The sequence below is a fragment of the Anolis sagrei genome, chromosome 6 (genome assembly GCF_037176765.1).
Source record: "Anolis sagrei isolate rAnoSag1 chromosome 6, rAnoSag1.mat, whole genome shotgun sequence".
Classification (NCBI taxonomy): Eukaryota; Metazoa; Chordata; class Lepidosauria; order Squamata; family Dactyloidae; genus Anolis; species Anolis sagrei.
The window spans coordinates 22848156-22990513 of record NC_090026.1 but is presented as its reverse complement, the minus strand read 5'-3'; the positions used below and the strand labels follow the sequence as shown (position 1 = coordinate 22990513).

The 142358-nt window shown below is 41.9% G+C and overlaps 7 protein-coding genes and 1 long non-coding RNA gene across 14 annotated transcripts; 1 reads left to right on the top strand and 7 right to left on the bottom strand.

The window, feature by feature from the left end:
- Positions 1-1777: 1777 nt before the first annotated feature.
- Positions 1778-5962, bottom strand: LOC137097247 (programmed cell death 1 ligand 1-like). Its single transcript, XM_067469484.1, has 3 exons — positions 5839-5962; positions 4076-4408; positions 1778-2445 (listed from the first exon to the last, which is right to left on the bottom strand). Exons 1-3 carry the CDS (start codon positions 5891-5893, stop codon positions 2243-2245), a joined length of 591 nt encoding a protein of 196 aa, XP_067325585.1. The 5' UTR covers positions 5894-5962; the 3' UTR covers positions 1778-2242.
- Positions 5963-15466: 9504 nt separating this feature from the next.
- Positions 15467-19070, bottom strand: LOC137097246 (programmed cell death 1 ligand 1-like). The gene is made up of 3 exons (XM_067469483.1): positions 18938-19070; positions 17845-18177; positions 15467-16127 (listed from the first exon to the last, which is right to left on the bottom strand). The coding sequence occupies exons 1-3, from the start codon at positions 18990-18992 to the stop codon at positions 15925-15927; spliced, it is 591 nt and encodes a 196-aa protein (XP_067325584.1). The 5' UTR covers positions 18993-19070; the 3' UTR covers positions 15467-15924.
- A 4084-nt stretch (positions 19071-23154) lies between these two features.
- Positions 23155-43518, bottom strand: LAT (linker for activation of T cells). 4 transcript variants are annotated; one of them, XM_067469909.1, is made up of 13 exons: positions 43372-43518; positions 35767-35981; positions 35563-35590; positions 34128-34180; positions 29927-29969; positions 28371-28432; positions 27951-27977; positions 27713-27752; positions 26469-26527; positions 26174-26227; positions 24292-24345; positions 23609-23692; positions 23155-23434 (listed from the first exon to the last, which is right to left on the bottom strand). In XM_067469909.1, exons 2-12 carry the CDS (start codon positions 35873-35875, stop codon positions 23610-23612), a joined length of 612 nt encoding a protein of 203 aa, XP_067326010.1. In that variant the 5' UTR covers positions 35876-35981; positions 43372-43518; the 3' UTR covers positions 23155-23434; position 23609. The 4 variants fall into 4 exon arrangements, with proteins under 4 accessions (XP_067326010.1, XP_067326011.1, XP_067326012.1 ...); XM_067469910.1 differs by having other exon boundaries at positions 28371-28429; XM_067469911.1 differs by lacking the exon at positions 23155-23434 and having other exon boundaries at positions 27951-28009.
- A 6462-nt stretch (positions 43519-49980) lies between these two features.
- On the bottom strand, positions 49981-64426 carry SPNS1 (SPNS lysolipid transporter 1, lysophospholipid). Its single transcript, XM_060780544.2, has 13 exons — positions 64324-64426; positions 61896-62133; positions 61667-61732; positions 61388-61524; positions 60542-60693; positions 59121-59187; positions 58815-58957; positions 56430-56570; positions 55277-55466; positions 54868-54933; positions 53465-53563; positions 52616-52787; positions 49981-50259 (listed from the first exon to the last, which is right to left on the bottom strand). Exons 2-13 carry the CDS (start codon positions 62110-62112, stop codon positions 50165-50167), a joined length of 1545 nt encoding a protein of 514 aa, XP_060636527.1. The 5' UTR covers positions 62113-62133; positions 64324-64426; the 3' UTR covers positions 49981-50164.
- A 7704-nt stretch (positions 64427-72130) lies between these two features.
- Positions 72131-86729, bottom strand: NFATC2IP (nuclear factor of activated T cells 2 interacting protein). Of its 2 annotated transcripts, XM_060780543.2 has the most exons (8): positions 86648-86729; positions 86396-86515; positions 77462-77589; positions 77310-77375; positions 76077-76257; positions 75362-75506; positions 74042-74148; positions 72131-73962 (listed from the first exon to the last, which is right to left on the bottom strand). In XM_060780543.2, the coding sequence occupies exons 1-8, from the start codon at positions 86657-86659 to the stop codon at positions 73804-73806; spliced, it is 918 nt and encodes a 305-aa protein (XP_060636526.2). In that variant the 5' UTR covers positions 86660-86729; the 3' UTR covers positions 72131-73803. The 2 variants fall into 2 exon arrangements, with proteins under 2 accessions (XP_060636526.2, XP_067326009.1); XM_067469908.1 differs by lacking the exon at positions 86648-86729 and having other exon boundaries at positions 86396-86641.
- A 1527-nt stretch (positions 86730-88256) lies between these two features.
- LOC132777965 (tyrosine-protein phosphatase non-receptor type substrate 1-like) lies at positions 88257-108575 on the bottom strand. Of its 2 annotated transcripts, XM_060780541.2 has the most exons (6): positions 108417-108574; positions 99149-99481; positions 97965-98264; positions 95162-95449; positions 94940-95056; positions 88257-92652 (listed from the first exon to the last, which is right to left on the bottom strand). In XM_060780541.2, the coding sequence occupies exons 1-6, from the start codon at positions 108475-108477 to the stop codon at positions 92447-92449; spliced, it is 1305 nt and encodes a 434-aa protein (XP_060636524.2). In that variant the 5' UTR covers positions 108478-108574; the 3' UTR covers positions 88257-92446. The 2 variants fall into 2 exon arrangements, with proteins under 2 accessions (XP_060636524.2, XP_060636523.2); XM_060780540.2 differs by having other exon boundaries at positions 94940-95449; positions 108417-108575.
- Positions 108291-110389, top strand: LOC137097353 (uncharacterized). The gene is made up of 2 exons (XR_010910143.1): positions 108291-108514; positions 109937-110389. It is a non-coding gene; the product is annotated as an uncharacterized lncRNA (long non-coding RNA).
- An 11021-nt stretch (positions 110390-121410) lies between these two features.
- CD19 (CD19 molecule) lies at positions 121411-137782 on the bottom strand. 2 transcript variants are annotated; one of them, XM_060780539.2, is made up of 16 exons: positions 137540-137782; positions 134722-134970; positions 132957-133226; positions 131861-131980; positions 131452-131500; positions 130176-130249; positions 128684-128803; positions 127280-127330; positions 125719-125778; positions 125559-125621; positions 125382-125450; positions 124889-124960; positions 124284-124352; positions 123751-123840; positions 122412-122492; positions 121411-122165 (listed from the first exon to the last, which is right to left on the bottom strand). In XM_060780539.2, the coding sequence occupies exons 1-16, from the start codon at positions 137637-137639 to the stop codon at positions 122083-122085; spliced, it is 1620 nt and encodes a 539-aa protein (XP_060636522.2). In that variant the 5' UTR covers positions 137640-137782; the 3' UTR covers positions 121411-122082. The 2 variants fall into 2 exon arrangements, with proteins under 2 accessions (XP_060636522.2, XP_067326007.1); XM_067469906.1 differs by having other exon boundaries at positions 121413-122165; positions 128684-128800.
- Positions 137783-142358: the final 4576 nt, after the last annotated feature.

Sequence of the window (142358 nt, the reverse complement as noted above, 5' to 3'; positions counted from 1 at the left end):
AGAGCTTTGTAGACTTCCAGGGAAAAAGGAGTTCAGGTTTCAGTGATGGCTAACTGAAGTCCCTCAGCAAAGGAGCTGTGAGGCTGTACGACCCTCGGCCAAGCTGTGGGCTGTATAACCCCAGCCAAGCTGTAGACTGTAATCTCCCCGGCCAAGCCGTAGAAGACGAAGCTTTCTACAGGAGCTCTTGGTATTATGTCCTGCATGAAAAGCTTCTCTGTGTGGACTGAACTGGCTCCTATTCCCTCCAAAACCCAAAAAGGAGGCGGGACCAGGGAACCTAACTATAATTGACAGGTGGCTTGCCCTATGATTGCAGCCAAAAGAAGCCACCTGTCTGCAGAGTCCCTGAAACTTAGGACTACAACAAACATTCAATGCAAAGCAAACAAAATTGGAGCTCCTGGTATAGCTGTACCTGCAGAAAGGCCATCCAGTCCAACTCCCTTCACCAGGGCAAGAAAACGTAATCAAAGCCCTCCTGACAAAGAGCCATCCAGCCATAGATATAGATAGATATATATGATTCCACATAACACCAATCTTACTACAGCTGCATTGGTTACCAATTGAGCACCGGATCACTTTCAAAGTGATGGTGCTCACCTTTAAGGCCTTGCAAGGTCTGGGGCCGATGTATCTGAGGGACCGCCTCACTGCCACTTCATACATGAGGCCCTACCAACCCCAGAGATCCCTCCGTTCTGAGGACCAAGATCTATTGGAAGTCCCCAGTGTCAAGATCTTGCGTCTAACAGCAACCAGACACAGAGCCTTCACAGCAGTGGCACCATCACTCTGGAATACTCTGCCACCTGAAGTCCGTGCCTTGCGGGACTTACCAGCTTTCCGCAGGGCATGTAAGACATACATGTTTCGACAGGCTTTTAATGTTTGATAGTGTTGTTTTTAAATCGTTTTAAATTGCTTTTAAATTGTGTTAGATTTTAGCCTGTTCTTGTAAGCTGCTCCGAGCCCCAGGGGAGTGGCGGCATATAAGTTTAAATAATAAATAAATAAATAAATTCACACAGAGAGATATAGTATCATACATTTAAAAGGGACCCCTAAAGAAGGACAATTATATGTTGCATGTTCCAGAGTAGGCAAATCAGACAAAGAAGCAGCAAGAAATACCATTTACCCACAAGCATAAAGAAATTACATATATTAGAAACCAACACTTTGTCGTTACTTTATTTTCCAGATCACCAGACTGGGCCACAGCAACGTGTGGCAGGGGACGGCTAGTAAGTCATAAGACTTATACATACAATGTCCACAGTGTAGAATTGGTACAGTTTGACACCACTTTAATGATCATGGCTCCATGCTATGGAATCCTGAGAGTTGTAGTTTAGTCAGGCACCAACACTCTGGCATTTATTGTGACATTTATTAAGAAGTTAAATACTTGGCATTACAGTGTTCCCTCACTTCCAGTACCACCCGCGATAAGTGAAAATCCGTGAAGTAGAGACGCTATATATATATATATATACACACACACACACACACACACACACACACGCACACACTAGCTGTCCCCTGCCACGCATTGATGTGGCCCACTCTGTGTATATGTATTTTGTATGTGTGTGTGTATGCATATGTGTGTGTATATATTTGTGTATATGATATCGAGCTAGAATTTAGAGGCTCCTGCCCGGGAGAGAGGAGCCCTTAGATCCACCAAGAAGGATCCGGTACTCTGGCGAGCAAAGAGGAAAAGAGCCAAGAATTTTCCCTGAATTTTCCCAAATAAATCTCACTAAAGTTGAAGAAAAGTCACCGAGTTGTATTTATTTTGTCCAGCTGGAACAGATGTCAAACCGCGATAGTTCGTCAGGAGAGACATGCAAGCAGTACAATTTGGTACATTTTTATAGCAAAACAGAGCTGTCAAAGTTCAAATTTCCCGCCCCCCGCCCCTCAGCTCGCTTCTTTCTGATTGGTCAGTGTCATCAGCTGGAGAGGAGGCGCGGCCAGCCTGGCTGCGCCTCCGCCAATCAGAAAGCCAGCGCCGCTTCCAGCCTGCAGCCAATGAGAGTGGAGGAGGCGGTCAACAAAGGGGCCTGAGGCTGTTAGGAATTGTGGGAGTTGGAGTCTAAAACACCTGGAGAGTCCAAGTTTGCCCATGCCTGCTATATATGTAATGTAATAGTTTGTACTATGGTCCCAGGGAGATTTAAACTAAATGGGACTGAAATTTATTTTAATGCACGGGAGGGCAGAAACAGAATTAGTCCAGCGGCTCCTGGGAGGCAACATCAGAACGGCATCCGGAGACCACCTTGCTGTTCACAAACTCCTGGAGAATTGGCATGAGTTGCTCCAAACCTTTGGTGATCTGATCCAGCTTGCTCAGGATATCCGAACGGACAAAACACAGTCTGGAGAGAAAGGAATCCTCTTCCAGATCATCCTCCTGTTTCTGCAAGGGGTCTGAAGAAAATGGGAAAAAAGATAATGACAAATAAACACAGAGAGAGAGAGGCTGGAATGGGATTGACCAAAAGCACTAGATCCTGTCTGATCTTGAAAGCTAAGCAGGGTGAGTCCTGGTCAGTCCTTGGATGGGGTATCAACAAGGAACAACTGTTGCAGTAGGCTGCATTTCAAAGGAAAGAACTGGCTGAGGCAACTGTTGTCATAAGTCAACAGGCACCTGAAGTCACATGAAGGCACATATGCACCAAGAGATAAGTGTTATTTCCTTTCTTGATATTCCACTGCTGTGTGTTATTGAGGGACACTAAGGTCCCTTCTACACTGCCATATAAAATCCAGATTATCTGATTTGAATTGGATTATATGGAAGTGTAGACTGATGTAATCCAGTTCAAAGCAGATAATGTGGATTATCTGCTTTGGTAATCTGGATTATATAGCAGTGTAAAAGGAGCCTAAGGGGACATCTACACTGTAGAATTAATGCAGTTTGATACTACTGTTGGACGAGTGGTCTTATTAACAAAAGACCCTCTTCATAAATGCACAGCAGAGGAGCATATCAGCAGCAACGTGACCCAGCACCAGTAGCCAAAAGTGATAAAAAGGACAAAAATACAAAGACCAATGTTATCTCGTCCATAAGAGGCTATATTGTTGTTGTTGTTGTTGTTGTTGTTGTTGTTGTTGTTGTTGTTATTGGAGACTATATTATTATTATTATTATTATTATTATTGTCCAACTATATTATTATAGCAAAATAATATAGTTACACTATTTACAAGAAAAAAGGATTCCATGACACAAATAAAGTTCAACTTTCACACTGCCACTTCATACATGAGACCTTCTCATACCAAGGTTTACCTCACACTGTAAGGCCTTCCCACAGACTAAGGCTTTCTCTCACAGACTTTCTCCCACTGAGGCTGTTCTCTCACACAGGCTTCTCTCAGACTGAGGCGTTACTAAGCAACAGGCACACCTGTTTATATAGAACTGCAGCTTTTGCAGAGTCATTGCAGCCATTTAACCCTTTCAGGGTTTTTTGTGTGTGTCAGGAGCGCCTTGAGAAACTTCAAGTTGCTTCCAGTGTGAGAAAATTGGCTGTCTGCAAGGACGTTGCCCAGGCGATGCTCAGATGTTTTTATCTTTTACAATCCTTGTGGGAGGCTGCTCTCATGTCCCTGCATGGGGAGCTGGAGCTGACAGAGGGAGCTCATCCGCGCCCTCCTGGATTCGAACCTCTGACCTGTCGGTCTTCAGTCCTGCCAGCAGAAGGGTTTTAATCCATTGCACCATCGGGGGATCCTTACTTTAAAATGTGCTTTACTCACATTTTTGTAATTAAAAATACCTAGTTTATTTTTAATATTTCTGAGAACTACCATGGCTTAATGCTATACAATCATGTGAGTTGTAGATTTATAAGGTCTGCCAAAAAGCACGGGTTCCTCACCAATGCTATGCAATCCTGGGATTCCATTGCATTGAGCCATGGCAGTTAAAGTGGTGCCAAACTACATTAATTCTTCCGTTCAGATGCATCCTTACTGTGTAAGGGCTTCCTGTCCTAATTGGTTAAATGTACCCTCGCACTCAACCCACTATTGGATCTCTTACCATCAACTTGCAAAGTCACTTCCCAGATGACAACCTCTGGCAAATATGTGACATAACATCTGTATTTGCCAGAGTTTTCTGCCGAAACCTGGGAGATGGCCAGGGAAGCATTGCCTTTCATCAGCTCATCCTCGTTCAGGCTGCTTGCTTGCTTGAACATGGTCACCATGTCATCAAACTCTGCCAGCTGTTTGCCCCGGTGAAACCACAAGATTGAGAAAAGGCTGAGGTCTGGAGTCGTGTCATTGATGGTAAACATGCAATCCAGCAAAACATCATCCCCCACAGCAGCTTTCACCAGCGAAGGGCCTGTCTGAACATGGAGCTTCTTGGCTGGTCAGGGCACATGAAAAAGTAGAAAAGAAAAAGGCATGAGAACCAGCATTGTCCCTTTTTCATCGTAGCTTTGGAATTAAAAGAAACCCAAGGGATAAAATGGTACAACTGGTTCAACTGGTTGGAGCAGCCATGAACTTTCTACCCTGGAGGATTCCTTGGAATAATTTTCAGCTGCGTAAACTTTATTATAGTCAGCCCTCCACATTTCTGGGTTTGACTTTTGCTGATTTTAGTAAAATGTTCTTTCTGGGAATCTCTACACCCTATTATGTAACATTATGGTCAATTTCTGCAAGCAGTGTTGTGTAGTAGTTTGGGTGCTGGACTATGATTCTGGAGACCAGGTTTCGAATCTCTGCTCAGCCCTGGACAGGTCACACACTCTCAGCCTCAGTGGGAAACAATGACAGTGGGACAATAAATACATCTTGCCAATTTATTTTTCATGTTGGGAGCAACTTGAGAAACTGCAAGTCGCTTCTGGTGTGAGAGAATTGACCATCTGCAAGGACGTTGCCCAGGGGATGCCCAGATGTTTTACCATCCTGTGGAAGGCTTCTCTCATGTCCCTACATGAGAAGCTGGAGCTAACAGACGGGAGCTCACCCTGATTACAAACCGGATTACAAACCGCCGGTACAAGAGTTTAACTTGTACCGGCGGTTTAATTGGTTCCATCTTGCCAATTAAAACCCAGTGATAGTCACCTTAGGTTCCCCATAAGTCGGAAAATACTCTAATGCGCACAACAGTAAAGGTCTCTGTAGTAGCAAGTCACAAACAATGGTGTTACTTGTATATGACATTGATGGGAAATGTCATATTACAAGTAACACCATTGTTGTTGTAATATGACCAATGATGGGAAATGTAGTACAATACATCCAAAACATGCCAGCTTGAAAGCGGACAATTTAATATATTTTGTGAGTACCTTTCTTTGTTTCTTTGGGATTTTTTGTTTGTTTGTTTGTTTTGTGTCAGGAGCAATTTAAGAAACTGCAAGTTGCTTCTGGTGTGAGAGAATTGGCTGTCTGCAAGGACATTGCCCAGGTTACACCCGGATGTTTGATGTTTTACCATCCTTGGGGGAGGCTTCTCTTATGTCCCTGCATGGGGAGCTGGAGCTGACAGAGAGAGCTCTCCCTACACTCAAACTGCTGACCTGTCAATCAGCAGTCCTGCCGGCACAAGAGTTTAATCCATTGCACCACCTGGGGCTGGGTGGCTATTAAAGCTGTAAAAGGCTAATAGTTCTCAAATATAATATGAATAGGAAGAAAGTTGGTATAATAAATATGTTACAACTACTTTTTAGAGGTTTACCAAAAAGCAATCAGCAGCAACCCAAGTAAACACAGTGCACAGCTTGTTTAACACAGACATGAATACAAGCAGGAATTATTTTTTAAACAAGAACTCACTGGCATTTCCAAGGCCGCAAAAGACAGCAAGAAGGATCAATGACAAGATGTCCATTTTTTGCAAGTGGCTTCAGCTCTCCTCTAGAACTAGTAGATGCGCCTTATATCAGAGTCAACAAGTCAAGTGGGAATGGTGTTGGGTGTTGATCTGTATTATCAACATGCACGGCAAATACCCACTGGCATCCCACGATAACGGGGGTGTCGGTGTCTGCCTGGCACTGTGCCTATCGTGGTTTAAATTCTGGCATGCCCACTTATCATTTTCCTCAGTGCTGAGCAAGAAATTAACAGTTTTCTCATGCATATTCCATATTGAATAAAATTCATAATAAAGTCATCCCTCCACATTCTCTGTTTTGGCTTTTGTGGATTTTATTATTCAATGAATGGTTTTTTCACATTGATTAAAATGTTCTCCATAGAAATTAACAGGTCTTCCAGTGTGGCTCTATAGTCAACTTCCTTCAGTCATGCTGGATTTCTAGACAGATTCTCCAGTGAAATATTTTGGTCAGCTTCTAGGAAGAATACTCCTCCAAGGATGAAAATATAAATGAACCAAGATGGTAGCAATTTTACTTAGGCAATCCCTGTCCAAGTATGATGGCCTTCCAAGCGCAATGTCTTGGTGTTGGATACGTAGGTGGCTGTGGAGCCCTATTCTTGACCCGCATGTTTTCCTGCAATGAGAATATTGGTTTCCAGGTGGAAAGTGGTCCTGGTCAGGGTTGGCTTGACGTGCCTGCCTCTTGGCATGTTTCTCCCTTTAGTTCCTCTTCGAGTTCCACAGCACTGCTGGTCACAGCTGACTTCCAGTTAGAGTGCTCAAGGGCCAGGGCTTCCGAGTTCTTAGTATCTATGGCATAATTATTAAGGTCTCTTTTCCTGTACACATTCTGTTTTCTGTTCTTGAGGTGGTAGTAACTGCTTTAGGAAACAGTGATCGGGCATGATGGTAGCAATATGGCATCAAACTCTAGACAAAAGACTTGGCCTATACAATACACGTTGGCTTCCTTATCCAAAATACTTGGGACTGGACCTGATTTGGATACGGGACTTTTTTTTCAGATGTTCTGATATCTGTATGTGTATATATGTCCATAAATCTTGGAGAAAGGACAAAAGTCTGAGCATACTTTCCTCTTTTTGTCATTTGTTATTTCAGTGCTCCGTGACAAAAGGGAAGGTTTTGAGAACTGAAAAACAGCATATACATGACATCTCTCAACATCGTGTGCTCACCGTGAAATTAAAGTCTTTACCTTTGCCTGTGTATTTGGGTCTCATTGCATGTCATATGTAACAAGACATTCGATGTTTGCCTGTGTCTGTTTATATACTGTAATCCGCTCTGAGTCCCCTTGGACAGAAGGGCGGAATATAAATAAAGTGTTCTTGTTATTATTATTAAATAGTATTTTTAGAATCTTAAATAGTATATTTAAATAGTATATTTAGAATCTCCCTCTATGAACCATCCGGAGGTTAAGATCTTCTGGGGAGGCCCTACTTTCAGTCCCACTGCCTATGCCGGCGCGACTGGTGGGGATGAGAGACAGAGCCTTCTCAGTGGTGGCCCCTGGGCTGTGGAACTCCCTCCCTAGTGGAATTAGATCGGGCCTTTCCCTCCTGTCATTTTGCAATCAAGTGAAAACTTGGCTTTGGGAGCAAGTTTTTGGCCCAGCCTAATTATCCTTGCAATACAATTGGAATTGGGGCCCCGGTGGTGCAGTGGGTTAAAGCACTGAGCTGCTGAGCTTGTTGATCGAAAGGTCGCAGGTTGATTCCGGGGAGCGGCGTGAGCTTCCGCTGTCAGCCCTAGCTTCTGCCAACCTAGCAGTTCAAAAACATGCAAATGTGAGTAGATCAATAGGTACCGCTCCGGCAGGAAGGTAACGGCGCTCCATGCAGTCATGCCAGCCACATGACCTTGGAGATGTCTACGGACAATGCTGGCTCTTCAGCTTAGAAATGGAGATGAGCACCACACCCCAGAGTCAGACATGACTGGACTTAATGTCAGGGGGCTACCTTTACCTACCTACAATTGGAATTGGCATTAGACTGATGAATATGATTATCTGGCTTTGGATATATGCACAATAGTTGTCTAACATTTACATATATTGCTTTAATGTTGTTTCAAACTGTTGTTTAATTGGCTTTTAATTGTTGTTGTTTGGGTATGAAATAATGGCACTCATGTAAGCCGTCCCGAGTCTCCTTCAGGGTGAGAATGGTGGGATATAAATGTCATAAATAAATAAATCTTAATTAGTCCTCCTCCTCCTCCCCACTTCATGTGGCCTCTGTGGGGTTTTATTATTATTATTCCTGTGCATTTCTATCGAGCATCTGCTAGGAAACTCTATAATTTGAATGAAGAATTAAGAAAATAGGAGCACATTCTGCAACCAAGATAAATAACAAGATGTCATCCCCCTCCCCAGTCCATGTCTCCAGGGGCATTGACTGGTTGTGGGATATACTAGTTTTGTAGACAAGGAGTACTGTAAAGTGTGTAAAGGAAAGTGTGCAAAGAAGGATGTGCTTCACTACAACAAATGTGCCTATCTTCAGCTACATCAAACAGGCAGAAGAGGGAGCATGTGTTAGTAGAGAACACAGTTATTCAGACCCCAGTATGAACTAATTTGCTTGTAGGCATATTTCAATTAGAAGTGTTTGTTTAAAAAGATATAAATGTCCTCTTTATGGTAGATTGCTAGTTCCTCTATGGACAGGTTGGATCTTACCCAGATCTATCTAACCCATCACTCCTTCCTACAACATCCCACCATCTCTTCCTACAACCAGATGCCTGTGAGAACCCGCAAACATAATGTAAAAGCAGTAGCATGCCCCACAATGCTTAGTATTCAAGAGTATGCTGCCTCCGGTACTAAAGATCATATACAGCAGCTTTTCCCTATTTGTCACTTTCCAGAATCCGGGGAGAGCACGGATGAGCTCCCTCTGTCAGCTCCAACTCTCCATTGCAGGGACATGAGAGAAGCCTCCCACAAGGATGACAACACATCAAATGTCCTGGGCAACATCCTTGAAGATGGCCAATTCTCTGACACCAGAAGCAACTTGCAGTTTCTCAAGTCACTCCTGACACACACAAAAAACAGCTTTCCAGATGTGTTGAGCTACATATTGCAACACACTTCATTATGCTGCAATTATTCATTTCAGCAGATCTTGTGGACTCTTCCTATATCAACCCAAGTCTCCCATCTTCTCCATAATTGTATATTGGTTTTGCATCAAGTGAAAAGATAAAGGGATTCTTGGTTTGTTGTTGTTGTTTATTTCACTAAGAATATAAAACAACTCCAGATTGTTTGGGGGGAATTAAAAGGGAGAAGGAGGAGATGACTGTCGAGCTCTTCATCTTGCCAACAAGGATCATAGAAAATTCTCAGGATGTGTCCAGACAAAGTGCAAAGGAGAGCAATAAGTTATGATCACATTTGGGGAAATGGGGAGAAGGTGTCTTCAGGCCAACAGGGTCATTGGAGATCCATGCTTCACACAGATGATCGGAGCCATTGAAGAAAACTGTCTCAATTGGTAACCAATGCAGCTGTAGTAAGATTGGTGTTATGTGGAATTGAGCACCGGATCACTTTCAAAGTGATGGTGCTCACCTTTAAGGCCTTGCATGGTCTGGGGCCGATGTATCTGAGGGACCGGCTCACTGCCACTTCATACATGAGGCCCTACCAACCCCAGAGATCCCTCCGTTCTGAGGACCAAGATCTATTGGAAGTCCCCAGTGTCAAGACCTTGCGTCTAACAGCAACCAGACACAGAGCCTTCACAGCAGTGGCACTATCACTCTGGAATACTCTGCCACCTGAAGTCCGTGCCTTGCGGGACTTACCAGCTTTCCGCAGGGCATGTAAGACATACATGTTTCGACAGGCTTTTAATGTTTGATAGTGTTGTTTTTAAATCGTTTTAAATTTTGTTTCCTTCTGCTTCAGGGTAAGCTTTGTTTAAATTTAGCTGCTTTCAGCACAGCTTTGTTTGAGAGGAGGGGCTTCCTGAGTTTAAAAATTAACTGCCTTGTTTGAGGAGGCGGGGCTTCCTGGTTATCCTATATAAACCAGTGTCTGAACCCAAGGGGCAGCTGGGCTTTCCACAGAAGTTGAGGAAGCAGGAACCCATTTTAAACGGCGCGCGCGAACTCATACACTCAGTAACCTATACTTTCACCCCTGCATACAGACAACATCAAACACACACCAAGAGGAGGTCATTAGCAACCTCCAGATGGAACAAACACGAAAACTTCCCGTCTCATGCACAAGCTGTGGCATGTTCAGCTTTTTCACACTACAATTACGCAATTACATCTGCCCCAAGTGTACACAGATCACGCGCATGGAACACAGGATACGACAACTCGAGGACCGTATTAAGACCCTTAAGGACATTCAGGAACTTGAGCTGTTCTTAGACACCACACACCACACTGGCCTAGACACGCAGCCCATATCACACCAACATTACGGGGAGGCTCAACAGAACAGCACCTCAGATGTCGACAACCCTCAGGCTTGGAGAAATGTCACCCTTAGAAGGACACATAGGACCCGGAAGCCTCCTCAGAATACTTCCGCTCAGCTGCAGTTACACAATAGATTCCAAATTCTCACACAACTACCACCTGACCAAGAAACACAACATATTGGGGAAGACCAGAATGGCTTAGATACTGATCAGTGGCTCATCCTTGATCAGTGTGCAGGGGATAGCCCTGACTGGGACAGCACTTCACAACATTCACACTTGCACAATCCTGCAGGTGTACCATCCCCAACCATAGACCAGAAGCAACAGGAACACATACAGGAGAACCATAGGCTCTTGGACGAATCTCAATGGATTGTCCTTGACGAATGCACCGGGGATGTCGAGGAGGAGGACAACACTTTTCACCTACACAATTCACACCAACAGGATCACTTTTCTGGAGACCTACACACTACATTGCACAAAAGGGGCCCTGTCATTCCTGAAAGTAAACAGGTCTTGGTAGTAGGCGACTCCCTCCTTAGAGGAACGGAAGCTGTCATTTCCAGACCGGATGGGATGGCTCGAGAAATATGCTGCCTACCGGGGGCAAAAATGCACCATATCACTCAGAGGCTCACCAGGCTCCTCAAGCCCTATCACCGTCCTCCCCTCATGTTCATTCATGTAGGAACCAATGATACTGCAAAGCATACGTTTCAAAAGATCACAAATGATTTTCGAGCTCTAGGAGCAAAGCTAAAAGAATGTAATGTACAGGTGGTCTTTTCATCCCTCCTCCCTGTTGTAAGACACGGACCCACAAGAGCCAGAAAAATAGTACAGGTCAATGACTGGCTTAGAAAATGGTGTCAGGAGGAACGCTTTGGCTTCCTCGACCATGGCCTGCTTTTCCAGGAGGATGGCCTACTGGCAAGGGATGGGGTGCATCTCACACAAGTAGGAAAACACCTTTTTGCTCACAGACTTGCAAACCTCATTAGACGCACTTTAAACTAGGTCCACCGGGGGAGGGGGACAACAGCCTTGCGAACACTACTTTACCCATAATGTCTGGGAATCGCCAGAAGGCTAAACGGAGGGCTGCACAAACACAACAAGGACCAAGTACCAAAAGCACAATAATCCCAATTAAACAGCTCAAGGGAAGATCCCAGGGGCTCACATGTCTTTACACTAATACACAGAGCATGGGAAATAAACAAGACGAACTCCAACTTTTAGCACAACACCACAAATATGATATCATAGGGATCACTGAAACCTGGTGGGATGACTCCTATCGTTGGAATGTAGATATCGAGGGGTATAACCTCTTTCACAGAAACCGAACAAAGGGGAGAGGAGGCGGAGTAGCCTTATACGTCAAAAACTCTTATGCTGCAGAAGAGATTCAAGACAGCAATCTGGGAAACCAGCTTGAAATCATCTGGATAAGAATCAAGGGAACTGGGACTCAAAAAGATGTCGTTGTAGGCGTCTACTACAGACCCCCAAGCCAGGAGGAAGAACTTGATGAAGTCTTCTGCCAACAGTTGACCAAACAGGCACAGAGAAGAGATGTAGTAGTCATGGGCGATTTCAACTATCCCGATATTTGCTGGAAAACAAACTCGGCCAAGAGTACAAGGTCCAACAAATTCCTCGCTTGCCTTGCAGACAATTTCATGGTCCAGAAGGTAGAAGAGGCAACAAGGGGATTGGCTACTCTTGATCTCATCCTAACAAATGCGGAGGACCTGATCGATGCGGTCGAAGTGGTAGGATCCTTAGGGGCAAGTGACCATGTGCTCCTGCAATTTGAGGTACAAAGGAAGGCTGAAACTAAGACAAGTCAAACCCGCATTTTGGACTTTAGGAGAGCTGATTTCCAAAAAATGAAGGAAACGCTGAGCAGCATTCCGTGGACACAGATACTAAAAGACAAGGGAGTTACGGATGGATGGAAATTTCTCAAGAGTGAAATACTCAAGGCGCAATTGCATACCGTGCCAACAAAGAGAAAAAATAGGACAAGTGCAAAGAAGCCAGAATGGATGTCCAAAGAACTTCTAACTGTGCTAAGACACAAAAGAGACATGCACAAGAAGTGGAAAAAGGGAGAAATCACCAAAGAAGAATTCAAACAAATAGCCAACACCTGTAGGGAAAAGGTCCGCAAGGCTAAAGCACAAAACGAGCTCAGGCTTGCCAGGGACATTAAAAACAATAAAAAGGGCTTCTATTCTTATGTCAGTAGAAAAAGGAAAAACAAGGAGGCGATAGGACCTCTTCGCGGAGAAGATGGGGCAATGCTGACAGGGGATAGGGAAAAGGCAGAACTACTTAATGCCTTCTTTGCCTCGGTCTTCTCACAAAAAGAGAGTCTTCAACCTCAGCAAGATGGAGTGGATGAGGGATTGGAGGACATCCAACCCCAAATTGGGAAAGAAGTCGTCCAGGAATACCTGGCCGCTCTTAATGAGTTCAAGTCCCCAGGGCCAGATCAACTACACCCCAGAGTATTGAAGGAACTAGCGGAAGTCATTTCGGAACCATTGGCAACCATCTTTGAGAGTTCTTGGAGAACGGGAGAAGTTCCAGCAGATTGGAGGAGGGCCAATGTGGTCCCAATCTTCAAGAAGGGAAAAAAGGACGACCCAAACAACTACCGTCCGGTCAGCCTCACGTCGATACCGGGCAAGATTCTGGAAAAGATTGTTAAGGAAGCGGTCTGCAAACACTTAGAAACAAATGCAGTCATCGCTAATAGTCAACATGGATTTATCAAAAACAAGTCATGCCAGACTAATCTGATCTCTTTCTTCGATAGAGCTACAAGCTGGGTAGATGCGGGGAATGCCGTGGATGTAGCGTACCTGGATTTCAGTAAGGCCTTCGACAAGGTCCCCCATGACCTTCTGGCAAGGAAACTAGTCCAATGTGGGCTAGGCAAAACTACGGTGAGATGGATCTGTAATTGGTTAAGTGGACGAACACAGAGAGTGCTCACTAATGCTTCCTCCTCATCTTGGAAAGAAGTGACAAGTGGAGTGCCGCAGGGTTCCGTCCTGGGCCCGGTCCTGTTCAACATCTTTATTAATGACTTAGATGAAGGGCTAGAAGGCATGATCATCAAGTTTGCAGACGACACCAAATTGGGAGGGATAGCCAATAGTCCAGAGGACAGGAGCAGAATTCAAAACGATCTTGACAGATTAGAGAGATGGGCCAAAACTAACAAAATGAAGTTCAACAGTGACAAATGCAAGATACTCCACTTTGGCAGAAAAAATGAAATGCAAAGATACAGAATGGGGGACGCCTGGCTCGAGAGCAGTACGTGTGAAAAAGATCTTGGAGTCCTCGTGGACAACAAGTTAAACATGAGCCAACAATGTGATGTGGCGGCAAAAAAAGCCAATGGGATTTTGGCCTGCATCAATAGGAGCATAGTGTCTAGATCTAAGGAAGTAATGCTACCCCTCTATTCTGCTTTGGTTAGACCACATCTGGAATATTGTGTCCAATTCTGGGCACCACAATTCAAGAGAGATATTGACAAGCTGGAATGTGTCCAGAGGAGGGCGACTAAAATGATCAAGGGTCTGGAGAACAAGCCCTATGAGGAACGGCTTAGGGAACTGGGCATGTTTAGCCTGAAGAAGAGAAGGCTGAGAGGAGACATGATAGCCATGTATAAATATGTGAGAGGAAGCCACAGGGAGGAGGGAGCAAGCTTGTTTTCTGCTTCCTTGGAGACTAGGACGCGGAACAATGGCTTCAAACTACAAGAGAGGAGATTCCATCTGAACATTAGGAAGAACTTCCTGACTGTGAGAGCCGTTCAGCAGTGGAACTCTCTGCCCCGGAGTGTGGTGGAGGCTCCTTCTTTGGAAGCTTTTAAGCAGAGGCTGGATGTCCATCTGTCAGGGGTGATTTGAATGCAATATTCCTGCTTCTTGGCAGGGGGTTGGACTGGATGGCCCATGAGGTCTCTTCCAACTCTTTGATTCTATGATTCTATGATTCTATGATTCTATGCTTTTAAATTGTGTTAGATTTTAGCCTGTTCTTGTAAGCCGCTCCGAGCCCCAGGGGAGTGGCGGCATATAAGTTTAAATAATAAATAAATAAATAAATAAATTCACACAGAGAGATATAGTATCATACATTTAAAAGGGACCCCTAAAGAAGGACAATTATATGTTGCATGTTCCAGAGTAGGCAAACCAGACAAAGAAGCAGCAAGAAATACCATTTACCCACAAGCATAAAGAAATTACATATATTAGAAACCAACACTTTGTCGTTACTTTATTTTCCAGATCACCAGACTGGGCCACAGCAACGTGTGGCAGGGGACGGCTAGTAAGTCATAAGACTTATACATACAATGTCCACAGTGTAGAATTGGTACAGTTTGACACCACTTTAATGATCATGGCTCCATGCTATGGAATCCTGAGAGTTGTAGTTTAGTCAGGCACCAACACTCTGGCATTTATTGTGACATTTATTAAGAAGTTAAATACTTGGCATTACAGTGTTCCCTCACTTCCAGTACCACCCGCGATAAGTGAAAATCCGCAAAGTAGAGACGCTCTCTCTCTCTATATATATATATATACACACACACACACACACACACACACACACTAGCTGTCCCCTGCCATGCATTGCTGTGGCCCAGTCTGTGTATATGTGTTTTGTATGTGTATGTATATGCATGTATGTGTGTTTATATATTTGTGTATATGATATCGAGCTAGAATTTATTGGTGTTATTGTTCTAATGTTTATTGTTATTGCTTAATGTTTATTGTTTTGCTTTATGAGCTTTATTGTTGTATTTGTTATGCTGTTGTTTTATTGAGGGCCTTGGCCTTTCGTAAGCCGCACCGAGTCCTTCGGGAGATGTTAGCGGGGTATAAATAAAGTTAATAATAATAATAAATAATAATAATAATTTAGAGGCTCCTGCCCGGGAGAGAGGAGCCCTTAGATCCACCAAAAAGGATACGGTACTCTGGCGAGCAAAGAGGAAAAGAGCCAAGAATTTTCCCAGAATTTTCCCAAATAAATCTCATCAAAGTTGAAGAAAAGACACCGAGTTGTATTTATTTTGTCCAGCTGGAACGAATGTCAAACCGCGATAGTTCGTCAGGAGAGACATGCAAGCAGTACAATTTGGTACATTTTTATAGCAAAACAGAGCTGTCAAAGTTCAAATTTCCCACCCCTCAGCTGGCTTCTTTCTGATTGGTCAGTGTCATCAGCTGGAGAGGAGGTGCGGCCAGCCTGTCTGCGCCTCCGCCAATCAGAAAGCCAGCGCGACTTCCAGCCTGCAGCCAATGAGAGTGGAGGAGGCGGTCAACAAACAGGCCTGAGTCTGTTAGGAATGGTGGGAGTTGGAGTCCAAAACACCTGGAGAGCCCAAGTTTGCCCATGCCTGCTATATATGTAATGTAATAGTTTGTACTATGGTCCCAGGGAGATTTAAACTAAATGAGACTGAAATTTATTTTAATGCACGGGAGGGCAGAAACAGAATTAGTCCAGCGGCTCCTGGGAGGCAACATCAGAACGGCATCCGGAGACCAGCTTGCTGCTCACAAACTCCTGGAGAATTGGCATGAGTTGCTCCAAACCTTTGGTGATCTGATCCAGCTTGCTCAGGATATCCGAACGTCCAAAACACAGTCTAAAGAGAAAGGAATCCTCTTCCAGATCATCCTCCTGTTTCTGCAAGGGGTCTGAAGAAAATGGGGAAAAAAGATAATGACAAATAAACACAGAGAGAGAGGCTGGAAAGGGATTGACTTAAAGCACTAGATCCTGTCTGATCTTGAAAGCTAAGTAGGGTGAGCCCTGGTCAGTCCTTGGATGGGGTATCAACAAGGAACAACTGGTGCAGTAGGTTGCATTTCAGAAGAAAGACTTGGCTAAGACAACTCTAATGTATTCATTGCTTTAAAAACCCTATGAAATTCATTGGATATTCATAAATCAACAAGCACTCGCAGGCACATGTGCGCTGAGAGATAAGATAATTTTATTTCTCAATATTCCACTGCAGTGTGATATTGAGGGACACTAAGGTCCCTTCTGCACTGCCATATAAAATCCAGATTATCTGCTTTGAACTGGCTTATATGGAAGAGTAGACTTATAGGAATGGCCGCTCTGAGTCCCCTTGTGGGGAGAAGGGTGGGATAGAAATGTATGAAATAAATAAAATTATATAATCCTGTTCAAAGCAGATCATGTGGATTATCTGCTTTGATAATCTGGATTATATAGCAGTGTAAAGGGGGCCTAAGGGGACATCTACACTGTAGAATTAATGCAGTTTGATGCTACTGTTGGACGAGTGGTCTTAGTAACAAGAGACCCTCCTCATAAATTCACAGCAGAGTAACTTATTAGCAGCAGCGTGACCCAGCACCAGTAGCCAAAAGTGATAAAAAGAACAAAAACACAGAGACCAATGTTATCTCTTCCATAGGAGGCTATATTATTGTTGTTGTTGTTGTTGTTATTGTTATTGGAGGCTATATTATTATTATCCAACTATATTATTATAGCAAAATAATATAGTTACACTATTTACAAGAAAAAAGGATTCCATGACACAAATAAAGTTCAACTTTCACACTGCCACTTCATACATGAGACCTTCTCATACCAAGGTTTACCTCACACTGTAAGGCCTTCCCACAGACTAAGGTCTACCTCACACTGTGAGGCTTTCTCTCACAGACTTTCTCCCACTGAGGCTGTTCTCTCACACAGGCTTCTCTCAGACTGAGGCGTTACTAAGCAACAGGCACACCTGTTTATATAGAACTGCAGCTTTTGCAGAGTCATTGCAGCCATTTAACCCTTTCAGGGGTTTTTTTGTGTGTCAGGAGCGCCTTGAGAAACTTCAAGTTGCTTCCAGTGTGAGAAAATTGGCTGTCTGCAAGGACGTTGCCCAGGGGATGCTCAGATGTTTTGATCTTTTACAATCCTTGTGGGAGGCTGCTCTCATGTCCCTGCATGGGGAGCTGGAGCTGACAGAGGGAGCTCATCCGCGCCCTCCTGGATTCGAACCTCTGACCTGCCGGTCTTCAGTCCTGCCAGCAGAAGGGTTTCAATCCATTGCACCATCGGGGGATCCTTACTTTAAAATGTGCTTTACTCACATTTTTGTAATTAAAAATACCTAGTTTATTTTTAATATTTCTGAGAACTACCATGGCTTAATGCTATACAATCATGTGAGTTGTAGATTTATAAGGTCTGCCAAAAAGCACGGGTTCCTCACCAATGCTATGCAATCCTGGGATTCCATTGCATTGAGCCATGGCAGTTAAAGTGGTGCCAAACTACATTAATTCTTCCGTTCAGATGCATCCTTACTGTGTAAGGGCTTCCTGTCCTAATTGGTTAAATGTACCCTCGCACTCAACCCACTATTGGATCTCTTACCATCAACTTGCAAAGTCACTTCCCTGATGACAACCTCTGGCAAATATGTGACATAACATCTGTATTTGCCAGAGTTTTCTGCCGAAACCTGGAAGATGGCCAGGGAAGCATTGCCTTTCATCAACTCATCCTCATTCAGGCTGATGCCTTCCTTGAACACAGTCACCATGTCATCAAACTCTGCCAGCTGTTTGCCCCGGTGAAACCACAAGATTGAGAAAAGGCTGCGGTCCAGAGTTGTGTCATTGATGGTAAACATGCAATCCAGCAAAACATCATCCCCCACTGCAGCTTTCACCAGCAAAGGGCCTGTCTGAACATGGAGCTTCTTGGCTAATCAGGGCACATGAAAAAGTAGAAAAGAAAAAGGCATGAGAGCCAGCATTGTCCCTTTTTCAACGTAGCTTTGGAATTAAAAGAGACCCAAGGGATAAAATGCTACAAGTCACAAACAATGGTGTTACTTGTATATGACATTGATGGGAAATGTCATATTACAAGTAACGCCATTGTTGTTGTAATATGACCAATGATGGGAAATGTAGTACAATACATCCAAAACATGCCAGCTTGAAAGCGGACAATTTAATATATTTTGTGAGTACCTTTCTTTGTTTCTTTGGGGTTTTTTTGTTTGTTTGTTTTTGTGTCAGGAGCAATTTAAGACACTGCAAGTTGCTTCTAGTGTGAGAGAATTGGCCATCTGCAAAGACGTTGCCCAGGTTAGACCCGGATGTTTGATGTTTTACCATCCTTGGGGGAGGCTTCTCTTATGTCCCTGCATGGGTAGCTGGAGTTGACAGAGGGAGCTCTCCCTGGACTCAAACTGCTGACCTGTCAATCAGCAGTCCTGCCGGCACAAGAGTTTAATCCATTGCACCACCTGGGGCTGGGTGGCTAATAAAGCTGTAAAAGGCTAATAGTTCTCAAATATAATATCATGAATAGGAAGAAAGTTGGTATAATAAATATGTTACAACTACTTTTTAGAGGTTTACCAAAAAGCAATCAGCAACCCAAGTAAACACAGTGCACAGCTTGTTTAACACAAACATGAATACAAGCAGGAATTATTTTTTAAACAAGAACTCACTGGCATTTCCAAGGCAGCAGAAGACAGCAAGAAGGCTCAATGACAAGATGTCCATTTTTTGCAAGTGGCTTCAGCTCTCCTCTAGAACTGGTAGATGCGCCTTATATCAGAGTCAACAAGTCAAGTGGGAATGGTGTTGGCTGTTGATCTGAATTATCAACATGCACGGCAAATACCCACTGGCATCCCACGATAACGGGGGTGTCGGTGTCTGCCTGGCACTGTGCCTATCGTGGTTTAAATTCTGGCATGCCCACTTATCATTTTCCTCAGTGCTGAGCAAGAAATTAACAGTTTTCTCATGCATATTCCATATTGAATAAAATACATAATAAAGTCATCCCTCCACATTCACTGTTTTGGCTTTTGTGGATATGATTATTCATGGAATTGCTTTTTCACATTGATTAAAATGTTCTCTTTAGAAATTGCCAGGTCAGCCTGCATGAGTCTATAGTCAACTTCCTTCAGTCATGCTGGATTTCTAGACAGAACGCCTCTCTAGATTCTCTGGTGAAATTTTTGGTCAGCTTCTAGGAAGACTTTAAAAGATCCCAGAGAGGTAATCTCTCAAGTAAACATACCCAGCAATTTCTAATAATATGCTTTTTCATTTTCACAGGGGTCTTCTCTCCCTAACCCCAGTGAATGTTTGGGACTAATGATGTTCCTGAGGATTCCATGAGGAATTCTCCACCAAGGATGGAGGCATAATTGAACCAAGGCAGTAGCAATATAGCATCAACCTCTACACAAAAGACTTGACCTATACAGTACATATTGTCATCCTTATCTAAAATACTTGGGGCTGGACCTGGATTTTTTTTCCTCAGATTTCCTGATACCTGTATTTGTATGTATGTCCATAAATCTTGGAGATGGGACAGAAGTCTAAGCATGCTTTCCTCTTTTTATCCTCTTTATTATTGCAGTGATCCATGACAGAAGAGAAGGTTTTAAAGTCTGAACAGTTGCATATCTTACAAGGGTTATCCGGAAAGTAAGGTTACAAGGCATGTAGCTTTCATGGGGAATTTTCTCAGGGGAAGTTGGTATCACTGCCATGTAGCAGGAAGCCAGCTGAAGTGAACAAGCAGTGCCAGTCGTCAGTAGCTCACCAACTGGCATTGTGGTGAAGGTTAGAGATATGCATCCTCGTTCCATTCCCCTCCAAGTATGAAGTTTGCGGTGTAATATGCTACCTAAATGCTAAAGGCATGAATGCATGCTAAGGGCATGAATGCAAAATCGTTTCAGCTTATGAAGAGGACTTAATGTGAAGACAGTATGTGACAAAATGGATATGAAATATATTTTGAGACCATGAAGAAACTTTGCAGAGCCAAATGTCGTGAGATACTGATAGCGGAAGTCTGTCTCTTTCATGACAATGTGCTTCTGCACACCGCAAGAATTGCTGACTTCATTTGGTTGGGATGTTTTAAGCCATCCCTCTTACAGCCTTGATCTTGCACCCAGTGATTATCATCTGTTCACTAAATTGAAGGAACACCTTGTGGATAACACTTTTCCGATGACGACAAGGAGAAAATTGAAGTGACTAACTGGTTGAAAAATGCGGAAGGAAACTTCTATGACACAGGCATCAAAAACTTGTCCCACGGGTCACAAAATGTATTGAACTAAATGATGATTATGTGGAAAAATAATGTTATACCTATGGTACAACCTATATAAGTTATATTAAAATACATTTATTATTTGTATTTTTTAAAAAACAATCTTGTAATCTTTATTTCCGGATAACTCTCATACATGACATCTCTCAACGTAGTGTCCCTTCTTGCCCACCTTGAAATTAAAGCTCCTTCCTTAAATAGTATTTTTTTCAGAATCTTAATTTATCCATCTCCCACACTCCATGTGGCCTGTTTGGGTTTTTTATTATTATTATTATTATTCCTGTGCATTTCTACAATGGCATCTGCTATGAAACCCTAGAATTTAAGTGGAAAAGTAAGAAAGTAGGAGCTCATTCTGCAACCAAGATAAATAACAAGATGGTATCCCTCTCCCCAGTCCATGTCTCCAGGGGCAGACATGGACTGGGGACATACTGGTTTTGTAGACAAGGAGTACTCAGAGGTGGAAGACAGAAAGTGTGTAAAGAAGGATGTGCTTCACTACCACAAACGTGCCTATCTTCAGCTACATCAAACAAGCAGAAGAGGGAGCATATGATAGTAGGGAACAGCTTATTCAGACCCCAGTATAAACTCATTGGCTTGTAGGCATATTTCAATTAGAAGTGTATGTTTAAAAAGGTATAAATTTACCTTTTTATGGTATGGTAAATTTACCTCTTTATGGTAGATTGCTAGTTCCTCTATGGATAGGTTGGATCTTACCCAGGTCTATCTAACCCAGTGTTTCTCAACCTGGGGGTCGGGACCCCTGAGGGGGTCGCGAGGGGGTGTCAGAGGGGTTGCCAAAGACCATAAGAAAACACTGTATTTTCTGATGGTCATGGGGATTCCATGTCGGAAGTCTGAGCCAATTCTATCGTTGGTCGAGTTCAGAATGTTCTTTGATTGCAATGAACTATAAATCCCAGCAATTACAACTCCCAAATGTCAAGATCTATTTTCCCCAGACTCTACCAGTGTTCACATTTGGGCATATTGAGTATTTGTGCCAAGTTTGGTCCAGATCCATCATTGTCTGAGTCCACAGTACTCTCTGGATGTAGGTGAACTAGAACTCCCAAACTCAAGGTCAATGCCCACCAAACCCTTCCAGTATTTTCTGTTGGTCATGGGAGTAGAGCGTGCCAAGTTTGGTTCAATTCCATCGTTAGTGGAGGTCACAATGCTCTTTGTAGGTGAACGATAAATCCCAGCAACTACAACTCCCAAATGTCAAGGTCTATTTTCCCCAAACTCCACCAGGGTCCACATATGGGCATATTGAGTATTCGTGCCAGGTTAGGTCAAGATCCATCATTGTTTGAGTCTGCAGTGCTCTCTTGATGTAGGTGAACTACAACTGCAAAAATCAAGGTCAAACCTTTCCAGTATTTTCTATTGGTCACGGGATTTCTGAGTGCCGAGTTTAGTTCAATTCCATCGTTGGTGGTGTTCAGAATGCTCTTTAATTGTAAGTGAACTATAAATCCCAGCAACTACAACTCCCAAATGTCAAGGTCAATTTCCACGCAAACTCCACCAGTGTTCACATTTGGGCACATTGAGTATTCATGCCAAGTTTGGTCCAGATCCATCATTGAGTCCACTGTGCTCTCTGGATGTAGGTGAACTACAATTCCCAAACTCAAGGTCAAAGCCCACCAAACCCTTCCAGTATTTTCTGTTGGCCATGGGAGTTCTGTGCGCCAAGTTTGGTTCGACCCCATTAATGGTGGAGGTTAGAATGCTCTTTGATCATAGGTGAACTATAAATCCCAGCAGCTACAACTCCCAAATGACAAAATTAACCCCTTCCCCAACCACACCAGTGTTCAAATTTGGGCGTATCAGGTATTTGTGCCAAATTTGGTCCAGTGAATGAAAATGCATCCTGCATATCAGTTATTTACATTATGATTTATACCAGTAGTAAAATGACTGTTATGAAGTAGCAAAGAAAACAATGTGATGGTTGGGGGTCACCACAACATGAGGGACTGTATTAAGGGGTCACGGCATTAGGAAGGTTGAGAACCACTGATCTAACCCATCACTCCTTCCTACAACATCCCACCATCTCTTCCTACAACCAGATGCCTGTGAGAACCCACAAACATAATGTCCCACAATGCTTAGTATTCAAGAGAATGCTGCCTTCGGTACTAAAGATCATATACAGCAGCTTTTCCCTGTTTGTCACTTTCCAGAATCCGGGGAGAGCACGGATGAGCTCCCTCTGTCAGCTCCAACTCTCCATTGCGGGGACATGAGAGAAGCCTCCCACAAGGATGACAAAACATCAAATGTCCTGGGCAACATCCTTGAAGATGGCCAATTCTCTGACACCAGAAGCAACTTGCAGTTTCTCAAGTCACTCCTGACATGAAAATAACAACAACTTTCCAGATGTGTTGAGCTACATATTGCAACATACTTCATTATGTTGCAATTATTCATTTCAGCAGATCTTGTGGATTCTTCCTATATCAACCCAAGTTTCCCATCTTCTCCATAATTGTATATTGGTTTTGCATCAAGTGAAAAGATAAAGGGATTCTTGGTTTGTTGTTGTTGTTTATTTCACTAAGAATATCAAACAACTCCAGATTGTTTGGGGGGAATTAAAAGGAAGGAGGAGGAGATGACTGTCGAGCTCTTCATCTTGCCAACAAGGATCATAGAAAATTCTCAGGATGTGTCCAGACAAAGTGCAAAGGAGAGCAATAAGTTATGGTCACATTTGGGGAACTGGGGAGAAGGTGTCTTCAGGCCAACAGGGTCATTGGAGATCCATGCTTCACACAAATGATCGGAGGCATTGAAGTAAACTGTCTTGAAACAATCCCTCAAGCTTTAGAAAAGAAGAAGAAAAAAAGAAGACGTTATGATTGTATACATGTTCAGAGCCCTTCTTATTAATGCTGGAAAATTTCTCAAAGATCATTGCTGACACTAACACACACAGGTTGCAAGGTTGTCATCTGTCACAAATGGCAAGCCTACGCCTATTCCAAAATCAAAATACCTTAAAATCCAGGACAGACATTCTCATAATCTGGGATGTCATCGTCACTTTCTTGATCACTAGTGCAATCGCTGGCACCAACCGCTGGAAAATGGGTTACGATAATGAGGTTACAATAGTAAACCAGAAAAAAAGATAACATTGTTATAACAGGAAAAAGAAAGTATACCTCCCCTCCACATGTGCATTAGGAAGAACTTTCTGACTGTGAGAGCTGTTCGGCAGTGGAACTCTCTACCCCGAAGTGTGGTGGAGGCTCCTTCTATGGAGGCTTTTAAACAGAGGCTGGATGGCCATCTGTTGGGGGTGCTTTGAATGTGATTGTCCTGCTTCTTGGCAGGGAGTTGGACTGGATGGCCCACGAGGTTTCTACCAACTCTATGATTCTATGTTTAACTTTTGCAGATTTGATTATTAATGGATTTGATTCATATATTTTGTCTAAGATTCTGTAGGTCTTCCGGTGCAACTGCAAGGTCAGATTCCAGTGGAAGCTGATCACAGAGTTGAGCTAGAGGATCTAGAGATTCATAAATAAGAGTTTTAAAAACGTTTAAAATTTGCCACTTTCCCACTTTTGTGGGGCTCCTCTGCCCATAACTCCAGTAAATGTGAGGGACCCACTGTTTGGTTGAAAGCAAATACTTCCTCTCTAGTCCATACTATGGGCTGTCATTACTCACAGAAACAAGGTTCTAGGATAGTTGCCTCTGGTCCTAATACATTGACGTATTCACCTTTGGGAAAAAGAAGATAGATTAGTTGCATTAAAATCAAGTTACAGCAAAAATCCCCACTCCATCCAAAAGTAAAGTCAGAAAGGCATACAGTAATTTCCCCCAAATTGGCTCACTGTAGAAGTTTGGACACACACTAGCAATTGTCCAAGTGTCAAGGGACCCAAGATTTTGGCAAATGACTTTTATTGCCCCTCATCCCTTGCTTTTTCTAAGGCAAGAACGACCATGTATGGCAGCCACGTATCTTGTATTGTACTGCATAACCCTCTGTTCAGGGAATCTTATTGAAAGTGCTCCTACGTATTGAAAGGTGTCCAGCTCGAACTGGGTTTCAAAATAACTTATATGAAGACAGGACAAGAGCCTTGAAGTTACTTGTCTAAAATTAGCATTCAGTTGGCAGAATGAGCTGGCACTCTGGTCACCAGGTCATTATCTTATCTTGAGTAAAATGTCTTGTACGTATAACTATTAACAGAACCTATTTCCATTTATTATTGTTGTTTGTTCTTTGCAGACTGTCACTCTACTAGTATCAGGGGACGGTCTCTCCTATATAAATGCATCAGAACCCCGCCTTCCCCAATACTACTGCGAAACAAGGCGGACCCTCTCATTATGCAGGGTTGAGTGGCTCCAGATTTGAGGGGTTCTGATGAAAGGATAAGTCACTTTTGGAGATATACTTTCTCACTGTATTTACTGTGGAGTGGTGAAAAGCAACTGGAGGATCTTCTATCCCTTATGCCAGAATTAGTCGGCTATTTATTTATCATGTCAGGGGCAGACCAAACAGTTGCATTGTATTTTTTAACAAACAAATAAACAGACAAACAAAACACAAAGTTTGCAAGCTTGGTAGTTGATTAAATGTCCTTTGATCAGTAGCTGGCCACTTGGAGTGCCCCTGGTGTCACTATAAGAAGGTTACTATAAGAAGGTTACTATAAGTCGGCTGACTTTAGGGATCTCATCACACTAGAGCAGTGTTTATCAACCTGGGGGTTGGGATCCGTGGGGGGTTGCAAGGGGGTCACCATAGGCCATCAGAAAAGTATCTTATGTTGCTCATGGGGATTCTGTGTGGGAAGTTTGGCCCAATTCTATCATTGGTGGGGTTCAGAAGGCACTTTGTTTGTAGGTGGCCTATAAATCCCAGCAACTACAACTCCCAGATGTCAAGGTCTATTTTCCCCAAATTCCACCAGTGTTCACATCTGGGCATATTGAGTATTCATGCCAGGTTTGGTCCAGATCCATCACAGTGCTCTCTGGATATAGGTAAACTACAACTCCAAAACTCAAGGTCAATGCCCACCAAACCCTTCCAGTATTTTCTGTTGGTCATGGGAGTTCTGTGTGCCAAGTTTGGTTCAATTCCATCGTTGGTGGAGTTCAGAATCCTCTTTGATTGTAGGTTAAGTACATATCCCAGCAACTACAACGCCCAAATGACAAAATCAATCCTGCACCAACCCCACTAGTATTCAAATGTGGGCGTATGGGGTATTTGTGCCAAATTTGGTCCGGTGAATGAAAATACATCCTGCATATCAGAAATTTACATTACGATTCCTAACAGTAACAAAATTACAGTTATGAAGTAGCAACGAAAATAATTTTATGGTTGAGGGTCACCACAACATGAGGAACTGTATTGGGGGTCGCGGCATTAGGAAGGTTGAGAAACACTGCATTAGAGAATGAATCCATGGGCTTTAATAAGCTCTGCCTGCTGTCGTCTCCTTCCACAGCATCTTCTCAGCATCTTCTGCCCTTTTGGACAGCCACATTCACCACATTCATTCACTACCTTCTCACTTACCAATTGAACGCCGCTGAGATTCTGGCATATTCTCGTACTGATCCATAATGGAATCTACATGTGGGGGGGGGGGGGACAGGTACAAAAGGACTGATGTACTCAATACAAGAAGGCATATTTGTGATTTCAAGTATGTTTTTGTAATAATATTTTTTATGTTGGGCTAGTATTATCATCTATCTTCTGTGTGACTGCATTTGTCTTCCCAGGTAAGGGCAGGGTTCCTTATCAAATTAGGGGGGGGGGGGGGAAGCAGACAAAAACATTTTTAAGGTATCAGGGTTGAGGGACCTACCCGAGGAAGCGTGATCCTCATTTCTCTGATCTGTAATCGGAACATCAGGAAGCACCAAGCTGGTGAGGTTTGAAAAGAAGGAAGAATAGTTTAGTCCTTCAGATACAGTTCCAGGTTTTAAAGTATTGCACCCCAGGCCTGAGCCACCTATGACCACAGCACCATTTTACAATTTATTGTAAAAAAAAAAAAAACCCACATAAAATATACGAAAAAAACACCATAAAAATACATGAAAAAGCAGGAAATTAGAAAGGGAAGGAAAAATCCAAAAAGGTTTAGCAATAGGTGATAGCCACACAGGAATCCAAATGTCTCATAAAAATCCACAGTCCAGGAATAGCCAAAACTCACAAGTATCGCATAAATCCATAAACAAAAGGTATACTTAGAAAAACTTGAGCAAGAATCATAAACCAAGAATATAGAAAACTTCCAGGATACTTGAATCCAAAACCAGAACTTGACTTGACACAAGAACTCAGGCGTAACTTCTTCCTCGAAAACTAATGTTGCCTGAACTAACTATAAGGTAAACAACTGGTTGTTAACAAGCACTCATGAAATCATGTTGCTTCCCATACATTTTCTCTAGCTCTTTCTCATGTACTCTCGGAGCTGATTCTCTACTCTGAACTGTAAACAAAGATTTTTGCTTATTTCCATAACACCAGGTACTTTCCCTTGAGAGTTTTCAGTTTCACTTAATTCTTCTTACCTTGACCCCTTATCAAATGATGTTGTTTATGGCTCCTGTGATTGAACTTGGAGCTCGGCCTGAATCTGTATCACTTTGAACCCCAGGAAATCCCACAGTCCCTTCTGAATCATCAGTGAACCCAACATCAACCCCTGGATGAGGCTAAGCTACAACACAAAGTACATTGGGAAAACTACAGATCCCAAGGGTTCATGGGATAAAGATACACAGGAAATGATATCAAAAGTGCTACAATTGTGTCATTTAGATGCACCCCATCCATTGATAGAAAATATCAAATTTGTATCAATGCATCTCCTACATAATCCATTATGTCAGAGGTTCCTAGATGGTGTCTGACTACAGCTACTACCACTCATGACTGTGAATAATAATGGCAGAGGACAACGGGAGTTCTATTCAAAACAGCATCTGAAAAACCATGGTTAGAAATTATATTGACTTATATACTGACTTATATATAATTCAATTATATTGAATTATATTGACCAAAATAAGCTTGACCCTGATTCCCAAGACTTACATGTACCCAGGGACATAGTTTTCTTCATCATCAGGTGGTTCTGAAAGTACAGAGATAGAAAATATGTTCACACTTTTGGAGCCACTCAAGTTGCAACAGCCTCATATTAAACTCTGATCATATAACTCCTCATCATGACCAACCCAGGAGTATATTACAGCAGAGGCTTCTACTACTGAGCCAAGTTGCATTTTTTTTAATAGAGGAAGGATAGAGCAGATCTCGGGTTGCAACTCACCTTCGTTTTCATAACTGGGCATACTTTCTGAAAAGAAAGAAATACATGAAAAGGTGGGACTGGGGAGAGAAAAGAAAGTGAGTGATTAAGGCCACCAAGTTTCTCCAAGTTTATCAAATGGCTCCAATTTCTGCTATGTAACTACTATATAATTTATCACACTGGCCTGTTGTCTCGTTGTTGAAACAAACAGAAATATATTGGTATGGACACAATAACTGCCGCACCCCTCTGTAAATTTCTATGAATTATCAGCTTTATGTGATTAAAGCCCAGTACTAGTGATACTTGACATTGAACAGCAACATGAAGAACATACTGTAGGTATCTGTATAGGAAAAAGTCACTTTTGCATGCTTGCTTCAGTCTAAGATTTCATACACACCCCTCCTTCTGCTTTATTGGTTTCACAAAACTCACCATTATCTGCTTCATTTTTCATTGAAGTCGATTGATTGGCGAAACTATATGGAGGGCATCTGCTATGAGAAAAAGAGGAGAAAATGGGGATTAGTGCTTGCGTGAAAAGGCCCAAAGAACTCTTCATCCAACAAGGCACAGATAGGGACAGAGCTTGGAAAAGTTACATTTTTGTACTATATGCACCAGTGGTCCTTGCTAGATGGGGGAATGCACATTGCAGTTCAGATCTCTCCCCCGCCCCCAGATTTTTGAAAACATCTATTTAGTAAAGGTAAAGGTTTCCCCTTGACATTAAGTCTAGTCAAGTCTGACTCTGGGGGATAATGCTCATCTCCATTTCTAGGTCGAAGAGTCAGCGTTGTCCATATACACCTCCTAAATCATGTAGCCAGCATGGCTGCATAGGGCACTGTTACCTTCCTGCCAAAGCAGCACCTATTGCTCTACTCACACTTGCATGTTTTCAAACTGCAAGGTTGGCAGAAGCTGGGGCTAATAACAGGAACTCACCACATCCCATTGATTTGAACTGCCAACCTTCTGGTCAGCAAGTTTTGCAGCTTACCAATTTAACCTGCTGTGCCACTGCACCATATATAATATCTCATTATATACATATACCTTGGTATATGTGAGATATCTTGGAAATTGGACCCAGGTCCAAAACACAAAATTCATTTATGTTTTATACATAGTAAAGGCAAAGGTTTCCCCTTGACATTAAGTCTAGTCAAGTCTGACTCTGCAGACTCACCATTTCTAGGCCGAAGAGCTAGTGTTGTTCGTAGATGCCTCCAAGGTCACGTGGCCAGCATGACTGCATGGAGCACCATTATCTTCCCACTGAAGCGGTACCTATTGATCTACTCACACTTGCATGTTTTTGAAATGCTAGGTTGGCAGAAGCTGGGGCTAATAGCGGGAACTCACCATTGGGAAGCAAAAGTATCACTATATCAGCCTCCCATGTGGACAATTTCAGATTTTGGCATTCTGGATAAGAGATGTTCAATCTATATTTCATTTTGAAAGCATGGTTGTTAAGTCTTGCTAGAGGAGAGCAACATCCTGATATCAATACAGGCAGTCCTCGAGTTGCAAACATTCAACTCATAGTTAGGAACGGGGGTGAGTCAACAGGAAAAGTGAGATATCTATCCCTTGGAAGGGAAATTCATTCCTGAAAGAGCTATCATGGGGGGAAAGGGTCTCAACAGAAGCTTTATCACCAATTCTTGTTTCCACAACAAGACATTTTTTTTAAAATCCCATTGTCACAGGCACGGAAAGTGAGGTGAAATCTTCTGAACAGAAGCACAGACAACAAAGCAAACACCACAGGAGTGGTAACTCTTCCCTATGCTATCTAAAGCATGCATACAACAAACTTACAGAACTTGTCTTGTCTGTAACCCGGGTACTGCCTTTACACAGAAAAGATTTGCTTGCTTGCAAAACAAAGACAGTGGAGGGTAAAGCTCAGCCAAAGGATATAAGAACTTATGTGATCACACAGAGTTGTGGGAAGGTCTGATGTTCGACAAGTTTCTCACCTACTCAGGTCTGGTTGGGACTGGATTGTAAACCAAGGTGGAGCTGGAAAATCAAAAGGGAAGAGAACTGTCATGAATAGAAGAGGGCAAAATCCCCACTTCTTGCTCACCTCCACGGCCAACAGAAGCAGGAACAGGAGCCTGGCTTTAAGGAACAATTGTTTCCAGCCAACATTACATTACGTTTAAGTAATAGATCAGAAACGGAAAGTCCTGCCAGGGCTGGCTTTATGGCCAAGAGCTAGGAATTAAGCTGGGAAAGGTTTAGGGTAGGAGTGGGAAATATGCAGCCTTCAAGTTGCACCGGGACTGTGGCTGCAGCTGGCTGGGAGTCAGCTGCATTAAGATCACTACTGACCGAAAAGTCGTGAGTTCAAAGCCAGCCCGGTTAGAGTGAGCTTCCAACCTTTGTGTAGCTTGCTGCTGACCTTTGCAGCCCGAAAGACAGTTGCATCTGTCAAGTAGGAAATTTAGGTACCGCTTATGCAGGGAGGCTAATTTAACTAATTTACGACGCCATAAAATCTCCAGCAAGCAAGCAAAAAAGAAATGTCACAAATGGACGGTGAAGCAACAGCTCCTCTGGTGGCCAGAATACTCTCATGCAACCTGGAAAGTTAAATAGCCTCTGTGTGTCTGTCTATATATGTTGTGTGTATATGGCATTGAATGTTTGCCATGTATATGTAATCCTCCCTGAGTCCCCTGTGGGGTGAGAAGGGCGAAATATAAATACTGTAAATAAATGTAAATAAATAAATAAAAGTTGCTGTTGGGTTACAACTCTCTGCTGCCCTTTGTCAGTGCAAACAATAGTGGGGAACTGTGGGATTTATAGTTCAATATTATCTGGTAGTCTGTATTTTTTTTTTATTCCTGGTTTAGAGAAAATATTGTCCAGACTTTTAGCCCTAAAGAAGTCCTTCAGAGGAAAGCAAATACAATCTTTCCAAGAACACTGTGATACAATAGAGTCTTGCTTATCCAAACTACTCATCCAATTTTCTGTATTATCCAACGCAGTCTGCCTCCCGCCCAGATTCACAGCTGTTTCAATACATTACGATGTTTTGGTGAAAAATTAGTAAATACGGTAATTACTACATAACATTACCATGCATTTAACTGCTTTTTCTGTCAATTTGTTGTAAAACATGATGTTTTGGTGCTTAATTAGCAAAATTATAATGTAATTTGACGTTTAATAGGCTTTTCCTTAATCCCTCCTTATTATCCAATATTTCCACTTATCCAGCGTTCTGCCGGCCCTTTTATGTTGGATAAGCGAGACTATTACATGTCAAAATGACTTGAAGACACACAACAATAAGAACATTGCATGTGTACTTAAGAAGATGTGCAGGAAGACTGAGTGAGAGATACAGAAAGCATGATGGAGAATGATTCTGCAGATGGGCTGAGAATGTGAGAGGAAGGAAATGCTCTAGGACTGATGTGGTGAAGACAGGAAGAGATTTTTCGATAGGGACTGACTTCTGCGAAAGGCAGAAAGGATTGTTGGGAGAACAGAGAAACTATGTGAGTGGAGACTGAGTTTTGTGATCAAAAATTGGGTATCATGTGCCCAATGTCACTCAACGGCTTACCATGGCCAGGTGAGATATTGAACCCTGCTTTCCAGTATCATAGTCCAACATTTAAGCCACTATATCATGTTAGTCTCTCAACATCTTTACATTTGTTATGAATTATATCAAAACTTATATCTGCTCACTGCCACCAATTATGAAGCCTAGAACAGCAGTGAAAGATCATGAGGCTCCTGAGATGTTGCTGAACTGCAAATCCCAGCACTGATTGGCTGTATTGGCTAGGGCTGTTCGGAGTTGTCGTCCAAAAACATCTGGAGAATTTCACAGTTCCTACTTCTGTTTTAGATATACAGAGGAAATAGTAGAAACTGATGAGTTCTTGTAGAGTTATAGCACTTGATTCCACTTTAGCTGCCATGGTTCCATCCTATGGAATTCTGTGAGATGTAGTTTAAAGGTAAAGGTTTCCCATTGACATTAAGTTTAGTCATGTGCAATCCTGTGGGGTGGTGCTCATCTCCATTTCTAAGCCAAAGAGCTGGTGTTGTCCGTAGACATCTCCTAGGTCATGTGGCCGTCATAACTGCATGGAGTGCTGTTACCTTCCCACTAAAGTAGTACCTATTGATTTACCCACATTTACATGTTTTCAAACTGCTAGGTTGGCAGAAGCTGGGGCCAACAGCAGTTCACCCTGTCTGCGGATTCGAACAGCCAACCTTCTGATCTTTTTTATTTTTTTATTGTATAATACATAGAAACATACCATCTTTGAAATTAACTTTCAAATTACCAGTATTTTCCCCAATCCCACCACCATCACAACCCCCCGCCCCGCCCAGGAACAGTTAAGTACTTTTGCTGTGTTTATTACAATTGTTCAGTCATGAGAATAGTCTTATTTAACACCGTATATTTATATTTCCCCTTTATTCCATTTATGAGTCCCTTCCATTTTGCTTCCCATGTCCTTCTGCTTTGACCTGTCGTATAGTAACTTTTCCTTTCATTAATATAATCTATCATGTGTTTTATTATTTCCTCACTTTCTTTATATTCCCCTTTACTTTCCAACCTTCTGATCAGCAAGGTGTACATCTTAGCAGTTTAACCCTCTGCGCCACCACTGCCCCAAGATGTAGTTTAGAGAAGAATATTTAGAGTTTTTAGCCAGAGAGTTCTAGTGCATCACAAAACTACACAGCCCAGGACTTGATAAAAAGTAGCCATGGCAGTTAGATTATAATCATAATACTATAACTGTACATTGCACAAGGGGTGGCTGTGCTACATGATAAGCCGGTGTTTACAACTTTGTGCGGTGAGTGAACGCCTAAGGTGGTGATTCAAGGAGAGATTGCCACAAGTTTAAGTAGCAACCAAATCTTGACTCATACCCATATTTTAAAAGTGCATTTCCTATAACTGATGCTGTAATTCAGCATGTTCCCAAACTCAAGTCTTCCACATGTTTGGGACTTCTAGCTCCTAGTAGTAAAGATAAAGGTTTCCCCCTGACATGTCGTGTACAACTCTGGGGGTTGGTACTCATCTCTGTTTCTAAGTCAAAGAGCCGGCGCTGTCCCTAGACACCTCCAAGGTCATGTGGCCAGCATGACTGCATGGAGCGCTGATACCTTCCCGCTGGAGCAGTACCTATTGATCTACTCACATTTGCATGTTTTCGAACTGCTAGGTTGGCAGAAGCTGAGGCTGACAGCGGAAGCTCACGCTGCTCCCTGGATTCGAACCTGCGACCTTTCAGTCAGCAATTTCAGCAGCTCAGTGCTTTAACACACTGTGCCACTGGGGGCTCCTTGAATCCCTAATTATTGACCAAGATAGAATATATATTTTTGTATTTAACAAGTAAAATTCCACATACTGAAGACTTTAAGAAAGGGAGAAGGACTCTCAGCCTCTTCTCTGATTTGTATTTTTAAATTTTTAAATTGCCTTGAACAGGCAGGATTACTTTTAATATATGTGTGTTATGGCAACCATTTTTATGCTTATATTTTGTTTTGTAAATCCTACGGTTATGTTGTTTTTACTTTGTATGTTTTGTGATGCTACCTGGGAACCACTCTGAGTCCCCTCGGGGAGATGGAGCGGTATATAAATAAAGTTTTTTTATTATTATTACTGTTGTTGTTGTTGTTATTGTTATTATACGTGGTAGGAATTTCTTCCCCTTTATGAAAGACAACTGGTAATAAAATCCCACATAAGGCTGAAGGTTTGGAGAGTTGAAGTCCAAAACATCTGAAGGACTAGCATCTGGAATCATTATGTTATATGCTATTCTGCTATGATTCTCCTTCAGCATGGTGTGGAGGAAAGGAAAGCACATATTGATCCTTCAAGGATGGATTCTTCTCCTAGAGAATACATTCGGATATGGAAGGATATGGTTTGAATTTTCATTTGAGTGATATCTGAAAGCTGGAACCTTAATAAGGCTGCATAATGTTAGGAAAGAATGAGGATCAGAGATGTAATGATCTTGGCCACAGGACTACCAGTTCCTAGGATGGACTGCCTCATGGCTGTATCAGCTCCCCAGTATTTGAAAGCAGGGAGGAACAGGAAGCAGACAGGAGAAGTAAGATCAGTTTCACAACAGGAAAGAACCGACAGCTACTCACAGGGAGGACGCCTCAACACCCTGAATGTCTGAGGACGGGAAGTAGTCGGTGGCCTGTGGAAATAAGAATGAATGAGTCCAAGCCTTGGTCAACTCCTAAATCAGAAGTAGGAAAAGTGCAGTCCGTTTATGGTCAATCTCTAACCCGGTAAAAACCAGTAAAAACCCAGTAAAAACCTGACCCTGAACAAGCCTTTGGAAATGCAGTGCAACAGACAAACACGGAATTGTGTAAGTTTGAAACATGGAACGGCTTGGACAATGCTACTGGAAAGTGAGATAAACAGGGAGACATTGGTTATTATATGTTTTTAATGGTTTTTGCAAGATAAAGGTAAAAGTAAAGATTTTCCCCTGACATTAAGTCCAGTCATGTCTGACTCTGGGGATTGGTGCTCATCTCCATTTCTAAGCCGAAGAGCCAGTGTTGTCCGTAGACACCTCCAAGGTCATGTGGCTGGCATGACTGCATGGAGCACCGTTACCTTCCCATCTATTTATCTACTCACATTTGCATGTTTTCAAACGGCTAGGTTGGCAGAAGCTGGGGCTGACAGCGAACCTGCAACCTTTCAGTCAACAAGTTTAGCAGCTCAGTGGTTTAACCCACTGTGCCACTGGGGGCTCCCAATGGTTTTTGTATTGTATAGATTTTATATTGATTTTATAATGCTGTTTAAAATATTTTAATTGCATATTGTGGATTGTTAAGGCATCAAATTCTGCTAATTTGTAAGCTTCCTTGAGTCACTGTCGGACTTGAGAAAGGCAGGATAGAAATATCGTAAATTAAAAAATACACCCCCCCCCCCCCGGATTATATTTGGGTCAATTTGGGGGAAATTTTGATGTCTTTTGGCTGGAAATGCAGCCTTCCAAAATCATTGTGGTGGGGGACTAAGGCATCCCGAACCCCTGAGATTTCCCCACCCATGCTAAACACCACTAGCCAACTTCACTTCAGAATCTTTTTCCATTCCAGAATTTTGGGTGTAGTAGTATCAGAATAGCTCTATAATTCTGACTTAGACCAAGACACAATTCAAATCACGGTCTATCCAAGCATGTTGGAACATTCCCAAACGTAATTCAAGAAGTCCAGACAATCTGGAAAACTGTCCAACACACGAAATAGCCTTAGATAGAGACCACCAAACTAGAGGTTCATCTGGCCAAGTATTGTCTCTATCAGTCTTCCCAGTCTGCTGAACTCCATCTATGTTGGATTCAAATAGTGTTACTTTTTTCAACAGCTCCCAGAATCACACATAAGTGGGTGCTTTCAAGAGCTGTACTCCAATTGTTTAACCACTAGAGTTGCAGAAGAGAATGTTTTAGAAGCAGACACAAACTTCTTTCCTGCCTAACCCAGCTGTACTTGGCCCCAAATTCAGTTAGCTTTGCCTCAAATTAAGTTAGACAAGACATGGACTCACTTGTCTTCATAATCACCAATTGGCGGTGCTGTTGAGAGATACACATACCAATGAGATTAGAAGATGTTTGTACGTTCCTCAGGATGACCTGAGAAATCAAACCCCCACCCTGAGAAATCAGACCCTCCCCCACCCCACTATCCCTTAGGAATAGTAATGTTCAGGGCAGGTGCTGGAATGGAAAGAGGGCAGAAAAGACTTAACTGTCTAATTCAGTGTCCCGGCAGTCAATACAAAGCACAAGCAGAACCACCAGAACTGGGACAGTCAGTATCAACATCCAGAAGAGGTCACCCGTAGGGAAGACATCCATGCCACCAGCAAGGGGGACAGTAGAGGTGCAATGGAAGCGGAGAAGTTACACACACCAGGGTGAAAAACAGCATTGAGCAGGCTAACGGTGCAACACATCAAGAGCCCTGTGGAAAAGAGCCAAAATGTACATTCAGTACATCAAACATTTCTCCATCCTCACCTTTTACTGCAACTTGAATTTTGGTAGTATTTGGATTTTCACATCAAAATGGAAAAAACAAGTTAGAAGATCAGGAAGTTACTGTTTAAATAGTCAATGTCTTTCTGATCCAATTTCAACTCCAACCATCCCCAAATAGTATGGGTAATGAGTGAAACAACAGAAGTTGTAACCAAAAACATAACCCCACAAATATAATGTTTGTTTGTGAGATTAACATAACTCAAAAACCATTGGATGAATTGACACCAAATTTGGAAACAATACACCTATCAGGTCAACGAGTGACCATCACTCATAAAAACATTGAAAAACACAGCGGAAGGGACTTAAACAGCCAAAAAAATAAAAATTAAAAAATACATTACAATGCATGTGCAAAACCTATATGTGTGTTTGTGCATATATATATATATATATATATATATATATATATATATGCACAAACACACATATAGGTTTTGCACATGCATTGTAATGTATATATATATATATATATATATATATATATATATGCATGCAAACACCCATATACACACACATATATGCACACAAAACATATATGCACTGGTTAGTATCCAATAAATCTACCAAGTGATACACTTTTACGGTTACACCCAGAAACAAAGGAAGCCATCTTACTGAGTTTGCAAGATGTGAGCAAGACTGGGTTGTTGTGAGTTTTTCGGGCTGTATGGCCATGTTCCAGAAGCATTCTCTCCTGACGTTCTTTCTCCCACCCTGGACATTCCACAGATATATTTAAACCCCATTTTCCTAGTTTCCAACAGACCTCACAGCCTCTGAGGAGGCCTGCCATAGATGCAGGCAAAACATCATGAGAGATCGCTTCTGGAACATGGCCATACAACCCTGAAAACTCACAACAACCCAGTGATTCCAGCCACGAAAGCCTTCGACAATACAATGACCAAGACTGTTGATGATCAGGGATCTTGAAAGTCTCCCATTTGTAGGGTTGTCATACATCAAAGTGGACTTGCTGACAAACAACATCAAAAGTCTTTGGTTTTTCCAGGTAGGATTCCTACGTGGATCAGAATCTCCTTTTCATTTGAAAAGCTTTAATTTGTGATGGAAAGGAATGGATGAACTCTCAAAGTGCTGGAAATGTCCTCTTAGTTTCAAGCAAGGCTCTCTTAAAATTGTAAGACCACATGCACATGCTTAATCCTGCACTAATGTAAAAGCTGTTCATGATGTTGCATTATCTGATTACAGAGGCATACTAGGCTAGAAGTCTTTTTTTGCTTTGGGTGGCACTAAGATCTCAATGTATTCTCCACACCTTTGAGTAAGCCTTTGAGTATATGCAATATTACCTTGCAGCTGCACATCTACAGAAGAGTAGATCAGTAGAGACAATAATAATAAATTACTGAAGGACCACAAACTAGTCTTAACTGCCCAGAAAGATCACAAAAGTGAGTGCAACTAGGCTGAGAAAGTAACAAGAGAGAGAGAAATAGAAATGTGGAATACCTAAATGAACTTGTTTAATAAACCTTCAGACAAATTATTATTAAAAACTTTTGCATGGAATCAAAATCTTATAGTCAAATTGCCATTGAGATGACTGGCAAAATAAATGCTTGGCTTGCGGCAAATGGGGATAGATTAGTCTGTAGGGTCTAAAACTTAAACTTACCGTATATTCTCATGTATAAGTCTAGAACATTTAGTCTTAAAATCATCATAAAAACAAACATGGGTCAACATCATGTGAATATCAATGTAAATACTGTGCTTAATATGTGCAAAAAAGTATCTTCTTCTCTGAATAGATTGGCAAAAGCTTTGTGCATGATGAGAGAAGCTAAAAGATGTACCAACTCATCTACCTACTCCACGATGGTACTGCTTTTGGCCTTTTTGAATGCCAGGATAGGGAAATGGCAATTGCCAGGGGTGACTGGTTCCCCTGAAGCAATGCTAGTGCTTTCCCACCCATATGTAGAATAACCCTTGGTTTATCCATGGGTCACATCAAAATCCATAATTTCATCCCCAAAACCCACCCTTGACTTATACATGAGGTTGACCTACATGTGAGTATATACATGAACTGAATACCCTTGCATAGTAATAGCACCACATTGTCAGCACTTTTACTCATAGTTGCACCATTCACCTCCTTTGCCAACTTTCCTGTCATTAAATTCCATAAATTAGGATCATTAATATGTTGCACTGTACAACTTTCAGGATTTAACAATCATACTCTACATAACTTGTCATAATGTTGTTTTTACTCTATTTATTATCGAGTTTAAGATGTGTTTTTCAGCCCATTTTGGGGGGTGACAAAGCCTCCCTTGGCTTATATTCGAGTCAAGGTTATTTATTCCTTTACTCTGTTACTATTATTATTTTTATTACATGATTTACTCTATTTATTATTGTTATTATTACATTTACATTATTTTACTCTATTATTTTTATTGCATTTATTATTTTACTCTATTTTTATTATTACATTTATTATTTTTCTCTATTTATTATTGCTATTATTACATTTATTACCTTACTCTTATTATTACATGTATTATTTTACTCTATTATTATTACATTTATTATTTTACTCTATTATTACTGTTATTACATTTATTATTTTACTCTCTTTATTATTATTGGAAGGATATGTAAGCACATTTACATTGAAGAAGATTAGAATAATGATTTAATCAGAGTTGAAAAGTATTGGCTTAAATTACAGTTGTATGCAAATATTGAAAAACATTTAGCCTACTGATGCCTCAATTAATATAATTTTATTGGTATCTATTTTTATTTTGAAATTTACCAGTAGCTGCTGCATTTCCCACCCTTGGCTTATACTTGAGTCAATACGGTTTCCCAGTTTTTTGTGGTAAAATTAGGTGCCTCGACTTACATTCGGCTCGGCTTATACTCGAGTATATATGGTAATTATTCTACAGCTGGAAAAAAAGGAGATTTGATTTAAAGAAGCACCACAGGACTTCTTTTTGCAGCTTTTGGTGCCATCAACCATTATATCTTTCTGGATCACCTTGGTGGGATGGGACTTGGGGACACTATTTTTCAATGGATCTATTTCTTCCTCCAGGATGAACATAGAAAGTAGATCTGGAGGATTTTTGCTCAACACCTTGTCCATTGATCTGCAGGATTCCTCAGGACTCAGTTTTATCTTCATGTTATTTAACATATACATGAAAACACTGGGAGAGGTTGTCCAGAGTTTTGCAGTTTTGGTGCCACCAGTATGTGGATCTGACCCAACTCTATTACACCTTCCTAATTATGTCAAGGGAATTGTTTTGGTTCTAAATGGCTACCTGTCATCATCATGGACTGGATTATGGTGAACACATTGAAATTTAATCCAGACAAGATGGAGTTGCTCGTGGTCAATTGAATAATTGATCAGGGAATGGAGATTCTTCCTGTGTTGAATGAGGTTGCAGTCCTTCTGAAAGCACAGATCCGCAACTTGGGTGTGCAACAGTTTCAGATCTGAGCCTGGATGCTCAGGTTTCAGCAGAGGCTAGAATTGCATTTGCACAGTTAAATCTTGGATACGAGTTTTACTAGTTCCTTGAGAAGTCAGATTTGGCCATGCTGACACATGCCTATTGCCTAAGCATCCCAATTGGATTATTCTAACTTTTTGAAGAGTGTTTGGAAACTTCTGCTGGTCCAAAGAGCTGCAGCCAGATTGGTAACTGGGCTAGCTACAGAGAACACACAACTCTCTTACTGCAACAGCTTCAATGGCTGCCAGCGCATTTGCAAGCAGTGGTTTTGATCAATTAAATCTTATATGGCAGATTATTCATGTGTAGGTTATTTAACTGACAGTAGAAGGAAAGCTTAGAGAAGACAATCATGCTGGGGAAAATGGAAGGAAAAAGGAAGAGGGGCCAACCAAGGGCAAGATGGATGGATGGTATCCTTGAAGTAACGGGTTGACTTTGAAGGAGCTGGGGGTGATGACAGCCGACAGGGCGCTCTGGTGTGGGATGGTCCATGAGGTCACGAAGAGTCGGAAGTGATTGAACGAATGAACAACAACATTTTCTTTTATCAGCCTATGTTTTAAAATCTACTAAGGAGGCCATTCTCTTTGTCTCATCAACTTCACAGGTATATCTGGTGAGAACATTGGAGACCTCCTTCTCATTGGTTGGTCCTAGGCTTCCAAGAGAAACTGCAGTGGCACCCTTCCTACTGTCTATTCCTACTGGCTGAATCTCCATTCCCTGATCTGTTTATCAGTTGAGCAGGAGCAACTCCATCTTGTCTGGATTAAGTTTCAGTGTGTTCACCATCACCCAGTTCATGCTGATGACAGGTAGCCATTTAGAACCAAAACAATTTCCTTAGCATGTGGTGAGTCTAAATACATGGCTCTTCAGACGGGTCTTTGATTCTAAGTAATCCATGGCCAATGTGATGAATCATTGATAGTACTGGCCCACACTTTGATTGATGGTTATGACAGATAGCTGACCTGCAGGTTCCACTGTGTTTTATGTGCATATTTGTTTAGTGGACTAAGTTTAAATTTCATTTAAATTTTTGATCTCATTTTCACTTTTGTGGCATTATGATGTTTGGCATATGTGTGTGTGTGTATGTTGATTGTTGTAAGCTATTTTGAATCTTGAACTGAGAAAATGTCAGAATAGATTACGATGAGGAGGTGGAGGATGACAATAATAATAAAAACCACCATAATTAGACCTGCTGTCTAATATTTGTCATAAAAGATGCTGTGGACTGAATTTCTGCAGGCAAAGTCCAAACATCATCAATAAGTTATGTATCCATAACTTATTGGATACATAATGGATACAATAAGTTATGTATCCATTACTACACTTGCAGATAGAAACCTCCAAAAATGTGCCGTGTAGTGGGTTGTTGTAAGTTTTGGAGGCTGTATGACCATATTCCAGAAGCATTCTCTCCTGACGTTTCGCCTGCATCTATGGCAGGCATCCTCAGAGGTTGTGAAGTCTGTTGGAAACTAAAATGGGGTTTATATATCTGTGGAATGTCCAGGATCTGTTTGAGGTAGGTGTGAATGTTTCAGTTGGCCACCTTGATTAGCATTTGATGGCCTTGCAGTTTCGAGGTCTGGCTTGTTACTGCCTGGGGGAATCCTTTGTTGGGAGGTGATTAACTGGCACTGTGGACATTCCACAGATATATAAGCCCCATTTTTCTAGTTTCCAACAGACCTCAATATCTCTGAGGATGCCTGCCATAGATGCAGATGAAACGTCAGGAGAGAATGCATCTGGAACATGGCCAGACAGCCTGGAAAACTCACAACAATCCAGTGATTCCGGCCATGAAAGCCTTCAACAATACAGTGCCATATATTGTTTGCGACTCCACTTTCTGTACAGAGAAAAAACAACCTTTTGAATAATTTGAGACCCAAAACTCAAAAATTATCTGGAAGGGTTCTTGGTGCCCCCTGCTCATCGCCCCTAAAGAAGTGAGTGTGGGAACAGAGGAGGGAGCAGGGTGACTCATGTTAGCAATAGCGACCCACAGCCGGATTTGGGTACCGGCAAATGAGGTTTGCGCTGTGTTGTGGGTGCCGTGGGAGGGAATGTGCAGCTGCAACTTTGCACAACTTTTTTGAGGGATGGGGGGCAGGGAATGGTGCTGAGGCAACCTCTCAGTACAAAGCAGTACATGTTTCTCTGTGTGTGCACCAAGAAAAGGATAAGTATTGCACAGTTGGGCTTTTCTATACAATGCCATACCTCACACGTACAAATATACTCTGCTTGAATGGAGCCCTGGCGATCGGCCAGATTGACCACAAACCACAGGTTCCGTTGCAGGACAGAAAGTGGGAGCTTTTTGAAGAGAACGGGAGCAAAGTTGGTTTTGAAGAAGATAATTGCATGAATAGATGACACTCTATTCCAAAATTAGTTGGGAGTTTTAAACAAATGATCATTGCCTTTCATTTCTGCTCAACTCAGTGTAAGACAGGGTTGCTCAGCCTGGGGGTCGTGGGACGGTGTCAGAGGGGTCACCAAAAACCATCAGAAAACACAGTATTTTCTGTTGGTCATGAGGGTTATGTGTGGGAAGTTTGGCCCAATTCGATCATTGGTGAGGCAAAGAGTTCCACTGTTGAACAACTCATATGATCTATCTGTAAATGGCTATTCTACCTCAGTTTAAAGCAGCATTTCTCAACCTGGGGGTCAGGACCCCGGTGGGATTGTGAAGGGGTGTCAAAGGGTCAACAAAGAACATCAGAAAACACAGTATTTTCTGTTGGATATGGGGGTTCCATGTGGGAAGTTTGGCCCAATTATATTGATGGGATTTAGAATGGTCTTTGATTGTAGATGAACTACACACCCTAGAAATTATAAATCCCAAATGTCAAGGTCTATTTTCTCCAAACTCCACCAGTGTTCACATTTAGGCATATTGAGTATTCATGCCAAGTTTGGTCCAGATCCATCATTGTTTGAGTCTACAGTGTTCTCTGGATGTAGGTGAACTACAACTCCTAAACTCAATGTCAATGCCCACCAAGCCCTTCCAGTATTTTCTGTTGGTCATGGGAGTTCTGTGTGCCAAGTATGGTTCTATTCCATCATTGTTGGAGTTCTTTGATTGTAGTTGAACTATAAATCCCAGCAACTACAACTCCCAAATGACAAAATCGATTCCACCCCAACCCCACCAGTATTCAAATTTGGGTGTATTGGATATTTGTGCCAAATGTGGTCCAGTGCATGAAAATGCATCCTGCATGTCAGATATTTACATTAAGATTCAAAATAATAGCAAAATTACAGTTGTGAAGTAGGAATGGAAATAATGTTATGGTTGGGGGTCACCACAACATGAGGGGTCGCAGCATTAGGAAAGCTGAGAAACACTGGTTTAAGAGATGGACAATCTGAGAGCTAGAGAAAGCAATAACCACAGGAAAAGAGAGAGATTGCATCAATATTAGGGGTGGAGGAGGCAACTAAAGGGAAGGAGAGAGAACCCCGTGTAGCGTGTTTTAAAATGTATATATTTCAACAGCATTTAAAAGAAATATTCTCAAGCTGCCCCACAATTTTCTTTTCCTCAGCCACTTCTACCATTTCTTTTATCTCATCCTTTGCCCCCTAAGTTACACTGTTATGTCCCAAATTCTAGGTCTAGTTTCTTTTCTTCCCAAAAGACCGAAGCATGACAACTTGCGGTGATAAACCCTGCCAGGACTGAGCTTCACCCCTTGTAATTCCTTTTCCTCTCCAGCCTCCCCTGCTTTCCCCAATTCCGTGTAGACTCACATCTGGAGTTCTCTTCCCAGTTCCATGTCTGGAGGAAGTCTCTGCTGCTGTGGCAAATGCGGCGGCTGCTCTTGAATTGCTTGGGCAGGAAGGAAACACCACAGCCGCCAGCAGGAAGTCAAAGGGCAGGTGCGCTAAAGCACGACATGAAGTAGGAGAAAGAGAAGAAACAGGAGGCAGGCACACCAAGTTGAACATCATGCACATTCATGATCTTAGTGAAGAATGCCTGAGCCTCAAATGGACCTCTGAGGATGCTTTTAACTTTCTTTGTTGCTTCGTGCCAGATCCCTCTCAATTACCTAACCCTAACTCCTGAACTTTGCCAAGTCAGGCATAATAACACTTGTGCCAAAGGAGAATCACTCAATTTCATGTTGTGCTTAAGGGTTCCTTGGATTGACTCAGGACTTGTAAATAAGGACCTGGGGGGTGGGATCATGAGGGAGGTTTCAGAGGTGTCACCAAAGACCATAAGAAAAGACATGTTTCTGATGGTCTTAGGAAGTCTTTTGACACAGAAGGCTGAAGATCACCTGTCGTTCCCCTCCTTTTTGGGGTTGTTGAACTACAACTCCCAGAATTCAAAAACAGCCCCCCACCCCACCCCACCAGTATTCAGTGTTGGCCATGTAGGTAGTGTGCTAAGTTTGGTGCAGATCCATTGTGGGCTAGGTTCAGAGTGCTCTTTGATTGTATGTGAACTATAAATCCCAGCAACTACAACTCCCAAATGTCAAATCTATTTTCCCTAAACTTTATTAGTGTTTGCATTTGGGCATATTGAGTATTCATGCCAAGTTTGGTTCAGATCCATCATTATTTCAGTCCACAGTGCTCTTGGGATGTAGGTGAACTACAACTCCAAAACTCAAGGTCAATGCCCACCAAACCAGTATTTTCTATTGGTCATGGGAGTTCTGTGTGCCTGGTTTGGTTCAATTCCATCACTGATGGAGTTCAGAATGTTCTTAGATTGTAGGTGAACTATAAATCCTAGCAAGTACAACTCCAAAATGACAAACTCAATCCCCCCGCCACTCCACCAGTATTTAAATTTGGGCGTATTGGGTATTTGTGTCAAATGTGGTCCAGTGAATGAAAATACATCCTGCATATCAGATATTTACATTACGATTTGTAACAGTAGCAAAGTTAGTTATGAAGTAGCAACGAATATAATGTTATGGTTGGGAGTTACCACAACATGAGGAACTGTATGAAGGGGCTGCAGCATTAGGAAGGTTGAGGAACACTGCATTAGTTCCATCAATAGTGTCTGGTGCAGCTCTGAGCCTCTCTCTGTAAGTCTCACTACTCCATATTTTCCAGACTGTCATATCTTCAATTCTAGTCACATAGAATTGTGTAGAATTATTTGCAAAGCTTAAAAGAATCAGAAGCACAGCTCTGTTGCTTATTCAGGTTACCTGTTAATGGATGACATTACTTCCATCAATAGTGTTTGGTGTACCTTTGAGCCTCTTTCTGTAAGTCTCACTACTCCATATTTTCCAAACTGTCATATCTTCAATTGTAGTCACATTTTCTGACAATTCGTTGAATGTGCTGGGATGACAGACCCTAGGCACAAATAATAGATTTGCAGGCAACGTCTTGACTCTGACATGAGCAAAGGGGAGTAACCAATCTGACCATTTCCCTTTCTCCCATATTTGCTTTCTCCATGAGATTTACAAAAACACTTGTTGGTACTGTTATAAATTTAGTAAAATTCCCAGTCATCTTCAGTGGTCAAATTCATCAAGCTCAGCAGATCTCTCAGCTTTCCCAAACATTTGATTTTTGTCCACTCAAATTCTTTTTATCACAGTTATCACTGTGAAGACTTGGGGAGAAATTGGCACCTTTTTTCCCTTTTTCCGAAGCTTATTTTTCCTCAAAATATTTTTGAAGGGGTGTGGAATATTTTCTTTTACAATGATAAATACATATGTAGGTAAAGGTACAGGTTTTCCCCTGACATTAAGTCCAGTCGTGTCCAACTCTGGGGGTTGGTGCTCATCTCAATTTCTAAGCCAAAGAGTCGGCGTTGTCCGTAGACAGCTCCAAGGTCATTTGGCAAGCATGATATTACCTTCCCGCCAGAGTAATTTGTTGTTTTACAGGCTTCTGGTTTTTTATAAGATGCAAAACATTAAAATTGCCAAGTGACTAAATAAATATACATGTTTGATTCAACAGAGATTGTGGTGAGCAGTTGCTTTGTTGTCGGTTCAACAATGATGGGACGCAGGTTGCAGCAGGATTGAAGAATGGTGCCATTAGGGTCAGTTTCATGGATAATAGTTCCTCCCTATTACACAGAATAGGCTGTCTGTATCTTTATGATGATGTATTTTAACTATGTTGTGCCCCACCTAGAACAAGAGGCAAATAAATATTATTATTAATTATTTATTATTATTATTATTATTAAAAGGTAAAGATTTTCCCTTGACATTAAGTGTAGTCGTGTCCAACTCTGGGTGTGTGTGTGTGTGTGCTAATCTCCATTTCTAAGCCGAAGGACCAGCGGAGTCCGTAGATGTCTCCAAGGTCATGTGGCCTGCATGACTGCATGGAGCACTGTTACCTTACTGCTGAAGCGGTACCTATTGATCTACTCACATTTGCATGTTTTTGAACTGCTAAGTTGGCAGAAGCTTGTGCTAACAGTGGGAGCTCACCTCACTCCCCAGATTCGAACCACCAACCTTTCGGTCAGCAAGTTCAGCAGCTCAGCAGTTTAACCTGCTGCACCACCTAAAAGAGGTATCTTGTCAATGCATGGGCATAAGAACAGGGGCTTATATCAGTGGGATGGAAGAAATGCCTCTTTGCCTGACATCCAAATTCTATTTAAAAGACTTCCTTGAGGGACACATTCCTGCAGTAGGTGGAACCGAAGGACCAGATTAAAAATACCACTGTATATTAGCTAAAATGTTTATTACTTCTATACAAGTCTTAGGACAGATATTTGAAACATTTACTGTCAATACCCAGAGAGGTATTTAAAACTTTTTTACACAGGAATAAAGCTTTATAAAAGCTGGAAAATAACCCAGTAATGATGTTGTGGGGAAGTTTAACATGCCAGGCCAAATAAACCCCCAGACCTTCCACTCCTGGTTGACATGTTGAGTAGAGTGAAGTCATAAAACCTAGGCATCTGTCACAGTCCATTTGGCTCACTCTTCACTTGATTTCACTTGTTTTGCCATATACATGGGAGTGCTTCAAATATGCACCCTTCGCACTTTTCATAAAACATGGTTTTAGCTCAGGAAAAGCTTTTAACAGTTCTGCCAAGTTTATAAAATACACTTGCAAAAGAATCGTAAGCCTTTTCAGCACTCAGAACGAAAGTCACACTTTGTTATAGCGAAATACTCATTGTCATCTTCCCTTCTCTTGCTGCTGCTAAAAGACACAGGTCTGGCTTGTAAATCCAGACATTGTAAAAAATCGTATCTTTCCATTTCTACACTGAGCCCACCGGGGTTTGCTCTAGTACATTAGTAGGTGCAGTTTACACCACCTCCTTGACACCCTTCTCTTTGTTTTGCACAAGTCAATAATCCACAAAGATCTGTGTTCATTTATAACAGAATAACAGGCAAATTTCCTCAGCTATTAAACCGAGCTTTGAACAGCCGTTACAGTCTCTTCTCTTGCAAGAGAAGAGGGTTTTTGTGCTTAGGTAATTAAGAAATAAACAGTATCAAAATACTGAAATTAAGTTCTAAATTAAACATGAAATTAATTTAAACTTAAGCAAGTAACTCTCAACTAAATGGCCTGTGTTCTCCCATTAGGAAATGCTTTTTGCTTCTTCTAGTGGAGGGAACGACTAAAATGAGAAACTTCAACTATGCTCAGAAACTGAGTTGGCACAGTAAGAGGACTGAACATAAAGGTAAAGGTTTCCCCTGACAGTAAGTCTAGCGGTGCCCAACTCTGGGGGATGGTGCTTATCTCCATTTATAAGCTGAAGACTCACCGTTGTCCATAGACACCTCCAAGGTTATGTGGCCGGCATTAGTCAGTACTGCACCACCTGACATCCGCCAGGAAGTAGCAACCAATAGTGAAAGGACCAAGGCAGTGACATCTCCAGCTCACCCCGTTTGGATATCAGCCAGCACGTCAACGACTTAAATCAAGAAATAGTTTTCTAAGATCTACAGAAACACTCGCTGGAACACCTCAGCAAGCGAGAGTCCAAAAGAGGCAGGCTCAAACCCAGAACCTCAATCAATGGCTGATACCAAATGAGAGACTCCCCCCTGGGCACACAGAAAACTGGGCGACTTGGAAGGCGCTGAACAGACTGCGCTCTGGCACCACGAGATGCAGAGCCAACCTTAAGAAATGGGGCTACAAAGTGGAATCCATGACATGCGAGTGTGGAGAAGAGCAAACTACAGACCACCTGCTTCAATGCAACCTGAGCCCTGATACATGCACAATGGAGGACCTTCTTGCGTCAACACCAGAGGCACTCCAAGTGGCCAGATACTGGTCAAAGGACATTTAATCAATTACCAAGCTTGCAAACTTTGTGTTTTGTTTGTTTGTTTTGTTAAAAAATGCAATGCAACTGTTTGGTCTGCCTCTGATACGATAAATAAATAAATGTGACTGCATGGAGCGCCATTACCTTCCCACAGAAGCGGTACCTACTGATCTACTCACATTTGCATGTTTTTGAACTGCTAGGTTGGCAGAAGCTGGGGCGAACAGCAGGCCCTCACCCCACTCCCCAGATTCAAACTGCCAACTTTTCAGTCAGCAAGTTCAGCAGCTCAGCGGTTTAACCCACTGTGCCACCGAGGGGCCCTTGGACTGAACCTAAAAACATTAATTTAATTTGCTAATTTATGGCAAACTCATCTTGTAAAAGGGGAAAAGCACAGGTTATTCTAGCCAGTGTCTTCAAACCTCAAACATATTGTAACATAAACTTTCAAGGGGCCACAGTCTAACTTCCTTAGGCGCATAAAATGACGTCTTCAATTTTCTCATCTCTGACATACAGTCATATGCTCATAGGTACAGACAAAAAATAGCCTTGGCCTTAAAAGGACACACAGTACAAAAGGCAATGGAAAACTCTCCTCTCCATTTTTATTGTCCAGAGCAGGAGTAAGGATGGGGCAGGCAGTTTCCAGCAGTACTTCCCATTGTTCATGTTAGCTAGGGCTGTTGGGAGTTGCAGTCCAGAAACATATAGGGGGCTGCATTATTCTCATCCTACGTTGACAAATGATAGTTATCATCTAGAATAGCAGCTGCCCCTGAATTCACATCCACTTCCTGTGTACCTGTCTGAATATTTGACTTTACAAAAATACAAAAACACTATCAGTTGGTTTGCAGTTGACATGATGACCTCTAGAGCAGGCCTGGGCAAACTTGGGCCCTCCAGGTGTTTTGGACTTCAACTCCCACAATTCCTAACTACCGGCTGTTAGGAATTGTGGGAGTTGAAGTCCAAAACACCTGGAGGGCCCAAGTTTGCCCAGGCCTGCTCTAGAATGTGTAATTTTATGTTAATAGTAAAAACATATTAATCTTTTTAAATATTCAAGTACTGAGTCAGTTGCAGGAAAAAGCAAAAAGAAATGTTTCTAGGAATACTACTATATAATCTGCTTTCTTTGACAGGCTAAAAATAAAAGAGATCAAGTTACATCATGTCCAGGTGGATGTAGCATAGGCAACTTCAATAGATTAGTCAAGCAATTAAATTGTGCCAGTTAATAATAGGAAAAAGCCAGATGAATACAGAGCCATTCAAAATTTCACAAAACATTGCAACTGGCTAATAATCACATCACCGGTGTCTCTTCACTCAATACCTCAGCAACACCTCAGCAACACCTCAGCAACACCTCAGCATGCGAGAGTCCAAAAGTGGCAGGCTCAAACCCAGCACCTCAACCAATGGCTGATACCAAATGAGAGACTCCCCCCTGGGAACACAGAAGACTGGGCGACTTGGAAGGCGCTGAACAGACTGTGCTCTGGCACCACGAGATGCAGAGCCAATCTTAAGAAATAGGGCCACAAAGTGGAGTCCACGACATGCGAGTGTGGAGAAGAACAAACCACTGACCACATGCTGCAATGCAACCTGAGCCCTGCCAAATGCACAATGGAGGACCTCCTTGCGGCAACACCAGAAGCACTCCAAGTGGCCAGCTACTGGTCAAAGGACATTTAATCAACTACCAAACTCACAAATTTTGTATTTTGTCTGTTTGTTTGCTTTGCTCTGTTAGAAATGTAATATAATCAACTGGTTGCCCTGACACAACAAATAAATAAATTCACTCAATAGGCAGCAATTAATTGCAGGCACAAAAAAGCCATTTTTCATCCAGCAAACAGGTGATCTCACTTCCTTGCTCCATTTCTCAAGCCAACCGATAAACATTGCTTGAGACAACAAATTTACAAAGGCGTTCAAAAACATTGAAACATGCCTGAATGGAAGGGGCCAAAATGTGAGGGGAAATGAATGAAATTGAAATAATCATGACTGGGAATTTCTCCACTTCACCCGCCCCCCCCACCTGAAAAATACAACATGACTCAGGATAAAGTTTGTGCTTTATAAAAAAAATCCCACACACAACAACAAAAAAGTTGCTATTCACAAAGACCACCCTCCTGGGTCCATTCAGAGAGTCCTTATCTCTCCATATTTGGTGGATGTGGAAGCCATGAGTCCAGTCTCCTTCTCCATCCACAACTAGAGGGGCATGGTGCAAGTCAGTGGGACTCAGATCAGGACGCTGGAGACAGGGACTTTGGTTGATCGGCCACGTTGGGGGACAACAATGCGATCCTCACGTTCTGATGACTCTTGTAACTGCCCTAGAAGGAAAAGAAGAGAAGGTGACAAACTGAATTCTACTGGAACCCAACCACATCCTTGTCAGAAATATTAAAAATTAACTAGGTATTTTTAATTACGAAAATGTGAGTCAAGTACTGAAAGGATAAAATAGATGCAATGACTCAGCAAAGGCTGCGGTTCTATATAAGGGGCTTAGTAGGCCTCTGTGTTAGTTTGCCTCAGTGGGAGAAAGGTCTCAGACTGTGAGACGATCTCACAGTGTGAGGCAGGCCTTAGTCTGTGAGAGAAGGCCTCACTGTGTGAGGTAAGCGTGGGTATGAGAAGGCCTCACGTGTGAAACTTCAGTGTGAATGTTGAATTTTATTTGTGTCATTGTTCCTGTAAATAGTTACTCTGCTGTGAATTTATGTGAAGGGTCTTTTGTTATTATTATTATTATTATTAATAATAATAATAATAATCTTTATTTATACCCCGCCACCATCTCCCCCAATGGGGACTCGGAGCGGCTTACATGGAGGCCAAGCCTGAACAACAAATTACAATACAAAATACAAATTGCAATAAAATAAACAACGTAACAATAAAGTATATGGGCGACTTGGAAGGCGCTGAACAGACTGCGCTCTGGAACGAGATGCAGAGCCAATCTTAAGAAATTGGGCTACAAAGTGGAATCCACGACATGCAAGTGTGGAGAAGAGCAAACTACAGACCACCTGCTGCAATGCAACCTGAGCCCTGCCACATGCACAATGGAGGACCTCCTTGCGGCAACACCAGAGGTACTCCAAGTGGCCAGCTACTGGTCAAAGGACATTTAATCAACTACCAAGCTTGCAAACTTTGTGTTTTGTCTGTCTGTCTGTTTGTTTGTTTTGTTAAAAATGTAATACAACTGTCTGGTTGCTCCTGACACAATAAATAAAAATAAATCAGAGCATATAAACAATATACACAAAACATAGAAACCAAACATAATGACAGAGAGCAGGCCACATGTACATAAAATGATTTAAAAACTCAGGGTGAGATAAAGGGGCAGAACTGTTTGTAAGGGAGAACTCATAGAGAGACAGAGAAATAAACAAACCTTCGTGGGGGGGGGGGGGGAGAGAACTTCTGGGGCAAGAACGTTGAGGGAGCAATAGCATAAAATGATGTGACTACTCTCCGAAAGCCCACTCACCCAACAATCTTGCACAGGTTTATAGTCTTTATTTAAAATAGTCATTATAAAAATACTTTATAGTCATTATAAAAATAGGAAGATGGATTAGTTAGTTGACAAAGAACTAAATGCCCCACTGCCCTTGTTGTTTGCCTCTCTCACTCTGTCTCTTCCTCCTATTTCATGTTTGTTAGACTGATGCTTCTCATAGACATGCCTCTGTTTATTCAAAGTATCTGGCCACATGACAAGTCTCCTCCATTTTTGTTTTCCTGTGAGCACTGAGAGACATAACATGTCTCCAGGGAAATAGATAGATAGTTAGGTCCTAATTTTCCTATATAGAAATGTAGCTCTTTCAAACTTTTAAAACTTGACTCCGCTCCTGTAATTGCTGAAGATCATTCACTCCATTGCGATGCTCAAAAAGCTTCTGGTCTTCTAAAACTGCTGCTGTTGCTACGCTTTAATTTTTTTTAAATGCTTTTTTTCCTTTTTGAAATTAACCAACACATTCAAGCATCAAAAAAGAATGCATCATACTTTGATCAAGGGAGAAGGAGGAAGAAAGGTGTTGCAATCAGACTCCTGGCTCCTTTATAATTTGCTTCTGGGAACAGGCCTGTATGAACTGTATGCTATTAAGTGCCCAAGTGTTGTGTGGATGCACAAATTTACATAAAAGGCCTGGCCTTTATTACTTATTATGCTTTTTAAAGAAGTCAGTTGCCACTCATGTAACCCAGGACTTGCTACAATATCTGCTTCTCAAGACACAACAGGAAGATGTCAGATGAACTTGAAGGTATAAGGAGATCCAAGACTCACATCACCTGAATGGTATAAAACGTTCTGAGAAACTACTGTTTTAAACACACATGTATACAAAGCAAACTCTCAATAAAAATTATTTAACAAAGAAAATTCTGAGAAAGTTTTGGTCAAAATGACAGATGTGAGGTCTTCTAGTCAAAGATGCTGCCAGAGTGTGGCATTTCATACCAGTTGTTATCCATGATCAAAACATGTTGTTGTAACACAGGTGGCTCCTCATTTCCTTGCCCAAGTAAGTTCCATTAATCCACCGTAAATGTTCACCACAAAGGCCCCATTTTGGTATTGAGGCCCACATTACACATTCCACTCCATGAAAATTGGACATTACACTCCACTCCATGAAAATGAGAGGGGGATGAGTTTACCTTGTGCAAAAAGCTCTGTACGTTTCCGGTCTGCCTGGACGAAGCAAGCTGTGGCTAGGAAGAAGCCTCCTCCGATAACTCCAACGAACGCACAGACCATAAGAGCATATTCAAGGCTTCGAAACTTTGACAGGTATGACAAGGGGCGATCACGCTGGATTCGGTCACTGATCTGGGGCACAAATTAAGCGGAAGGCCATGAAAACTGCATACAATAAGTACACAAAGAAGCAGAACCTATGGGAAAGACTCCCAAACTGGAACAACAGGTGGGTGATTTGCATTGCCTTTTGCACACATTAGAACAATGCTCTTGGGTTAACAATTACTGAATTATCTGTATTGGAACAATGCTCCTGGATGAGTGATTACTGAATGATCTGTAGGTTGAAAAAGGTGCACAATCCCATGCTTATTTGTCAATGTGATTACTTTCCAAGGATTTTTTTTGTCTAAAACCCACAGAGTAGTATTTGATTTTTTAAAAAATTTAACAAAATCAGAACACAAATTCAAAGCAACAATCAAAAGACATATTTACTATTCAATCATGAATTATTATTATTACTACTATTATATTTATACCCCGTTTTATCTCCCCAAAGAGGACTCAAAGCGGCTTGACGTAAAAACATTAGTATACAGTTTAAAATATACAAATATACAAGCATATATAATATAATTAAAATATAATTAAACACAAAAATCACAGTTAAAATCCATTAAAACATATTCAAAGTTAAAAAATAAAGAGTAGAATAAAAATTTCATCTGCATCCAAATAGAGCTGGGTGGGAGTGGAGTTTTTTATGGGATGGAATGGATGGGAAAATGAACACAAGAACTCACCAAGCCAATGAGATAAGGGCTGCCAGCATCACCGAGGAGATGGGACATCAGTATTTGAAAAGCTTCTGCTGTAGATCGGCGTGTGGGGATGACAACATACTACAAGACAGAATTCAGCCAGTTTACTTGCACCCTCTACTGGGCAGAGCACATATTCTCACACTGCTTTACAAGTTGATATATAGAGACATAAACATATCCTTCCCTTTAGTAGCTCCCCTGATCCTGCTTTTCTGTTTCTATACCCACAACCCAAACATTTTCCCACATACATGCACAGTTACAGTTACAGATCAAGTATTTTATAAAGAGCACACAAAATACTATGTGCCTGAGATTACACTAGTTAAAAGGCTATATATAGGATATGGTAGCATTGCTAGGTTGGCATAGTGTATGATAAAGTGCCACCAATAATAATAATAATAATAATAATTATTATTATTATTATTATTATTATTATACATCACACAGTCCTAGACTCTTGGGAAGTGTTTGACTTGTGATTTTGTGATATGAAATCCAGTATAGAGATCTCCTTTGCTGTGACATACTGTGTTTTTGTGTCAGTAAAATAAATAAATAAATAAATAAATAATAAGCAACTGGAAAAGCTTATACAATATGAGGATTTAAATACAGAGCTGCAGAGACTCTGGCACAAGCCAGTCAAGGTCGTCCCAGTGGTGAACGGTACACTGGGTGCAGTGCCTAAAGACCTTGGCCTGTACTTAAAAACAATCAGCACTGACAAAATTACCATCTGTCAGCTGCAAAAGGCGACCCTGCTCACAACTGCATGCATTATTCGCCGATACATCACACAGTCCTAGACACATGTGATCAAATACAAAAGCCAGCAGAGTGATCTTGTTTGCTGTGTACTAATATTGTTGTGTATCAAATAATAATAACAACAACTTTATTTCTGACCCGCCATCTCTCCCCAAAGGAACTCAGGGTGACTTTCACAGCAAAAGGCAAACATTCAGTGCCATATACCTAATCATCAAAACACAACACTCTAGAATAATAACAAATAAATAGTAAATTAAAAACATGAATAAAATAGACCCCACAGGGAAGATGGACAATCATGATGCACTGGTGCAATATTTTGCCAACATACCCATTCCAGTAGAGTAAGAACTCGGTGCAGAATTGGTTGACCTTTGGCAGGTCTCTTCAACCTTCACACGCTCAGCTGTTTTGAGACTCCCAACTCTCAGAACTGCTGACCATTGAATAAGCTAGCTAAGGCTTCTGGGAGTTGGGGGTCCAAAGGTCGAAGAGGCATGGCTTATGGTACAGCAGGCTTACATCACAATTTGCAGATGTAAGAAGTAATACAACAAATCATTGCACACTACTACAGATTGTTTCCCCTTCCCCACAATTCTCACCAGGAGGATGTCCGCTACTATGGCCCAGTTCAGGGAAAGGAGAGTTTCACCAATGAAAATAAATACCTTCAAGAGAGAAAATGAAGAGGACAGCTTAACATTTTAAAATATCTATGTTTTTCAGTAAAATATCCCAAAGTCCTTTGCTTCTATATGGTATAGAATGAACTCAACGGAACAGAAATGGCTCTCCTCACTTTATTCATCCAGCTCAGGCTAAGAGTGTATGGCTGGACCAAGGTTACTCAGTGACTTTTATAACTTGATAGGAATTCTCATCCGCTCCTGTGCGCTCAGTTCCACTTGCTTAATTATGGCACCCCAATGATCCTGAATATACCAAAGGCTTGGCTGCACATAATGACTGCAGCAAATCTGTAGTGAAAGTTGGTAAGAAAAGCAAACTCACGTAAGTAGCGACGATGCTGTGCTGAGCACACACAACCGCCAGGAACAGGAAGGGGGCAGAGCCAAGCAGTCCAGTGGCGCACACCAGAGGATCCGCACGGGGGTTGGTGCGCTGCCAGCGGCGGGAAATCTCCACCCCCAAAGTAACACCCAGAACACCAGTCACACACGTGATGATGCCGAAGGTGAAGCTGCAGATAAAGTTAGAAGCGACACTTATATGATGACACTTATATGATTAACATATAAATTACAAGACACATAAACATATCAATATATATAGGAGGGAAAGACTTCATATACAGGTCTGGCAACATACTTCTGTTTGTAAATATTAAAACAAACAGAAGTAAATAATTTGCTGGATATGAAGTGAAAGAAAAAATGTTAAATTTATAGAAAAACTGACAAAAGCTAGAAATTCACTTTTAAAACTAATTTATGCATCTGTCAGGAGTTCGAGAGTTCTAGAAAGAGATACATGCTTGTTAAGTAATTGTGGTCTAAGTATGTCTAAGTTTATGTACTTATAAAAGTATTGTTGCTTTTCTTTGTGTGTGTTTTTACCATCAATTTTTTAAATTAAAAATATGGGGGGGGGGGCAGAATTACAGAACACATACCCCTTGACATTAAGTCTAGTCGTGTCCAACTCTGGGAGTGGGGAGGTGCTCATATCAATTTCTCAACCGAAGAGCCAGCATTGTCCGTAGACACCTCTAAAGTCATGTGGCCAGCATGACTGAATGGAGTGCCGTTACCTTCCTGCTGGAGTGGTACCTATTGATCTACACACATTTGCATGTTTTTGAACTGCTAAGTTGAAAGAAGCTGGCTCTAGCAGCAGGAGCTCACCCCACTCCCTGGGTTCGAACTGCTCAACAGTTTAACCCACTGCGCCACCGGGGACTCCACATACAGACAGTTCACAGATAAGGCAGTGAAATAAAAAGATGGTGGAAGACCCGACACCATTAATAAATATGTGGCAAGTTTCACATATTTCCCACTTTATAGGCCAGCTGTTTAGTTTCCATGACACAAATGTTCAGTGACAAAAAAATAGTTATTGGAAATTCCACTATTCCCCCAGATGCCAAGTGAGATCAGAGGTGGAAGTCTTGACTGAAGGCCATTCCCTGCTGCTAACCCACCTGTCAGAGTCGGCGGAGCAAGACTGGTGGCTTCCATTGGCCAGGCATGAGCGGAACAGGAACGCTGGGGCCCAGAGAGCCAGGGACCCAGTTACAAAGGCCACTGCTGTGAAACCTAGTGATGACAGCACAAAACTGCGACTGCCAATTAAAAGAGGGATAGCAAACAAAAAGAAGAATAAAGACAATGTGAGAATATGTTGTAGCCATTAGGGCTTTGAGAAGACAGGAATCCTCTACAGATTCAAAGCAAAGATAATACCACTAAGGAAGAATACAGATACCAGCAGCACCTACTGCTCTCGACAGAACTGACATATTCAGAGCTTGGAAAAACTACTTCTTGCTTGGGAAATTCTAGGAATTGTACTACCATTTCTTCCCAAAAATAAGACCAGCTCTTATGTTAACTTGTACTTCAAAAGACACATTAGATCTTATTTTCAGATGTCTTATTTTTTTCATGTACAGCAATCTACATTCATTCATTTAAATCTACAATTAAATCAACTGTTAATTGAAGATCTATGAGATGGGAGTGGCCACAAAAATGATGAGTTAAGAAAACATTTATTTCATACAAGTGCATTAAGTACATCAGTTTCAACACATGACGTATTGAATTATGAAGATTCATAATAGACACAACCACGTCCATTCATTATCAAGTGTGAACATTATTCATGAGTTGTGTCTAAACTCCGACTGCACATTCAGCAATACATCTTGAGTTCATCTATTTACACATGCTTTTATTTACCTCTCATCTAAAGGCCTTTGCCTGGGTATATACAAATATTTAATTATAATTTATATTACAATATAATTTAAGTATCAATGTCAACAATATTATTTAATTATATATTAATACTATTTTATAATTCAATACTCCCATAGTGTGTTGCAATAGATGTACTACTGACTGACAATCTTATCATGTTAAGGCTTCTTTTCCAGTTGAGTCTTATTTTCAGGAATATGGAGTACAAAATAAACTCTACCACGTTCTGCTTTACAGAGAGCATTTATAGCTGGGACACTCACGAATTCCAGACATAAAATATAGAAGGGCAAAACTGTGTTTACATAACAATATTTATCCGCTGCTGCAAAAATAACCAAGACATGACTGAGTTGCTTTTTGTCCCATGACAGAATATCCAGGCCAAGGGTACCCAACCTGCAGGACCAGTGCAGGTAGAAAAGAATGCAAGACATTCCCAAACAAAAGGATAGCAACTCTTTATCTGGTACTGTACACCTCTCCACACTGCAATGCTCTCTGGTCTCAAGTTGAAGTCAACCGCAAACTACATGCTCTGCACTATGAATAATAATTTTATTTTAATTTTTTAATTTATTATTCAAACTTATATGCCGCCACTCCCCTGGGGCTCGGAGCAGCTTACAAGAACAGGCTAAAATCTAACACAATTTAAAAACAATTTAAAACAATTTAAAAATAGCAAAAAGATCAATAATAATAAAACTTTATTTATTACCCCGCCACCATCTCCCCAATGGCGACTCAGAGCGGCTTACATGAGGCCAAGCCCAAATAACAATTACAATAAAGAAAAACCAAAAACACAAACCAAAAATGCGAACAATAAACAATAACATCATAATTACATAAAACATATGACTACATAACAATATAAAAAATAAAAAATATGCACAGGCACAATAATAATGGATGGGCTACATGTAGTGATTAAAAGGACAAACAGATTAAAACTAATTAAAAACTCGGGCGAGATAAAAGAGGGAAGCAGGTAATTTACGGAGGAGGCCTCATTTTAACAGGAGTTGTGGAATCAAGCTTTCCCATGAGGGGGGACATATACTCCAATGACAGAACTTTGAGGCAGAGCAATCATGTGGGATTATATACCTACTCATCAAAGGCACAGTGGAAGAGCCAGGTTTTGCTAGGAATTGTTTGGGGAAGAATCTTAGATGAAACAAACACACACAGAGAGAATGATGAAGGGATACTGCTTGTCTCAGAAAGGATACTAGTAACGGCATGTTCGCCAAGAACACTGCTCATAATGATTCCAGTGCTAAGTCATTTTTAGAATGTTCTGCGCTGAGGAACAGTTTCTATACTGATCCATTGCCTTCGCTGTATTGCAGAGGATTTGGGATGGGGTGGAATGAAGTATGGTTGACTCAACAGTTTTTTAAAAGACTTGAGCCTTCTCTGGCAAAGAGTGTTGGCAAATAATAAATACAAGTAACAATAACTAAATACAATTCCCAGGATTCCATAGCACTGAGCCTTGCCAGTTAAAGCGGTGTCAAACTGCATTAATCCTACAATGCAGATGTACCCCTGTTCTACCCAGTGGCAGCAAATGGAACTTTTCCTACATTACTTACTTGCGGCTCAAGGCCCTCAGGTCGGCTACCCATGAAGTATACTGCAGGGGGGCATCTGAGTGTGTCTCCACAGCACCCCGAGGGGGTTCACGTACCACAAATAGCAGTAACACCAAAGCCACCAAGCCCAAACCTGGAGTTACCTGCAGAAGAGAAGAGATCTCACTCTGAGGAACCACAGAGACAGAAAAATAAAACCTGCATGGTTGACTGTAATGGAGTCAGTGAATTGCTCAGAAAGGTTAGGGAAAATAGAAGCATAACAAACAAGAACAATGAATGCAACCATAGTTTCACCCTACTTACTCTCAGGGCCCAATGCCAGTCACCAGCCAGGTCTTTCACCTTTGACCCCACAATGTAGCCTAATCCACTATAAGAGAAAAGATGGAAAATAGTCAGACGGGCTTGTAAGGCAGACTTACTAAAACTGATTAATACTTGCTAAGGTTTAGTGACTGAAATAAATTATTTTGCAGATTATAATAGACCAGAGCTTGGAAACACTATTTTTGGGCATGCATTCTTGACTGGGTGAAAATTAAGTATTTTCAAGAACAATCCTCTATGAAGCACATAGCAATAGTTCAGTCTGGATATTACCAGGAGATATATTAATGGGTTCAAATATTTCCTATACAGGCATATCAATGGTATTTTGCACAAAATGCTCCTGATTACTGCCTCCACTTGCACAAAATGCTCCTGGTACTGCCTCCACTTGCACAAAATGCTCCTGGTACTGTCTCCACTTGCACTACTAGTGGGTAACACGTTCTGAATGACCCACAAGCTCAGATGATCTGTGGTAGTGGCACAAAGCCATCCAATGTAATTTAAATCCTGCTGTTCAGACCAACAGTTGGACATGATTTTATCTTGGCGATTTGGCTTATTTGTAATTTTAATTGATATGTATTTTAACTCGTTATATGATGTTTTTAGATTGTACTATTAGCATTGAATCCTTGCTGTAAGCCGGTCTGAGTCCCTCTACGGAGGCTAAGAAGATTGTGATATAAAAGTTTTAAATAAATAAATAAAATAAACAGGTTTCTCCATCCATATTCTTGTCTGTTTTGAATTTCAAGCTTATTTGCCCTCGACTACCCTGAAATGCTTATAAAGAACTCCACAGCCTCCCTTGAATTAGCAGGGAAATGACAGTATAGGTAAGCCATTTTTATATTATGATACTGGGGTCAATACCAATTTAAACTTTACTGCAGTACATTATTGTAGAGAGCAAAAGTCTTCCTACACTAGGCTTTGAAAGCAACTGGTTATGAAGCTTTGGAGCCACTGAAACCTGCTGCCCTTTAACCCAGAAATCATAAAATTACTTTTTGAATTACACGACCTAGAACCTACAAGCTCAGCAAACAATTCCAGGAATCATAGCCCAAAATACAACTTTTCCAAGCTCTGCTTATCCCAGCCATGCAATTCAGAAGGATACAGTGTTTGAAAGAATTGAAATCCATGAGACAGCTAAAAAGGTTAATGCATTTGCATTCTCTCTGTCTTTTCTGCAGTGCAAGTCATCCACCAGAACAAGCAAGGCTATTAGTATTCCCAAAATAGGTCTGAAACCTATGCTGGAAAAGACCCAAATATTCAATGTCTTGGCAGGACACTGAAAACAAGCACCTCCAGTCAAAATTCACCAGTCATAAAGCACAGTTTGCCCCATTCCTCCCTTACAAGACAGAGTAGAAGATGTTCACCTGCCCACAGGTATGGCAAAGTAGAAGATGCTGAGCATGCGGGATCGCCGTTCACCCACAAACAGGTCAGCGATAATGGTGGGGGCAATAGTTGAGTAGCTAGCTTCTCCCACTCCCACTAGGCCTCGTGTCAGCAGCAAAAGCCAGAACCACTAAACAGTGGAGAAAACAGACAAACAACAGAGCAGCATGAGATACATATTTGTTCCAAGATTTAAAATCCCCTTAAAGAATCTTGAGAATGGCAGTCTGTGAATTATTTATGAAGTTCTCTCAAACTCTTCTCTGAATTACTATTCCTATGACTCTTTAAGTAGAGTTGAGTGCTACAAAAATAAACATCATAAACATCTACTGTTCCAGTTCAGGTGACAAGTGCCTCCTTCAGAAAATCAAACAGAAAAGCTTTGAGAAAGTTTCTTATCAGCAAGTCACTTTTTAACTTGGCTCAACTAAGTATTACAAGGAGAAGCAGGTAAGAAGTAAAATTATTGTTACTACTACTACTAATAATAATAATAATAATCAGCTACTGTCCTCACCTTTTTGCCTTGTATTTTTACTCATGTTCTATTTTGAAATGGTCATATGACTGATCAAATAAATAAATATTATTATTATTATTATTACTACTACTACTACTACTACTACTACTATAACAACAATGGAAATTTGGGAATGGTTCTGCCAAGGAGGAGATGTCAGGGGACAAACAGGAGTATGTACTACCTCAGAAAGCATTCCTGTGGGCTTATTCTGTAAATCAAATTCTCCCTATATCTATGTAAGAACTAGTACACAAAAGCTTCTGAATTAGGCAAACCTTTACCCATCACACAAGAATACCTGACTAGGGATGAAGCTGCTTGCCAAAGTCACACACGACCAGAAGAAGATCCCGACACACATCAGATATTTGCGATTATAGCGATCACCCAGATAGCCGAAGATTGGTGCCAACACCATGTAGCTGCTAATAAAAACTATCAGGAAAGGAAAAAAAAAACATTTAAAACAACTTGTGATGCCAAATGCTACAAAAGTATCGATCAACACTATAATTATAAAGTGTGGGGGAGAGGGAGTAAAGAAAAGAGGAATAAACCCCAACGCCTGGCTCCTCACCTGTCTGCAGAAGTCCGGATTTGCTGTCATCAATATTAAAAAAATCCTCAATGTCAGGAAGAACACCTAGTAAAAGAGAGATTGCAGAACTAATTATGGCCATGTTAAGTGTAGGAATGACAAGGGATGGGGGAGAACTGGCTTTAGAAGTTATTCCCCCATTCATCTCAATCAACTGAGAAGAGAAATCCAAAGCCAGTAACCATTCTGAGCATCTCTGAATTCTTACCTGCCACAGTGAAGCGGTCCATGTAATTCAGCAGGTTGATATAGAAGAGGGCGCCCACAATAAAGCCGGCATGCACAGAGGAGATACCCGTGAGGGCCTCTACCTCTACGTCCCCTTCTTGTCCTGATTGAAGCCCCTCTTTTTCTTCATCCTCTGTATCATCCGCTTGGGTCAGGATTGGGGCTGTATCAGCATAAGGTTGCCGCTGGGATGCCATGGCTGGGGACAAATATAGTCACTGGAAGGAATATAAACAAAAGTAGAGTGGCCATTACCAGCCAAAGCCAAGGAAACCAACAGCTTTTCCCTTAAAGCAATGATTCCAAAGCTGTAGTCCAGTTGTTCTCAACCGGTGGGTCCCCAGATGTTTTGGCCTTCAACTCCCAGAAAGCCTAACAGTTGGTAAAATGTATTGTTGAAGGCTTTCATGACTGGAATCACTGGGTTGTTGTAGGTTTTTCAGGCTATATGGCCATGTTCTAGAAGCATTCTCTCCTGATGTTTTGCCTGTATTTGTGGCAAGCATCCTCAGAAATTGTGAGGTCTCACAACCTCTGAGAATGCTTGCCATAGATGCAGGTGAAACGTCAGGAGAGAATGCTTCTAGAACATGGCCATATAGCCTGAAAAACCTACAACAACTCAGCTGGTAAACTGGCTGGGATTTCTGGGAGTTGTAGGACAAAACACATCCCACACACAGGTTGAGAACCACTGGACTAGTCCTCTAGGTGTTTCTGGGAGCTGAAGTTCAAAACAAATGGAAGACCAGAGTTTGGGAAACAATGTCTTAAAAGTGTCAGGGGTGTTTTGAATGCAATATTCCTGCTTCTTGGCAGGGGGTTGGACTGGATGGCCCATGAGGTCTCTTCCAACTCTTTGATTCTATGATTCTATGAAATAAAGTTTATTATTATTTATTATTATTATTATTATTAACCCGGCCCTTGCTCAGAGTCAACCTAAGTCTGAAACAACTTGAAAGCATGCAACAACAACCACGATCCTATCTCATCAGCCAAAAGCAGGCCCACACTTCCCATTGAAATATTAATATGTTTATATTTGTTAAAATTATTCTTGTTTTAATTGTTGTATTTATTTATTTATTTACTTACTTACTTTATTTGTATACCGCTGTTCTCAGCGGTTAACAACAAGAACAGCAATGCTACAACAACACGGTATATAAAAAACAATTAACATCATAAACACATTAACAGTTAAGAACAATAACCATCCACTGACGTCTCATAACTAAAAACATGATCCAGATTCGCCATCCATTGTTCCGTTCCTATGTTCATTACACTCATTGCACTGTCTATTAAACGCCTGTTCAAATAACCAGGTTTTCAACTTTTTCCAGAATACCATTAATGATGGAGCCGATCTAATGTCCGTGGGAAGGGCGTTCCACAGCAGAGGGGCCACCACTGAGAAGGCCCTATCTCTCGTCCCCACCAGCCATGCTTGTGAAGCAGGCGGGATCGAGAGCAGGGCCTCCCCGGATGATCTCAAAGCCCTAGTGGGTTTATAGGCAGAGATGCGATCAGATAGGTAAGTTGGGCCGGAACCGTTTAGGGCTTTAAAGGCCAACGCCAGCACTTTGAATTGAGCCCGGTAGCAAATTGGTAGCCAGTGGAGCTGGCGCAACAGGGGGGTTGTATGCTCCCTGCGCTCTGCTCCTGTTAGAATCATGGCTGCCGATCGTTGGACCAATTGGAGCTTCCGAGCCGTCTTCAAAGGCAACCCCACGTAGAGCGCGTTGCAGTAGTCTAATCGGGATGTAACCAGAGCGTGGACTACCATGGCCAAGTCAGACTTCCCAAGGTACGGGCGCAGCTGGCGCACAAGCTTTAACTGTGCAAATGCTCCCCTAGTCACAGCTGAAACCTGGGGCTCCAGGCTCAGTGATGATTCCAAAAACAATGTTGTTGGGTTTTTTTGCACTACAAATAAAGTATGTGCTGTGTGCATAGGAATTAATTCAATTTTTGTTTCCAAATTATAATCCGGCCCTCCAACAGTTTGAGGGACTGTGACCCTCTGTTTAAAAAGTTTGAGGACCCCTGATCTAGACACTAGGCTCCTATTTAAGCAGGCCAAAATCCCATTGGATTTTTTAGCTGCCACATGACATGTTTGGCTCATGTTTAACTTGTTGTCCATTAAGCAGAAGAAAGCCAAGTGTGCCTTGTGGGAGCCAAACAAAGGAGCCATTTCTCCAGGCTGCCAAGAAGGCACCAGGCAGAAAGTGGAGACAAAGAGGCCCCATTCACCACAGCCATCTCTTCAGCCACAACCAAGGCTGGCCTCATCTTAAGTCCCTAAATAACCCCAAAAGGACTCCACCCCACCTTTCCATTCCCAGTTCCCTTATCTCCCTCTCACGACACACAACAGCCACCTTTCCCCACAAACATACCCCGCCGGCAGGCTCTTCCTCGCCCTCTTCTTTGCAGAGCAGCTGGGGAGAGTCACGTGATCTGCTTCCCCTGACATACACACACCCTGTCACGTGATTCCACTTCGCCCTCATCCGCCGCTCGCTGGGCGGCGTTGGGTGTCATAGCGACCGCCTTAATCCACCAATGGGAGCGACGGTCTCATTTCACGGCGTCCGGGACGACCAATGGTATCTTGGCTTTTATGAAAAAGAAGGCCTTGCGAGCTTTCTCAAAACACAGGCTTGCTGTGAGTTTTTCGGGCTGTATGGCCCTGCTCCAGAAGCACTCTCTCCTGACGTTTCGCTTACATCTATGGCAGGTATCCTCAGAGGCTGTGAGGTCTGTTGGAAAGTAGTTTCTTGCTTCTCCCAATCAATCCCCTTCAAAGGACGTTCTGCCTTGGTTTTGAGGAGGCCACGTTTCTTCAAACAGTTGTCATGGTTACCCTTTATCTGTCAGTGAGATGTCACAGCAACAAACATACCTGGCCTTCATTCACTGTCACCACGGCAACTTTCCCTCCCTCTTCTTTCTTTCTTCCCTTCTTTTCTCTCCCCTTCTTTCTCTTTCTGTCTTTCCTTTCCCTCACACCTTTCCCCCTTCTGGTTGATTCTGTGCCATCACCGCCCAAACAGGGAGCACTGAGATGGTTGAACAGAAGCTCTCCGAAGCTCTGGGTGTTCTTACTGCCTATTACAGGGAAAACCATCTGATCCCTAATCCATCTAAAACACTGACATGTGCTTTTCACCTTGAGAACAGACAAGTTGAGGGAACGTGGTTATTGAAAAAGGGAATTTTCAGAGATGTTGCCAATGCCTATATGTCATTTTTATTTATTTATCGTGTCATCCGCAACCAGAACATTGTATTACATTTCTAACAGAACAAAACAAACAAACAGATTTTATGCATGCCCAGTGTGGAACGCATCTCACCACGCTAAAACAGGGGATGTGGCTCTTAATGAGACCTGCCGCATTATCACGGGGTGTCTGCGCCCTACACCACTGTAGAAACTACACTGTCTAGCCGGTATTGCACCACCTGACATCCGCCGAGAAGTAGCAGCCAATAGTGAAAGGACCAAGGCAGTGACATCTCTAGCTCATCCCTTGTTTGGGTATCAGCCAGCACATCAACAACTTAAATCAAGAAATAGTTTTCTAAGATCTACAGAGACACTCGCTGGAACACCCCAGCAAGCGAGAGTACAAAAGTGGCAGGCTCAAACCCAGAACCTCAATCAATGTCTGATACCAAATGAGAGACTCCCCCCTGGGCACACAGAAAACTGCGGGACTTGGAAGGTGCTGAACAGACTGCATTCTGGCACCACGAGATGCAAAGCCAACCTTAAGAAATGGGGCTGCAAAATGGAGTCCATGACATCTGACTGTGGAGAAGAGCAAACCGCAGACCATCTATTACAATGCAACCGGAGCCCTGCCACATGCACAATGGAGGACCTTCTTATAGCAACACCAGAGGCACTCCAAGTGGCCAGCTATTGGTCAAAGGACATTTCCATATATCCATATATAATGGCAAGTTTTAAAACTTTGTGCTTTTTAAAATACATTACAGCTGAACCCTTGGTTCGCTACTGATACGATAAGTAAAAATAAATACCTTTCCCCTTTCTTTTCTTTCCTCTTCCTTCCTTTCCACATTTGTAATTATTATTATTATTATTATTATTATTTATACCCATTTTTCCCTCCAAAAGGGACCACTCAAAGCAGCTTACAGTAAACTGATACAATACAATTTAAAACATTAAAATAGAATTAAATTTATATGATAATATATGGATACAGACTTGAAATATAGTAGCAATAGGATGTAAATCAAAACTCATGATTGAAAAAAGTTTGGGTAGGCCTGCCAGAAGAGGTGAGTCTTCAATTTGGGTCTTTCGACAATTCATTTAGCAGGTTGTTCCATAGTCTTGGGGCGGCCGATGAAAAGGTCCTCTGGGTGACGATTCTGTATGTAACCTGGACCCAAACCATGTAAGGATTTAGAAATCAAAACCAACACTTTGTTTGGAAACTAACTGGTGGCCAGTAGAGTGACTTTAATATAGGTGCAATATTGTCACTCCTAGATGTTTTTGTAACCCACCTGGCTGCCATGATTTGAAATAATTGGAGTTTCCGAACTTAGTACAAAGACAGCCCAATGTAAAATACGTTACAGAAGTCCTACCTTGAGGTTACTAGAGTGTTCATTACCATCTTTAGATCCTGAAATTCTAGGAAAGGACATAACAGCCAAAGCTGGTAGTAACCACTCCTAACCATCACATCTACGTGGGCTGACATTTGGAGAGACGAATCTAGGAGTAAGCTGCAAACACAGAGTTTCAAGGGGAGTGTAACCCCTTCCATAAATGGTTGACAAACCTCCAGTCTCTGAATAGCAAGCATTTCTGTCTTATTTGGATTCAGTTTTAATTTGTTGTTCCTCATCCAGCCCATTACCTATTCCAAGCATTCATTCGGAGGAGACATGGTATCTTTAGCTGAGGCTGTGTCTGAAGGCATGGAGAAATATACTTGGGTGTCATCAGTATACTGATAACACACCACCTCATGTCTCCAGATGATCTCTCCCAGTGGTTTCGTATAAATGTTAAAAAGCACAATATACATATTCATCAGAAAAAAAGACTACAGCTAGCAAGAAATTAACATAAAATTAGGTGTGAATATTCCTATGTCAATGAAGATTCTCACCTAAATTATCTATTTTTAATCTAATCCAGACCTGTCACTTAGACAAAGGAATTCAAGTCTTATCTCAGCAGCTGGTTTTGACAGTCTGAAGGAACAGTTTGCCTCTCTCTGCATTCTCTAAAGTTCCTTCTCTTTTCCTCTAAAATATTCCCAAGAAGGACCACAAAGGATCATCCAGTCCAGTCCCTTTTCTACCAAGCAGGAATGCACTAAAAACTTTTTAATCAGACAGGCTTTTAAAGATGAAAGTGTTTAAGATCTAGTCAGGGGGGTGCTGTGGTTTTTAATTTTAAATATGTTTTGATGGACTTTAACTATGAATGTTTTAGTGCTCTTTGTTTAATTCTGTTTTAATGTTTATATATTTGTATATTTTAAATTGTATACTAATGTTTTTATGTCAAGTTGCTTTGAGTGCCCTTTGGGGACATAAAGTGGAGTATAGATATAATAATAACAACAACAGCAACAACGCAAAACTATAATGGAATCATGGGATCTGAAGGATGGCGAGGCACCAAAACTCTTTGGTAAAGAAGTCTAAATACCTTGTAAAACTACAACTCTCATGATCCCATAGTATTGAGCCACATCAGTTAAAGTGTTGTCATACTTCATTAATTCTACAGCATAGATACATCTTGAATTAGGCTACTGACGTTAATGCAGACTTCAGCACATTCCTTTCCCCTTGCTGTCTGTCGAAAAGGGAGGGGACTTAAGTGAGAATTAACAACGAAATAGAAGATTTTTGGGTTTAAAGGAAATAGGATCTTCAACTTTACTTCCCACTTGGCAGCTTTTCAGACCATAACTGTTTGCCTCTTCTCAATTTTATTAAGGCATTACTTATAGTAATTTAATCAGTTAGAAAAATATTCTGCAGAACCCCCTTAAATTTTTTTAAAAAAATATTGCAAACTTATGTTTGTAAGAATTGTAAGTTGTTAAGGTTGTACACATCTTGGGGAAGACACTTATTCTGTAGGAAATATTATCTGTCTTGCCTGAGCATTGCAAAAACAAGGAAACTGCCAACCGCATAATAAGACTATAATAGGCGGCTGTTAAGATGCTCCTCCAGAATAAGCATGACTTGTTTCAAGTTATACAACTCTTTAACAGCAGATGACACATAGTTTTCAGTAGCCACAAAGCCTTCCATTTCCTAGCTTTGTACAGCTATTTTGAATTGGTTAGGTTTCTAATTTCTGCAAAATGTGATATTTCCCCCCAAGTCTGCAGCCATTGCTATATCAGAGTAGTGTATGGTTACTGTTCTCTTAGTATTTACAATGTTACTCTTTACTGGCGCAAACCAGATGGTGTGGCAAATTTTAGAATAAAATCCCCATAGGCAGAAGAGCATCCAGAAAATGCAGGCAGTTCAGTTGAGCCATGTAAACAGACAGGTTTTAGCCGTATCCAATCTAAGTCAAGGGTGGATATTAGATAACCTTCAGATAATGTGGGACTGGAACTCCCATCAGTGTCAGTGGTGAATACTGGCCAAGAACATCTAGACAAGTTGCTTACCTTTGGGCAAATGTTGCATATTCATTTGGGTGTAATCCTATATCAGTCCTAACAATAGAGCCTAGTCCCTAGCCGATCCATTCAATTGTTATGCAGCCTTGCACTTTATCCCATGCCCTCGTCCCATGGTTACAGCTTTGCACTTATACCATCCCCTGTCCGATTGATTGTTCACAGCCTGGCCATGTTTACACATTTACAGTAGCTTACTGCCATTGGTTGATGAGCGCTGTTTTAATTTAAGTTGTTTTATATGCTTATATATTTTATTCATCTGTATTTTTTAATTGTGATCTATTTTATGTTCTGTTTTTGGCACTTTGTGCTGTGTGTTAGCCGCCCCAAGTCTCTTCGGGGAGATGGTGGCAGGATACAAGAATAAAGTTATTTATTATTAGAGCCAATGAAGTGGTCTGAATGTTGGACTAGAAAACCAGTGTTCAAATCCCTGCTTGGCTATGGAAACTCACTAGATGCCCTTGAACAAACCCTATACAATGTGTCTACATTTTAAAATTAATGCAGTTTTACACCAGTTTAATTCCCGTGACTCAAAGCTATGGAATCTTGGGGTTTGTAATTTAATAAAGCTCACTCTTTGGATGATAAGGGTAACCTTCCAAATCTACAACTCCCATGATTCTATAGCATAGCATTGAGACATGGCAGCTAAAGTGGTGTCAAATTGCATTGTAGATGCACCCACAGTGTCATCCACAGAGGAAGACAATGGTAATTCCTCTCTGAACAAATCTTACAGAGGACCCTTCCACACAGCCCTATATCCCAGAATATCAAGGCAGAAAATCCCACATTATCTGAGCATAGACTCAGATAACCCAGTTCAAAGCAGATATTGTGGGATTGTCTAGCTTGATATTCTGGGATATAGGGCTGCATGGAAGAGTCCTAAGAAATCCCTGTGTTAAGGTCACCATAAACCAATAAAGACTCAAAGGCACATAACCACAAAGTTCTTAAAAAAGATTATTTCTTGAGAGACCTTATTATCCAACAACAGTAGTTGTTGTTTCTTTCACAAGCGATCCCTCATTTGAAAATAACAACAGAATAAAATATTCTCTTACAGTTGTGGCTCAGGAAATGAACTAGGTCTCTGTTAGAAATTTGCTGGGTACCATTAGGCAAGTTCTACCTCAATCTAAAATGGCAACAATAAGAAGCTGCCTCTGTATAAATCTGGCCAAGAAAATCAAATGAAAGGCTTGCCATATGATGGAGCCGCCTTGAAGGCAAATAACAATCAAGAGGACAATAAGTTGAGCTTTATGGTTCTAAAATGCTTCATATATTTTTTTAAAAAACACTCTCCATCTGCTCAAAGACAAGGTAGTTCCTGCCCACAAGGCAAGAATACAATACAATGAAAAAAATACATAATGGAACAGGAAAACAAAAAATCAAGTACTCTTTGTCTGCTGGATGGTATTAAGTTGGCTTCCCCCTTGCCCAGATGTTTCCTGGACATAGCTTTCCAAAAACCCAGTGAGTTCTTATAGGGCCCATTGGCTTTCTAGCCTGAGGTGAGTCATCACAGGTCCAAAGTCCTTTGCTCTTTAAACATGACAAATAGTCCAGAGACACTTTAAAGTGTAACCAATTTATTATGCCATACATCCATGTTCAACATCTACACAAATGACCAGCCACTGCCAGAAGGGACAGAGAGTTTCATCTATGCTGACGATCGTGCCATTACTGCTCAAGCAGGGAGCTTTGAGATGGTAGAACAGAAGCTCTCCGAAGCTCTAGGTGCTCTTACTGCCTATTACAGGGAAAACCATCTGATCCCTAATCCATCTAAAACACAGACATGCGCCTTTCACCTTAAGAACAGACAAGCATCCCGAGCTCTGAGGATTACCTGGGAAGGAATCCCACTGGAGCATTGCAGCGCACCCAAATACCTGGGAGTCACTTTGGACCGTGCTCTGACCTACAAGAAGCACTGCCTGAACATCAAACAAAAAGTGGGCGCTAGAAACAACATCATACGAAAGCTGACTGGCACAACCTGGGGATCACAACCAGACACAGTGAAGACATCTGCCCTTGCGCTATGCTACTCTGCTGCTGAGTATGCATGCCCAGTGTGGAACACATCTCATCACACTAAAACAGTGGATGTGGCTCTTAATGAGACATGCCGCATTATCACGGGGTGTCTGCGACCCACACCACTGGAGAAATTACACTGCTTAGCCGGTATTGCACCACCTGACATCCGCCGGGAAGTAGCAGCCAATAGTGAAAGGACCAAGGCAGAGACATCTCCAGCTCATCCCCTGTTTGGGTATCAGCCAGCACGTCAACGACTTAAATCAAGACATAGTTTTCTTAGAACTACAGAGACACTCGCTGGAACACCCCAGCAAGCGAGAGTCCAAAAGTGGCAGGCCCAAACCCAGCACCTCAATTCATGGGTGATACCAGATGAGAGACTCCCCCCTGGGCACTCAGAAGACTGGGCGACTTGGAAGGCGCTGAACAGATTGCGCTCTGGCACCACGAGATGCAGAGCCAATCTTAAGAAATGGGGCTACAGGGTGGAATCCTCGGCATGCGAGTGCGGAGAAGAACAAACCACTGACCACCTGCTGCAATGCACCCTGAGCCCTGCCACATGCACGATGGAGGACCTTCTTGCAGCAACCCCAGAGGCACTCCAAGTGGCCAGATACTGGTCAAAGGACATTTAACCAAATACCAAATTTACAAAATCTGTGTGGTTTTTTTTCTTTTTCTTTTTCTTTTTAATCTCTGTGTTTGTTTTGCTCTGTTAGAATTGTAATACAATGGTTGCTGATGACACGATAAATAAATAAATATGCCATACTCTTCCCTGAACTGTACACCACTTCACTAGTTCTGTGAAAGCCTGCTCTCTTCACCTTTTTGGAAAACAAGTGAAAAATTGTAAGCCTTCTTTTGCTTACACAAATCATTGCACTTACTCCTACCTCACCCATTCTGTTTAGCTACGAGGCCTACATCCAGAGGATATTCCTGTTTGCAAGCATACAAAAGATGTAGTTTTAAATTATTTCATTTCCCTGCCCTACTAGGAGGAGGAAGCTGAGTATATTCCATTTTTCCTTTCTATGTAGTCTTTAAAGGGATATGGATCCAATACCTTTTATGAATTAACAATTCAAAGGAAAGGAATCTGGCAATTACAAATTTATGCTTCAGAATCAGATCGGGGGTGCAACCGAGAGCAGGACCTCCTCCGCAGACTGAAGTGCCCGTGCTGATTTATACAAGGAGATGCGGTTTTTCAAATAGTCTGGGCTTGAACCATTTAGGGCTTTATAGGTAATAACCAGAACTTTGTATTTAGCCCAGAAGCAGACCAGCAGCCAGTGGAGCTGCCGTAACATGGGAGTTGTCCGCTCCCTGTACGGCGCTCCAGTTAGTAATCTGGCTGCTGATCTCTGAACCAGTTGTGAGTGATAAAAACAAGAAGACAGGAGACAAAGACAACAGATTACTGCAGGGCTAGTTTTGCTTTATTTGGAGAAGAGGATTTTATAAATATTGTGTGCTATTTTTCCAACACTTGCAAAAGAGAAAGAGGGAGGAAATAAATAACGACTAAATAAGGTTGATACTTTAGAAAAGCTAAAGGAAGACACTGTATGAAATTCAAACACAAATTACATTGTGGAACTACAACTCTTAGAATCATGCTAGGCCAGTTCTAGGAGACGTAGAGTCCAAAAACTAAGGGCCCATCTACACTGCCATATAATCCATATTATCAAATCAGATAATCTACATGATTTGTTTTGAACTAGATTTTATGAGTCTACACTGCCATAAAATCCAATTCAAAGCAGTTAATCTGGATTATTTATAGCAGTGTAGAAGAGGCCCAATGCCCCTTCCACATAGCTGAATAAAATCCCACATTATCTGCTTTGAACTGGAATATATGGCAGTGTGGACACAGATAACTCAGTTCAAAGCAGTTATTGCAGGATTTTCTGCCTTGATATTCTAAGTTATTTGGCTGTGTGGAAGGGCCCTAAGTCTCCTTAGCTCTGCAGACAGGTTTGACTTTGAAACTGATGCTGTAGATCAGAGGTGAATCCCCAGATATTGAGACTGATATATTAACTAGCATAGTCAATTGTGAGACATTATAGGGTTTGTCTGAAGCACTACCATTTCCCTTGTTGAAGGCAAGATGGTTGCATAGTTAAAATATGACAGTTCCAACAGTAATTTTCACAGTCCCCATGTGGGAATTGTCATTTGTTGTTTGACTGGAGGGACGTATACTACTCCTTGGCAGGAAGGATCCTGAACATGATGTGCAGCACTGAAAAAAGCTTAATGGTATAGGGAAACCTGGCATGAATTAAAATGGCTATGATATTATAATGTTTAAAAGTACATAGCTTTTAAGCTGTCTGGTTCATTTTACGTTGTAGTTGCTTCAACATAAAGGACACAAAGAAAAAGATAATGGGATCTACAGGTTTTTTTTTTAAAAAAAACAAATGGAAGAGAAACATTGATTAGAAAAGAATGACTGAGTGAACACAAATACTGCTGTCATTGTTCCTAGGCAAAGTAGCCCTTCGCTTTGCATCCGGATATAGAGCAAGATGACAAACAATAGACATAGAGAGGTTTACAATGATACAAACTCTACATAACTGTTTTCCTTGTGTCTTGACACAGGTGGGGGAGTGGAGGAAGAGATATGTTGACCTTGGAGGAATCCAATGCAGACCTAGGGATCCCTGACATCCCCACACATACAAATTCATACATACTCCAATCCCACGAACTCTGGGATGGTCAGAAATGCTATTTTGGGAGCCCCCATCCTGAAACATAAAAATACCCAAAAAAGTTCTCAAAGACAACCAGAACTGATGTGACATGACTTGCAATGCTTCAAAACAGCCTCTGTAATAGTGCACAATGACCTCTGGAGGAGCTGAAAATCAGGTGAAGTGGCCTTCAGGAGTTCAAAGAATGCTTAATTCAAGTGGCGCAAGTGTCCCATCTTTGTTCTTATAGAAAAAAATCATTTTAGTCGTATTCATTTGTCACAATGAAGATCAAAACCAGAAGAATTACTGAGGTGCAATGAAGCCTTTCAAAGCAGGAATCACAGGGACCATGGTCTCTTTGAAGAGGTGGCTTCTAGCTCCACACTTCGATTACATCCCCTGACTCCATCCCTAATTCTTCAGGAGTCCAAGTTTCCATTAACTTCTGTCCATCAAAATGGAAGACAAGCTTGCGTTTGCCAAGACCCTGGGCCTGGCGGTAATGATTCATAAGCACTTGCAATGGCTCTTCCTGCAGGAAACAGAGAGGACAGCTATAATACTCACCGACTCAAACCAGAAACCTTTCCACTCACCCACTGCCCTTTTACCTTCTGAACAGCTATCTCCATCTCAGAGCTTTTGTCTTTTCCTTGCACTCGGAGCCGCAGGTTTCCAGAGTCACTATTCTGATTGTTATTTGTTTCAACTACGCAATCTGGAAGATATTCATGAAGGAACATTTGTATCTCCTTTTTCCTCCAAATTAAAGATAACAAATACACAAATTCCTCAAAATCTTATCTTCCAAACTACTCTTTAACGAGGACCGGGCTTCAAAGTAGAGTATGGCCTTCTGCACAAGGATCAAGGAAATCAAAAACAAGAAGCACCAATAAACTACACCAGAAACATCTAAAGTTGTTCAATGTATGGATTTATATATCTCAGTCTATATATGTTCTTCTGGCTATTGTTTGGGGATACTTACAATATAAACTTCTAGAGCTGTAATTCTCAACACCATTTGCTGAGCAAAAAGAAATTGGACATAAATAATGTGAGAGTTTGGGTCCAGACATTTTTGAAGTTACATTGAAAATAGTCCTTGAAGGCAGACTTGAGAACATATACAGACTGAAATGTTTAGCCTTTTTAATCCTGTAAAATATCCATCAATTGAGCTCCTTAAGTTGTTTACAGTGTCCTCTGTGCAGGAGTTAGGCAACTGGAGCCACAGATTGGTTGGTTGTGGAAAAATACCATAGTGATAGCAATAGCCATAAAATTACTGTAAGCTTCTAGGCTCCTGAATTCCCTCCCAAAGGAGCCCAAGTGGACTCTCTCACCTTTTTATTCAGAAGGATTTTAACAACTGACCTCACTTTCTCCAGAACAGATTTTAGTGCTATATAATAGAGTTTGGATTTGGTGACCACAAGATGTTTTTATTGATGCTAGTATACTGTTGATTGTTTTAATTAGTTATAACTGTGATATTATATGGTAATTTGTGTATTGTATATTGTATTGTATTTTGTAATTGTTAGGCATCGAATTGTGCCTTTTGTAAGCCGCCCTGAGTCCCCCCCTAGGGGGTTGAGAAGGGTGGGGTAGAAGCACCCCAAATAAATAAATAATTAATTATGAGAATTGAAAGATACACCAAGCCCATTCAGTCCAACCCCTTGCCATGAAAAAATACACCACCTTCAGCCTCAATTTTAAAACCTCCAGAAGAGGAAAGTTCACCACACTTCAAGGCAGCATATCCAACTGTCAAACAGCTCTCACTGTCAGGAGGTTCTTTATAATGTTTAGGTGCAATCCCTTTTCCTTCCATTTTAATCCATGGCTCCATTGTGTCCTCGTCTCTGGAGCAGCAGAAAAGAAGCTTCCCCCCTCTTCAATGTGACATCCTTTCTACTTACCCACAATATCAGCCACACCCAGGCCTAGTCTGCCAGGAGTTGCATCAGCTGCAAGTTCTCGATCACGAAGCAGGAGAAGTATTCTGTTTGGGGGAACTTTCAATGTCTGCCCCATGTGTTCAATCACCTTCTGAAGGGGATCTGTCTATGGGGTGTGAAATCAAGAAACATGTTGGAGAAATACAATGATCAGTAATGTGCTGTTTCTAACAATGAGGTGGTTATATTCCATTGAGGTTTAGGGATGGTGTGAAAATAGGAATTCTGCAAACACTGACCCTTCCACAAATATCCCCCCCCCCCAAAAAAAAAATAAATCTTATGCTATCTTATTTTAGTTTTCACTTAATGTTATCTGTCATAAAGCTTTGTCATAGAATCATAGAATTTGTCGTCAGGCTAAACAAAGAAATGTCATGTTTTAATCTAGATATGTAGACCATAGTTTTAAGACTGACAAAATATGCAAAGTTTTACATGAAGCTGCACAGAGAGATTAGTAAGCTTCTTGAGTAATGCTTAGGAGGAAAAACAAATGAGAACTGCACATTTACTACAGCCCAGCGGGATTGTGGATAGAATAAGGACCTGGATGGGGGCCCAAAAAGTATATGAGGTGCAGACAAAGAGAAGGAAAGAAAAGAAAGCCATTCCTGAGGTGAACTATGGCCACAGCAAATCTCAGGACAGCTGAGTGAAAAGTGAATCATCGTACCATCCGGATTGAGACTCTGTGGAGGTCAGCTCGACATCGGACTTTCAGCAACAACTCCTGGGAGTCAGAAGCATCAATCAGAATCACATCATTAGTATCTGCATCTGTTTCCTCATCCTGCAAACTCTTCTTGGCAGCTGAGAGAGAGGAAGTCAGACTCTCAAGCCTCTGTTTAAGGATTCTGAAGAGAACAGAATAAAAGAAGTGAGACACTTCCAAGGAAAGTCTGAAGTGGGATAGTGAAAGAGGGAGAGGGTGTGTTATATGGTGTCCCACAAGGTGCCATTCTATCACCAGGGCTCTTTAATATTTCCATGAAGCCGCTGGGAGAGATCATCCATAGGAATGGGGCAGGGTGTTATCAGTATGCTGATGACACCCAGATATATTTCTCCATGCCTTCAAAAACAATAACACTAAGGATAGTGTGTCTCCTCTGAATGAATACCTGGAGGAGGTAATGGGCTGGATGAGGAAAAACAAATTGAAACTGAATCCAGACAAAACAGAGGTGCTTGCCATCCTAATCTGGGGATAGAGGTGTGTCAACCAGTTCTGAATGAAGTTACACTCTCCCTGAAGACTGTGTTTGCAGCCTGGGAGTACTTCTGGATCTATTTCTCCAAATGTCAGCCCAGGTAGATGCAATGGTCAGGAGTGCTTACTATCACTTTCAGCTGATCCACCAGCTGCGCTCCTTCCTAGATTAGAGGACCAGAAGCTGGTAGTGCATGCACTGATAAACTCAAAGTTGGACTTCTGCAATGCGCTTTACCCAGACGCTTGTACCATTTTCTGAAACTCCCAACTGGTTCAAAATACAGTAGCCAGATTGGTTACAGGAAAATCTAGGAGTGAGCATATTACCCCTATCCTAAAGTCACTCCATTTCCTACTAATTAGTTTTGTACAAAGTGATGGTTTTGACCTTTAAAGCCCTACAGTTTGTGTCAATCTGTCTGTTAGTTGATATCACAAGAATGAGGGCCAGATTACAAAACATCCCTTTTCAGACTACAGCCCGCAGTATTCCACAAGCAACATTAGCAGTGGCTTTACTGGTTGAAATATTTCAGGGGCAGTAATCTACAAAAGGTAGCTTTTCCAATCACTTAATGTGTAGATGTAAGAAATTCCCCACAACTAATTTAGAACACTGTAATATTGCTAATTTTATTTGCTACAGGAGTCTGTGGAAGCCCATTCCCTTTACAGATAATAGCAGAGTCTTACTTGTCTCTACGGCAATATCTTCTTGGCCGAGGTGGAGGTGGAGGTGAGGGCGATTGATTTTGACATCTGATGAGAGAATAGATACAGAAAATGTGGATTTGGGAATTCCAAAAGGGTTGGGTGGACAGAAGGAGGAAAAGAAAGACCCAGACCTTGTTTCTTCCACCAGCTGAGTGTTCTCTGAAGGAATTGTTTCTTCCTCATCATCAGATGCATTGAGGATCTGGGGTATATACGACAGTGTCAAAGACTTGGGAAGAAGATGCAAGCTCTTTTGAACCTGTGGCCAAGAGGCAAAAGAACAAAACAAGAAGTAAGTACTCTCAAGTCTGCTAGAAAGAAAACAGAAGTGATCACCTAAGTAGGAAATAATACTGGCAATTGGGTCAGCTTGTAGATTTAAGAAGAATGCATTAATCACAAAGTAACTAGATGCCGGATCCCCAGGTGGCACAGTGGGTTAAACCCCTGTGCTGGCAGGACTGAAGACCGACAGGTCGCAGGTTTGAATCCGGGGAGAGGCGGATGAGCTCCCTCTATCAGCTTCAGCTCCTCATGCGGGGACATGAGAGAAGCCTCCCACAAGGATGATAAAAACATCAAATCATCCGGGCGTCCCCTGGGCAACGTCCTTGCAGATGGCCAATTCTCTCACACCAGAAGCGACTTGCAGTTTCTCAAGTTGCTCCTGACACGACAAAAAAAACAACAACTAGATGCCAGGATTCTACCCTTCCTTCCCACACAAAATGCAAAGGACAGAATATATCTAAAATTAGGATGGAAGTAACAAAGAACAATTTCAAACTACACCAGATTACCATGAAACAGTCAATGATGGAAGCATGAATTAAGAGACACCTACACCAGCCTTTCAAACAAATAGTATCCCCTTTGAAATGCCTTGCTATATAAGTATTATCCGGCAATCCAACTTTAGATCAGATGAAGACAAGTAGTTTAGGAAAGGTGACTTGGTTTGTCAGATATAGAGGCCTATGCCTGGAAGTCAAAAGTTCTGGGGATATCCCCTTCTAGATTTGCAATATCTCATTGATTAGCAAAGCAATTTGATACTGAGATTTTGGAGAAACAGAAAGAATCAGGTTGTCCTAAAGAAAATCAATAAGATATCAAAAGAAAGAGTATTTGAAGACAAATATCACAGACCTATTAAATTTAGAAATTTCTCATTTCTAAATATGCCATATGCAGCTATTCTTACTGTTCTTCACAAAAGTTAGTATAGAGGATTCTGGCTACTCAGGTCATGCGTCCTTGGGTATGCTCAAGAATTAGGCATGTGAAAGAAATACATATCACTAATCCAATAATTTTACTACAACAACCTGGGGCTCTGATTTAGCTATGCGTTCTCAAGCACTTCAACTATCCTGGATTGTAAATTTCTTCATTGGTTCTATTTGTAGCATGCTGAATATGACTTCCTGCGAGGGAAGACTGAGGCAAAACAGGAATTGAGTCGTTCTGTCTTCCCTATATCCGCTGTTAAGTTTGCAATCCCCCTCCCCAAGGAGGTGTACTTTTCTTTGTTGTTCTTGTTTTGAGCATAACAACAACAGCAAAAAAACCCCACCCTTCCTTTTTGTTTGCTGGTAACACTTGTCCTAGGTCCCAGTTCATTCCCAGTTGGTCTAAACTACCCATAACAATTTGGGATATTTACTATACACATCATGAAGGATGATGAAATACATTTTACTGCCTAAAACAAAACAGAAAAATATGCCCTTGACATACAAACATTAATCAAAGGCAAGGTGTATAGCATAAGGCAAGCAAATCCCAGGCAGTAAGATATAATACAAAACTTTATTTAGGTCACTGACCAGCACAGCCCTGGCAATAAAAATGATGACAATGCAGTATATAACTAACAATGCACTAGTCCAGTGGTTCTCAACCTGTGGGTTCCCAGATATTTTGGCCTTCGACTCCCAGAAATCCTAACAGCTGGTAAACTAGCTGGGATTTCTGGGAGTTGTAGGCCAAAACACCTGGGAACCACAGATTGAGAACCACTGAACTAGTCCAAAGATGTTGCCTCAGTGTACTCAATGATAGCATCCGTTGTGTTCATATTTATTTATAGGCCTCTCCTGTTATAGCCTATATATGTAATATCCTTCTCTTGTCATATCCTCTCTCTCTCTCTCTCTCTCTCTCTCTCTCTCTCTCTCTATATATATATATATATATATATCATACACACACACACACATACAAGCTGACCCCTGCCACGTTTTGCTGTGGCCCAGTCTGTGTGTGTTTTGTGTATGTATATATCTGCATGTGTGCGTGTATATATCTTTGTGTGTATGTGTGTGTGTGTGTATATATGTGGTTTGCGCATGTGTTGTAATGGGTTTTTTTTTTGCTTTTAAAGTCTCTTCTGCTGTGTTTTTCGGTGTTTTTATGAGTGATGGTCACTCGTTGGCCTGAGAGGAGTATTGTATTCAAGTTTGGTGTCAATTCATCCAGTGGTTTTTGAGTTATGTTAATCCCACAAATGAACATTACATTTTTATTTATGTAGATATCCTAAATATCCTATACTGAGGCCCTGCTCTCAGTCCAGCCACCTTCACAGGCGCGTTTGGTAGGAATGAGAGATGGCGGCCTTCTCAGTGGTGGCCCCTTGGCTATGGAACTCCCTCCCCAGTGGTATTAGAACAGCTCCCTTCCTCCTCCTGGAGTCAAGCCTTTGGAGATGAACTACAGGGCAATAATAACTATGAAATAGTGCAATGCTTGGAACGTCCCTGGATTACAATTGAGGATGGCATGATTTTAATAGCGATTATAAAGTTTATATGTTTTAATGTGCACTTTAACTCTAATTTTAAATTCTAACTTAAATGTATCTCTGTTGTTTAAAGCCATCAAATAGTTGCTACATGTAAAACTGCCTTCAGTCCCCTTCGGGGTAGAGAAAGGCGAGATATAAATAGAGCAAATAAGTTAAAAAAATAAATTTTAGTTCAGTTCAATTCCTGGTAAACCCGTGATTTATTTGGATGTGCCCCATTCTTTTAAATAGAAATAATGTGTGGTTGTTGTTTCAGTTTCAGAATCCCTGAACTTTTAAGACTCTCCCATTCCTACTATCTTTCCCCATTGTTCACTCTTGAGATAGAGATACTGTATCATATTTCAAGGAACAGGATTCTTACTCTTGAGTCTCTTTAGAAAGGCAGAATGCTTAAGTCTTTTGATTAAAGAGAACCATAACAGTCAGAGACCGCGAGCCCATGTCTTTGACAACAGTTATTTATTTAATTTATATCCCACTTTTCTTTCTTTATGGGGACATGTCAGAAAAGCCCTAGAAGAGATTCAGCACCAGACACATAACAATATCTTTTTTTAAAAGAAAAAAATACAGGTGAGCAAAAGAGAGATTCCTCCCGTGTGGAGATCCTATGGAATCCTGGGATACATAGTTTCAGATTTTTTTCGTGTCAGGAGCAAATTGAGAAACTGCAAGTCACTTCTGGTGTGAGAGAATTGGCCGTCTGCAAGGACGTTGTCCAGGGGATGCCCGGATATTTTACCATCCAGTGGGAGGCTTCTCTCACGTCCCAGGAAGCTGGAACTGACAGATGAGAGCTCCATCTGGAGTTTGGTGAGGCACTACCACTCTTTGGCCTCACGGATATAGAATGTCTAAAACTACAATTCCCAGGACTTCATAGCATTGAGCTGTGGAACTTTAAAGTGGTGTCAAATCACATTCATTCTACAATGTAGATGCAACTCAGGGCCCTTCCACATAGCCATAAAACCCAGAATATCAAGGCAGATAATCCACAATAACTGCTTTGAACTGGGTTATACGAGGCCCCTTCCACACAGCTGAAGAACATCCCACATTTTCTGTTGGAAATGACAACCTTCTTCAAGCCTTCTTTAGTAATCTGTTTATCCATGATCCTGTTGCTTACTGTTTCTTGCATGTATGTTCTGGAATGGAGCTTCCTTTACTCTATGGTTCCTGAGAAGCTATAAAAGGGGCTGCAGACCACATGATCACTGTACAGTACACACAGGCACACTACAGACTACTTCAGATCACACGCTTGCTGTTTTGCTGTAAGAGATGTCCTGGCCAGGTGGCACAAAGAATTATCTAAAACATATCTGAAACTGGATTGATAAGTTTTGTACCTGTGTATACTAAACACATGAAGGTTGTAAGTCAAATATGTTTTTTTAATCAAAGTCTACTTCATTTTTGTCTTAGTGCATGATATAAAAGAAGTTGTTTTATGGGAGACTATATATATATATGGGCACTGAAAAACATTTCAGAAGCACTGCTGTTATTTTAAGCATTGGCAAAATCTCTGTTTTCCTAACAGACCAGAGATAACTGGTTATTCAGTCTAACAACTGAAACCATTACCTTGCATAATTATATCTGGCTGTATACCACAAGAGAAGATTCTACTCTAAGGGTTTTTGGCTTTTCTCTGAAAGATCATGCTTTTCTAAAAAGTTATGATCTCCAAAATGTTTTTTTTCCCAAAACATTATGAATGCTATTTTCCAAAATGTCCTGCTTTGAACTGAAATATATGGCAGTATCAACTCGGATAACCCAGTCCCAAGCAGATATTGTGGGATTTTCTGCCATGATATTCTGGGGGCCCTTCCACACAGCCCTATATCCCAGAATATCAAGGGAGAAAATCCCACAATATCCACACTCAGATAATGTGGGATTTCCTGCCTTGATATTCTGGGATACAGAGCTGTGTGAAAGGGCCCTGGGTTATATGGCTGTGTGGAAGGGTCCTCTGAAATATTTTGGATTTGTGATGTTTTTGGATCATGGAATACGTGAATTTGCCTATATACTCAGAATAGAATATCTAAGACAGGCATGGGCAAACTTTGGCCTTCCTCCAGGTGTTTTGTTTTATTTATTTATGGCATTTGTAGCCCGCCTTCCTCAGCCTTACGGCGACTCAAGGCGGCTTACAGAAATTGGCAGAATTCGATGCCATATGGAACAAAAGATGGGACCAAAACAAACATCTTCAGGCAGAGGGGCCTTTTATTTTATCCCCCCACCACTTGCCACCATTTGAAACGAAAGCACAGATAACTCTAACCAGGAGATTGAGAGAGGCTTTGTTTGAAACGGAAACAGTAACCCAGTTTATTTGTAGCATTATTGTGGTATAAGCGGCCTGAGACTCAAGTCCAATACATTTAAGTTTTATAGTTCAATGGTATGGATTTATAAGATTTGCAATGTCATAAGCAAAAACAGAGATTTTGCCAATGCTCTGGTTACACCGCGAATAGATTACTGCAACGCACTCTACGTGGGGTTGCCTTTGAAGACTGTTCGGAGACTTCAACTAGTCCAACGGGCAGCAGCCAGATTACTCAGCGGAGCGCCATACAGGGAGCACACCACCCACCTGTTATGTTAGCTCCACTGGCTGCCAGTCCACCTCCGAGCACAATTCAAAGTGCTGGTCTTGGCCTATAAAACCCTATATGGCTCTGGCCCAGCTCACTTATCCGAACGTATCTCTCTCTACGTTCCACCACATAATTTAAGATCTACTGGGGAGGTCCTACTCTCGGTCCCACCAGCATCACAAACGCGTCTGGTGGAGACAAGGGACAGGGCCTTCTCAGTGGTGGCCCCCCGCTTGTGGAATTCGCTCCCCAGCGAGATCAGATCGGTGTCCTCCCTCCTTACTTTTAGGAAAAAACTAAAGCCGTGGTTTTGGAGCCAGGCCTTCGGCTAGTGGGCACAGCAGCACTTTAGATACTGAACCCAGACCGTAGGATTGTTATGACAATTGGAAACGGCTATGTGACTTTGATTAGGTGACTATGTTAGTATACGAGCATGTGATTTTAATTAATGTTATTGTTTTTAATTTGCTATGTATTTGATTCTACATTGTTCTATCCTAGTTATATATTTCACCTAGTCATGCTCAGCATTTTTTTAAATTTTAATTATTACATTGGGCACAGCCATAGGTTTTCAAGCATTGTTGTGCTATTGTTAATGTTTACTGCTTGTTTTTTTGTTTATGAGTTTCATTTTATTGTTTCGTATTGCTGTTGTTGTTGTTTTTACTGATGTATTGTGGGCTCGGCCTCATGTAAGCCGCACCGAGTCCCTTGGGGAGATGGTAGCGGGGTACAAATAAAGTTTTATTATTATTACTAGCGGTCCCCTGCCACGCGTTGCTGTGGCCCAGTCTGGTGATCTGGAAAATAATGTAATGAGAAAGTGCTGGTTTCTAATCTATGGAATGTCTTGATGCTTGTGGGTAAACAGTATTTCTTGCTGTTTCTTTGCCAGTGTTGATGTGGAGATCGTTTGGTTTGCCTACTTTGGAACATGCAACGTATCATTCTCCTTCTTTAGGGGTCCCTTTCAGATCTTTGATACTGCATCTGTCATATACATATATGTATGTGTGTGAATGGCTGGATGGCCCTTTGTCAGGAGGGCTTTGATTATGTTTTCTTGCTCTGGTGAAGGGAGTTGGACTGGATGACCTTAAGGCTGCATTTCCCAACCTGGGAAGTCAAGACCCGGGGGGGGGGGGGTCACCAGGGGGGTGTCAGAAGGGTCACCAAAGACCACCAGAAAACACAGTATTTTCTGTTGGTCATGGGGGTTCTGTGTGGGATTTTTGGCCGAATTCCATCATTGGTGGGGTTTGGAATGCTCCTTGATTGTAGGTGATCTACAAATCCCAGTAACTACAATTCCCAAATGTCAAGGTCTATTTCCCCCAAACTCCATCTGTGTTTATATTTGGGCGTATTGAGTGGTTGTGCCAAGTTTGGTCCAGATCCATCATCTCCTATACATACCGGGTCCTAGGGAGGCACATTTGGAAGCTACAAGGCGTAGAGCTTTTTTGATCTATGCTCCAATTCTGTGGAACTCATTGCCTCCATATATTAGAGCAATGTCGGAGTTGCGACCTTTTGTAAAGGCGCTCAAGACTTGGCTGTTTGGTTGTGCATTTAAGTAATCGGATCAAATTTTGCCATAGTCACTGCTGAATGTTTTCATGTTGAATGTTTTCATGTTGAATGTTTTCATGTTGAATGTTTTTATGTTGAATGTTTTATATTGTGTATAAGCTATTTTAAATTGTAAGTCGCTCGGAGCACTTTGGTGGAGAGCGACTAATTAAGAAATAAAGTGATGATGATGATGATGATTGTTTGAGTCCACAGTGCTCTCTAGATGTAGGTGAACTACAACTCCAAAACTCAAGGTCAATGGCCACCAAATCCTTTTCGTGTTTTCTGTTGGTCAGGGGAGTCCTGTGTGCCAAGTTTGGTACAATTCCATCATTGGTGGAGTTCAGAAAGCTCTTTGCTTGTAGGTGAACTATAAATCCCAGCAACTACAACTCCCAAATGACAAAACCATAATGTTTTGAGTGATGGTCACTCCTTGTGTTGTGAGACGTTTTGTTGCCAAATTTGGTGTGATTTCGTTCATTGGTTCTTTTGTTTTTAAGGTACTCATTATGCACAGAGCATTTATATATAGATAGAAGATAGATTATTGTATTGATATTATTGGGCTTTTGTACAACTAAGACTTGTGCGCCAGCTGTGACCATACCTCGCGAAGGCTGATCTGGCCGGGGTGGTCCATGCCTTGGTCACCTCCAGATTGGACTACTGCAATGCGCTCTACATGGGGCTGCCCTTGAAAACGGCTCGGAAGTTCCAACTGGTCCAACGAGCAGCGGCCAGGATGTTAACTGGCGCTCCCTACAGAGAGAGGTCAACCCTCCTGTTCAAGGAGCTCCACTGGCTGCCGTTTATTTTCCGAGCCCAATTTAAGGTGCAGGTGCTTACCTACAAAGCCCTGAACGGTTTGGGACCATCCTACCTGCGGGACCGCATCTCCGTCTATGAACCCACGCGCTCACTTCGGTCATCTGGAGAGGCCCTGCTCGTGATCCCGCCTGCGTCGCAAGCACGTTTGGTGGGGACACAAGACAGGGCCTTTTCTGTGGTGGCCCCCCGACTCTGGAACACCCTCCCCAAGGATCTTAGACAGGCCCCTACACTGGCAGTCTTCAGAAAGAACTCGAAGACCTGGCTGTTCCGATGTGCCTTCTCAGATTAGGAATCTCCAATAACAAGTCCCAGAAGCACTTTAGTAGAACTAAGATTGCTGCACACTGCACACTGCACTTACCCCATAATTCTTACATAGCTCCTGTCACATCAGCACTTTTAATCTTGTACCTGTTACTCTGGCCCGGTCCAGTTTTATAGTGTCTTGATGTATTGTTTATTGCTTGTTGTTAATATTGTTTTAACTGTTTTTAATTTGCTTTAGGTGTTGTATTGTTGTGTTGTGTTTTGAGACCTTGGCCTATGTAAGCTGCATCGAGTCCTTTGGGAGATGCTAGAGGGGTACAAATAAAGTTAATAATAATAATAATAATATGAGTATGTGATTTTAATTAATGTTATTGTTATTAATTTGCAATGTATTTAATTCTACATCGTTCTATCCTAGTTATATATTTCACCTGGTCATGCTCAGCATTATTTTTTTAATTTTAATTATTACATTGGGCACAGCCATAGGTTTTTAAGCGTTGTTGTGCTATTGTTAATGTTTACCGCTTGTTTTTTTGTTTATGACTCAAAGTCAATGGCCACCAAACCCTTCTAGTGTTTTCTGTTGGTCAGGGGAGTCCTGTGTGCCAAGTTTGGTTCAATTCCATCACTGGTGGAGTTCAGAATGCTCTTTGATTGTAGGTGAACTATAAATCCCAGCAACTACAACTCCCAAATGACAAAACCGTAATGTTTTGAGTGATGGTCACTCCTTGTGTTGTGAGACGTTTGGTTGCCAAATTTGGTGTGATTTCGTTCATTGGTTCTTTTGTTTTTAAGGTACTCATTATGCACAGAGCATTTTTATATATATAGATAGATAATTGTATTGATATTATGGCATTGAATTGTTGCCCATGTTACCTGCCCTGAGTCCCCCCTCGGGGGGTGAGAAGGGAGGGGTAGAAATGGTGTAAACAGACCTTGCCGGAGTAAACGGGGACAGCGGGGACGGTGTTGTCTGTGATGAGGCGGCGCCGCTTGGGAGGAGGCTTCCTCGGGATCACCTCAGCCTCTGAGTCGCTGCTGGAGCTCACACACACCTGCAATCCAGGGAAAGGGGCGTCAGAAGCAGGGAGGCAAGGCATGCCCCAAACCCTCCTCCTCCTCAGAGGCACCGCTTTGCTTTCTCCCTCCCGCCATTAATCTCAGAGCCTCCTTCCATTCTGACTTACCACCTCCGCCATGTTCGCAGGAGCTGCTTCTCCTCATTGGTCCCGACACCCAGCATGCCCCGCCCCCAGGAGCATGCCATTGGATGCCTGCTTCCCTCTCCTGAGCGTCTTACGTCACGCACGCTTCCGCTTGCTGGGAGTTCTGGGCCTAGTAGTGTTCCTCTACATCAGGCATGGGCAAACTTGGGCCCTCCAGGTGTTTTGGACTTCAACTCCCACCATTCCTAACAGCCTCAGGCCCTTTCCTTTTCCCCCTCAGCCGCTTAAGCTGAGGAAAGGGCCTGAGGCTGTTAGGAATGGTGGGAGTTGAAGTCCAAAACACCTGGAGGGCCCAAGTTTGCCTATACCTGCTCTACATGCTGCAAGTTGCTTCTGGTGTAAGAGAATCAGCCCTCTACAAAGACCTTACCCAGGGGACGCTCAGATGTCTTGCATTCCTGTGGAGAAACTCCTCTCATGTCCCACAACGCCTTAAATCCAAAAATTGCTTGAAACTGGCTACAAATTACAAGAAAGGAGATTCCATCTGAACATTAGGAAGAACTTTCTGACTGTGAGAGCTGTTCAGCAGTGGACTCTCTGCCCTGGAGTGTTGTAGAGGCTTCTTCTTTGCCTCCATTTCTTTGGAGGCTTTTAAACTGAAACTGGATGGCCATCTGTCAGGGGTGCTTTGAATGTAATTTTCCTGCTTCTTGGCAGGGGGTTAGACTGGATGGCCCATGAGGTCCCTTCCAACTCAATGATTATATGAAATAGTGGAAGCTTTTAAACGGAGACTGGATGGCCATCTGTCAGGGGTTCTTTGAATGTAATTTTCCTGCTTCTTGGCAGAAGGGGGTTGGACTGGATGGCCCATGAGTTCTCTTCCAACTCTATGATTCTATGAAATAGTTTTCTAAGATCTACAGAGACCCTCGCAGGAACACCTCAGCAAGCCAGAGTCCAAAAGTGGCAGGCTTTGCTGGGAGTTCTGGTCGTGGTAGTGTTCCTCTGCATGCTGCAAGTTGCTTCTGGTTGCTGGTTGGTGTGAGAGAATAAGCTGTCTGCAAAGACGTTGCCCAGGGGACGCTCGGATGTCTTGCAGTCCTGCGGGAGGCTTCTCTCATGTCCCCCAACACCTTAAATCAAGAAATAGTTTTCTAAGATCTACAGACACCCTCGCAGGAACACCTCAGCAAGCCAGAGTCCAAAAGTGGCAGGCTTTTGGGTCCCATCTACACCATCAGGTCCCATCTACACCATCATATTGAACTGCATTTAACTGGATTGTATGAATCTACACTGACCATTATAATGCTGTTCAAACTGCATTTTATAGCAGTGTAGATTAAGCCTAAGACTTCAGTTCGCTTGCTGCATCTATACTGTTGAGTGAATGTCGGTTGAGACTACTTGAACTATTGTGGCTCAATGCTATGGAGTCACAGGAGTTGTAGTTTTACAAGGCCTTTAGCCCTGTCTGCAAAAGAGTGCAGGCGCTGCAGCAGACTGCATTAACTACTGTGTAAAATGGGATGCATGCTAAACCATTGGGTGACCAAGGAGAAGAATACTCTTGGAAAGAGTCACCTTTAAGTTGAGACTGACTTGAAAGTATGTAACAACAAAATTGAAGGTATTATTTGTTTATTTATTTATTTACACAATGTCTCACCCCCGAGGAGGGACTCAGGGCGTCTAACACAGGCAGCAATTCGATGCCACAATATCAGTAACATAATATAAAATCATAATACATTGGTTAAAAACAGTAACATTAATTATAATCACATAGTCATATAATCATATAGTCACAAAGGTATCGCCTCCCCCCAAAAATGAATTCTTATGTGCATTTTTGATAAGGAAATGACATGCATTACTGTGGATGACTACAGCATGAGTAAATTGATGGGCCAGCCCTTCCATCCTTAGGCAATCCCTCGATGTCCGAGTATTTATTTATTTACTTACTTACTTACTTACTTAATTTGTATACTGCTGTTCTCAGCCCTTAGGCGACTCACAGTGGTTGACAACAAGAACAGCAAAAACAGCAAAAATTCAATGCTACAATAACACGGTATAAAACAGTTAACCTCGTAACACATTATACAATAATATACAATTAACAACAATAGCCATTCACTAGCATCTCATCACTAAAAACGTGATCCAGGTCCATCATCCATTGTTCCATTCCTATGTTCATTACACTCATTGCACTGACTATTCGAACGCCTGCTCAAACAACCAGGTCACTGAGAACTGAGTAGGATTGTTTTCCAAGATCGGTGTAATGGCGGTGGGTCTGTAGGTGACTGTGGGGCCCTATTCTTGATCTGCATGTTTTCCCACAGTGAGGGCACTGGTTTCTAGGTGGAAGGTGGTCCTGGTCAATGTTGGCTTGACATGCCTTCCTCTTGGCACATTTCTCTCTTTCATCCTCCATTCATGCCTCTTCAAATTCTACAGCATTGCTGGTCACAGCTGACCTCCAGCTGGAGCTCTCAAGGGTCAGGGCTTCCCAGTTCTCAGTGTCTATGCCAGAGTTTTTAAGGTTGGCTTTGAGCCTGTCTTTAAATCTCTTTTCCTGCCCACCAACATTCCATTTTTCGTTCTTGTGTTCGGAGTAGAGCAACTGCTTTGGGAGATGGTGGTCAGGCATCTGGACAACGTGGCCGGTCCAGCGGAGTTGATGGCGGAGGACCATTGCTTCAATGCTGGTGGTCTTTGCTTCTTTCAGCACACTGACATTTAGGATTTTTCGGATTTTTCAGAGGCAACACTGATGGAATCGTTCTAGGAGTTGTATGTGACATCTGTAGATTGTCTCACAGGCATATAGAAGGGTTGGGAGGACAATAGCTTTATAAACAAACACCTTGGTATCCCTATGGATGTCCCGGTCTTCAAACACTCTGTACTTCATTTGGAAAAATGCTGCACTCGCAGAGTTTGATGGGCTGATAAAGAGCAGATAAGAGGTGTGCTCCTAAATAGATGTTTTGTGAGTCACAGAAGAAAGGAGGAGAAGGATTTTTCAGTCCCACTAGTTGTTTTGGGGGACACCTCCTGCTTACAGCCCTCATACTCATCATCTTTGAGTACGTGAAGGGCTTTTGGTGAGTTACAAGTATACAGACATATTGCAGAAATGGACAAGTTATGTTTATGATTCCAGGATACTCCAATTGATATCCTAATCCGAATACAGCCCTCCAAGGTCATTTACGCGGCCCTGCTCAGGGTCAACCTAACTCTGAAATGATCTGAAAGCACACAACAACAACAACAACAATCCTATCTCGTCAGCCAAAAGCAGGCCCACACTTCCCATTGAAATACTAATAAATTTATATTTGTAAAAATTGTTCTTCATTTTAATTATTGTATTGTTTTTAAGTGTTATTTGCACTACAAATAAGATATGTGCAATGTGCAAAGGAATTCACTAATGGGGTTTTTTTTTCAAATTATAATCCGACCCTCCAACAGTTTGAGGGGCTGTGACCTGGCCCTCTGTTTAAAAAGTTTGAGGACCCCTGTCCTAATCCATTCTTGTCCCATTATATGCAATAGAAGAGTAAAATGGCATTCCTTATATGAAAACTGCAAAGTCAAGGATTACATTTTAGAATGGGGAGGTATTTCAAGCATTGGGTGGTTGAGTCCGTGAATGCAGAACCTGTGAATACAGAGGACTGACTGCACTTATGCTTTAAACAACCTCCAATCCTAATCAGTAAATGTCATGTTGATTTTTTTAAAAAAGCCAGCGACACCAGCAATTTTCAAAATAAAGTGCCCTGTTGTAGTTCACAGTAATGGCTCTTTTTAAAGGACAAGAAGAGAACAGGATGGTCTTATACTATTTATTCATCTGCTTACAGCAGATGGATGCAGAATCCAGGGAGACAGAAAACCCACTGTATTTGCTACCAAGCAACACAAGGGGGAGATAGAAATACAAAAAAAATATTTAGCAGATAGTTTCATACAAGACTTACAACATGGCAGTTGGTATATATTGCCATAAAAGTCTAGAAATTTTAGTTTAAAAAATGACACCCCAAATATAGGCTTATCCATGGATCAGTGTAAATAGTGGAGCTTAACTCTTCTAAAAGATAGATACTATCCTATTCTTTGAGTAGAGATGTGAAAGGCAAGAGCTTAGTTCATCCTTGGAGAACCTGGAAAAAAAGGATCAAACCCCTCTACTACTCATACCAGAAGCAACTTTGTTTCTCAAGTTTCTCAAGTCACTCCTGACACTACAAAAAAAACTGCAATGAAAATAGTTAAAACCCTTGTGCCAGCAGGACTGAAACCGACAGGTTGGAGGTTCGAATCCGGGGAGAGCACAGATGAGCTCCCTCTGTCAGCTCCAGCTCCCCATGTAGAGAAATGAGAGAAGCCTCCCACAAAGATGGTAAAACATCAAAACATCCGAGTGTCCCCTAGGCAACGTCCTTGCAGACAGCCAATTCTCTCACACCACAAGCAAACTGCAGTTTCTCAAGTCACTCCTGACACACACACAAAAAAACCCCACTGCAATGCTACGTGGCAGTGGCCATTTCTCCTTTCTGCATAATAACTCTTGTTGTATCCGTGGATCATACCAAAATCCATACCTTTTTGGTCCCAAAATTCGCTCTTGACTTAGACCTATTGTTAATTTGTGAGCTTTATACAGTGCTTTCCATCCTCCACCCCCTTAGTCCCATTACCCTTAATATCTTTATATCCCCCTCCCTCCCCTCTTTCCATCCCTCCTCCCCACTTATGAGGCCCCCTTCCCCATACCCTACCCCAAGAGCTGTCATGGTTATTCAAAAGCCTAACTGAAAGACCCCTCTCCCCCCTGTGCTCAGCATTTTCTTTTATTTTTCTTTTATTCTTCCTTCTAATTAATACTGTGGATTTTCTTTTAGTTTAATCCTCTCTTCCAGTAGCTCCCATACTTGAGTATATGGTATTTCTTTATGAGGGTTGAATGAAAAGTAATGCCTCCACCTTCGTTACTTGGGTTTGGATGGGAATATTTTAATAAATCAAACACAGAAATAATCCTTAGAATGTGCTCTTTAACTACCACTATTCACTTTTTGACCTAATCACCAGACAATTGGATACATTTCTACCAACAATGCACAAGTTTTCTGAAGCCGTCACGGAAGAAGTCGACACTCTATTTCCACAACCCACCGTGCACAGATCTTCTGATAGCCAAGCAAAGCAATAATGTGATCTACACGTTCTTGTGAAATGCCAATTAGGCTTGAAATTTCTCTCTGAGTGATACAACGATCATCCTGAATCAATCTGTCAACCTTTTGCTTGTGAAACTCGGTGGTTGCTGTCACAGGATGTCCAACTCTTTGTTTGTCAAGCAAGTCAGATCTTTCCATCTCAACTTCTTTAAACTTACTCGCCCAACGACGCACACTACTCACATCAACACAATCACCATAAACAGCTTGCATTCTCTGATGAATCTCCTTTGGGGAGACACTTTCTACTGTCAAGAATTCAATGACTGCACGTTGCTTAAGTCGCATTGATCAACCGTCTGCGCAGGGTCCCAGACTTCGCACTTTAACAACACAACCGTTCAATGCTAAGGCTTCTCACCAAAACGGAACTAGAGGAGAGTCTACTGAACAAGTCAGTACCTACTGAGAAGTTACAAAGGTGGAGGCATTACTTTTCATTCAACCCTCATAAGTTTAAAGCTGCCAAGGCAGGACCATCCCAGGTTTTGAGATTTCAGGACCTTTCTCTGTCCCAGTCCCAATTCTTCTTTGTTTGCTCCTAGAGCACTGAATCATGAGGTGCTTCTTCTGTCTTGACTTCTGACATATTCTGACCGTCTTTGTCATCCTGCTCAGGGTGGTCCTTTGTGTGGTGTAGCCCAACACCAGTCTTTTCTGCCTTGCCCTTTGAAGTGCCCTGCTCACTATCCCGGGCTTTTTCAAGAAGAATTTTTCTTTCTCCTCCTGGAAATGTTGTGTGTTTGGCTGCAAACAAAGAGAGAAAGAGTCAACAAAGGGTTCCTGAACTTCAAGCTGCGATTACCTCTATTATTTCAGCCCTGCTTTCTCATCAGAGCCGGCTTCTGGATCACACTATCACTGCTTTCTCTTGTTCAAAGACTTCATGCCTTTCAGAATTAGCTTAATGTATATGGCAGGGTCTGCCCTCCACATTTGTGGGTTTGACTTTTGCAGATTTCCTTATTTACGGGCTTGATGAAAATGGTCTCTCTATAAATCTCCCCCCCCCCCCTTAAGAGGGCTAAGGCACTGAGCTGCTGAACTCATTGACCGAAAGGTCGCAGGTTCAAATCCAGGGAGCGGCATGAGCTCCCGCTGTCAGCCCCAGCTTCTTCCAACCTAGCAGTTCGAAAACATGCAAATATGAGTAGATCAATAGGGACTGCTCTGGCAGGAAGGTAACGGCGCTCCATGCTGGCCACATAACCTTGTAGGCGTCTATGGACAACACCAGCTCTTTGGCTTAGAACTGGAGATGAGCACCAACCCCCAGAGTTGGACACGACTGGACTTAATGTCAAGGGAAAACCTTTACTTTTCACCTTACAAATATCTAGGTCTTCCAGTGCAATTCTATGGAACACTTCTCTACATCCTCCAACACGATTCTGAAAGAGGCTGACTAAAGATTTGTGCTGGTGAATCTGTAAATCCCTAGAGTTCTTTCAAGTAAAAAAAAAATAACATTTTTCATTTACAATTTTTCACTTTTGCAGTTCTGTGCTCCTAACCCCTCCAAATGTGAACGGCTGACTATTCTGGTATCTATGGCAGCTATGGCCCCATCTACATTGCCATATAATACAATTCAGTGCAGTTATTTATTTACTTATTTCGTACATTTATAGCCCCTCCTTCTCACACACACACACACCGCGGGAGGAGGACTCGGGGCAGCCTTACAATCAGCAACCATTAGATGCCCAAACAAGACAATTATAACAATTCACATTTAACCAATCATTAAAATATCACATATTAAACCATCCAATTTAAATTACGCAAGTTCAAGTCATAATCCAGGTCAGTCCATTGTCAGTCCAATAAGTCGTTCTCATTGTTAAAGCTGCGTCTGCTGCTCAAATGCTTGGTCCCACAACGAAGTTTTTAAGTTTTTTCCTAAAGGATAGGAGGGAAGAGGCTGATCTGATTTCATTAGGGAGGGCGTTCCACAGCCAGGGGGCTACCACTGAGAAGGCCCTGTCTCTCGTCCCCACCTGCATCACTTGCGAGGATCGTGGGATCGAGAGCAGGGCCTCTCCTAATGATCTTAATCTCTGAGATGGGTCATAAAGGGAGATACATTCAGACAAGTAAGCTGGGCCGGAACCATTTAGGGCTTTATAGGCCAAGACCAGCACTTTGAATTGTGCAAATTGGCAGTTAGTAGAGCTAACGTAACAGGGAGGTGGTATGCTCCAGTCAGCAATCTGGCTGCCGACCGTTGGACTAGTTGAAGCTTCTGAAAAGTCTCCAAAGGCAACCCCACGTAGAGTGTGTTGCAGTAATCTAAACAGGATGTAACAAGAGTGTGGACCACTGTGGCTAAGTAAGACTTCCCAAGGTACTGTATTATGAAACTTCATTATATGGCAGTGTAGATGCAGCCTATTACACCATATTGGAACAGACACGTACATGGAATCCAGGCAACTAAAGCTCTTATATGATGAAAACGACTAGTCTGCAGCCACCAACTAACAGTATTCACCCATCATGAAACAGGTTGAAGGACATCTAGGGCAGCAGTGGTTGACTGGGGAAAGTCTGGGAGCCACGTTTCCGACCCCAGAACACACCAGGAGCTACATGAATTACCTTGATACTTGGAAGTGACTCAAATGTCTGGTTTGGAAATTTTAAAAATATATACATTAATGCAGAGTCCACCTGCCACCTATTCAAAGGTATACTGCTAGTTCTGGATTTCAGGGTCAGAAAGGGGAGGGTAAAGAGGCTGGAAAGGCGCAGAAGCAGCTGATTATTTATTTAATAACTTGCTTTTTTCAATATGGAATTGAAGGAATCTTAAAAAAAAAATCCTATTTGAAATGTTAATATTTTTAGAAGCCTGAAAACATTTAAAAAGCAGCATTGTATTGTATCCCCTCCTATTAGACTTTTTTTCCAATAATTAGTGAATTGCTTTGTGACTCAAGGATTTAATTTTGTCTACCCCAATCTAAGACAAGTATTTGCCAAACTGCAAGAATACTTCCATAACCCCATCCAGCTAAAAGAGCAGGCTCACCTTTCTTTTTATTGTAGACTATTGCTGCTAAAGCTCCTACAGCAAGCCCCACAAGGAGTCCAATAATTGCTAATATCCAAGGAAGAACTGATGCAGAAGTCTCCGAAGCAGGTGTATCTGTTGGACACAGAGAGACAGCAGTGGGGCAGGATGATTGGGCTGTCTGTTTCTTCCCTGGACTTTGGGAAGACACGGTGTGGTGAGTAACACTGTCCCCCTCACCTTTTGGCAGCCAGAGGACTTCCTTTCTCAGTGGTTCATCCAAAGATTCATGCTGTACCTGGCAGGTAAAGACGCTTTTCTCACCCGTCTTCTGTAGGACAAGAACCTTAATAGAGAACGTCCCATCTGGCATGCTCTGTGGCTGGGACTTGAGTGTCTCCTTCTGCATCCCATTTTGCAGCCAGTCTATGTGAATTGTCTCCGGGTAAAACCTGCTCACTAGGCATTTGGCTGCACAGAAATTCTTCTCCTCTGGTGGCAAAGTGACCACCTCAATAGTTGGTTTAGCTGAAATACAAGGAAGGAAATGTAAGCTCCTCCTGAAGGTTGCCCAATACTGGACCATACAAAACTCAAGCATGCTACCTACAACTATGGCAACACCCACTAAACTGAAGTCTTATAGGAAATAGCAGCAGTACCTATACCAGTGTTTCTCAACCTGGGGATCGGGACTCCTGGGGGGGGGGGTCACGATGGGGTGTCAGAGTAGTTGCCAAAGACCATCAGAAAGCATGGTCATGGGGATTCTGTGCGGGAACTTTGGCCCAATTCTATCGTTGATGATGTTCAGAATGGTCACTGATTGTAGGTGAACTATAACTCCCAGCAAATACAACTCTCAAATGTCAAGGTCTATTTTCCCCCAACCTCCACCAGTGTTCACATTTGGACATATTGAGTATTCGTGCCAAGTTTGGTCCAGATCCATCATTGTTTGAGTCCACAGTATTCTCTGGATGTAGATGAACTACAGCTCCAAAACTCAAGGTCAATGCCCACCAAATCCTTCCAGTATTTTCTATCAGTTATGGGAGTTCTGTGTGCCAAGTTTGGTTGAATTCCATTGTTGGTGGAGTTCAGAATGCTCTTTGATTGTAGGTGAACTATAAATCCCAGCAACTACAACTCCCAAATGACAAAAACAATCCCCCCGAAAACCCACCAGTATACAAATTTGGGCATATCTGGTATTTGTGCCTAATTTGGTCCAGTGAATGGAAGTACACCCTGCATATTAGGCCTGGGCGGTTTCGTTTCGTTAATTCGTAATTTGTTAATAATTCGTTAATTTTTCCAATTACAAAACGATAACGAACCATTCTGGAGCAATTATTTAAAACAACGAATTTTTAAACACGTTTTGTAAATGCTTCGTATTTCGTTATTGTATTCGTTTCGTTATTGTTCTGAGGTCGTTTCGTTATTATTTCCGCATGTCTGGGGCAGTTTTATGGTTTAATTAGTGAAAAAAAATTATAATATCACACCAACAGTCAAGAACAAAGGGAGAGGGAAGCTTCAGAAGTTTTTGGAGGTTTTTTAGCATATTTCGCGGTCGCGTCCGCCATTAACGAATCGATTCGTTATTGTTTCGGAAATCGATTCGTTAATTTTTTACCATTTACGAAATTTCGTAAATATCGAACTTTTTAAAAGGAAAATTTTGTAATTATTTTAAATATCGAAACAAAAAAAACCCCAAATACAAATCGATTTTAGAAACAAATTTTTCCGTTGTTACCCAGGCCTACTGCATATCAGATATTTACATTCCAATTCATAACAATAACAAACCAAGTAGCAACGAAAACAATTTTGTGGTTGGGGGTCACTACAACATGAAGAACTGTATTAAGGGGTCGTGACATTAGGAAGGTTGAGAACCACTGCTTTAAAAGCCAATACAATTCTAGGCTGCGTCAATAGGAGTCTAGTGGAATGTGCTGCCTTGGAGGGTGGTCTCCTTTACAGTTGGATGAGGGAAGGGTTAAGTGTCCGTTGCTACAGCATCATTTCCCCAATCAAATCTGAGCTGTCTCTGGTGGAAACATCCTGTTTTGAATTACCAGCACTCCAAGTAGACAAACAAGGAAAGGGACTGTGATCAGAGGAACTGTAAGGTGCAACTCTATGAAAAGAGAAGTAGTGTTCCACCGCCTGATCTTTTTGAACAATACAGCAGGAGAAGGAGAAACATTGCTCTTGGTTTGCAAATGATAGGAGGAACGAAGAGAGTATTCAATTTATCATGATCTCTTGGTGTGCATCTACACTGTGGAATTACTGCAGTTCGACACCACATTTAACTGCTATGGTTCAATGTTATGGAATCATGGGAACTATAGTTTGTGGCAAAATTAAAATCACGTGTAGTTTACACTTTTACCAGTCCACACACTGCCTTGCCAGAGAAAAGATATGCCACGCAGGTGATCAGTAAACAACAGAAATTTTACTCTTCAAAATGCAGAGCAACAATAAAATTGATTAATAAATAAATACAGTCATGTGAACAGTTGCATTGACTTACAGAGATTCAAATGGTCCTTAGGTGTCCATGTGCAAGACCCTCTTCCAGCAAGAACCTGCTCTGTCTCTTGTAAGCTCCTGCATAGCTAGCAGCCTAAACATGTAACGGTTGCCAAAACTCCCAGGCTCGGCTAGCCTGTCAGGCATGGCCCAATCAATCAGCTTCATGCTTTGCATTTTCAGTTAACATACTCACCAACTGATTTTTAGTTGGTGAGCACCACCACTATTTGGCAGAAACGGCTAAAGACAGTAGCTATATGAAATAAATAAACATTTAATGTTTCTGTGGACATTTGCACAACCATCTTACCAATTTAAAAACAGACATTATACTACAACAGTGATTTATGGCTGCTGGTCATTATTTACCTCCCTCTGGATGCCATTCTCACCCTTAGCTTCTTATCGTTGTGTTAGACCCTTCTTTGAGCAGACTTGTCATGCTATAACCAAATAAATCCTAGCAAAGACAAAGTGATTGACTTACCTTGTACCTGCAACTGCATTTCCTCTATAAGAGGCTGTTGGATTGCTTTGTGATCAATCTTGCAAAGAATGGTGGAATTGTCATCAGCAATTTGTGGTGTAAGCTCCAATGTACTCTCTGCACTGAACAGTCCATCAGGATAGAGATGAGCAGTAGCCTGCTCTCGACTTTTCACTGTCTTGTCATCTTTCAGCCATGTCACAAAGATTTCACCAGGATAAAAACCTGAGGCCATACACCTCACACTGCTTGGCACACCCAACAGTAAATTGGTGGGGCCATGTGTTAGCCTTGGGGCAGCTAGAATTAGAAAATAAAATTAATACTTTCCTCTTAAGAGCATCAAAATATTCCCCATTTTGTCTCATTTTAATTCCCCACCCCTAAAAAGTCAACAAGCAACAGAAAGATCCATAAGGTAAAAGTGAAGATTTCCCCTTGACATTAAGTGTAGTCGTGTCCAACTCTGGGAGGTGGTGCTCATTTCCATTTCTAAGCCAAAGAGCCGACGTTGTCCATAGACGCCTCCAAGGTCATGTGGCCAGCATGATTGCATGGAACATCATTACCTTCCTGCCAAAGCCGTACCTATTAATCTACTCATATTTGCATATTTTTGAACTGCTAGGCTGGCACAAGCTGGGGCTAACAGCAGGAGCTCACACCATTCCCCGGATTCAAACCTCTGACCTTTTTGTCAGCAAGTCAGCAGCTCAGCGGTTTAACCTGCTGCACCACCGGGGGCTCTGAAAGACCGATAAAATGCAGAAAAAGCTCCTTGACTAATTTTAGGAAAGTCTGTGACTTATTTATAATTTTCTGATAATTCCAATTGAACATCAGGAGGACAAACTTCATCTATGGTTTTTCTGAGTTAGAAGTCTGGAGTTGTGCAATTGCACTAAAAATAAAAAAAATGAGGAACTACAGAAGTATATGAAGGCTGAGTTATGATGGTGTGCAGAAGTACAATGGCAAAATCACAAATATATGAGTCAGTGCAATTGAAGAGAAGTGTGTTATTGAATATGCTCAACCTGTTATATATCCACTCTCCATTATGAAGCCACTACAGTGGAATGGCAAAGTTGTGCAATAAAGTCCTTGAACTCTGATGCCCCAAAGTGCTTTTAAACATCCCTGGGAGAGTATGATCCACAGGCACTTTCCTTTGCTCTTCTTACCTTCAATTCTCAGTTCCACATTTCCTTCTGCCTGGTTAGTTTCGTGGATAACTTCACACATATAAAGACCTGCATCCGAATCCTGCACACTTGATAGCAAGAGGGTGGCATTTCCCTTCTGCAGATTCTCAATTGTCATTGTAGCCCCTGGCCTTCTGGCCTCAAATGAATCTTCATACTTTGCAATGACTTTTGAGCCAATCTTCCAGATCACAGCCAGCTGCTTTAAATCTATGGGCCTCAACGTGTCCAATATAGAACAAGGCAACTCTACGTCAGAGCCTGGTTTGCCTTGGATTACAGACGGAAACACAGTGACCTTCAAATCTGCCCCTGGAAAAAACAAAGCAGAATCACTTACAAGTAGAAGATAAGGTGGGAATCTGATTAGTGCAAATTTACATCAATGATATACAGTATACTGGGTACCTATTAGTTAAAATTTGAGTCAGTTCATATATTATGATTCATCTACAACCAAAGACATCTGGTGCCTCACCAGACTACAAGTCTCTAGATTCCAGACAAAGCAAACATTGTTCTTAAAGCAGAATCATAGCATAATATATATATACTCCAATATAAGCCGACTGGAGTATATAAACCAAGGCACCCAATTTTACCACAAAAAACTGGGAAAAAGTATTGACTCAAGTATAAGTCGAGAATGGGAAATACAGCAGCTACTGGTAAATTTTAAAATAAAAATAGATACCAATAACATTACATTAATTGAAGCATGAGTAGGTTAAATGTTTTTGAAGATTTGCATAAAACTGTAATTTAAGATAAGACTGTCCAACTCTGATTAAACCATTATTTTAACCTTTTTCAATATAAATGTGTTTATGTGTCCTTCCAATAATAATAAAGAGAGTGAAATAATAAATGTAATAATAATAGAGTAAAATAATGGAAATGTAATAACAGTAATAATAGAGTAAAATAATAAATGCAATAATAACAATAATAAATAGAGTAAAATAATAAATGTAATAATATACTAAAATTATATAAATTTAATAATAATAATAAATAGAGTAAAATAATGCATGTAATAATAATAAAAATAGAGTAGAATACTGTAAATGTAATAATGACAGTAATAATAGAGTAAAATAATGAAATAATAACAGAGAATAATAAATGTAATAATAGAATAAAATTTAATAATAATAATAATAATAAATAGAGTAAAATAATGAAAGACAACAACAACAACAACCACAATAATAATAGAGTAAAATAATAAATAACTTTGATTCGAGTATAAACCGAGGGGGACTTTTTCAGCCTAAAAAGATCTGAAAAATTCAGCTTATAGCCGAGTATATACGGTAATTGTGCGGTGTAGAAGGGCCCAACATCCAAGATTCCACATCACCTTCTGAAACAAGAGTAATGCATATTATTTCTATCCTCACGGCCAGTTTTAGGAGAATTACAATTTATCAAAGATGAAAAGAGACAGTGTCCCTTGCACTGCAGGCCAGAACTGAAGGGACAGTGCTAATACATTTTATTTGTCTACTCTTTTCCTTAAAAATAATAGCTCTAGGGAATTTGGAAGAAAATTCAAAATAGCTGCACATACTGAAAATTAAAAATTAATTAAAGTCTTTCATATTTACTTGGTTGCATCAACAGAAATCTCATTCTCACAGCTAACTGCAGTTTTGGGTTGGAGGGAGGTATCTATGTCAACACCATGCTATAGACATGCTTTATCAAACTTCTGCACTCATGGGCCTGATAAGAACCACGTTAGCATAGTGGTCATAATGATGAATTCGGACTTGGGATATCCAGGTTCTTGACTTTACTGAGCCTGAGCTATCTTACACCATGAAGATTCTACACCATGAAGAATCTTAAGGTGGAAAAGAGCTAAAGTTTAGTTTAGATATTCATCCTGGCTATTTTAGAGACCTCCCATGTTTTCTGTTTGAAACGGTGCCTTCAACCCCTGAAGGACAATTTACACTCAGCAACAGTTCGATGCCACACATACAAGCAAACAACAATATAACAACAGTTTAAAACAATACATAAATCTGCGTTGTTGTAGATTTTTTTGGGCTGTATGGCCATGTTCTAGAGGCATTCTCTCCTAACGTTTCGCCTGCATCTATGGCAAGCATCTTCAGAGGTAGTGAGGTCTGTTGGAGCTAGGGTTTATATATCTGAGGAATGGCCAGGGTAGGACAAAGAACTTAAGATAAATCGTTAAGTTAAAAGCAGTTAAAAGCATTTGTCAAAGCCGTAATGCCATTCCAATTCAAGTCCATGATCTTCTGGGCAATGAAATTCTTTAACAGGAGAAGTGAGGAATTGGGTGTACCTGATATTCTTGGCAGAGCAGGACTTCCAACAAATATCAGGATACTCGAACTTTGCCATTACTACTTCATCTCTCTTTTCGGAATATTTAGTCATTTCTTCATCATTACACAGCTATTGTCTATCTGTTGATGACACCAGAATGACTACAAGTGCCACAAGATGGCAATATTTCTATAGAATGTGTGGCTTGTCCCTCCAGCCCAAGCAAGTCAATGAGAATTCCCATCCCAGACCATGTGCTTACAGAATGCACATGGCCAAGAACACTAAGAAATGAGGGATGATGCTCCCCATCCCATCCAAACAGTACCTGTTGCTTCACTAATTCCCAGATGAACCAAAAGAAAGGGATATCAGTCAGTGGATTTGATAAGCCTAGTCAACTTCTCTGTTACACCATTCAAGTCATCCTGACAGCTTTGCAAACCACTGCTTCTGGTGCCCTTGGCAGGGACTCCCCTACCACTGTCACCACCATCTTTCTTTTGGAGACTGGCAGGGGCAATTCCCTGTGCTGGATCTTCCATGGGCTTGATGCCAATGAGCCGTTCTGGTCCTGAACCGGTGCTTGTCACCAGTAATGGACTGAATGAGGGCCAACAAGCTGAAACTAAATCCAGACAAGACAGAGGAACTCCTGGTCAGTCGTAAGGCAGATCAGGGTGTGGGGTTACAGCCTGTGTTGGATGGGGTCGCACTCCCCCTGAAGACACAGGTCCACAGTCTGGGGGTGACCCTGGACTCATCACTGACCCTGGAACCAGGAGCACCTTGTGTGCCAGCTGCGCCCATACCTTGAGACGCCTGACTTGGCTATGGTATTCCACGCCTTAGTCACATCCCATTTGGACTACTGCAACACACTCTACATGGGGCTGCCTTTGAAGATAGTTCGGAAGCTTCAAATGGTCCAGAGATGAGCAGCCAGGTTACTAACTGGAGCGCCGTTCAGAGAGACAACCATTCCCATGTTGCAGCAGCTCCACTGACTGCCAGTCTGCTTCCGAGCTAAATACAAAGTGCTTGTTCTTACCTTTAAAGCCCTCAACGGCTTAGATCCAGACTATTTGACAAACCACATTTCCCTCTACAGACCAACTCAGACACTGTGGTCATCAGAGGAGGTCCTCCTCTCAGTTCCACCCCCATCCCAAACACGGCTGGTGGAAAGGAGAGAGAGGGCCTTCTCCGTGGCTGTCCCCCACCTCTGGAACTCCCTTCCTAAGGAGTTAAAGATGACCCCCTCCCTCCCCACTTTCAAAAAACAGCTGAAGACATACCTTTGCTCACTGGCTTACGAGGAGGAGGAATAGTAGTTGGTAATACTACCATTATACTTCTGATTAATAGTCGCCATCCGTATCCGTGCCCTGCTCACCCCACCAGCTCAATAGATATCTTGAGCAATGATTAGTCGATTTGCCCCAAAGAAATGGGAAATTATTGTTTCCATTTGATGTTTGATGTTTTGTCTTATGTCTGTTATAACAGGCTGTGCTTTTTATTTAATTTTAGTTTGTTAAGTTCTAATTCATATTTATATGTTGGGTCGTATAAATTTTGTTAGTATGAATGTATTGTTGTTGTGTTCGGGCATTGAATGTTTGCCTTTTAAAATCATCCTGATTTTAGTATTTTTAGTATCTTAGTTTTTATCTTGCACATGCGGCCTGCTCATTGTTATGTTATGTTATTTTATTGTATATGATTTTGCTTTATCGTTTTCTGTACTCATATGTTGTTTGTATTTTACTGTGTTGTTATTGTGTTTTGGTTTTACTTTATTGTAATATGCTGTTGGGCTTGGCCTCATATAAGCCGCCCCAAATCCCCATTGGGAAGATTGTGACGGGGTATTAAATAAAGATTATTATTATTATTATTATTATTATTATTATTATTATTATTGGAGCCCCCGGTGGCGCAGTGGGTTAAACCTCTGTGCCGGCAGGACTGAAGACTGACAGGTCACAGGTTCGAATCCGGGGAGAGGTGGATGAGCTCCCTCTATCAGCTCCAGCTCCTCATGCGGGGACATGAGAGAAGCCTCCCACAAGGATGATAAAAACATCAAATCATCCAGGCGTCCCCTGGGCAACGTCCTTGCAGACAGCCAATTCTCTCACACCAGAAGCGACTTGCAGTTTCTCAGGTCGCTCCTGACACGACCAAAATTATTATTATTATTATTATTATTATTATTATTATTATTTTATGTTCAGAATCCGCATTGAGTCCCTTTGGGGAGATAGAGCAGAATATAAATAAAGTATTATAATTTATAACACAACAAGATTAGTACATAGCAAAAAAGGTCACTTTGCTGGCTGGTGTATTGGATCACACATTAGACACTTCCCAAGTGTCTAGGACTGTGTGATGTATCGGCAAATAATGCGTGCAGATCCCAGTAAGGTGGCCTTTTGCAGCTGGCAGATGGTAATCTTGTCAGTGCTGATTGTGTTTAAGTGCAGGCCAAGGTCTTTAGGCACTGCACCCAGTGTGCTGATCACCACTGGGACCACCTTCACTGGTTTGTGCCAGAGCTGTTCAGCAGTGGAACTCTCTGCAGGCTGCTTCTTTGGGGATTTTTAAACAGAGGCTGGGTGGCCATCCGTCGGGGGTGGTTTGAATGCGATTTTCCTGCTTCTTGGCAGGGGGTTGGACTGGATGGTCCATGAGGTCTCTTCCAACTCTGTGATTCTATGTCTCTGTGTTTATGCCTTCAAGTTGCTTATCATTTATGACTACCTCATGGATTTCATCAGTTTGTCTTAGGATCAATCAAATAGCTTGCCATTGCTCACCTTTGAAATACAACTTACAATATCTGGTATTCACTGACAGTCTCCCATCCAAGCACCCATTCTCTCCCTCCTTAGCTTCCAAAAGCAGACAAGATCCAGTGATTCCAGAGTGTTTAGACTGTTTTTAGTGCATAATGCCCACTGTACATCTATCAGCTTCCCAATACATTTTTTTTCTCCAACTGCACATTTCACACATACTAAAAACAATCGATTGTACAGCCCATCACTGGGCTTAGCTTTCTAGCCAATATTTATTTATTTATTGTGTCAGAAGCTCATTGAGAATACAGTTATAATGTATAGAAAAAACACAAACAAAGTTTAAAACCTGACATTATACTAAATTTCCTTTGACTAGAAGCTGACCGATTGGAGGCCTCTGGTGTCACTGTAAGAAGGTCCTCCATTGTGCACGTGGCAGGGCTCAGACCACATTGTAGTAGGTGGTCTGTGGTTTGTTCTTCTTCACACACCCATGTCGTGGATTCCACTTTAGAGCCCCATTTCTTAAGGTTGGCTCTGTATCTCATGGTGCCAGAGTGCAGCCTGTTCAGCACCTTCCAAGTCACCCAGTCTACTGTGTTCCCAGGAGGGAGTCTCTCATTTGGTATCAGCCATGGATTATGGTTCCAGGTTTTAGCCTGCCACTTTTGGACTCTGGCTTGCTGAGGTGTTCCTGCAAATATCACTGTATCTTAGGAAGCTATTTCTTGATTTAAGGCATTGGCTTGCTGGCTGATATCTGAACAGAGGATGGGCCAGAGATGACAATGCCTTGGTCCTTTCATTACAGGCTGCTACTGGCTGTTAGGAATTGTGGGAGTTGAAGTACAAATCACCTGGAGGACCGAAGTTTGCCCATGCCTAATATAGACTGTATTTATTTTAATGCATGCAGATCCCAGTAAGGTGGCCTTCTACAGCTGGCAGGTGGTAATCTTGTCAGCACCGATTGTGTTTAAGTGCAGGTCAAGGTCTTTAGGCACTGCAGTGTGCCGATCACCACTGGAACCACCTTGACTGGTTTGTGCCAGAGCAGGCATGTAGCTGGGGGGGGGGGGGGCTTGAGTGGCTTCAGCCACCCCTCCCCCCCCCCGAAATTCTCAGGGTGGTCCACGAGAAGGCCTTTCTGGTACATTATTTAAACTGTTATATTTATTCATATCATGATCTGATCACCATGCGCAATGTATCCCATATGCATGGGGGTATTGGGGTAATGATGCAAAAGTTTTGCTAGGGTAGATCCTCAGCCCCCCCCCCCCCTTTGAATCAAACTCACCCCCCCCCCCCCAAATCAAAATCCTGGCTATGGGCCTGTGCCAGAGTCTTTGCAGTTCGATCTTTAAATCCTTTAAACCCTTTAAATCCAGTTTGATCTTTAAATTATTATTATTATTATTAAACAGGGGTGTAGACCTAAATAAATAATAAATAGAAATCTATATAAATAAAATGCAATGTTTGTTTGTGGAATTAACAGAACTCAAAAACCACTGAACAAATTGACACCAAATTTGGACACAATACACCTAACAACCCAATGTATATCCTTCACTAAAAAAAATGATTTTGTCATTTGGGAGTTGTAGTTGCTGGGATTTATCGTTCACCTACAAAGAGCATTTTGAACCCCACCAACAATGGAATTGAACCAAACTTGGCACACAGAACTCCCATGACCAACAGAAAATACTGGAAGGGTTTGGTGGGCAGTGTCCTTTGGTTTTGGAGTTGTAGTTCACCTACATCCAGAGATCACTGTTGTACAGGAGTTGATTATAAATTGTATTATTTTAATTGTATTTGTGTTTAGATTGGCTGCAGTAATGCTGGAGCGGCCTAAGTCAGAGGAGTCCTCCATGTGCGTTGCCATGGAGACCGATGCAGGAGAGAGGGAAGTGGGAGGAGCTTAGAGGGGAGAGTTTGAAAAAACGACAGTTAAAAATCAGGGTTTAGGTTTAGAGGAGTTAGGTTCAGAGGAGTGAGGAGTTAGGAGTTGGGAGACAAAGAAAGGAAAGGTGGCGGAGTGACTCGTGAAGCAAAGCTTTGAGGCTTTGAAAAGCTGGGTTTGGCTATTGGAAGTTTCTCAGGCTAGTGCAGTCGAATAGTGAAACAGAGCTGGTATTCTTTTAGTCTAAGGAGAGGCTAAAGAATAGTTTACTTAGTATTTGATCTAGGGAGGATCAAACAAGGGAAACATCCCTGTATTGAAACTTTGTCTGAAACAAGTGCTCTACGTCAGAAAGATACTGTGTTACTTGAAAGAATGAACTGTTAAAGTCACAAGTATTATTCCAAGTGCAACAAGGAAAATTTACGTCTTGCAACCACACGCTGTGTACTTAATAAAATTGTTAACTTTTATTTGAAGATTGCCTCAGCTCCGTCTATTCTGTGTCCAAAGTGCAATTTCTCACAATATTACAACTTACCTCATGTGGTGGCAGAAACGCAGGGAAAAGTAACCAAATAAAACTACATTCTTCTCTCCAGTCACACTACAGTATATACAGTGTAATTACTACTAAGTTATTACTTTCTTAATAAAGGAGGAGGTGCAATTGAACAGCCTCCCTTCCAACTTGATGGTAAATTTGGTTCCTAATCGGCAACCTCCATTGCAAATCGGCCAGTTCTTTTAAAATTGGGAACTGGGGTAAAATCTCCTGAATACTGGTTCCTTTCAAATTGGTGGCAACAATGAATCATCCCTCCGCTCCCTTGCTTCTTTTCAACTGTGGACTCAAACAATGATGGATCTGGACCAAACTCTACACGAATACTCAATATGCTCAATTGTGAACACTGGTTGAGTTTGGGGAAAATATAATATTGAGATTTGGGAGTTGTAGTTGCTGGGATTTATAGTTCACCTACAATCAGAGCATTCCGAACCCCATCAACAATAGAATTGGGCCAAACCATCCACACAGAATCCCCATGTGGGCCACAGCAACGCATGGCAGGGGACGGCTAGTAAATAATAAATAAAATAAAATAGACCGCTCCCTGTAATTCTCTCCAGTTAGTAATCTATACCTCGAAAAACAAAGTTTTTGCAAGGTTCTTGTGGGTTTTTTCGGGCTAAAGGGCCATGTTCTAGAGGCATTTCTCCTGACGTTTCGCCTGCATCTATGGCAAGCATCGTCAGAGGTAGTGAGGTCTGTTGGAAATAGGACAATGGGTTTATATATCTGTGGAATGGCTGGGGTGCACCTGATGAACCAGCAGAGCACATAGCAGAGCACCTGATGAACTAGCCTGGACATAGCATATTATTTGAGAACACAGAAATGCTGGACCACACCAAAAACCACCATGTCAGACTACACAGAGAAGCCATTGAAATCTACAAGCATGTGGACAATTTCAACAGAAAGGAAGAGACCATGAAAATGAACAAAATTCGGCTACCAGTATTAAAAAAAACTCTAAAATTACAACAGCAAAACAGCAGAGAGGAAACAACCAGGCACATCTTAACACCTCTCAACAGGGGATTTTCCCAGGCTCAGCCAGGCCTTCAAATGCTAATGAAGGTGATGAAACATTCACACCTAGCTCCAGCAGGGAAGAGCTCCTTGCCCCACCCCAGTCATTCCACAGATATATAAACCCATTGTCCTATTTCCAACAGACCTCACTACCTCTGAGGATGCTTGCCATAGATGCAGGCGAAACGTCAGGAGAAATGCCTCTAGAACATGGCCCTATAGCCCGAAAAAACCCACAAGAACCTAGTGATTCCAGCCATGAAAGCCTTCGACAATACAAAGTTTTTGCAGTTTAATAAACTCCCCCCCCCCCCCAATGTATTTATGATAGAACTTATTAGGAAATGACATTTGTAACCCAGGAGCAAAAATAGTGTGACATAGTGCAAGTCCTAGTGCAATTGTCTGCCTAGCTTTGAGCCAGAGCAGTTCAATGTGTTGTTGTCGGATTGTCGAGCGCAGAAGGCGCGCGCCTGGTCAGTCCCTGGCCTGCCTGCCTGCTTGTCTGTCCGGCGGAAAGCGAGGCTTAGCTAGTGGGTTCCCCGTCCCATGCCCGCAGCACCCCTTCTGCCCCGCGGATGGAGGGGGAAACCAAGCCCCTGTCGCGTGGGAACTTACTGCCACTCGGGAGGAAGAGCAGGAGGCAGGAGCCAAAGAGCGCGGCCACTTCGGGAGGCATCTTGTGCGGTCGCCTTCATAAGTGCTTTCGTTTTCTGGTAAACGAATGTCTCTGCCCAATTGGCAGTTGGATAACGAGTCAGCAAGAAAAGGAAAAGGAAACGGAGGGCTTGGCTGGCTGGCTGGCTGGAGCGCCTGCACGTTGATGCCATAATGATCCAAGCCACCAGGCATGTAGCCAGGGGGGGGGGGGGGGCTCGGGGGGCTTCAGCCCCCCCCAAAATTTTCATGGTGGTTCGCGAAAAGGCCTTACTGGTGCATTATTTAAACTGTTATGTTTATTCATATCATGATCTGATCACCATACTCAATATATCCCATATGCATGAGGGTATTGGGGTAACAGTACAAAAGGTTTGCTAGGCTAGCCCCTCTTTCACTCAGACTCAGCCCCCCCCGAAACTCAGCCCCCCCCCCCGAAACCCCCCCTGAAAAAAAATTCAGCCCCCCCTGAAACGAAATCCTGGCTACGGGCCTGCAAGCCACCCGCTTTATCTAAATAGGAAAAGGATGTTCTCTGGAAAGGAAGTAGGGGAATCTCTTCTCAAAGACCTCAAAACTTCTGAGGATGCTTGCCACAGATGCAGGCGAAACGTCAGGAGAGAATGCTTCTACAATTTAGCCATACAGGCTTAGTGCAGGGCGTCGCAAGAGAGAGTCAAAGGGGTTGCCAAAGACCACAATTAAAAGGAGATACTGATTGTAAGCTGGAATGTGTCCAGAGGAGGGCAATTAAATGATCAAGAGTCTGGAGAACAAGCCCAATGAGGAGCGGCTTAAAGAGCTGGCCATGTTTAGCCTGCAGAAGAGAAGACTAAGAGGAGACACGATGAGGGCCGTGTATAAATATGTGAGAGGATGTCATAGGGAGGAGGGAGCAAGCTTGTTTTCTGCTGCCCTGGAGACTAGGACATGGAACAATGGCTTCAAACTACAGGAAAGGAGATTCCACCTGAACATTAGGAAGAACTTCCTGACTGTGAGAGCTTTTCAGCAGTGGAACTCTGTCTCAGGGTGTTGTGGAGGCTCCTTCTTGGGAGGCTTTTGAATAGAGGCTAGATGGCATCTGTTGGGGGTTTGTGTGTGCAATTTTCATGCTTATTGGCAGAGTGGGGTTGGATGGGATGGCCCTCGAGGTCTCTTCCAACTCTATGATTCTATGAAAACTCTTCTGGATGTACAACATCATCTGCTTTTCTTATCTCACTCTGCCATATGTTCTCCGCTCGCTTCGTAACCCCATTTCTTAAGGTTGGCTCTGTAACTAATGGTTCCAGAGTGCAGTCTGTTAAGCACTTCCAAGTCCCCCTGTCTTCTGTGTTCCCAGGAGGGAGTCTCTCATTTGGTATCAGCCATGGATTGAGGTTCCAGGTTTTAGCCTGCCACTTTTGGACTCTGGCTTGCTGAGGTGTTCCTGCAAATATCACTGTAGATCTTAGAAAACTATTTCTTGTTTTAAGGCGATGGCTTGCTGGCTGATATCTGAACAGAGGATGGGCCAGAGACGTCAATGCCTTGGTCCTTTCATTACAGACTGCTACTGGCTGTTAGAAATTGTGGGAGTTGAAGTCCAAAACACCTGGAGGACCAAACTTTGCCCATGCCTGGTATAGACTGTATTTATTTTTAATTTTGGAAAGCCTTTCACATTGCCGTCCCAGAGTGGGTTTAATGGGTTTGACAACTGCCATTAGGCAGACGGGTTTGGGGGTTCTTGTTAGCCCCATGGGCACAGAGTAACAGCTATCCAGTTGTCTAGAAGGGGTTAACTTGTACCAATTAATTTATGACTCTTTGTTTTAGCTTGACAACATGAGGCTAAGAATGATAAGAAGCCTGGAAACAGATGGGGAAGTGAACAAGCACTTTTGCATCTATCTGACCGTTATAGCGGTTAGAGTATTCTGGAAATTGTAGTTATTAAAAAAAAATCTTTTCCAAGGTCTGTGCTACACCTTATGGCAGGTACCCTCCAGATCTTCCCCAGCTTCCTCCCATCATGGCTACCGAGTATGGCAGTGGGAACAAACTATAACAATATAGAAACAGTATTTATTTATTTATTTATATTTATTTATTTATTTACAATATTTCTATCCTGCTCTCTCTCACCCCGAAGGGGATTCAGAGCGGCTTATAGTTTGTCAATATTCAATGCCACATATTATTTATTTATATATATATCTACGTGGGGTTGCCTCTGAAGACTGCCCGGAAGCTACAACTAGTCCAATGAGCGGCAGCCAGACTACTAACAGGAGCAGGGTACAGGGAGCATATTACTCCTCTGTTACGTCAGCTCCACTGGCTGCCAATCAGCTTCCGAGCACAATTCAAAGTGCTGGTGTTGACCTATAAATCCCTAAACGGTTCCGGCCCAATTTACCTGTCCGAACGGATTCTCCCCTATGAACCATCAAGTTTGTTAAGATCTTCTGGAGGGGCCCTGCTCTCGGTCCCACCTCCGTCGCAATCGCATTTGGTGGGAATGAGGGACAGGGCCTTCTCGGTGGTGGCCCCTCGGCTCTGGAACTCCCTCCCGATGGAGATTAGATCTGCCTCTTCCCTCCTGACTTTTAGAAAGCTGGTAAAATCATGGCTTTGGGATACTGCATTTGCAGAATGATGATTGAGTCAATAACTGCTGACCTTACTGGCGGATGGTGATGAATTTGTGATTTCACTCTGACGAACTGACGTTTTTGTAATTTGTATTGTAATGTATTTTATATTGATGATGTATATTTGTTTTTATTTTACTGCATTGAATCCTCTGTTGTTAGCCGGCCTGAGTTCCTCTCCGGAGATCTAAATAAAACTCTAAAAACTCTAAATAAATAAATAAATAAATTTGTTTATGACATTTATATGCCGCAGCTTACAAGATATATATACAATACATTATATTATTAGCATAGTACAATATCAGTATTATATATTACTACATTGTACTATACCATTATATTGTAATGTTATTAGTACTATTACATGTAATATAAAATATATAATTATAATATCATATACAAATAAACAATACAATAAAACACATTAGCAGTAAAGCAGATAAAAACATATAATACATTAAACACTGTTAAAACCGCGAGACCTAGTCTTGAAGTTGCCATACATGTTGCAACATTATGTCAATTCTGTATTGCACTATTCCCCAAAGGTCTGATTCCATAATCAGGCTTTGACTTTTTTTTCCTGAAAATCACAAGGGAGGGGGCAATTCTGATATCATTGGGGAGGGAGTTTCATAGCGAGGGGCCACCACTGAGAAGGCCCCGTTTCTCGTTTCCACCAATTGCATTTGAGGGACCAAGAGCAGGGATTCCCTGGAAGATCTCAATGCTCTAACCCAGGGTTTCCCAACTGGGGGATGGGAACCCCTGGGGGGATCGCGAGAAGGGTGTCAGAGGGGTCACCAAAGAACATCAGAAAACACAGTAATTTGTATTGGTCATGGGGGTTCTGTGTGGGAAGTTTGGCCCAGTTCTATCGTTGGTGATGTTCAGAATGCTCTTTGATTGTAGGCGAACTATAAATCCCAGCAACTACAACTCCCAAATGTCAAGGTCTGTTTTCCTCAAACTCCACCAGTGTACACATTTGGGCATTTTGAGCTTCCATGCCAAGTTTGGTCCAGATTCATCACTGTTTGAGTCCTTAGTGCTCTCTGGATGTAGGTGAACTACAACTCCAAAACTCAAAGCCAATGCCCACCATACCCAATATTTTCTGTTGGTCATGGGGGTTCTGTGTGTCAAGTTTGGTGCAATTCCATTGTTGGTGGAGTTCAGAATGCTCTTTGATAGTTAGTGAACTATACATCCCAGCAACTACAACTCCCAAATGACAAAATCATTCTACCCCCCCCCCCCCGACCCCACCAGTATTCAAATTTGGGTGTGTCAGGTGTTTGTGCCAAATTTGGTCCAGTGAATGAAAATACATCCTTCATAACAGTAGCAAAATTACAGTTAAGAAGTAGGAATGAAAATAATATTATGGTTAGGGGTCAACATAACATGAGGAACTGTATTAATGGGTCACAGCATTTGGAATGTTGAGAACCACTGCTCTAACCGGTTCATAGGGAGAGATACGTTCTGACAGGTAATCTGGGCCGGAGCCATTTAGGGATTTATAGGCTAAAGCCAGCACTTTGAATTGTGCTTGGTAACAAACTGGCAGCCAATGGAGCTGGCATAAGAGGAGGGATGTCCGCTCCCTCTATGCTGCTCCAGGGAGCAGCCTCGCTGAAGCCTGTTGGACTAGTTAGAGCTTCTGAAAAGTCTTCAAAGGCAACCCCAGGTAGAACGCATTGCAGTAGTCTATTCGAGATGTAACAAGAGTGTGGACTACTGTGAGCAAGTCGGGCTTCACAAGGTCCAGGCGTAGCTGGAGCACAAGTTTAAATTGTGCAAAAGCACCCCCGTCACCGCCTAAACCTGCAGGCCAATGCATTTGGAAGACATAAGCCTAGCAATATTGCCTTATTCTAACATAGGGTTCATGTAGGCTGAAAAACATCACTTCAACCATCCTATGGAATTGTGAGATTTGTATTTTGGTGGAGATACCAGCGCTCATTGACAGAATAGACTAAAGACCTTGTAAAACTACAGCTCCAATGATTCCATAACATTGAGCCATGGCAATTAAAGTGTTGTTAAACTGCAATAATTTGACAATGTAGATGCACAGGGCTGCTACCAGGCAGAAAAGTTTCTAAAATTGTGCAATAAAAGATATTGCACAGCTGTTTTATCTTCTCCTTAGTGTCTTGCTGGAATGAAAGAGTAGTGGGAAAATGCAAGGTTATAATTGGAAAACGTCACTCATCTGGATACACAAACAGTTCTAACAAGGCAGGAAGCTATACAGCAGTGATGGGGAAAATGCAGCCCATGGACTCCATGAACTACCTCTAGCCCTACCTTATCCTCTCAAGTCCCTCCAACATATACTTCCCAAGTTTATATATGCGAGAAGCTTCAGAACCACAACTTACAGAGGGTAAGGGTGTAGCTACACTGCAGAATTAACACTGTTTGATACCACTTTCACTGCCATGGCTTCAATGCTATGGAATCTTGAGATTGCTAGTTTAGTGATGCACTAACATTCTTATTTATTTATTTATTTACTTTACTTTACTTGTATACCGCAGTTTCTCAGCCCGACAGGCGACTCAACGCGGTTTACAACAAGGATAAAAATCAGACAAAGATATACAATTTAAAACCCTAATAGCATGGTATACAATATTAATATAACAATAAACAACACAATACATCTCATAACTAGAGTCGTGATCCATTTTGTCGTCCGTTTTTCCATTCCTGTATCATCACATTCATTGCACTGTTGGTCCGAATGCCCGCTCAAACATCCAAGTTTTTAATCTTCTTCGAAACACCATTAGTGAGGGGGCTGATCTAACCTCCATGGGAAGGGCGTTCCACAGCCGAGGGGCCACCACAGAAAAGGCCCTGTCTCTCGTCCCCGCCAGCCGCACCTGTGAAGCAGGCGGGATGGAGAGCAGGGCCTCCCCAGAAGATCTTAGGGTCCTGGCGGGCTGATAGGCAGAGATACGTTCGGATAGGTAGCATGGGCCAGAACCGTTTAGGGCTTTGGCAGAGAAGGCTAATAATCTTGTGAAACTAGTGCTCCCATTTTTTTGTGTGTGTCAGGAACGACTTGAAAAACTACAAGTCACTTCTGGTGTGAGAGAATGAGCTGTCTGCAAGGACGTTGCCCAGGGGATGCCCGGATGTTTGATGTTTTACCATCCTTGTGGGAGGCTTCTCTTCCAGGATTCCATACCATTCCATACCATTGAGCCATGTCAGATAAAGTAGTCTTAAACTACATTAAATCTACAGTGAAGATGCATCCTAAATTGTGTGTGGGGAAAATGGTTAATTGTGCCCCTAGCGCAGTGGTGGTTCGGAGACTGAGGTTGACCTGAGAGCTTTTGGCCATTGGTCCATGATGAGTTTCCAAAATAGAAAGAGGATATCAATGGGCACAACGGGACTCTAGCTCATTGAGAAAAAAAGGAGCTTAAGATTGCTTAAGAATCATTGTCCTAGAGCAGAGCATTCCAAAGTATGCGTTGCAACACATTTGTGTGTTGTAATGCACAATGGTACTCTAGCTCATTGGGCACAACGGGACACTAGCTCATTGAGAGAGAGAAAAAATGGCTTAAGATTGCTTCAGAATCATTGTACAAGAGCAGAGCTTTCCAAAGTGTGCATTACAACACATTTGTGTGTTGGCTGATGTGTGCAGATGTGTCCTGTGAATTCCTGTCAAAGGGGAGCAGTAGATGTTGCCCCCCGCATAGTGTTGCCCCTATGACGCACTCTCCCCCGCCCCAAACTGAACACTTTACCCCACTGTTTTATCCTTCTTGGGCTCCCCTCACTTACACATTTTCTATCCCTATCTTTCCCAGGGTTTTATCATTTTATTTCACCCATTTGGCCTGCCCATCCTGTTCGATGTTATTGTGTTAATTTGCTTTATTGTTTTGTTTTTGCTACTGTAATTATTTTCTGTTGTAAGTTTTGGTTTTTTGCATTCTGTATTTTATTGTGTTGTATTGCATCTTTTTAGCCACCTCGAGTTCCCATTGGGGAGATGGTGGCAGGGTATAAATAAAGTATTATTATTATTATTATTATTATTAGGAGAAGGAGCCCGGTCATAGAACCATAATATAATATATTGTATGTATGTATGTGTGTGTGTGTGTGCGCGCGCGCGCGCGCATGTGTGTATATATATATCTTGTAAGCTGCTCTGAGTCCCCTTTGGGATGAGAAGGGCAACATATAAATGTTGTAAATCAATCAATCATAGAGTTGGAAGAAATCACATGGGCTATCTAGTCCAACCCACTGCCATCCAAGAAAAGCACAATCAAAGTACCCCTGACAGATGGCCATCCTGTCTCTGTTTAAAAGCCTCCAAAGGAGGAGCTTCCACCACACTCCGGGGCAGCGCATTCCACTGTTGAACAGCTCTTGCAGTCACAAAGTTCTTCCTAAAGTGCAAGTGGAATCTCCTTTCCTATTAGTTGAACCGATTGCTCTAGTCAGTGCTGACAGGTCTGCCTTCCCCTTCTTCTTCTTTCCATGCCTTCCCCTTCTTGGTTTATTTCTCCTCCTCCTCAACCTCTCCTCTCATTTCTCTTCCCCAACTCGATTTTCTGATAAAGGGACCACTAGTCTTTCCTAAGGAAGTATTTTTTTCCAGTGGAAAAGTAATAAGGCGTGATTTTAATGAAGTTTAATCTTCTGTGTATCTTTTAATATATGTATTATAGTGGTCTTATATTTTTATTGGAACTGTTCCATTATCTACATAGAGGCCAGAAGGGGGCACTAGACAGAGAATAGTCCATTTTATTGGGGGGGGGGAGGGGTTGTAGAACAATTTGTCCCATTTTTGCTGGTTATTCCCTACCTCCCATTTCATAAATGAGGGTTGTTTATGAAAGGGGATGTTGGATGGGGGAGAAGAAAACAGTGGGAAATGGCTTTCCTCCTTCAACCTTCCCCGCTCTAAAATGGACTATCCTTCTCTGTCTAGCAGCCCCTTTTGGTCTCTGCCCAGATAATGGAACAGTATCTTTCAATATCCAGGGTGGGAGAAAGAATTCTTGTCTGCTTGGGTCAAATGTGAACATTGCAATTGGCCATGATTAGCATGTAATAACTTTGCAGCTTCAAAGCCTTGCTGATTGCTGCCTGGAAGAATCCTTTGTTTGGAGATTTAGCTGGCCCTGATTGATTCCTGTGTGGAATTCCCCTGGTTTTTTAGCGTTGCTCTTTATTACTGTCCTGATTTTAGAGGTTTTTTTAAAAACTAGTAGCCAGATTTTGTTCATTTTCATGGTTTCCTCCTTTCTGTTGAAATTGTCCACATGCTTGTGGATTTCACCTGTTTGAAGCTGCAAGGCCATTAAATGCTAATCAAGGTTGCGAATTGCAATATTCTCACTTGCCTCAAACAAACAAGAGTTCTTTCTCCTACCCTGGACATTCCACAGATATATAAACTTCACTTGCCTAGTTTCCAACAGAACCCTCAACCTCTGAGGATGCCTGCCATAGATGTGAGTTAAACGTCAGGAGAGAATGCTTCTGGTACATGGCCATACAGCCTGGATAATTCACAGCAGCCCAGTGATTCTGGACATGAAAGCCTTTGACAACACAAATATATGGCACTTTTGGATTAGCATACGCTCGCCGGGCACAGATCCTCTTATCAGTGGTTCTAGCTAACCACTATACTGTAGTATCCAATATCCAGCCAAGATTAAATTCTTAATGTAAAAAACCAAACATATCCATCTCATTATCACACAAATATGATTTTATCTTTTATAAATGGAAGAATTATATGTATACCAAAGGACTGTTTTAAAATAGATTTCTTTAAGACTTATTATCAGTAAATGTTTGATTTGTATGCCTATTCTATATACCTATATATCTGGGGTTGCATAAAAAAATTCTCACTGGTGGAAAAAAGTTTAAGAAACCTTGGCTTTGACCTCTAGTTTGGTCATAGAACTGATTTACCATGTCACAAAATGATGCAAGTCTTAAAAGCGTGTCACCAAAATGAGAAGTTTGGAAAGCTTTATCCCAGAGAGTGGCATTTTGGAACAGAATGAGTGCAGCTTTCTGAGATCGCTGGGTAAGGACAGATGTGGTTTCCAAGCCATCACTTAGAAGCCTATTTTGCATGAACATTAAAATAATCAGAAGTTCTTCTGTTTACTCATGCTTGATTCCTACTCCAGCCCACAGACATCCTTTGTTGTTTGGAGGGGCTGGGGTTGTGTTAGAGTAGTGCAGAAGGAAAGAAAGAAAGAAAGAAAGAAAGAAAGGGAAAGAAAGAAACTTATTTTACTCTTAAAACCAAATTTGGTCCCTTCCACACAGCTGAATAAAATCCCACATTATCTGCTTTGAACTGGAATATATGGAAGTGTGGATTCAGATATCCCAGTTCAAAGCAGATTTTGTGGGATTTTCTGCCTTGATATTCTGGGTTATGTGGCTGTGTGGAAGGGCCCTGGGTTTCATTTAGCTAAACAGCATCAGATGAGAACTAGCTGATAATGACATTTTTATGCTGATGATGCTGTTCCTTGCTGGGAAATACCCTTCTAGTGCTGGTAAAAGAGAAGTTACGAGAATATCTTCTCTAAATAGTTCATATACTGTACATATAGATGCATCAATTTCTGTATGAATTAACATATATAGATGCCCTCTAAAAATAAAGTAGACGATAGGAAGCATTATTTAAAAGGGCAAGGTTGCTTGAACTAGGTGACAGTCCTATATATACAAGGTTTAAATGAAAAGTAATGCCTCCACCTTCGTAACTCCTCAACAGATGGCAGTACTGGTTTTCGGCAGGTACTGGCTTGTTTAGTAGACTCTCCTTTACAGTTCCATTTTGGCGGGAATCCTTAGTATTAAATGGTTGTGTTGTTAAAGTGCAAAATATGGAACCCTGTGCAGACGGTCAGTCAATGTGACTTAAGCAACATGCAGTCATTGAATTCTTGACAGCAGAAGGTGTCACCCCAAAGGATATTAATCAGAAAATGCAAGCTGTTTATGGTGATTGTGTTGATGTGAGTACTGTGCGTCATTGGGCAAGTAAGTTTAAAGATGATGAGGTGGGAACATCTGACCTGCATGACAAACAAAGAGTTGGACGTCCTGTGACAGCAACCACCGAGTTTCACAAGCAAAAGGTTGACAGATTGATTCAGGACAATCATCATATTACTCAGAGAGAAATTTCAAGCATAATCAGCATTTCACAAGAACATGTAGGTCACATTAATGCTTTGCTTGGCTATCGGAAGATCTGTGCAGGATGGGAGAACTGTGAGATGCTGGTTATGGAAACAGAGTGTCGACTTCTTCCGTGGCAGCTTCAGAAAACTTGTTCATCATTGGCAAAAATGTATCCAATTGTCTGGTGATTATTTGGAAAAGTGAATAGTGCCGTTAAAGAGCACCTTCTAAGGATTATTTCTGCGTTTGGTTTATTAAAATATTCCTATCCAAACCCAAGTAACAAAGGTGGCGGCATTACTTTTCATTCAACTGTCGTATATTCCTTAAAAAAGTCAGACTATGTGATATAAAATGGTAATTCTTTAGCAGTATAACCTTTTTATAAAAGTAATTTTATTCAAGAAAGAAGAAACATAATGGCAATAATGATACAAACCAGCAAGATTTTGTGATACTAAAATGACACAATATAGTATTATACATATTCACCCAAAACATGTTTCCACTCTCTGCCCCTTGCCCAGGAGCAAACTGAGATAAGAAATCTAGTAGCTTGCTGTGCCTTGTAGGCCCAATCTACACTGCCATATAATGCAGTTTCAGAACACGGATCAACTGCATTGAACTGGTTTAAATGGCAGTGTAAGGTAAAGGTTTCCCCTGACATTAAGTCTAGTCGTGTCCAACTCTGGGGGGTGAAGCTGAAAAGGTATGACCGCATGGAGCGCCGTTACCTTCCCGCTGAAGTGGTACCTATTGATCTACTGACATTTGCATGTTTTCGAACTGCGAAGTTGGCAGAAGCTGTGGTTAACAGCGGGAGCTCACCCCGTTCCGACGGATTTGAACTGCTGGCCTTTTAGTTAGCAAGTTCAGCAGCTTAGCAGTTTAACCTGCTGCCCCACAGGGGGCTTCAAATGGCAGTATAGACGCATGTAATCCAGATCAATGTATCTAATCTGCATTCTGAAGCTACATGATATGGTCACTGTAGCTGGAGCCATAGTTTTGTGATTCAACTTAATGGGTTTTACAATCCTTGGCGCTAATAATTTAGGTCCCTTCTACACTGCCATATAAAATCCATATTATCTGCTTTGCACTGGATTATATGGCAGTGTAGACTCATATAATCCAGTTCAAAGCAGATAATGTGGATTATCTGTTTCGATAGCCTGGATTATATGGCAGTGTAGAAGGGGCCTACTTTCAGTCCGATGAAGTCATACTTGAATTCCTTTAAAAGTTATGAATTTTCTATTTAGTTCTGGGAATTGTTCCAGAAAGTAGAATGCAGCATGTAGAATAAGAAGCAGCTACATTCCCAAAGGGTAAAAAAAATGAGGCATCTGTTTTGCTGCTTTATTATTTTGCCTAGGCAGCATTTTTAATCAATTCATTGCAAAGAAGATGAAATCCCTTATAGGTATAAGCTTTGTCTGATAGCCACAACTCATTGTCATCATTATTATTCGTGTATCCAAGTGGGTAGTTGCTTTAAATATCTTTCTTGCTCTTGGGTTTTGCGATGTGATGCGTCACTCTTTCTCCTGCCAGGAAGGAAATTCCCAAGACAAAATGAAAACCAGAAGACAGCTTATTTAGCTCAGAAAACATGGCTCAGGGAAGCAACCGTTGGAATTTAGTGTAAAGTGTTATTTATTTCATTTTACAGGAAATGGGAGCTGCCAAAACAAACTGCAAAGAAGAAAAACAAATGGGTAGAGTAACTCATTATTTTCCAAAAATATACAAACGTATTCTAGAGTTAAAACAATAAACAGAAGGTGGAGACAGGCAATTCTATTTCCATTCTTCCTGCTCAGTCTTGAAGGTAATTTGAAAGAGAAACACTTAAGTATCTGTTGTTGCCATCCTTTTTTGTTTCCATTAGCTGTGCTGATTACAATACATACTTGTAGTTTCTTTTTCTGTTGTGTGGAAGATCACATTTCTTGCAACATTACTTTCCCAGAGATTTAGGGTGCGTCATCTACATTACATAATTAATGCAGTTTGACACTTTAACTGTCATGGCTCAACGCAGTAGAATCCTGGGAATTGTAGTTTTACAAGGTCTCCTCTGTCAAAATAGTGCAGTCAAATTGTATTGAATTGTGTAGACAAACTCAGAGTTATAATTCCTTGAAAGGCCGCTTTGGCCTCTCTTTACCCCAATCTCATGTGACTCCTGGCTTTTAAAAAATGTCATGTTTTCTAAGCGAAATGGTTATTCACATGGTTTCAAAAACAAAAATACCTTTTTTAAAACCAAGGATAGTGGTTTCATGTTTGACAGACAACCAATCAGCACTCAATGAAGCCAACTAGGATGCCAAAAAGTTACTTCATAATTGCCATTAGAGACAATCAGCTTCTTTTTGTGATTAAGAAATCCTATTTGCTCCTGAGTTTGATTATCTGGGGCCCCTTCCACATAGCTGAATAAAATCCCACATTATCTGCTTTGAACTGGATTATATGGCAGTGTAGACACAGATAACTCAGTTCAAAGCAGGTATTTTGGGATTTTCTGCCTTGATATTCTGGGTTATATGGCTGTGTGGAAGGGCTCTGGGCTAGATGTTGAAAATATAGTCAAAGAGTTGAACATATCAGAGTCACCACTTAAACCACTGGATCAGGGGTGTCAAACTTATTTTCACTGAGGATGACATCAATGTATGCTTGCTTTAAAGGGTCATTGATTCCATGGGCAGAGAATCTGTGGATACAGAGGGCCAGCTATAATTTGTTAACATAAAGGCCAGTTTTCTTTAGATTTTACCCAATTTTGGTCTCCAGGTGTTACGGAATAACAACTCCCATCACTTTTGATTATCTACCACACAGGCTGGGAATAACAAGAATTGCAACCCAAAGTCATATCTACAAGCCTTGTACCTAAATTCAAACCCTACTATCCTGACTAAACAGAACAAATTGCAGCCTTCCAGATGTGATTGTATCACAACTCCAATCAACTGTGCTCATGATGCCTAGTGATGAAGAACACAAGAATTGTAGTCCCACAGCTGGAGGATTATATAAAATGACATGGTGGGACAGATTCGGCCCGCGGGCCTTGAGTTTGACATGCGAGTAATATGAATTTTATATCTCTAAATGCTGTTGGACTGAAACTCCTATTATCCCTCACCACTTGCAATACTGCCTAAGGCTGGATCTACACTGCCAACTGGATTATATGAGTCTATCCTTCCAGATAATTTGGGATAAACAGATAATCTGGGATCAGATTCTGGGATATAAGGCATGCCTAAGTCTGAAGAAAGTTGAAGTTCAACATCAACAGTTGGAGGACAACAAATCTTGGTTCAGATTCATCTGTCAACGGGTTTTAAAAAACTATTTGGCTGGAAATGATTGTATGAACCTCCCCCCTCCAAAAACAAAAACAAAACCTTTATCTATACCACTAAAAACACTCTCCTTCCTCTTTCAATTCTCCAAAAAATTAAAAGAGACTATCTGTTTGTCGCCAACCCTTCTGCTTCCCTTTCAGATATATAAGGTTGCTTACTGGTCCATTACTTGAGTCAAACCCAGAGTTCAAAATTAGAGGTCCAATCTCTCAGACCCTTCTTTTAGTATTAAATGACCTTCATAATCCTCTGGTTCAAGGGAATGAAGAGTGATGGCAATGAAAGGCGTCTTCTTCCAAACTCAAAGATATAAGTTCTTGGCTTGAGAAAGGCATTGCAAGGGGTCAAATGGTCCCAATACCTTCTCTAGATTTAGTCTGAACACAGCCGACCGCCTCTAAGTTCAGCACTGGAAGCAATAGACAGATGTTGCCACGGGGAGCTAATGGCCATGCCTAAGGAGAAAACACAGAACAAGATTAACACAACAATAACATGAATTAGAAAAATCCAGACCACAGCTACTATGACCCCAGTTCTCATAGATTATTTTGTACAATGATATTGAGTACAAAATTCAGCAACCTGAGAATACTGTTTTATTTAATTTAGAAACATCAATATTTCTTAATTGTTGGATATGAAAAACAGAAAATGTGTAATTGCACAGTACTGACACTCTCCAATCCTATCCATGTTACCTTCACCATGGAGATCCACGTTGCCTTCATTGCGTGAATTGAAGCCGTTTGGGCTTTCCATGTTTTCATAGGAATCGGCATCTGCAAAAGGGACATGGTTAGAAATGAACTACTACTTTACCAGAGTTTGAAAACTCGTTACTTAATCACAACCTCTTGAACGGCATCTATAAAACTGAGGATTACTGGAGGCCTCCACAAACTATACGGTAATTGCCAAAATAGTCTACCATTGATAATAAAAAATGAAGCAGATGCCACCTATTCTGTTCTGTATGAGGGCTAAATACCATAAAAGCAAAATGAGAACCTATTAAATTCATGGGGCCACCATAAGTTGAAAACATGTCCCTTAAAAGGTAGGTAGGTATCACTTATTACAAATGATTTCACCTATTCGAGAGTTAGAAAACTTTTCCTTCAGAATTCAATACTGTACTTTAATTTGATAATTCAGTGGAACACAGACATGTAAATAGCTATTTCCTAGTTGGGTTGCTGTGAGTTTTCCAGGCTGTATGGCCATGTTCCAGAAGCATTCTCTCCTAACATTTTGCCCACATCTATGGCAGGCATCCACAGAGGTTGCATGGTCTCAACATCTGAGCATGCCTGTCATAGATATGGGCAAAATGTCAGGAGAGAATGCCTCTGGAACATGGCCATACAGCCCAGAAAACTCACAGCAACCCAGTGATTCCAGCCATGAAAGCCTTCAACAACTAATTGTCAGCCCCGCATGAAATTATTTTCAACTGTCTCTTATTGATGGTATAGTAGAGTCTCACTTATCTAACATAAACAGGCCGGCAGAACGTTGGATGAGCAAATATGTTGGATAATAAGGAGAGACTAAGGAAAAGCCTATTAAACATCAAATTACGTTATGATTTTACAAATTATGCACCAAAACATCATGTTTTACAACAAATCAACAGAAAAAGCAGTTCAAAGCACAGTAACGTTATATAGTAATTACTGTATTTACAAATTTAGATCAAAACATCACAATGCATTGAAACAGCTGTGGATCCAGGCGGGAGGCAGACTATGTTGGATAATACAGAGCGTTGGATGAGCGAAGGTTGGATAAGCGAGACTCTACTGTATAAACACTTGGTAAAACTGGGGATTAGAAACCCATCTATCCTGTTTTGCTGCCTACACTGTAAGTTTCATTTGGGTACTTCTTGTCTAGCAATAACAGAATTACACATGTAAATAGATAAAATAGTAGGCTTTTGAGATTCGGCCATTAGCTCCAACACCACACTTTCTAACACAGAAAACACGTAAAGATCTGAGGTGCCTCCTTTTCACAAACTGATGGAGGATTTACCTTCCTCATTGCTTGTGTTGGGTTGCAGCAGAAGAGGTTTGATAGCAGTGGGGGACAAGGACCCATTCATCTCTTCATAGGACTGGGAACCTGAAGGGAAAAGCAGAACCAGATCAGAAAGGGATGGATGGATTAATCCATGCATACTACACGACTGGATCCCAGACAAATGAAGAATCTGGCTGAAGCTGTCTAGAATGCCAATGCAACAAGTTTGTTCTCAAAACAGGCCTTTTGGGAAATTCCCCATCACCTAAAACAGTGACGAGCAAAGGGGGCAACTGGAGTCACAATTGTCACACACCCCCACACTTGCAAATTGAGCTGTTTCTTCTTGCTTAGCAACTTCATGATAAGGTATGATGGTAGTAGAGAAGATATACCAGGACAGGGATGACATCATGTGAGAAAGAGCACATTTAATAGTTAACAGGTGACAATTCAATACTTCAATTTGGTATTAGCTTATAAGAGGTCTACAATCACTTTGAGGTTTCCTGTGATGCACAGAAGCAGCCAAGTTGTATGCTTACCTGTAGAAGCCTCACTACCGCCATCCTGCCTATCAATGTGAGGGTCCAGAGACAGGTGGAGGCGTAAACCTGGAGTAGAGACAGACAATAGCAATCAATGGGTTATATCTAAAGCAGTGGTTCTCAGCCTGTGGGTTTCCAGGTGTTTTGGCCAACAACTTCCAGAAATCCCAGATAGTTTACCAGCTGTTAGGATTTCTGGGAGATGAAGGCCAAAACAGGTTGAGAACCACTGATCTAGAGGAATCTTATATGAACACATGGTAATAAGAAAGCAAGGGGTATGGGAAGGATGTCCCATGACCACCCAGATGCCTAAGGGAAGCCCACAAACCAAAGAAGAAAGTGGTTGCACCTTTTTTCTCACCTTGCTCACCAACTATAATTTGGAGTCCTTTTGCTTAAGATACAGGTGACTTTCACAGTCATCTTGTGAGTAGCAAACTACATTTTGAGTGAGGTTTTCCCATCTTAGTTCAACAGTCAAACCATGAGACAACGTTATTTCTTGTAAATCAGTAATGAAACAGGCCACATAGAATAGATCTGAAAGACTTCAGGAAGGCTGTCTAGATTTTGAATTGTCCAGACTACTGATCCAATACCTGCTATCAGGCGTGAGGCTCCAGGGCTCAGAGGAGATTCCTCTTCCAAGTTCTCATAGTTTTCACCATCAGCTGGGGAAACACAAAGAGATCAACCATCAACAGGACGTTGTGGCTTTATATAATGGATATGTTTGATTAAGAGTGTTTTATTAGAGGCAGTTCCTTCGAGCTGCTTTGAGAGTGAGTTGACCCTCGGTATTTGTTGAGGTTTGGTTCCAGTACCAGGCCCGTAGCCAGGAGTTGTAGGCCAAAACACCTGGGGACCCACAGATTGAGAACCACTGCACTAAAGGGAGTTATTGCTATTATGAAATTAATGGTCACAATATTACAGTTGAAGATATCCTCATTTGAATAAATCATGTAACTTGGAATAAAGAATATTTTTTTCCTTTATGGTTGTTCTTATTTTTCAAATATCTGAGCTGTTTCATTTCTCATGTTGCTTTGACAGGCTGCCCTCGTTTTGATTTTAACCCCCTGATGTTACCTTCATCAACTGGATCTTGGGACAGAATCTTGGGAGCCTCTGGGCTTTTGTTTGCATAGCATGCATCAACTGTGAACCACAATAAAGCAGGAGGTCAGAAAAAATAGATCAATATAGTGCCATGACACCTGCATTTCTCTTCCCACACTGAATACCTCCTATTTCCCATCCTGGTACCTGAGTCCGAATTGTGAGAGACAGGTTTCACCTTGTTTCCTCTATTTTCATATAAGGAAACATCTGTGGAAGGCAAAGCAATAGCTGTTAGTTTAAAAAGTCTCACAAGGAAAACAGGTATAATGATGGATTAGGTTTATAGCAATCAAGAAGTTTGCACCTTTTGCAACTGTTTCTCCCTGTGTTCCTTCTTCCTGGGTGTTCTCATAGTTGTCATCATCTGAAGCATAAAAAAATTAGTAAGCTTAGCCACTCATTCATTTGCCCCTTATACCCCACTGCTTCACCACTACTACTTTTATCCTTCTGTTTTTAAGCTATTATTCCCCCTCCCTCAATCTGCCCATTTCACTTCTGGTCACTATGCCTAATATCCACCTTAGTCAAGACTCCTCATTTTGGGACTGTGGTTGTTGGTTATACCCTTTCATATCACTAGAATCCGGGTGGGAATCATGTGGCCTTCTAGATGCTGAAGGGTTCTAATGTGTGTACTAACACACATTCTTCTCTTTATGTATGGGAACTCTCACTCTTGCTCTCTCTCACACAAAAAATGTGGAGCAGCTTTTTCTATCGCTGTGCAGAGCCAGATCCACACTTACTCAATGTGTGAAACAGTGGTGGAAATCTCGCAGCCATACAAATGCCACTGAGAGCATTGCTCCCCACAGGGAGCAGCATATGAGGCCCCAAATATAGGAAATTGAATTAAGAGCATGAAAAGTCATGTTGGATCCAGACATGTTGCTAGTCATGCAAAGTCACCTTCTTCTACTTGCACTTTTCTCAGTCCTTCTACTACAGTGTTTCTCAACCTTCCTAATGCCGCAACCCCTTAATACAGATCGTCATGTTGTGGTGACCCCCAACCATAAAATTATTTTTGTTGCTGCTTCATAAGTGTAATTTTGCTCCTGTTACGAATTGTAATGTAAATATCTGATATGCAGGATGTATTTTCATTCATTGGACCAAACTTCGCATAAATACTCAATATGCCCAAATGTGAACACTGGTGGAGTTTGTAGAAAATAGACCTTGACATTTGGGAGTTGTAGTTGCTGGGATTTATAGTTCACCTACAATCAAAGAGCATTCTGAACCCATCAACGATAGAATTGGGCCAAACTTCCCACACAGAACCCCCATGCCTTGAAGGAACTCGCTGGTGCAAGTCTCCTTCCAGCCTTGCATGCTCTCCCTTGCCTGCACATGCACACCACACTGCCATGCGCGGAGCACGCCTGCTCTCCCCTCCCTGCTTGGAGTCTCAGAAACAGCCCTCCCCTTGGCTGAGAGGCCGGTCAATCACAGCGGAGGAGGGCTTTTGGTGGGAGGATTTGCTATCTATTTCCAAAAAGGAAGAAAAGGACAGGCGGAGAGATCTTCAGCCTTCTCTGTCAAAGGGGTTCCTAAGGCCATCAGAAATATATGTTTTCTGATGGTCTTTGGCAACCCCTCTGAAACCCCCTCACGACCCACTCAAGGGTCCCGACTCCCAGGTTGAGAAACGCTGTGCTACTATAACATGTCTGCAAAATATACAATGGTTTACCAAGAGCATAAACTATTTCCGGGCCATGCCATATTTATATTGCCCAAACCGATTAAATAGGGAGAGGGCTGCTGACTGCAGTACATAAGAATCAAAATAAGTAAGCGGGATAGTTAAAACAATGTTTACTTTACAAACAATGTCCCCACAGCATTCAATTTACCATCTGATTTGAGTTCTGTTTCACTGTCAGGGCATTCATACACTTCTTCATCTGAGAGAAAGATGGAAGAGAGAGAAAAGGAGAGGAAAAAATGAAAAGGTATATTAAATTCTGGGAATCAAGGCCACCCCTTCAATTGTTCCTTTTTGTCAGAGAGAGTCCCTGTTAATTTTCTGCTGTCCTACTTGCTGCTTTTAAAATGTCTCACTTTCTCTCTTCCTCTGCTTTCCTCCTCCTTTTCTTCAGTTTACTTCAAGTGCTGCAGACTGAGTTCAAAGTCAAAAAGTAGTTTGCACTCAATGAACTCAGCAAAGATGAGACTTGAAGAGGAGGAGGCCTCTGCTGCTGTCTGGGTGAATTATACCACACTTTCTTTTCTCTTCCACCCTACTTCTCAGCTCTTACGGTTGTTTGTGCAAGACTCTACTTTCCTAATGAATATTAGCAATATAACACTGGATTAGGGTAGAAGAATGGGAAGAATAGGCCACAATAGTATTTGCCTGGTACTGGCACACACCCACCTCACTCATTTTCTCAGTAAACAGGCGTATACATTTCCCGTGCAATGTTCTACATCCTGCCCACATTAAAAAAGACTAAGCATAGATATACAGTTTTGCCCCCTTCTCGCTCATGCAAATTTTCACTTGCAAGAAACAGAAATTATGAATTTGCACCTATTCATAGACCTTGCTATTTCAATTGTGTTCCTCCTTGAGAATATCTTAAGGAACAGTGCTCCATGGATCATTTCTAACCATCTCCTGCTCTGTCACACTGAATGGCAATCAAATTTCAACTGGTCTTATGCTAAAGATCAATTCTTGATTTGGCCTTCTGTCTGAAATCTGTCAGAAATATTATAAATTAACTAGGTATTTTTAATTTTAAAAATGTGAGTCAAGCACTGAAAGGGTTAAATGGATGCAATGACTCAAAAAAAGCTGCAATTCGATATAAGCAGGTGTGCCTGTAGCTTCGTATGCCTCAGTGTTAATTTGCCTCAGTGTGTGAGAGGCATGGTGTGAGAAGCTTTGGTGGGAGCTTTACACACAAGGCCTCTTATGTAAAGCTCCATTGTGAAGGCTGCTGTGTGTAAAAGAGTACTGTTTGAAGATCCTATGTAAGTTTAGTGTGAGAAGAGACTCTAGCTATGGAAAGGAACTTCCCACTGGGAACACATTGTCTTTTCATTGTGGATAGCAACTTCTCAACAGAGAAACAGCTCATTCAGAGCACAGCAGGGACAGTGCTATGGTGGTCTTCAGCTATCTGTCTATAGCTATTTTTTTTTATAAATCTGTCCACACAAGGCACATACAAACACAAACCAGAATTATGGTGAAAGCACTGGATCTTCTCCCCACCCACCATCACTTGTCCCTCACAATATGAACAGACCTTCCGTGTTGATTGTATTGGGTAGGATCTTTCCTTTCTGAAGTAACCTTTGGCCATTCCTTCCAGGAGCAATGTCTGGCAACACATTCTCATAGGAGAAGGCATCCGCTTGCTCTGCTGCTAGGTGTTGTTTAGGGTGAAATGGAAATAGCATTGAAATATGAAAATATTACCTTCCACATTGTTAACTGTCTTAATTAATTTTCAAATTGGTAGTTGTCATAGTCAAACACAACCAAGAAACTTGCAGAACCTTAAAGACTAACCAAGATCGAAGACACATAACCATATAATCCAGTGGTTCTCAGTCTGTGGGTCCCCGGATGTTTTGGCCTTCAACTCCCAGAAATCAGAACAGCTGGTAAACTGGCTGGGATTTCTGGGAGTTGTAGGCCAAAACACCTGGCGACCCACAGGTTGAGAACCACTGATCTAATCAAACAGGTTCAACAATGGCAAATGATTAAGTCAGTGGTGGGGAGCCTAAACATATGTCAATAATTTTGACTAGAAGCCCATCACCCCTGACCACTGGCCATACTAGTTAGGAGAGTTGGAGTCTAACAGCATCAGTAATGCAACAGGTCCTCTCCACCCCATTTTAAGGTATCAAAAGATTTGTTCGTTGCCCTCCATACATTAACTAATATGTACCCAACTGTAGCTGTGCGTGAAAAAGGACTACTGCAATGATCTACCATAAAAACAAAATAAGACCTAGTGGTCCAAAAAGGGGCAAATTCCAAAATCCATGATCCCACAATACTTCAACTAGGACCAAACCAAATGCACAAAATTGTAAACAAGATTTTCAGTTCTCTGGGATTCTCCATCAGATTGGATCTTATGTAAAGCTGGGGAAAGAGAGGAGGGAAGGAAAAGCAGCAAACTATGTGGAACAGAGGGTACTAGATGTGGCTATTCCCAAGTCATACAAAAAGGGTTTCAGTCAGTACATCAGTCTGGAGCCTAGAGAGTCAAGACAGGATCAGTAAACTTCTGTCTATTTAGTTTACTTTGTTCATATTGTTCATAACCATATTTTTGTACCCATATGAGAAAACGTCAATTTTAAAATTTCATGCTATATTAAAGATTTAAAGTCCAAATGAACTTTACTTTTTGGGAGAAGCCCTCATTCCTCTGAGTCCCAAAAATAGTTTTGTCTTAATTTGGGTTTTTTTTTTTCTTGGAGGTCCTCACTATTCCTATTTAGGTTGTCCCAAACCATGGATGGCTGTGCTAGAAACATCTGAACCTAAATTCAGTTGCTAGTGACAAATAGAGTAAACCCAATGAATCAGTGGGATTCAAATAGATCTTGCTTTCCACATTGAGCAGTTCATCCAGTGAGCATACTCTAGTTGAGGCCAGGAATTAGATTTAGGTCCTACCACATAAACCTCAAGTAGTTTTCCAGCTGTTCTATATAGGATAATTACAAGATGGGTTTTCAGATAACAAGATGCTTCCTAGCAAGTAATTAACTCACCATCTTCAGTTGCTGGGGATGCCACAATCCCATTGGAGATATGTCCCTTGTTCCTCTTAGCACCAAAGTACCTTCTGGAAACAAAATAATAATAACAATAACAAAATAACAGAATACCAATGAATTAATGAATTAATGAAAAAAGGTAAAGGTTTCCCCTTGACATTAAGTTTAGTCACGTCCAACTCTGGAGATGATACTCATCTCCATTTCTAAGCCAAAGAGCCAGCATTGTCTGTAGACACCTCAAGGGTCCTGTGGCCAGCATGACTGCATGGAGTGCTGTTACCTTCCCACTGAAGCGGTACCTATTGATTTACTCACATTTTCATGTTTTCGAATTACTAGGTTGGCAGAAGCTGGGACTAACAGTGGGACCTCACCCCGCTCCCTAGATTCGAACCTTTCGATCAGCAAGTTCAATATCTCAGCGGTTTAACCCGCTGTGCCACCAGGGGCTCCTGAATTAATGATACCAAGGCATAAATCTAGAGATTTCCTACTTTTTAAGGAAGAGAGGCCAATGTCCTGGACTCATCTTCCATAGCATGGATCAGAATTGTGCATCCTTCCAGGTGTTGCGGAACTACAATTCCCAAAACTTCTAGCCAGCCTAACCAAGGACGGATCCAGACAGGTCTTTATCCCAAGAGAATCCGTGTTTTAAAAACGTGGACACCCACTACAGCACGTGTCCACAGCACGTGCTTTCTGGGGTGGGTGTCCAGACGTTCTTCTGGGACTAGTTCGGGAGAACGTCTGGAGGCACTATCCTCTCCCCCAAGCCCCCAGACCCCTCAGAAAAGTAATGAAAACTTTCCTAGCCATTACAGGCTTTGGCTAGCTCTCCTGGAAATGATGTGCAAGGAGAACAGGAATGAGGGAGAGATTTTTCTTCCTCCACCTCCCCTCCCCTGCTCTCCTGGCACATCATTTCTACGCACCGTCCAAAGCCTGTAATGGAGGCCAGGTAAGTTTTCATTATTTTTCTAAGGGGTCTGGAGGCTTTGGGGGAGGGGGGGCTGGGTATTCCCACAGTTTAGCTAATTAGCTTATTTATTTAATTAATTCGCTACAAACCAGGGTTTACCTGGTTTGTAGCAAATTAATTCGAGACTGTCCAGAATGTTGTCTGGACAGGCCCTCCACCGCAATAAAGGTACTGCCTGGATGGGCCCCAATTGTGAGGGATGCTGTCCAATTCTCAGTATATTTCCCTGCTTGCTCACACATTTCACTACTCCCCTTTTGCATTGTTCCTTCTTCCAATACTTGCCTCCTTGCAGGGGACCTCAATTTCATTTGTTGTTTACGAGCGCGAGTGACTGAAAAAGAAAGAGGTAGATGTGAATGCTTGGTGATATAAAGAATCCTCTCTCCTATTGCCACTGTGACATATTCATTTGTATCTGGAGTGGCTACATTTGGTGTAATATGTTAGGAACCTCAAGCTCAAAGTGCAGGGAAACTCCCAGAATAAAAGAAATATATTCACTCTGAAGGAGTCCACAGTTTATGTTGGATACAGCAGTGTTAAGCCGTAAAGGCTATTTGTTTATTTACTTTATTTATACAGCACCTTTCTCACTCCAAAGGGGACTCAAGACTAGGAGGTTAAGTTAAGTTACAGGATGAATTTGATCATTAATTTATTTGGTTGGTTTTGTCTACTCGCCTATACTTACCACGTCGGAGCCACAGGAAACACAAGACAGAGCCAAGACAGAAGACCATATATCCCAGAGCCACCGTCCAGATTATCCAATGCTGGTCTCCAAAAGCTTGCCAAAAACCTTTCAAGTAGGCTGGTGTTGGGGGAGGGGGGAAGAATTAACACATCAGAGCATCCAATTAAATAAGTCTTAATCTAGTCATCCGCCACATGAGTTTCAGATAATTTTGTCACCCAGACTGCCATATCCCCCGGTTGTGCAGTGGTTAAACCCCTGTGCCGACAGGACTGAAGATCGACAGGTTGCAGGTTTGAACCTGGGGAGAGCACGGATGAGCTCCCTCTATCAGCTCCAGCTCCCCATGCGGGGACATGAGAGAAGCCTCCCACAAGGATGGTAACACATCAAAACATCCGGCGTCCCCTGGGCAACGTCCTTGCAGACGGCCAATTCTCTCACACCAGAAGCGACTTGCAGTTTCTCAAGTCGCTACTGACATGACAAAAAAAATACACACACACATCTGTACACTAAAGCTGAACAATAGAGTGGAAGTCAATGCAAACAAAAAAAATTATATTTCACAAGTGAGGAACACAAAAGAAAAGGGGTGAGCCAAAACATAACAATTACATGTGTTTGACAACTATATGTACACCAATGTTCTCCAACCTAGCACCCTCCACAAGTGTTGGACTTTTTTTTGTCATGTCAGGAGCAACTTGAGAAACTGCAAGTAGCTTCTGGTGTGAGAGAATTGGCCGTCTGCAAGGACGTTGCCCAGGGGATGCCCGGATGATTTGATGTTTTATCATCCTTGTGGGAGGCTTCTCTCATGTCCCCGCATGAGGAGCTGGAGCTGATAGAGGGAGCTCATCTGCACTCTCCCCGGATTCGAACCTGTGACCAGTCCTGCCGGCACAGGGATTCAACCCACTGCACCACTGGGGGCTGCACTGCCATCATCCCTAGCTTATAAAACTGTGGATAATGGGGGATAGAGTTCGAAACTACTGTAGGCACCAGCCTGGGAAAAGCTTGGCAGTCAGTACCAGTTACCAACTTCATTTAAAGCACCCAAAGAAGATCCACTACCTTCTTCTCTTACCTGGTTTCACTGTTACGTTTAGCTGAAAATGGTGTTTTTGCTCTTTCCACTCACAGGTGTAGTTTCCAGTGTCATTAAAGGTTACTGATGGAATGATTAAAAAAATGGTATCATGCTTCATGATCATCCTGTGATAAGGAGAGAGTGATATATGCACTTCCACCAACATTGTCTCTTCAGCAAGTGAATTCTGCTCAACCCAGGTAAGGAACCCCTCCGTCCAGTTATTGGGCATGGGAGCATCACATGGGAAGAATTCAGGTTGTCTTGCTAGAAAAGAGAAATCCTCCAAGAGATCAGCAGAAACAGGTAACAGAATCACATGAAGTGTCAGAACACAGTTATATGTAATTCAAAACACATTTAAAAAAAAAAAAAGCAGAACATTTTTAATATATTTGCACACACATTCCCCATAGCAGTAAATCAGAAGTTAGTTTCCCCCAAAGTACACAACCTAAGGATCTACGGCTATAGTCCTCTGAAGGCCACCTCAAGCTTTATCCTCCCCCCTTTTCCTACATTTTTTCAGATACAGAAAAAATGAAATGCAAAGATACAGAATGGGGGACACCTGACTCAACAGCAGTATGTATCAAAAAGAGCTTGGAATCCATGTGGACAACAAGTTAAACATGAGCCAACAATGTCATGTGGTGGCAAAAAAGCCAATGGGATTTTGGCCTATATAAATAGAAGCATAGTGTTTAGATCCAGGGAAGTCATGCTACCCCTTGTTCAGACCACATCTGGAATATTGTGTCCAATTCTGGGCATCACAATTGAAGGGAGATGTTGACAATCTGGAATGTGTTGAGAGAAGGGTGACGAAAGCGATCAAGAGTCTGAAGAACAAGCCCTATGAGGAGCAGCTTAAAGAGCTGGGCATGTTTAGTCCACAGAAGAGAAGGCTGAGAGGAGTCATGATGAGGGCCATGTATCAGGATGTGAGGGGAAGTCATAGGTTGGAGGGAACAAGCTTGTTTACTGCTGCCCTAGAGACTAGGATGTGGAGCAATGGCTTCAAAATACAGGGAAGGAGATTCCACCGGAACATTAGGAAGAACTCAGTAACTGTGACAGCTGTTCAGAAGTGGAACTCTCTGCCCTGGAGTGTGGTGGAGGCTCCTTTTTTAGATGCTTTTAAACAGAGACTGGGTGGCCATCTGTTGGGGGATCTTTGAATTTGATTTTCCTGTTTCTTGGCAGGCGGATGGACTGAATGGCCCATGAGATCTCTTCCAACTCTATGATTCTTTGATATGACGCAAGGGGATTTCTCTTGTGAACTGTCTCTGAAGTATAGCCCAGGCACTTTGGGCCTACAGGTGAAGTGCCCCCCTCCCCCTCCAAATAATGGTCTGAAAGAAAACAGCTCTTTTGGCATGGAAAACAGAAAACAGATGCCTGAACGGCTGATTTCGGGAGGCTCCATCGAAACGGATCAGGGCCTTGACCAAAAGCCAGGACATAAAACGGATCAAGGTTTGCCCCGAATGCACATGACTACTAGTTACCCATAGGTGATGGGATTTGCAATTCAAAATGGATAGAGCGGTGTTGCTCAAACTGTGCTCCTCCAGGTGTTTTGGACTTCAGCTCCCAGAAATCCCAGCCAGCTTACCAGCTGTTGGGAATTGTGGGAGTTGAAGTCCAAAATATCTGGCGAAGCAGAATTTGAGAAACTCTGAGCTAGAGGAAGCCAAGCTGTGGAGTGTTTAAACCCCACCAGGTTAACTGCACTTTGAACAATGAGAATACTTACCAGTCCCGTTTGGGAGTGTGTGGTTTGTTCCCAAGGTGCCATTCCACTGACAAGTGAACCAAACATCATCTTGCCTGGAGATGTTGTAGAGCAACAGTCCCCACATGTCACCTAGTCTTGCGCCTGACTGAAGGTATTGAACATATGTGTACAACAGCAGGTCCCCAGACGGACTGAACCAAGTCAAATCCAGATAATCCGAGGTCAGTGCAGGATCAAAAGGGCAGGGCAGAATTACTGTATCAGACTCTGGGATATGAGACAAAAAAGTCAGATTTTCAGTGTAAATTTTCTCAAGGCCCTAAGTTACAATCCAGCTTGCCATGTCATGTCATCTTGCCCTCCAAATGCTGGACTGCAATTGGATTTCTCATCATTCAACATCATGACTAAAGCTGATGGGAGTTATGACACCATAACATCTGGAAGGCTGCAGTTTGTCTTGTCTTATCAGGAGAGTGAGGTTTGAATTTAGATACAAGGCTTGTGGATATGATGTTTGATGTTAAAATGTCCTTTAACCTTCCCCCAACCTCAGAGCCACGAGTGCAGTTGAATTGCAATCCCCATTTTCCCCGTCCACATGGTGGATAATCAAAAGTGATGGGAGTTGTTGTTCAATAATATCTGAGGAACCAAACTGGATAAAAAATTTAAAAAAACTTTGACAACATGTAAAACAAAAAGTTTAGTTGGTCCTCTGTATCCATGGATTCACTTTCCATGGATTCAACAGCCCTTTGAAGGCAACCACAAGGCTGATGTGGCTCTTGATGAAAATGGTTTGACACCCCTGGATTAGATGAAGAAATAATTCCTCCCTCACTACCTAGCTATTTTTTAAAAAGTTTGAGAAACTAGAAAGATTGTAAGTTAGCATGTTAAACTCTAGGGTGGGAGTTTCAAATCATCTGGTGCCAATCACCTCTGACAATGGGGGCAAAGAAACACTTTTAATTCCACGTCATTAAAAAATTTAATTAGAGTTTCAAGGTTCCTGATTCAACACAACCAATGGCCATGTTGGCTGGGGAATCTTGGGAGTCGTAGTCCAAAATTAACTTTTTTACAGGCTCTATGATGAGGATATTCTTGGTGTATGTGCCTTCAAGTTGCTTGTTAACTTATGGTGATCTCATGGCTTTTGTAAGGTTTTCTTAGGAAAGGAACACTCAAGAGTGATTTTGCCCGTTCTTTCCTCTATATCTGACCCAGAATTACAATGGAGAATACCTTTAAACCAATGATATTTGTATAAGGTGATTCCATCCTGGTATTTGTCTTTGCTGGCAAAGACAAAGACCTTTACCATTAGGTAAAGGTAAAGGTTTTCCCCAGACATTAAGTCCAGTTGTGTCTTACTCTGGGGGGTGGTGCTCATCTCCATTTCTAAGCCAAAAATCTGCCGTTGTCCATAGACATCTCCAAGGTCATGTGACCAGCATGACAGCATGGAGCACCATTACCTTCCTGCTGGAGCAGTACCTACTCACATTTGCATGTTTTTGAACTGTTAGGTTGGCATACTGCAACCGCCCCTAACTAACATTAGCTTCAATAATATTTTTTTTTTATCTCAGACCTTCTTGAAAAATGTCTATGATTGTTCCTACTAATTGTTTAGGTTAAAAAGATTACAAATGACACAGGTTTCTAGTCTCAAAGACATGCCAGAATAAAAGAGGAAAAATGGAGTAGGGAGTAAACACTAAGGAAATTCAGCTATTACAACTTTTCAACTATAAACAAAGCTTTCTGAGCAAGAAACCTGTTTGCTTGTAATCCCAGATACTTGGAAGCTGACCACAATAAGAGGGAACCATTCTGAACATGCTCAAAGGCACTCTGTTCCTGATTCTCTTGGGTATACATCCTTCTATAAGTCCCATGTGGAACATAGAGCTAGAAGGAGCAGGAAGGAGAAAAAAACCCAACAAACAATAACTTTGGCCAAAGGATCTTCAAGTCCCAGCACTGCTTTCAGTCCAATCTACTCACAGCACTGTTTGAGATAAGAGTTTATTCCAAGCATCAGTATTTTATAGAACTACAGAATTACACTGACAAACACAAAGTATGCATGAGGAATATCTAATGCATATGTGGTCATCCTGATCTGAGGTCTGTATGCCGAGCTCAGAATGTAGTCAGAGCTTGGTTGTTAATTAAGAGGATGTTCTCAGTATCTGACACTGTATATAACTATAACTTCTGGTCTTTGAGACCTGTTATTGGTGCTATGCAATTTTTTTTTTTTGCAGTTACAGCATTTCGAAGCCCCCAATGGCATAGTGGGTTAAACCGCTGAGCTGCTGACCTTGCTAACCAAAAGGTCGCAGGTTCGAATCCGGGGAGTGGCATGAGCTCCCGCTGTTAGCCCCAGCTTCTGCCATCCTAGCAGTTTGAAAACATGCAAATATGAGGAGATCAATAGGTACTGCTCCTGCAGGAAGGTAATGGTGCTCCATGCAGTCATGGCCTTGGAGGTGTCTACAGACAATGCTGGCTCTTCGACTTAGAAATGGAGATGAGCACCAACCCCCAAAGTCTGACACGACTGGACTTAATGTCAGGGGAAAACCTTTAGCTTTAGCTTTACCTTACAGCATTTCTAGCATAGCAGAAATGACAGGGCCCAATAAACAATGCAATTCATGAGGAAACGTCAGCCTTTATCAAAATGGAGTTCATCAGGCTCGCTAAAACAGAGCAGCATACTAGTGAATCTTTCATTATACAGCAACACGTCCACTTTACTGATACTGCCTCCCCCTTCATAGCAGAAACCCATGTCATTCCACCATCTCCATCGACCCACCTGTTGCTTCAACAACTTGCATTGGCATCTCCTGCTCATTGCTGGCTGTTCCGCCACAACCCAGCCAGAGCAGAAGCAGGTAAGGCAGAACAGATACCATGGCCTCCTTTCAAGCAGCTCCACTGCATGCCAGCCGGGCACAGTGAGGCCCAGGCAGCCTCAGAAGGGCGGTCTCTCAACTACTTGCTGTTTTAGCAGAAGAAGAGCCTCTTTGGCGCGTGACCATACTTCCCATCATGTTCCCTTGAGGCCTGAACAGAAGACCCAAGGGAGGAAGGGTAGGGGAACTGCAGCTAAACTGATGTAAGCTCAAAGAAAATGAGAACTGAACTTCTTACTTTTCTTTTTTCTTTTGCAAGATTGTCCCTGCTAAGTTTATTTCTTATATACTCATGTATAAGTCTAGTAATTTTAGTCGTGAAATCAACTCAAAAAACTGGGCCAATTTATCCATGAGTCAATACAAGTACTGTATCTTAACTCTTATAATAAAAAAGAACTATTTCTGAGTAGAGTGGTGAAAGGCAAGAGTTTATCTCATCCCAAGAGACCTAAAAGAAGGACCAATTCCTCTACTCTCTTTGTCATGGTGTCTTTCTGGCCCTTTTGGATGCCAGAATAGAGCAGGCTCAGCTGGCATCTTGAGGCATCATTGGTGTTTTCCCCTCTCCACCAAATGTCCTCGACTTATACATAACTATGCATGGAAATGTCCTTCTGCGATTTATATACCATCATTTCTTCATTTGACACAGGTTACAGTATAACCAAATCGCAAGTAAAAGTTACAAAACATTACATTTGAACAGGAAGAGCAGGTGAAGCTTCCTTCTTTAGAAGCTCTTACGGAAGCCTGGGCCTTTTCTTGTTTGGTTTGTGTCACAGACCGCATTCCCTGAAGCAGTTCCAGACAAGACCTTAAACCTGGGAGCAATCATATTTCTTAAACATGATTGCGCCTAGGTTGAAGTCCAGAACCTCCCCACAACATCTGTGCTTTTCTGGGTGGGTGTCCAGATGCCTTGCCGGACTCTCTAGCAGGGCACCAAGTCACTAACAACCCCCCACCCCCACCCAAAAGCCTTTAAAATGGAAAATAACTTACTCAGCCGCCATTCCCGATTCTCCGGGGATCTCCTGGTGCATAGAAATGACATGCCAGGAGAAAGGGAGGAAGGGCAGAAGTAATTTTTCTCCTTCCCACCTCTACTGGCTCATCATTTCTACACCCCAGGAGAGCTCCGGAGAAGGGGGAATGGCAGCCGGGTAAGTTATTTTTTGTTTAAAAGGCTTTCCTGTGGGGGGGGGGGGGGATATCTCAGGTTTCTCGGGCTGCAGGAGACAGATGTGTAAATTCCTATATTCTCAGGATGTTCTGCACCTGCAGAGAAAAAATAAGAATAAAGAACACATCATGATATTTTAAATCATAATGGATTTAACTCATTTAACTGTCTGGTACACATGTTTATATATATTATTATTAAATGGACACTGGAGGTCATGCGGTGCTATCCCCAGTCCCAGCTACACAGCGCCCATAGCTGCAAAGACCCGAGTCTTCTGAAAGACCCGGGTCTTTCCGGCTGACAAATTATTTCGGAACAAAGCAGGGTTTTCCTGCTTTGTTCCAAAAGCATTAGTTTTTCCCAGAGTCGTAGTTTGGATGCTCCAGGCAAAAACGCAGGAGGGCATGCACTATAGGTGCTATCTGGATGGTCTTTCAAAAACCCCATGATTTATTTATTTATCGTGTCAGGGGCAACCAGATAATTGTATTACATTTCTAACAGAACAAACCAAACAAACAGACAAAACACAAAATTAGCAAGCTTGGTAGTTGATTAAATGTCGTTTGACCAGTATCTGGCCACTTTGAGTGCCTCTGGTGTTGCCGCAAGAAGGTCCTCCATTGTGCATGTAGCAGGGCTCAGATCGCATTGCAGCAGGTGGTCTGTAGTTTGCTCTTCTCCACACTTGCATGTCATGGATTCCACTTTGTAGCCCCGTTTCTTAAGATTGGCTCTGCATCTTGTGGTGCCAGAGTGCAGTCTGTTCAGTGCCTTCCACGTCACCCAGTTTTCTGTGTGCCCAGAGGAGTCTCTCATTTGGTATCAGCCATTGGTTGAGGTTCTGGGTTGGAGCCTGCCACTTTTGGACTCTCACTTGCTGAGGTGTTCCAGCGAGTGTCTTTGTAGATCTTAGAAAACTATTTCTTGATTTATTTCGTTGACGTGCTGGCTGATACCCAAACAAGGGATGAGCTGGAGATGTCACTGCCTTGGTCCTTTCACAACAACAACCCCATGATAATGGGGAAGTAGCAGCCCCAAATAAATTTTCTCAGGCAGTTCATGTCTTTGAGAGTGCATTGATGGGTTTATTTTGCAGACCTGCAACTACAGGATGCCATTTTGTGTTTCCTGTGAGCTCTTGCCATGGGCAGCGACTTTTACAAGAAACATTGGGATATTGTCTTAATTCTACCCGGGAGATGCACCCGAAGGCATTCTAGGAGCTGTAGCCAGGAAACAGGATGAAGAAACTTTTCCAATCTCTGTAAATAGGAGATACTGGGCTAGAGGACCATTACATTATGCAGGACCATTACATTATAACCTGCTTCTCTTTTATCTTGCCCGAGTTGTTAATTAGTTCTTAATTAGTTTTTCTTTTAATCATTACATGTAGCCCGGCCATTGTCACTGTGTTTGTGCTTACTGTAATTTTATATTGTTATGTATTCACATGCTTTATGTAAATAAGATTTTGTTGTTTATTGTTCACATTTGTGTTTTCGGTTTTACTCTGTTGTATTTGTTGTTTGAGCCTGGCCTCATGTAAGCCGCTCCGAGTTTATTATTTACTATTATTATATTATCACAAGCATATCTGTTGTTTATTTATTTATGATATTTCTATCCTGCCTTTCTCAAACCTGAAGGTGACTTAAGGCGGTTTACAATCAGGCAGCCATTTGATACCTTAACAATAAACACTTAAAATAACATTTCAAACAGAGTTATAAAATACAAACAATAAAGCTTTAAAAACCTATAAAACCAATGCCTTCACTGTTAGTCTCTTTGTCCAAAATCATCATCAAATGAACAAATGACCCTGGGGATTTGCAACTACCGAACATACTTTTACAGCATGGAACAAATGGATATGTGTGCACCGCTCTAATAGTCAGCAGATGAGATTGAAAGTAGACATTGAATGGAAAAAGTTGAGGCTTGGCTTGATTGTTCCACACTTCTGGATAATAAGTAGCTGCATACTTATGCATCCATTTGTTAAAGTGGAGCGTAACATGTATAGGCAAGTGGAGAAGGAAGCTGAACTCTCTCATCAGCTGAGTTGAATCTTCCCGTCTCATATTCTCTGTTGTTTTTGTCTCTGCAGGAATGATTTCCAATCACAAGTTCCCGCTAGGGGAAAAACCATCTGGGAAGCGAAAGCGAAAACCAAAAAGGGTGTGTTTGAAGGGGAAATCTAGGTATGGGAAGGAGCCAGTTTCCTCATCCTATGTAGTCATACTAAATCTTAAAGCTCTCTTTTGTTGGTTCAAGATGTTCTTTTCTATAACATTCCTCTTCTCTGCAAATTATTTGACATGCCAATCTGCACTGGACATAGCCTAAAATTGTAGCATGATTTCTATCACAGTTATGTAATAAACAAGGTTGCTGGGGGGAAAGAGAGAGAGAGAAATCACCAGGGCCGAGAGCCCATTTTATGCTGTTCTTGTTTAACCATTAGCCTGACACAAAGGAGGATGACCTCTTATTTAAGCAACTATCTGGAACTAGAACCATCATGTGACTTACAGAAATGAAATATTTCCTGATTCCTAACCTTTGCCAAAAAAAACCAAAAAAAAAAAAAAAAACCCTGAAGCTGCCTTTTCCGGTTCGAACATTTAAATACATAACACTCAGCAACTAAATTAGGAAGTAATTCCTCTGCTGCCAGAAGCAAAATAGTGAGGCCCCATCTACACTGTCAGATAACATCCAGATTATATGATTTGAGCTGGACTATATTAGTCTACAATGCCATATGTTGTTGTTTATTCATTCAGTTGCTTCCGACTCTTCGTGACCTCATGGACCAGCCCATGCCAGAGATCCCCATCAGCCATCACCACCCCCAGCTCCTTCAGAGTCAAGCCAGTCACTTCAAGGTTGCCATCCATCCATCTTTCCCTTGTTCAGCTCCCCTTCCTTTTTCCTTCCATTTTCCCCAGCATCATTGTCTTTTCCAAGCTTTCCTTTCTTCTCATTATGTGGCCAAAGTACTTCATCTTTGTCTCTAATATCCTTACCTCCAATGAGCAGTCAGGCTTTTTTTTCCTAGAGTATGCACTCGTTGGATCTTCTTGCGGTCCAAGGCACTCTCAGTATTTTCTTCCAGCACTACAGATCAAAAGTGTCTATCTTCCTTCGCTCAGCCTTCCTTATGGTCCAGCTCTCGCATCCATAGGTTACTATGGGGAATACAATTGGTTTAACTATGTGGATCTTCTTTGCCAGTGTGATGTCTGTACTCATCACTATTTTATCAAGATTGGTCATTGCTCTCCTCCCAAGAAGGAAACGTCTTCTGATTTCCGGGCTGCAGTCTCCGTCTGCGTCTGCAGTAATCTTTGTGCAGCACAGGAGGGAGGGAGGACAGCAACCTGTTTTTTTTTAAATATATGTTTTTATGTTTTTAATTTTGTTTTTATTACCAACACAGGTAGAATGATATCACAATCACAGCAACCTGTTTAAAAATGCATTACTGTTCCCAGAGAGCTCCAGAAAACACAATT

What these genes read in the sequence shown, in the direction of transcription:
- LAT (XM_067469909.1), bottom strand. Translation starts at nt 35,875, where the DNA reads ATGGATGTCTTCCCTACGGGTGACCTCTTCTGGATGTTGATACTGACT. An exon ending in AACTATGTCCCTGGGTACAT is followed by an intron (nt 26,528 to 27,712) that starts GTAAGTCTTGGG and finishes AAACCTCACCAG; the next exon opens with CTTGGTGCTTCCTGATGTTC. An exon ending in ATCTCAGCGGCGTTCAATTG is followed by an intron (nt 24,346 to 26,173) that starts GTAAGTGAGAAG and finishes TTTTTCCCAAAG; the next exon opens with GTGAATACGTCAATGTATTA.
- LOC137097247 (XM_067469484.1), bottom strand. Translation starts at nt 5,893, where the DNA reads ATGGACATCTTGTCATTGATCCTTCTTGCTGTCTTTTGCGGCCTTGGA. An exon ending in TTGCGGCCTTGGAAATGCCA is followed by an intron (nt 4,409 to 5,838) that starts GTGAGTTCTTGT and finishes TGCCCTGACCAG; the next exon opens with CCAAGAAGCTCCATGTTCAG. An exon ending in AGTGACTTTGCAAGTTGATG is followed by an intron (nt 2,446 to 4,075) that starts GTAAGAGATCCA and finishes CATTTTCTTCAG; the next exon opens with ACCCCTTGCAGAAACAGGAG.
- LOC132777965 (XM_060780540.2), bottom strand. Translation starts at nt 108,477, where the DNA reads ATGCCTCCCGAAGTGGCCGCGCTCTTTGGCTCCTGCCTCCTGCTCTTC. An exon ending in AATGCAGTTGCAGGTACAAG is followed by an intron (nt 95,450 to 97,964) that starts GTAAGTCAATCA and finishes CTTGTATTTCAG; the next exon opens with CTAAACCAACTATTGAGGTG. An exon ending in AGTCTACAATAAAAAGAAAG is followed by an intron (nt 92,653 to 94,939) that starts GTGAGCCTGCTC and finishes CTTTGTTTGCAG; the next exon opens with CCAAACACACAACATTTCCA.
- SPNS1 (XM_060780544.2), bottom strand. Translation starts at nt 62,112, where the DNA reads ATGGCATCCCAGCGGCAACCTTATGCTGATACAGCCCCAATCCTGACC. An exon ending in GCAGCTTCATCCCTAGTCAG is followed by an intron (nt 60,694 to 61,387) that starts GTATTCTTGTGT and finishes TCCACTGTTTAG; the next exon opens with TGGTTCTGGCTTTTGCTGCT. An exon ending in ACAGCATCGTCGCTACTTAC is followed by an intron (nt 54,934 to 55,276) that starts GTGAGTTTGCTT and finishes TCTCTCTTGAAG; the next exon opens with GTATTTATTTTCATTGGTGA.
- LOC137097246 (XM_067469483.1), bottom strand. Translation starts at nt 18,992, where the DNA reads ATGGACATCTTGTCATTGAGCCTTCTTGCTGTCTTCTGCTGCCTTGGA. An exon ending in CTGCTGCCTTGGAAATGCCA is followed by an intron (nt 18,178 to 18,937) that starts GTGAGTTCTTGT and finishes TGCCCTGATTAG; the next exon opens with CCAAGAAGCTCCATGTTCAG. An exon ending in AGTGACTTTGCAAGTTGATG is followed by an intron (nt 16,128 to 17,844) that starts GTAAGAGATCCA and finishes CATTTTCTTCAG; the next exon opens with ACCCCTTGCAGAAACAGGAG.
- NFATC2IP (XM_067469908.1), bottom strand. Translation starts at nt 86,560, where the DNA reads ATGCCTTGCCTCCCTGCTTCTGACGCCCCTTTCCCTGGATTGCAGGTG. An exon ending in TCCCCGTTTACTCCGGCAAG is followed by an intron (nt 77,590 to 86,395) that starts GTCTGTTTACAC and finishes TCTTGGCCACAG; the next exon opens with GTTCAAAAGAGCTTGCATCT. An exon ending in CAGCTGGTGGAAGAAACAAG is followed by an intron (nt 77,376 to 77,461) that starts GTCTGGGTCTTT and finishes TTCTCTCATCAG; the next exon opens with ATGTCAAAATCAATCGCCCT.
- CD19 (XM_060780539.2), bottom strand. Translation starts at nt 137,639, where the DNA reads ATGGTATCTGTTCTGCCTTACCTGCTTCTGCTCTGGCTGGGTTGTGGC. An exon ending in TTTCCTGTGGCTCCGACGTG is followed by an intron (nt 131,501 to 131,860) that starts GTAAGTATAGGC and finishes TTTCTTTTTCAG; the next exon opens with TCACTCGCGCTCGTAAACAA. An exon ending in TTGAGGTCCCCTGCAAGGAG is followed by an intron (nt 130,250 to 131,451) that starts GCAAGTATTGGA and finishes TTTTGTTTCCAG; the next exon opens with AAGGTACTTTGGTGCTAAGA.